Genomic DNA, 144,179 nt, shown 5'->3' with positions numbered 1-144,179 from the left:
TCCTCTCCACTTTCCTTCTTTCAATACTATTCAACAATGGTGGATCTACCAATGAAAAAGAAAACAGGTATGTATTTACAATACTGGTAAACATGTGCATAATTTCTAAGATAATAAGATTATTCTTAGTCCTCATCACACTTAATTGGATGGTTTAACTCTGACAGGTGTGTGTCTAAATATAGAATCTAAGGGTATGATTTCATCCTTGCAAAAGCTGCAAAATCATGGCAAAGGAAGAGGCAAATTTTAGTTGCTCTGTCGTCAACAACCAAACTAGCCGAATATATGCTAGCTGCCATAATTGTTTGCAAAAGACTCGGAACTTGGATCCAGTGATTAATTGAAGAACTCGGGATAAGTCAAAGAATTCCTCTTATTCTTTACTAGTCTGATAATCAATCTTGTATATTTGCATTAGCAAGACATTACCATAATTTAAAAAAACAAAGCATGTTGATTTGAGAGACGTTGCAGATGGACAACTAATGCTGCTCAAGCTGCAGAGATGTGGGCAGATTACTTGACTAAATCTGTACCAAAGATTAAGTATGATTAACATTGATGCGGTCATAGTTCATCTTCAAAAGCAAGGGAGTATCTTAAAACGTAACTAATGTTGAACCTTATAAACTCAACCTAATTAATTATAAACAACTGAAGAATAAATAATTAAACGACATGAAAATGAAAAGCCTAATCGTAACCGTGCTGATGTACATATGAGGACTCTTGGCCATTAATATTACAATCTTGTCTTCTGGCTATTTAATGGTGCAAACGGAATGTAACAAACTTGGTCTGCCTTTTGTCTGCACGAATATAATACCATGTGAAAAAAAAAACACACACACAGAAATACAGAGACAGGGACAAACAACAATTGTGTGCACCAATTATATGCAAGTATATTGTAATTAATTCGTGATTGATTGATTGTCAGTTAGACTAGGTGTTTCAATAATTTTGTGTACCCCGTTTCATAAAGTTTTTTGCATGACTAATTAAATTTGAGAATGCTGAAGAAAAAGATGCGCAGAATATAATCCTTATGAGTAGGGCGGGCCTGCCGGAAGGGAAAACATCAACAAAATCATGTTATAAGCTAGTTGTGATTCGGACATATGGACGCGAGCATCATGTGGGCAAGCATGAGGTCCACAAAATACTGGTGCGGTTTTCCGAACCAAGGCTTTAAGTTCGTGTTCGGAGCTCGACCGTAGTGTCCGCCATCACTGCAGCAATGATCGAAATGAAAAGGGAAGGAAGCATCAAAGGCATCAATGACCAGGAGGTCAGGGACGAGGTGTTGAAAGCGCTCGATGAGGGCTGCGTTGAAAACCTCCATTTTATGAGGGTTGGCCTGCATGTAGCGGGATGCACCCGCTGGGGCGACGGTGGTGCGCAAGACAACGTCACGGGGGGTTTTGTCACGTTGGAAGAAGATGGTGTGCCAGAAGGCGATGGCGTGGTCAATGGCGGAGACGAAATCCGATAACGCATGGAAGTGCCTGCCGTCGTGAAGGCCAGAGTTGAAGATGAAGGCATCGGGCGGACACGAGGAGCTGTTGAAGTGGAGTCTGAGACGCTCTTGGTAGGGGAGATTGAGGAGGGAAGCAAGGCCAAGGCCGTCCTGCAGGGTGTCATAGTGGCCATTGAAGACAAGGGAGACGTGAAGGGATTGATTAGGGTGGTGAGGGTTGATGAAGGTCTGCTCGACGGCTCGATTTAGAGCCCAGTCTGAGAGTCTGGTCCCGCTGGGCACAGGGTAGTCCAGCACAAACAGGAGCAGGTTGCGGATCATGTCCTGCATGTTCGAGTCTCCCCAGAAGAAGAGCCACTTTCCAGCTAGACAATCCCATGCTTCGTCTCTCTCCCAGACGTGGAATGCACAGTGGCTTGAGTACACCCACCCGTTGCTCTCCAGACGCTCCAGCCTCCCATCACACCATGGCGCCCTGCACGTGTCGTGGACGCATTGGTTGAACCGGCCGTCGCGACCCGCTTGGCAGCTCTCATTGTAGTGAGAGCGTGTCCACCTGCCACCTGAGCTTCCACGTAGCATGTCCGCGCGCGTGCACTGTCGAAGCCTTGACGAGATGGCACCGTCGTCACCACACTGACTTTTACCTGCCATGACCTGGAACTCCAGCGTCGTGTTGATTTGGACCGACGGTCTCACCGCCCATTTGCCGGCCTCCAGATCTAGGCCATGATAGTTAGAGAAGAGGAGATTGGCCGTGAAGTTGTATTTGCCGGGAAAGGCTCCATCCACCAGGACGCAGACGGAGTAGGTGCCGTTGCCGTGGTCTTCGACGGCCGGACGAGACCTCCAGCGATCTCCGGCTAGGTCCGTCTCGTAATAGTCACCCCCGGCGCACCTTTCCGTCCCATTTTCCGCCAGAGCGATCAGCACGAAGGTGAAGGGCACATCAGCTTGTACAGAGATGGGACCCTTTTGCGTCTGCGTTTGCTCGTCGAAAGCAACGGCCGGCAAACCCACCATCTTGAAGCGTTTGGTGCTCACATGATGGCAAGGGCTGGTGCCGTTCAATCTCAACTCCTCCAAAACCTTGGCCACATCTACACTCTGATCAACAGGGGCGCCTTTGCAAGACCTCAGGGTATCATGGATTTGCATTCGAAAGAGAGTGCTGTCTGCGAGCAGCGAGCCGGGGAACGTCCCGCCTTGAGTGTAGAGGAAACTGCCTCCGAGTAAAAGCATTATAAATGTGATGAATACTGGTATTAGATTTGTCGTCTGCACATGCACTCCTGCAATGAGAAGACTTGCAGATGGAGAGGCCATCACTGGAGGCATCTCTCCGGCATCGTTGGGTTTGCAATGCAGGTTCATGGACTTCACAGTGGACATAGTCACAGCTAAAACGGCGGCAGCGAGGAGTGCAGGGTCTGAATACGTCGAAAGGAAGGACTTTGGATGTGTGAGAGAGAGAGAGAGAGAAGGAGCTCGCTAGAGCTTCATCTTTCAAAATCGTGGCACGTCCGGAAAATGCCCCACATTATGACATTTCTTTCAGCACCCTCTCCTGCAATTTGCAGCACTTGCAGGCTAAACATATAAAAAAAACTGCCAAACAAAAATATAAGCCCCAATATTAATGATAAAATTATAACTATAATACAAAAGGTCCTCACCTTCCTTGTCACAAAAGCTAGCTTCAAACGGTTTAAACGAGATAGCGTTTCATGAAATACTTTTGCCAAGATCTAGTGTTACCTCTTCATTTTGAGAAGTCAAAGGCTCTTTGTGAGGGGCCTTTGCTAGTGTTGGGCCTAGTGTTATCCTTTCAATTTTTTTAAAGGAGTCAAAAGGTCTTTTGGTCACGTACTTTATTATCCTTAACTTTTAAGGCCTTGACATCTTGAGTACCCAAGCAAGGCTAGAATTTGAAGGCCTACCTTAACCTTCAATTTTGAAAGACCATAAACTAGCTTGACCTTTAAAAAGTAACTTCATACACACACACACACACACATATATATATATGTGTGTATATATATATATATACATATATATATATATATATATATATATATATATATACAAATTAGAGGCCTTCTTTTGTAACCCTATTTTTGCCTTCTCTAGAATATTTGAAGGGCTTTGATGCCCTTTGAAGGATTAAAATTTCAATAATGTGTAGCCCAAGGAAAGTATTATGGCCTCCAATGTGCATGTGTAAAAAGTTTGATTGAAGTACAATGGGTTGCTCACTCATTAATAATAATAAATCATGATAATTTCTAATTTCACATAAAAAGTTTGTTTGCTATTGAAGTGCACTAATTACATGTGTATATGCTTGTGTTATATTATGTGTGTGTGTGTGTGTGTGTGTGTGTGTGTGTGCGTGCGCGTGCGCGTGCGTGCATGTGTGTGTGTATTATATTATACATACATACATACTTACTTACATACATACATACATACATACCTACATGCATGCCTGCAGGCATACATACATACATACATACATATCACTACATAGTTTGCTTGAGATAAAGAAAAATAACAAGTTTTAAGTAACTTAGAAATTCAAAATCTTAGCTTGGCCAATATTGGTAGAACTTGATCATCCAATAAAGACTCATGCAAGCAAGTTAAAATGAGAATGTGAAGCTACAACTTGAACGAATGCACATAACTTCTCCCACAATTTGTTTAACGAGGTGTGTAAGGGCCCTCATAGTAGAAGATGCATCTGTTAATATACTTTGCAAGCCATAATTAATAAACTTAATCCTATAATTTATAAGAATTTATATCATGCTTTAAAAAAATATAACATAGAAATATGTAGCTAATATGGGTGCCCAATTGTTTAACATTAATTAATTATAAGTAGTTTAGGGAAAAAGAAACCTTAGGATTGAAAAATTAATGGCCAAGGTTGTAAGGTGATCCAAAACCTTAGAAGATGTTTTTTTATTTTTTCTTTGTTTCACGTTTGTGGCAGTGGGAAGCTTCCAAGTTTTGTAGTTATTGAGCCACCAAAATATTCTACTCTCTCTCTCTCTCTCTCTCTCTCTCTCTCTCTCTCTCTCTCTCTCTCTCTCTCTCTCTCGTAGGAAAATCATGAGCTCTATGTTAAGGAGGTGAGCGGATAGGGGGGAGCATGTGTGGAGGTAGCTGCTCATGAGCGAGGTCTACCTAACAAGAGAGCATGCCTCTCTCTCTCTCTCTCTCTCTCTCTCTCTCTCTCTCTCTCTCTCAGGCGTGGCTATGTAACAAAGCTTCTTTGTTTTTTTCTAACCACAAGGGAATCTTAGCAAGGGAATCTTTTCAAATATGCACTTCACTCTTTCTAGCCACATATTTCCCAAGCTTAAGGCAAGTTTGAAAGCAAATCTACGAACCAAATCACTGTCGAAACTGTACTCAAAATTTCCCTTGTATAGCAAGGAACCAATAAACCATGAAGGAAGACATCTTGATCTTTATTGCTCATATCAAAGTAGCACATACGTATTTCCTTAAGCCTCTGCAATCCAATCTTTCCAAAACATTTTTTTTAAAGCACTCCTCTTTCATTGCTGCTCTCACAACTGCTTGTCTGCACATAAGTAATCTCTACGTTTCTTTTCATGGTAAGTCATGCCACGATACAATGGTGACGATGTTAGCTGCTCCATCAAATTCACATCATCACCCATGGTACTATCATTGCCATTCGAATGAGGTGGAGTGACTAGATTATTTGAAGTTTCAACTTCAAATGATGAGAAAGATAGACATGGCGAGTGCTATTTGCTTATGACTGCATTTTTAGACAAACTTTTCCATTTCTCTTTGCCCCGTCTAATAAAGAATTAGAGGAGAATAATAGGCCATGTGAATGGGATGGTGAAGAATTTGTGGAACCACCAAATTGGCTAGAATATGGGGCAACCAATGAAAATTGTCTACTCATGGTGCTCCTCAACACATGGACTTAGACTTGGGTGTGTAGGGGGAAGGTGTGTGGGGAGGGAGAGGGGTGAGTGTGTATGTATGTGTGGTGTCTTACTTTTGGTATATGTGTATGTTTTGTGTAGCAATTTGGATGTAGAACATCCAAATTGCTACAAAAGTTGACATACTAACCATGTGAGGTTAGACCCTTGTCCAAACCTCCACAAGCAATTGTTTAAAAGCCATGTGCTTTAAGATTGGGACCCTAATCAAAATCTCGACAACCTATGAGGCCTTAGGCTTGAAATCTAATGCCATGAGACCTTAGCCTTAAACTTATTTATACTATTATGTACTAGCTATGTGAGATTTATACCCTAACCAAATCAGGTGTGTGTGTGGGGGATGGGTTTGGTGTGTGTTTTTTGTAGTAATTTAGATGTTGAACATCTAAATTGCTACAAAAGTTGACATATTAACCATGTGAGATTGGACCCTTGTCCAAATTTCTACAAGAAATTGTGTAAAAGCCATGTGCTTTAAGATTGGGACCCTAATCAAGAACTCCACAACCTATGAGGCCTTAGGCTTGAAATCTCAAACCGTGAGGCCCTATTCTTAAACTTCTTTAGAGTATTATATACTAGCTATGTAAAGTTTAGACGCTTGACCAAATCAGGTGTGTGTGGGGGGGGGTGGTAGGTGTGTGTCGATGTATGTATGTGTGTGGTGTCTTGATTTTTGTGTATGTGTATGTTTTTAGTAGCAATTTGGATGTTGAACATCCAATTTGCTACAAAAAAAGTAAACACTTCCACAAATAGGCGTGCTTTTTGTGGCGCTTCCTCCATCGCTTCAACAACTTGTGCTTGTTCGGTTGTTCGCCTTTCTCTGCTTGGGCCTCTCCATCATCGACTATTCCACGCCTTATGCTTGTGCCTCCATCGGTTGTTCGACTTGTGCTTGTGCCTGCAAAATGGCTGTTCAGCGCGCCTTGCGCCTTGTGCTTGTGCCCACATTGACTGTTTGAGGCCTTGTGCTTGTGCCTGTCTGTTTGTCGTCTTCTGCCACCATCAACTCCTTGCAACATTGTGCTTCATCGTATCCACTACCTGCTCGGCCTTGCCACCCACGACCCGACAAACACGACGACCTTCCCCACATAGCACCCTCTCTGCAGGGCTCACCGGACGTCTCCCCTCCTTCTGCTTTACTTACCCACCTTTCTCTACAATTGTTTCTCCACTCCATCAACTTCGCCGCCTTGCTCTACAACCGTTCGCCACCTTGCTCCATCAATAGTTCGCCGCCTTGCTTTACAATTGCTGCTGCAATAAAAGGAAAATCGTTGAAGAGAGCATCGTTGTGATTAAGTGCTGAGGTGGAAAGCAGGGTGTATGAGTAGCTACACAAAACTTCTTGCCTTGATTGATTTTCTCTTTGCTTGCGCCCATAGCGAGAATCCATGAAGCACAGAGCAGCTCTTGGTAAGGCACAAGTGGCCAAGAGATAAAGCTCTTGGCAAGGCACAAATGGCCAAGAGATAAAGCTTGCTACAAAAAATGGCCAAAAGATAAAGCGGCCAAGAGATAAATCTTCGTGAACCTTCCCGCTCACAAGCTTAAAGTGGCCAAAGGTGCAAGGGTGCCTACAAAGCTCTACACAGGCTAACTGATGATCAATTATGCCTTGCTTCCAACAAAGACGAGTTCGAGATCATAAAATGCATGATTATCTAGTAGTATTAGCTGACCTGCTACTCTGGATGCATGCTGTAAGTTGGCAATCGAATATGAAGACAATATGCTTGAATTGTCACACTTGAAGATGTCGAGGTAGCTTCTACAGCAACAACATCACGAGTCTTGAGTCACCAAGACACAGAAACCTAGAGTAAACAAGTTGGGAACACGATTGCGGATAAACTCAATAATGCTATACTGGACAAAATAAAATTCAAGGATAGAAGAGAGGGCACGCTCATCTCTACCCTCCTCGGGAGAGATCTAGTATGGTGTTCTATGTGCAAAATGAATCATACCACTATCGAATGCCCTCAATTAAGAGTAAGGCCGCTACTCTATTATGCTCATTGTGTGACATTAGGGAGGCATCTGAGATTCCAAATTGTAGCACAACTGTCAGCACCACCAGTGCAAATCACTATGGCTGTAAGCCATACCTATCCTATTTACCAAAAGAGGGATGTTCTAGATACAGGACACATCACCTCTTTCGCCACCTACTCTATTGCCATAGCCACCACAGACTGAAATCAACTAAGTATTTATTCAAGAGCCATCGGCGGATGAGAGTGATGTGGTGTGTGAGGTAGAAATCAATAGTGAGTACTATGAGGAGGCCACGAATATTGCACCAAAATTTTATGTCTTACAAAATAACATGCTAGTACCAGTGTTCCAAACCATGGTACAGTGACAAGGTAAAAACATAAACTCAAATATGAGAAGGGGGCTACTACAAACGGTTTTGGTTGCAGTGGACTTCATCGAATAGCAGGCTGTCCTAATAAGAATGTGGTTCATGCACATCAAACTCAGCCAATGGCAGTATCGCTAATGACATGCTAGTACTTACTTATACACTAAGTGTGAGGTTGATCATTTGATCAAAGACTGCCCATATCGCGCTAGTGGTTCTGCCTCCACTTCTAACCAAGCCAATATCAGAACCATAAGTGTGCATACTGGAAACATCATGCCACTAAATGTCCTAACATGAACCCAAGCCAAACAAGGGGACAAAGGAAAGAACCCAGCAGGTGCCACAACCTCTAGAACTGGAAGAAGGAGGAGAGGGAAACAAGCGGGTAAAGGTGACACCATGGTCACAACCTAGGATGGGTCCAAAGGAGATACCATTGACACCAGATCCACCCAATCAAAGGAAGAGAGCGATCAAGTGCCAAAATCAGATGAACTTACCCAAGAGACACAAAGAGAGAGACCACCAACCCCTAAGGGGATTGATGAATACCCAAATGCTAAAGAAGAGGTAAGAAATCTTGAAGGAGCTAGGGCCCTAGTGGAAGAGTGCCAACGACTCCATAAAGCCAAATTAAGGGCTAACTAGGCCAGGGATACAATGTATCCAAGAAACGAGCCGATAAGGGAAAGAAAATTGGATGTGCCTACTCCAATTCCAAAAGAGTTTGAAGAAAGAACTTAAAGTGACCTCATGGCAAGGATGTTTGAGGATGCTGAGCAAGATGTGTCCATTCATTCATTCTCTAGGGGTGAATATGAGACACACACGTGGAAGGAGTCCTCAATTGCCAGAGAGCCAAGAGACATAGGCAGTCTCACAAACGTACTGTCCACTCCCGTCCCAATGCCATTGGGACAATTTTTACGCAGTTCACCGACATTGTGGGTAGACATAAAAGAATGGGAAGAGGGAGGATTAAACCCAAAGACCACTGCAGAGGAGACCCAGTCACCTCTAGCAAAAAGAAACTTAAAACATGCAGAGGTAAGAACACCTAGATTCGTCAAGATATCAGTCAATCAATTGGGCCGATTTTATGAGAGTGACGACACTAATGCTACAATTCCAATTCATCATAACGGGTACCAAGCATTGGCTATCCTGGATGGAGGAGCGGGAGTCAGCATCATTACCAAACGATGTTGGGAGATGTAAGGGTCCCCCCTTCCACAAATAGGGAAAACACTTAAGATAGTCCACTAAGTCTTATCTTAGAGAAAATTTCCTACTCATCGACACCTTGACCATACAGAGATTCAAGGATACGATTCATAGGTAAGACCTAGTTCTATCCCGCAGGGGGAGCGTGGTCTTCTAAAATCAAATCACCCATAGGGTAATTGATCACATAAATTGGGCAACCACAAGACTTGATTTCTAGATGCAACGCTTTTTTCCTCATCCATGCAAGGCACAGCCGCTGGCCTAGTCTTCTAGAATAGAGTTACCCGAGAACCTATTTATCTAGCGTAAGGCTTTCACTTAATCTGTTGGAAAGCTACCCGACTAATCGGGTCCACCCGTCCGTAGGATGGTGCCGTCGAGGCATTCCATCCTCCCACTTTCCACCCTACTCACGCGTCAATTTGTTTTCTAATTAATCCTACCACACTGTTTGACATAAACAAACATGTTCCTTAATTAAGGCCCTTTCACAAGGTTTATTAAAACAGCCTTTGCCTTTTTCCACAATAATGCCAAAGATAAGATTTATAAAAACAAAGTTTAAACATGAATCAATTTCATACAAGCCAAACTGGCTCTCTTATTCTTTTCCTTTATACCGCCGATGATCTAGAATTCGGCCTTCCAGCCTCCACATGCTGGGCAAAACCCTACGGGACCATACACCTCATCGTCGACCGCTGGCAAGGACTCAAGCCGGCCTGTCGCCCTCTCAGGCTCCATCGCTCGATCCTCCCGCCCCTCAGAGGGATGTCTGCGCACTAGGGTGGGCTAATTTACCGCACTAGCCTGGGCCCTCAGAACTAGGCAGCATCATCACAATCACTTGCCTCAATCGGCAAACCTCATTCTCCCAATGGTATGAGGGACACCATGGGCCAACTCCGGGCCTTACTAACGTCTCCACCGTCCGGCTACACAAGCACAAGAATGGGGCAGCGTCTAGGCAGGGAGAAGTTGTACCTGTACCTTAATTTAACCAAGATAACAATCCATTTACTTCACTAAATCATAGAACTAGGATCCATATCACCTTCTTTAAGAAAACAATCCTTTTCACAAAGATTTTAGCATTTCAACTTGAGATTGCAATAAGACATTCTTTATTAAGGCATATGCTATTGTTTAAAAGAATACAAACTTTAAATACTAAATCAATCAAATAGATCACTATTAACAATTAATAGAGAAGCCGGGGCCATACCTCAACCCCTAAGAATGATATATAATTGAAAAACAAAATATGTATATACCTCATAGAAATTTATCGTTTATCGTTGCCTTTGCTCGTTATTAACAAGAGCTTTAGAATATAGAGTCTTCTAATACCTTCTCTTATGATTGAAATCATCCAATCATCTCCAAGCTTTATCTCCTCTTACTCATACTGTGACTCTTCTCTCTTTCTAAGATCTATGGCAAAATAGCCTTCTCTTACAGGGCTACGGCATACTATTCTTTCTCTAAAAGAAAAGCTATGGAGTTTTGGTCTCTTCCTCCGAAAGACTATAGCAATCTAAGCTTCTTTTCTGAGATATTAGATAAGAATGAAGGGATATATGCATCTCAAACTCTAGGATTACCTTGAGGCTACTTGCTGTCTTCTCACAGTTTTCTCTGTGTAGAGACCCTGACAGAAACAGCAAACTGTTTCGGCCATAACTCTCTGATAAAAACTCAGAATATGGTCATGTAACCAGTCAAAAGAACGGGAAGGCATCTGGTCTACAAGCCCCACGCAAGCAGAATAGGCAAAAACGTCTGTATATAGCCGCAAACGCACTATCTTTAGAAACGCGTTGTTTTTCCACATTTTTAGTATGCATGGACTCTAAATGTGTAAAAGTACTCTAAATATGATCTCTTATCACTTAAACTCGAAATTCTATTTTTGGGGATACTTATCTCTTAATAGAACTATTCTTATGTTCTTATTTCTTTTAGGATTTTTGAAGCTAATATTTTTATTCTAACACTTTTCTAATGTTTCTAGCCTTATTGTCTCACTCTTTCTAATTACACTCTCTTTTCTTATTGAAATCTATATTAAAAGAGACACATACATACATGGCTTGGGAGGGACGTTACAATCTCCCCCACTTAAAAGATTCGAGATGTCCTCATCTCGCGAGCTGGGGTAGTATCTAAGTAAATCCTCCTGTCTCTTTCAAAGCGGTGTCCCCACTAGTTAAAAATCCTCTTGTATCTAAACATTGTTCTTAAAGAGTCTTTTATTTCATGTGCTTGGCTCGTTTTGTTGTGCCTCCAAAAGGTCTTTATTATTCTAAAGTTAATTGGTCTTATTATCCTAAGTTCATGCATCCATATACCTCTCAAATGATATGAACCTTCGAAATCCTTATTCTATACCCCCATGTAATATGGTACTTAACAAATTTTCATGGAAAAATGTAAGGAAATCAATTCTTTACGCAATCTAACCTATGATAGCAATTTCATAATTTTAGTATCGTCTTGTAGAATACCTCTATTCATCATGCACATTACTTCACATGAATCTTGCACCAATCCTCTTCTATTTACTCATAGAAATACTTGTTGAATTCGGTTATCTTTAACCCAGCTATCTCTCTTTCTTGACCTAATTTTTACTCTAGCTCATGATTCCTTGTAGCTAGGGGTGGGCTAGACGTTCCTCTTGCATTACGAGACCTCTTCTTGATTAACATGGAAGGACTCATGTCCTTCTCGACACTTTGTATAAAAAAACTTTATCACAGTCTCTGGCTATAATTATGGCTTCTGAAATAGAGGATGGTTTTATATTCTTGATGAGGTTATTCAAAGGTAGATTAAGCTTCCAAATGAATTGATGGAGAAGAGTTACCTCATCCATCTCTGGAGCAAATCGGAGAAGTTTAACAAATTTTTGGTGGTATTCTTTTAGGGTCTTCCTTTCTTGGGTTAGCTTCAAAAATTCATTTATTTTATCCTCTTGAAATCCTAGAGGACAAAACCTTTCACGAAGGTGTACTTTCATGGCATCTCATAAGTGATTCTAGCTCCAGTAGTTAGATTGACAACAGTGCTTCCAACTTTCTAGCTCCAATGGTTAGATTGATAACAATGCTTCCAATTAATTTGGCATTTCGTACGATTTTTAGACGCGAGCAAGGGTGAGCTTGCTTCTTTCATTGTATCCATTAAAAGTTCAAAACTATCAAATACTTATCATAGCACCACATCTAAAGGCATTCTGGATTAATATATGTGAGATCTTCATTTTTCTGAGAATCACATTTGGTGCCTTGGGATTGACACATCTGGTGCCTTGGGATTGACACATCCAAAGATTATCAGGATTGACACATCTAAGATGATTGGTTTTCTGAAAATTACACATCTAGTATCTTGGGATTAACACATCTAAGAGCATGATCCTCTGGGAATTACACATCCGAATTTAGACCCATGTTTGTCTAAGATGGGTTCTAGATCTTGGATGATCGTCCTAGTGTAAAGCATCCAATGGATGACATTCACACATCAACTATTCAAACCTTAATGGAGTTATAATCTTAATAATTTATAATATGCGAACTAATGAGATATATCCTGAAAATTTCTCTAAACAAAGTTTTTGGTCAATCCTTCTATTCAGTCTCTCACTAGTTTCTTAATTTGATCACCCTATGTTTTTCCTCACAAAAGATTTTCTCCCCAATCTAATTTCTCAAATTTATTGTACAAATATCTTGCGTGTGCACCCCCAAGATACAAGCACAATTTCATAAGATGATTGTCTCAACATGTGAGGATATTCAAATCACTTCTATGGCCAGTAGAGATGATTGATTCGTCCTCATATGATAAACTATCACTTGTTTTAATCCCTTGATAGTTAACCTTTGAAAAACAAATCCTAGGAACTAAGATCGGCTCTGATACCACTTGTAAGGGTCCCCCTTCCACAAATAGGGGAAACACTTAAGATAGTCCACTAAGTCTTATCTTAGAGAAAATTTCCTACTCATCGACACCTTGACCATACAGAGATTCAAGGATACGATTCATAGGTAAGACCTAGTTCTATCCCGTAGGGGGAGCGTGGTCTTCTAAAATCAAATCACCCATAGGGTAATTGATCACATAAATTGGGCAACCACAAGACTTGATTTCTAGAGGCAACGCTTTTTTCCTCATCCATGCAAGGCACAGCCGCTGGCCTAGTCTTCTAGAATAGAGTTGCTCGAGAACCTATTTATCTAGCGTAAGGCTTTCACTTAATCTGTTGGAAAGCTACCCGACTAATCGGGTCCACCCGTCCGTAGGATGGTGCCGTCGAGGCATTCCATCCTCCCACTTTCCACCCTACTCACGCGTCAATTTGTTTTCTAATTAATCCTACCACACTGTTTGACATAAACAAACATGTTCCTTAATTAAGGCCCTTTCACAAGGTTTATTAAAACAGCCTTTGTCTTTTTCCACAATAATGCCAAAGATAAGATTTATAAAAACAAAGTTTAAACATGAATCAATTTCATACAAGCCAAACTGGCTCTCTTATTCTTTTCCTTTATACCGCCGATGATCTAGAATTCGGCCTTCCAGCCTCCACATGCTGGGCAAAACCCTACGGGACTATACACCTCATCGTCGACCGCTGGCGAGGACTCAAGCCGGCCTGTCGCCCTCTCAGGCTCCATCGCTCGATCCTCCCGCCCCTCAGAGGGATGTCTGCGCACTAGGGTGGGCTAATTTACCGCACTAGCCTGGGCCCTCAGAACTAGGCAGCATCATCACAATCACTTGCCTCAATCGGCAAACCTCATTCTCCCAATGGTATGAGGGATACCATGGGCCAACTCCGGGCCTTACTAACGTCTCCACCGTCCGGCTACACAAGCACAAGAACGGGACTGCGTGTACCTGTACCTTAATTTAACCAAGATAACAATCCATTTACTTCACTAAATCATAGAACTAGGATCCATATCACCTTCTTTAAGAAAACAATCCTTTTCACAAAGATTTTAGCATTTCAACTTGAGATTGCAATAAGACATTCTTTATTAAGGCATATGCTATTGTTTAAAAGAATACAAACTTTAAATACTAAATCAATCAAATAGATCACTATTAACAATTAATAGAGAAGCCGGGGCCATACCTCAACCCCTAAGAATGATATATAATTGAAAAACAAAATATGTATATACCTCATAGAAATTTATCGTTTATCGTTGCCTTTGCTCGTTATTAACAAGAGCTTTAGAATATAGAGTCTTCTAATACCTTCTCTTATGATTGAAATCATCCAATCATCTCCAAGCTTTATCTCCTCTTACTCATACTGTGACTCTTCTCTCTTTCTAAGATCTATGGCAAAATAGCCTTCTCTTACAGGGCTACGGCATACTATTCTTTCTCTAAAAGAAAAGCTATGGAGTTTTGGTCTCTTCCTCCGAAAGACTATAGCAATCTAAGCTTCTTTTCTGAGATATTAGATAAGAATTAAGGGATATATGCATCTCAAACTCTAGGATTACCTTGAGGCTACTTGCTGTCTTCTCACAGTTTTCTCTGTGTAGAGACCCTGACAGAAACAGCAAACTGTTTCGGCCATAACTCTCTGATAAAAACTCAGAATATGGTCATGTAGCCAGTCAAAAAAACGGGAAGGCATCTGGTCTACAAGTCCCGCACGGGCAGAATAGGCAAAAACGTCTGTATATAGCCGCAAACGCACTATCTTTAGAAACGCGTTGTTTTTCCACATTTTTAGTATGCATGGACTCTAAATGTGTAAAAGTACTCTAAATATGACCTCTTATCACTTAAACTCAAAATTCTATTTTTGGGGATACTTATCTCTTAATAGAACTATTCTTATGTTCTTATTTCTTTTAGGATTTTTGAAGCTAATATTTTTATTCTAACACTTTTCTAATGTTTCTAGCCTTATTGTCTCACTCTTTCTAATTACACTCTCTTTTCTTATTGAAATCTATATTAAAAGAGACACATACATACATGGCTTGGGAGGGACGTTACAGGAGAATTGGAGGGAACCAGATCTAGAAAGAGCAGATCTAAGTGTCAAAATGGCAGATGGAACATCGTTAAGACCCATGGGGCTATTGAAGAATGTGTGACTTAAACTCTTTACATTTTGTTACCATCATACATTTGTTATAATGGACTTTTTGCGCCAACCGTACTCATATGACATCATCTTGGGAAGACCCTTCATGAGGGAATCCAAATTGGCGCATGATTGGGAATTATTAGACCACGTGTATGTTTGAAAGGACTCACAAATCTTAAAGATAGATCTTCGAAATGTGGAAAGCACATCCAATGGAAGGAAAATTGTTTGGCAATGATCCGGTCACCACTAAGCAAACCCTGTGCTTACAAGTCTGCCAACCAATGGTAGAATTTTTTAAGGAGAAGGAAGAAACCGCAATGTATGCATCACTCCCCCTCTCCTGACTTCTCAGTGAAAATTGGATGCATGTGCTAGCCACGATAGATGTTATGTAGCCCAGAGGAACCCAATATGTTGAATCTAGGAACGTTCCCACCACCTCAGTGTGTATGGTCAATGTGCAACCACAAGAAGAGGATTTGGAGGATGAAACCTCCAGCACAAACGAGATTGGATCACAAGGCTGTACCACTACTGCCCAGAGCCTTAAAAGATGGTGAAAAAAGAAGAGGTATATTGCTCGACAAAATGTCCTCTTACAAAGTAAAACTACAAATGCCCACCAGTGGTTGTGATACCTCGAAGCCACTAAGGTGCACAAGGAGTTTTCTAAGAATTGGGGTGAAGAGTTGAGTAAGATATCCCTGGAAGGAAAACACAAGGAGGAGATCATCCCTCAAGAGCTGGAAATGCCTAAGTTCACAAAACCAAGATGCCTAAACGAAACAAGGCTCTGGCTGAAGGCCGAGCATGAAGCTAAGAAGGTGATGGCTCAAACAAAAAGAGAGGATGAAGATAAAGCAGACCTACTCTTAATGCTAGACCATTTCAATACATACACGATTGACGAACAAAAAGTGGTGCAATTGACAGCTAAAAGAGTAAAGGAAGTTGGTATGTCCACATCATACGACGGTCCAGCTAAGGTCAAAGAAATTGATATTGCAGAGGCAGGGGAGGAAACCAAACTTGTCTATATCACTAAAAGGACTTGACTCCAATTGAGAAAAAGGAACTCATCGCTCTCCTCAAAGAATTTAATGATTGCTTTGCTTGAAAATACACGAAGATGAAGGGTGTACTACCTAAAGTGGTACAACATATGATCCCAATCATGGAAGGATCAAGACCAACTAGGCAAAAACCGTACCGAATGAATCCAAAATATGCAGCAATTGTAAAGGAGGAAATTGACAAACTCATTGCTGCATATTTCATCTATGAGATTGAGCACACTGATTGGCTATCACCAATCATGATAGTGCCAAAGAAGAATGGGAAACTAAGGGTTTGTGTTGACCTCAAAAAGATCAATGCAACCACTACAAAGGACCATTACCCCACTGCCCTTACACCGAACACATATTAGAACACGTAGCTGGTGTGACGAAGCTTATAGTTTCTTAGGCAAATTTCTAGGCTACAATCAGGTTTCTATAGCACCCAAAGATCAACACAAAAAGACCTTCAACACAATGTGGGGAATGTATGCTTACAAGGTTATGCCTTTTTGGCCTCACCAATGCCCCTACAACCTTCCAACAACGATTGATTTGCACAGCCTTCAAAGACTACTTGCAAAAGTGGTTAGAGGTATTCATTGATGATCTTTGTATACACTCATGAGATGGACGGACCATCTAGCATGTTTGAGAAGAGTGTTTGAGCAATGTCGATTGTATCGTATATCCTTAAACCCTTTGAAATGCAAATTTTGGGTCAAAAATGGTGTGATCTTGGGACACATTGTCTCTGAGAGCGTTATTTCCATAGACGAAAGCAAGGTCAAACTGATCTTAGAATTACCCCCACCCACCAATTACAAAGGTGTACAAAGGTTTATGGTCCATGTTGGGTATTATCGTCGCTTCATAATATTCTATGTTGAAATTGCCAGACCATTGTATAGACTACTCATTGTCTTTGAATGGACTGAGAAATGCCAAGAAGCATATGATAAATTGAAGAAATCACTAGCCAGTGCACCAATTCTGAGACCACCCAACTGGTACCTTATATTCCACGTGCACATCGATGCATTAAACGTTGCAATAGGATGTGTATTGGCACAGCCTGGTGAGTTCAAATTAAACTACCTAGTTTGTTTTTCCAGTTGTCAGTTAAATGAGGCAAAGATAAATCACACCCCTACGGAAAGAGAAGGGTTAGCCATGGTTTATGCTATCAAGAAGTATCAACATTAATTATTGGCCAAAAATTTTGTATTCTTTGTGGACCATCAGGCCTTTTTATATTTAGTGAATAAGCCTTGCACCATGGGAATCACACACTGGTTGCTCCTACTCTTGGAATTCGACTTCACAGTCACAATAAGAAAATGAACACATGTGTTGGCCAATCACATGTCTAGAATTCTGAATGGGGAACCTGCTAAAACTAGTGTTAATGATGAGCTCCCAGATACTTGTTTGTTCAAACTAGACATGGTGCTTGAATGGAGTGAGGAGATATCAGACTATCTAGCTTATGGTTTTCCAACAAGAATGACCTTTGAACCAAGGATAAAATGCATCGACTTATTAAGCTAGCTGCACCTTATCAATTAATTGCTGGAGAATTGTACAAGCTAGGTGTGTGCAAGAAGACGAATATGTCACAATACTAGATGAAGCACACTCAGGAATAGCCGACGGAGGACATTCCGCAAGGTGCGTCAAGCAGGACTATGGTGGGCCACGTTATTCGGGGATACCATGGAGTTTGTAAAAAGATGTGAGAAGTGTCAAAGATTTGTTATTCCACAACAAAGAGACAGGATGCCACTCACCCCTGTGATTTTAAGACAAACACTGAGCCATTTGAAAATACAACCGATCGTGAGTTGTAGTTTTGGGAGACCAAAAAAAATCCTTTAAAAACAATCCAAATCTAGCACCAAAAGAATCTTTGATGTGCCCAATAAAGTAGAACTTTAAAAAGAGACTTTTTTGCTTAACTTAAAACATACTTGCAAGTGATTCATTCGCTAAACTTAAAAATTTGCCAAATTTTTCACTATTTGATGTCTAAGTACAAGCCTATCAACTACAAAATCTTAGAATATTTCAAACAAAAAAACATGACACAAAAGTTGCATTAGAGACTCACAGCAAAGAGCTTCACTTTGAATACAAAATTATCGCTATCATTACTAGAAAGCAAAATATAACTACTTTTATCGGACAACTTCAATGTCATGATTAAATTAATCTTCATTGAGTAAAAAAACAAGTCTAATTACGAGAATTTCTATAAGTGACAACATTTGACCAATTTTTTGAACCAATCTCAAAATGCAAGCTCCTCAAAAAGATTTGTGATGCTAGTTTTGAATACAAACAAACGTTGTTCAAAACACTCTCAAACCTAGAAATCCTTGAACACCCCCAATGACGATTTAAATACCAAAAATTGTTTGAAACTACAAGTTTCTAAATCTATTCTAGCATAAGAAATTCCTTCTCTTCATGACTAACTTCTTCATCAGTTTGTTCGCGTCCTACAATGAGTGGTGTTGACTCCGTAAGAGGAATATCAATATCCACAGTATGTGGATCTTCATAAGGCTCAAGAACTGCAAACTGCATTTCATCATCAAGTCCAAAGGGAGGCTGAGGTTCTCCAGACGCATCCACTACTCTTGGGTTTGCTCTGCCATGTTTTTCACTCCAACCTCTTGAAACTCGTTTGGCAATTCTTTCATTGTAGTGACTCGTTGTTGAATAAAACGAACTTGAACTGGATCTAGCTCAACAACAACAACATTCCTTCCTTTTTTAAGAGCACTAATAGTGGTTGTTCCTAAGAAAAAAAGAAGCAACATGGTAAAGCTCACTTAAATGAGCAATATAAAATATGTAAAAGGTTAAGGTTGCATGATTACCTATCCCCGCAAAAAGATCCATGATCCACTCTCCTTTTAAAGATAGAAGCTCAATTAAATCCATCATCAAAAGTTGTGGTTTTTGATAAGGATTCATGATCTCATTTGAATCACCAAAAAGATCCCTAAGCTTTCGACACACGCCTGGTCTATCAAAAATATTTATTCAGTTAGGTTTCGAAGCAAAATTAAAATTTCCTTTACTGTTCAAACCCGTAGGAGACCAGAAACCAATGGTAGCAATCTCGGTAGCAAAAGAAAGTCTATTAAGCTTATAGCCTTTGATGTTAGGCTTTGTCCTACAAAAGAAAAAGTTAGGCTTTAACTTAAGCTTTTATAACTTGCAAAAGAATCCTTGAAATTTAACATACCATATGCATAGCTGATGGACCATTTGATTGTCAACGAATGCTTTCTCTACAACAACAGAGATTTGATCATGAGCATGAAAAATTACCAATGCCCATGATTCAGCCATTGTGACCTTCTTGAAAGCGTCGATGACTCTTTTATATGCACTTACACCATACTTTACTTCGTCGTGTATTGAGTGTGGTGCCTTAAATCCATACGGAGCATCAGAGCAATGGCTAAAGTAAAATGTTAGGCAGTCACAAACGATTCCATGTTCTCTACTTTGCCTTCATGAACAAAATATTGAACTGGTTCTGCAAACACATCATCAGAAATGAAATTATTTGCCTCTTGAATGGTCTCCAAAGTTTGTGCCTCTTCTAATCTCTTCCGCTCTGCCCTTGCGCGACTCAAATGTTGCTCAAACTCTTGAGGAATGCTCTTTATGGGAGCACGAGGTGCTCGAGACTTGTTAAAATGAAAATAAGTAAACATTGAATGTATTCTAGAATACACATTGACTGGATTACAAAAATCAAAATCAATTTTTTGAAATATTTGATTTAAATATTTACAAAACCTTCAAAAACACTCAAATAAAAAAAATCTATTCAAATATGTAGTTTACTTACCGCATTTTTTAAAAGATAAATGAAACGCTCTAAGGAGCTTGGCTGACTAGTGATGGGATGAAACATTTGAACCTCGTTCTAATCTTTGCAATTAAGTTTTTCAATCATGATTCTTTGTATGTACAAGAAAGTCTTTTGCCTATTTCAAAAAAACACAAAATAAAAAAACAACTTTAGATGAAATAAAATAAGTGGATTTAAAAAGAAGAATTAGCAACATAGTGTTCTAATTCCTTTTCCATTTCATCGAGTGTCAAAGAACCTCCTTTCACTCGTGCCAAGATGGGTATGATAATATTTTTCTCGCGTATTCCTTGCATTGCTTACCGATTTGTGATACGTATTTCATCAGGAATTGGCTTCAAAGTGTCCTCATTCCCTGTTCCTTTGCCCTTTTGACTTCTAGGTGGGAGCTTTACTTTTTGCCCTTTGATTTTACCTTCCTCCCAAAGCTTGAAAATGTCTTCTTGTAGATCCCATATCTCTCCATCATCATGAAAAGCCAACTGAAAGAAATTGTCATGATTTCGAACATTTGTTTTTCATAGCGCTTTGCTTGACTTCTTTGTGACAAGGTCAACTTGCTCACAAAGCTTGATTTTGAAAGCTTCATCAACTTTATGACCTTGCTGAATATGATTGATCCACTTGTTTATGAAAAAATCTTATCTTTTTGTAAGAAAGAAATGGATAGTCACATCTCAGAATTAATGTTGTGATCAAGGGCAAGTAGCTTTGCATCATCATCACTTAACCCATCATAGACCCATGCTAGGACTGTCTTATAGCTCTCTACATGAGGATACTCAGCACATAACTCTTTTCTAACAATGAGAGAGTGAGTTCCCCCCAAAACAAAGTATTTGTATTGATTGATTTTTGATCTCTCAAAACTCTCTTTGTTAACACAAGAAGACTTATCCACAAGAACAAGAAGGGGTAAAACATTTGTTGTTGGTTTCTCCTTCATCATTACTTTAAGATTACTCACATGTCTAGGGACAATGGTTCGAACTTCTAGTGGTCTCTTATTTGAAACAAGATCCAATGGAGGACATTCTATGTTAGACACTAGTAAAATTAAGGGTCTCTCATCAATCATATGAAACCTTTTGGCTTTATTTCTTATGGTATTAAGACCAGAAGATTCTGAAGGATCAGACTTTGGAGCTCCAGGTCTAGAAAGCAAAGTATCACTCACATCTTGAGACTTTGACCCAGAAGTCTCTTCAAGAACTTCAACATCTTCCTCTAAGTCATCTATGTCTGTACCTTCATTCTCTTTATAATCAGAATCATCAGTGGAGTGCTTGGTATTGTACAAATTGTCATGATGCTCTTGAAATGCTTCAGAAGAAAAAGACCACTAAAAAAAGAAAAAATCATTCTAAGTAGAAGAGGATTTGAAGACTTGATAGAGTGAACTTAAAAGTAAGAACCAAAGCATAACTTATGCAAAAGTAAGAACACTATAACCATCTCTCTGTATACTAGAATATATGGTAAACTCATTAAACTAGACATAAAAAGTAAGCCAAACTTCCTTCTTGCTAAAATTCATTCAAACTAAACAAGACAAACTTCTTGTATACTAGAATGCATTCTAGCATATGCTAGAGTAGACAAACTTCTTGTATACTAGAATACATGCAAACTAGACTTGACTAGACCTCTAAGTGTTTCAAGATATGAGCTAGAAAGACAAGAATTAAATAGACTAAAAAACAAAGAATAGTTCTCAACGTATTCTAGAATACACAAAGACAAGAAGTTTTATGAACTACACGTACACTAGAATACATACAAACTAGACTAGACAAACTTCATGTATATTAGAATACACGCAAACTAGAGTTGAATAGACCTCTACGTATTCCAATATATGAGCTGGAAAGACATGACTCAAACAAACTCGAAAAAGAATAACAGTTCTCTACATAGAAATTTTTTTAACACTAATGAAAAAAGGTCAAGAGAAAGACATCCATACCCGTTTGTGAGTAATCATTGTATCTTTAAACTCTTGCTAGGTAGAAACAGGATTCATCTCTTCAAGCCGAAAATTTGCAAAGAAAACTCTAACTGCAAGAAACTTCCCTTTGTTGTTGTCTACCAGATGATGAATGATCCCACGAGATATACTTTCTTTGACTTCAACAATGCGACCATAAGTTAAATACTTTGTATTTTCAGAGTAGTCTCCTTTTTCTTCAGCAATAGAAAGCAAAGGTGTGTTTGGCTCAACGATTGTCTTGTGCTTACCTACCATGCCAAAGTGAATTGTCCAAGCAAATCCTTCTCGTGCTTTACCTCTTGCACTACTCCAAAGAGTTGTAGCTTCGATGCTTGAAGACTTTTTCTGCTGATGTTGAGTTAAAGGTGTGCTTCTTTGAGATGATGGAGGAAGTCCATGAGTAGCTAAAACCATTCTGCTTGATGGTGGTTGACCTTGTAACTCTGGAAACTGGTGAGCTGCTAAAAGTTATCTTCTTGGCTCACTTGGACGTCTATCAGGGTTTGGAAGAGTCATAGTCACTCGAGGTGCCTGAAAGTGAGGACTAATTGGAGCAGGTTGAGATCGGGAAGGTGTCAAGACTCCTGAACGTCCTGAGCCACCCACAGGGAGGACAGATGCAGTTGCTTGATTACTTTTCTTTTGCTTCTTAGAAGTTCGAGCATCACGTATTGGTGAGGCTATCTTAATCCTAAACAAGACAATAAAAAATCATTATCTCATTGGCTAAGATGAACAAACAGAGACAAAATCATATTTCTCATGAAAAAATATGATTTGTTAAGTGAAACAACAGTAAGATTAGCAAAAGTGTATGTAGGGCAAACAAACAAGAAAGACAAAAAGTGAAAGAGAACAAATAGAGAAAGAGAGAGAGAGACAGAGAGAGAGAGAGTGTTAACCTCCATGCAAGAACGGACCTAGATGTGTAAGCAAACATGAGATAGGAATGTAAGAGAGAGAGTTCCTCAGCACACTAGAGATAAAGAGGGAGAGAGAGATGTATTCTAGAATACAACAGGTTGTTTTCCTCCAAAGATGTGTTTTGTAATTGAATTTCAACAAACGACTTTCTAGAGCTGTGTATTCCAGACTACAACTCACAAGAAGCTTCAAGACACAATACAGAGATATAAAAGAGAGGAGAAAGCACTAAGAGATGAATAGATCAAACCCAAAACAATTAGGACCCTTTTTATCACCAAAGTGCTTACAGAACCTCTTTCTTGAACACAATTTGAGAAAAACTTGTCCCCAAAATCTATCTTCTGCTACGTTGCTCTGATGGAGATTCTAACCGCTCCATTGGATTTAAAAGGGGGTAAAACTCCAAGACACCTGATCCAAATACTCCCGGGTCGCTCCTCCTTCATTTTTTATGTTAAAACTACAGTTTACTACTTTTAAGGCACGCACGCGCGACGCGAACTCGAGAGATTTTGCTTTCTTTGCATGTCTTCTAAAATTAGATAAAAAGCAAATCCTTTTTGCATGAAGGTCTATTCTAATGGTTTACATTGAGTTTGGGTTATTGTAGAACATAGCTTACCGAAGCCGTGTATTCTGGATACAACTCAAGTGTAGAGAGAAGTTGTATTCCAGAATACAACTTGATGAAGTTGCGTATTCTGGAACGCAACTCAAGTGTAGAAAGGAGTTGTATTCCATAATATAGCTTATTGAAGCTTTGTATATTCTAGAATACAACTCAAGTGTAGAGAGAAGTTGTATTCTAGTATACAGCTTGCTGAAGCTATGTATTCTGGAATACAACTCAAGTGCACAGAGAGAAGTTGTATTCTGGAATACAACTCAAGTGCACAGAGAGAAGTTGTATTCCATAATATAGCTTGTTGAAGCTGTGTATTCTGGAATACAATCTCAAGTATAGAGAAAAATTATATTTTTGAATACAGCTTGTTAAAGCTTCATATTCTGGAATACAACTCAAGTGTTGAGAGAAGTTGTATTCCAAAATTATATTTTTGAATACAGCTTGTTAAAGCTTCATATTCTGGAATACAACTCAAGTGTTGAGAGAAGTTGTATTCCAAAATACAACTTGTACAAGCAATGGATTCTGGAATACAACCTCAAAGTACGTAAGTGTTAAATTTTTAAAAATATGACTTCAAGCTTTGTATTCTAGAATACAAACTACTTAATACACAAGAAACATGGCAACTTATCGATTTTTGTGTTGTATTCCAGAATACAACACAAGAATTAGCTTTTTTTAAAATGAAGTCATTATAATTTTTAAAAATTATTAACTAAATCTTTATTTTATAAAATATTATTTTTTCAATCTCTTTTTTTCTTAATTTACATATGAAATCTTCTTTTTGGTATTTTTGTGTATTTAAAAGACAAACAATTCTTTCAAAAAAATATCTTTTAAAAAAAGTCTATTTTTGAAATCACTTACTTCCTTAGATAATGTTTTTGTTTTACTTCCTAGCCATAATTTCCTCATAACAAACTTTGAACCAAATGACAATGAAAGAAAAAATCAAAATTGTAGTAAATAACAAAGTAATCAAGAAAATGCATACCTTACAGAATTAAACTTAAGAAAAATGCTCCAAATTCCAAAAAACGCTCTTGTGGCTCTCTTAGCGACAGAACCTTGGAATGTGTGTCTAAAAAGGACTTCCTCTCATCTTTTAAGTCCCATTTTTTATAATAATTAATAATTTTTAATATTTAAATTAATATTATTATTTTTGAATCCAACCATTAAAAGTAAGTTATTTGGATTTGAGATTACACTCCACTTTATAGCTTAGACCATTGTTTTTTAGAGAAACTTAGATGTTTGAAGTTCCTAGTCATGGCGGCAAAGCAACAAAATTCTCTCTCAAGCTCGTTTTTCTCTTTTCAAGTGCCTGTATTCGTACTCACTCCTAAAAGTATGAGCCAATCTATCAGTGATGATGATGTTACAAGCCCACTATTTGTTAATTTATCAAATTCTGATACCGATGTTCCAGTTTCTCCATCATTAGTTCAGCCTATTCGTGTGGAGACAACCGCTCCCTTGAGAAGAAAAGACAAGTTTTTGCATCGCAATACATTGAGAGAGGCATGTAGGGTGTATTGTTGTAAAAAAACTACTTAAGGACACGGATTCAGAAAAATTAAGCAGGAACGTGAAAACTTCTTTGCTTTAAAACGTGCTCAACAGAATATAGCATTACATGGTTTTTTATTAAGGTCTGGAGAGAAGATAAAATATACAGTTTTCGGCATGATTGTGTGTCGAAAGTGTTTTCTTCAAGTGTTTTGTTTAAGCAATCAGTGGATGCAAAAGATCTTAAAGCGGTTGCAATGGGTGGAAGAAGATTCACGGTACTCATTTAGTACACGTGACACTCCTCAGCTGTGTTTTCTCAAGAGCTGGATGGAATGATTTGTCACTTACAATGGTGAGCACATGCGAAATTCAAAATTCACCCATTTGCCTGATAATTTTACAAAGGGAGAAGTTTACAACCTCTGTGTGGAAATGTTAAAAGGAAGGAACATGTCATTTCTCTCATTAACTTCATTTCTTAGAGTTTGGAGACAATATTTTACTGATGTGAAAATTCCCAAGAAAACTAGAATGGGGGTTTGTCAAATTTGTGCAAAGTTCAAAGCCAAAAGAGATGTTGCAAAGACATTTGAAGAAAAAGGTATGTTTGATTTGTGTTTTTTGTACGTTTTAATTTATGAATGAGAATTCCAAGTGGTATAATTTAAACTAGCTTTACATTGTTTTGAGTTTTCAGGTCCTATTCTACAACATCGAGAACAACAAAGTACAGAGCATCAAAAGCTAGCAAAGCATTGAAAGAAGTGCCTTGAGTAGAAAGAAATGTATTTGGGATTAGTCATAGATGGAATGGATTAAAAGAGGACGTTGATACCCCATTTTATGCGTGCTCCAAAGAATTTGAAGCAAGAGAATTTCATACAATTACACATTGTTGGAGCCCTCATCTTTAATGGCATCACACATTGTTGGAGCCCTCATCTTTAATGGCATCATGACGTCGAAAGTTTTTATGAACTTTCCAAATTTACACAACGATCCTAACTTGACCATCACCATAATTCAGAAAATAGTACGTGAATGGCAAGGAGAATTACGGCAAGGGAAAACAAAAATCAAATAGTGCTTGCTTATTTGAGTATGCTAGTGCAACAAAAAGTTTTTAACGACATCACAACGTCGAAAGTTTTTATGAACTTTCTAAATTTACACAATGACCCTAACTTGACCATCACCATAATTCAGAAAATAAGTGAATGGCAAGGAGAATTACCTGGCACACTTTATGTGCAACTAGATAATACGGCAAGGGAAAACAAAAATCAAATAGTGCTTGCTTATTTGAGTATGCTGGTGCAGCAAAAAGTTTTCAAAAAGGTCAACTTGGATTTTTGTTAGTGGGTCACACTCATGATCAAGTTGATCAGATGTTTAACAGGTTTTCAGTCAAACTTGCTAAGAAAAGTGTATTTGACCTTCCAGAGGTGTGCACAATTCTTAAAGAAGCTTATGATCCTGCACCAAAAATTCATGTTTGGAAAGGCACCTATGATTTTAGAGAGTTTGCAACAACAAGTGGAGATTTCGCAAGCCTTGCATTCGCTCAGATTAATGACCATAGTTTCCAACATCAATTCAAAATAAAAGAAAAAGAAGCACGTTTGTGGTGTAAGAAGTACTCTACCTCAGAGGCATGGCATCCTCAAGATGGTTTGAAGTTTTTACTTAGTGTCCCAAAACGACAAATTCTTCAGGCAGTAAAAATGCTTTTGGCATCAAGCATTGAAGCAGCAAAAGCTCAAAAAGAAAAGCGAGCCATCAATTATCAGTAATGTTTGATAGAAATTATAATCAGCACATGTGTATTTTCCAGCTTGCTCACTTGGATGGTGGAATACATTTTTTCATGAGCAAGAAATCTTAATTGAGGAAGTTCAAAGCAATTCAAGATCACTGATGAATCTGGAGCCCTTTCTTTGGAGGGTACAAGAACTTGAAGACCGTGATGATAATATTCAAATGCCAAATCAACAAACAGAATTGCTTAAAGAATTGCAAACATTAGTGCATGGGGAGACTTGCGAAGCGTATGTTGGTGCTAGAAGGACTAGTCAACGACCGCTACAAGAAGAGAAGGAAATGTGGGAAGGAAATATTGAGGAGCTCACTGTAGGTGCAATGATTGCAGTGTTAACAACAGATGATGAAAGCGGATGTCCTTTTTGGTTGGCAAAGGTACTTAAAGTCCTTGAGGAAAATGGAAAAGTAAGCTCAATTGAGGTCCACTGGTACAAGGTCAATGGAGATGATCCATTATATCAGGAAAATATTATCCAGAGATGATTCGAGTAAATAAAAAGGGAAAGAAAGCAAATCGTAGTCAACGTCACGTGGATAGCCTAAGCATGGAGGATGTGGAAGTTCTTGTTTATGGTTTTACCTTGAAAAGTTCGGGTCATCTACAAGAACAAACCAAAAAAATTCTTCTGGAGAAAGTCAAAGATTTAACACGAGAGGCATAAGACCTCTCATTGAAACCAATTTTGTGGACATTATTATTGTATTACAAATTGAGTATTTTTTCTCAAAAAATGTGTGATTTTATGAGCAACTCTATCATCTTTCAAAGTATTGAAGTGTAAAACTTGCACTTTTTAATAGTTTTTTGAGCTTTTTAGGAGCTCGTGCCCTTTTTGGTTTAAAAAATAGTGTTTTTTGAGATATTTTAGCATTTTCAAAAATGGGTTGTATTTTTTATGGTTTAGTTGTACTTTTAAATGGCTGGATGTTGACAACCTTTTGAGAAGTGGGATATTGATTTTGTTGGGCCCATTAGTCTAGATGCACATCCATCACAAGCCTGATATGTGATCATGGCCATAGACTATTTCACAAAATGGGCAGAGGCAAGAGCCTCTAAGCGAGCTGATGCACGAACAACGGCTAAGTTCTTAAATGAACAAATAATTTCTAGATTTGGCTTTCCATTGGAATGAGTCAGTGATCGGGGTTCACATTTCATTAATGAGGTGATTGATCGCTTACTTGTTGGATTCCTTGTAGCAACCCACCGAAAGTCATCACCTTATTATCCACAGGAAAATGGTCAAGAAGAGAGTATAAATAAGATTTTGTGTACTATCTTGAGGAAAAAATTAGAAGCAAGCCGCACATATTAGGAACATAAACCGAATGCAGCTTTATGGGCATATTGAACATCGTATAAGATAGCAATTTGATATACTCCTTGTCGTCTAGCTTATGGCATTGAGCTAGTGATGCCTATGGAGTACTTAGTTCCAAGCCTGTAAATTGCGGTGCAAGAAAGGTTTACTGAAAATGCATTAGCCTAAAGATTAATTGATTTAGAGAAACTTGATTAAACCCAGATAATTGCATCGCATGGGCTTATGGTTGAGAAATTTTGAAGAAAGCATTAGTTTGACCATAACCTGAAACAAAAGGAACTGGAAACAGGGGACTTAGTCCTCATGTATGGTGTTGGAAGCACCAGGAAAAAGAAACTCAAGTACATAGGGTTAGGACCATTTAGAGTGTCCAAAACCACCCCTCAAGGGTCAGTCCAAATTGAAACTATCGAGGGCACGCAAATGGAAGGGTACATCAATGGAAGCAAACTTAAGAAATATTACAGACCACTGACCCAAGAGATGCTCATGCAAGAGCATTTACTGAAACAAAAAAAGGAGCTGGCCAACGAAAAAATCAAGCAAGCTCAAGATGAAGCCAAGGCCAAACAGAGACTCCATGAGAGAATATTATATGTGAGCATGGCTTCACCAACCCTCCTTGATGAAGATGACCTAGACATTGAACTGACACGGCTCAGTGTAAAAGTCTCTACGACCGAAAGTCATGCAATGAGTATTGCATTAATTGATATGAGATCAATTCATAACTTGATCTCTTATGAAACATGGAAAGCACTAGACAAACCTCACCTTGAGACCACTAATGCACAAGTCCGAAGTATGCATTTGTCAACTACCAAAGTAGTGGGATTTTTAAAGGTTAATATTTCCATAAAAAATAATCCCTTGGTTAGAAAGGTTGGACAATCCTGGATTTGTGTGAGTAATTCATTAGGAAAAATTTGGACATATTTTGGGCCTTTTACTAATGAAAGTAATTAGCAACAGACCAATAGGAATAGAGGATTGTGCACATTTGGTCTCCTTTGAATATAGGGAGGGAGACTAGGCTATAGGGAGGGGGACTAGGCTTTCAATACTAATAATTACACTTGTCCCTTTAAAAAAGTAGGGGGTTTAGGGTAGGTATGGTCCCACCATTTTTGTGGCTCAAAAAATCCTTAAAATTTTGAAATTTTTGAGATCCCCCCAAAACTCACATTTCCCCCCAAAAACCCATCTCAAGTTTCATTGTAATCAAAAATTTCATTTTCAAGTCCGCTTTCCCTCTTAAACGTCCAAAAAAAACTCTTCCTCCCTTTCTCTTCCATCTCTATCTCATTTGCCCAACCCTAATGAAACCATCAAAGCTCGAAACCCTAAACTTTCTCCTCCATCTTAATCTCCCTCCCTTCTCGAAGCTCTATCTCTTTCATCTTCAAGGCTCCTGTAAAACCCTAGTTTGCACATCTCTTTCCTTTTTACTCTAACCCTAACCTTTCTACTCAAACTTCCAAGAAGATATGGCTGCACCAAGAAGACCAAAAGACGAGATTGAGAAGATATCCTTGCACAGCAAGAAGGACGATGATGGTGCTTGGGTGGGAGAGGCATTTTGTAAGAGCGCTTGGGTTTATCTACAGCCTACTGCAATCAAGCCTCACCAAGTTCGACGGGGCGAAATGTACTGGAGCACCATTTGAAAGGTCATTTACAAGGCTTCAAGAAGGCAAGCAATGGAAAACTAGTGGCACGGTACAACATGTTTACACAGCACGAGATATCCATCTTCGCCAAACTCGATTTCCATACAATTGTAAGTATAGCAGGTAGAAAGGGGCATGTGAGATTTTCTAACAAAGATGCTTCAATTTAAGTCAACTTATTTCTTGTTTGCACATATTTTTCCTTGGCGTTGGGTTGTACCATTGACCAGGCTTCCGCCCACCATGGCCTCCCCATCTAGAGATGTACCTGGAAGTTGTTGATGGTGAGGCATTGGTGCAAATGTTCTCTAGTGCATGAGTATGGATTCGTATTCATGGAGCAGCTACTACATTAATTTAGCCAAAAGAATAGTAAGCAATAAGCTTAACAAATATATAGTGGCTATTGTGTGATATGGCTTAATCCATGATGAGACTTAAGCCATGAGATGGAACTCCTTGATTTTGTAAATTTTGACCTTTTTTTTTCATGTGAATTGCTAAGACATGAAATACTGAGGCATGAAAGACCAGACGTGAAAGTGCAGACGTGAATTATCAGACGTGAAACATATGACGTAAAAGAGTAGACATGAAAGTCCAAGATGTGAAACTATAGACGTGAACATTAGGACGTGAAATAGCAGACGTGAAAGTCATGACGTGAAATAGCAGACGTGAACGTCATGACGTGAAATAACAGACATGAAAGTCATGACGTGAAAGTGCAAGGATGGACATGGGCCGTGACTTTACAACTGTGTTTGCACTTGCTTAGGATGGATCATTTATCATTTCTAGAGGGGTGACATGAGCATTGTTATTTTGTTCTTGATGTGCTCTTAAGTCTCCGTACTTGATCTTGGATTTGTTGCTGAAATGATGTCGAGGCAGTAGGGAAGACTGCTGATTGTTTGCTTGAACAGACCAGCTCTTGTGTTGGTGCTGGATGCACGAGAGTGGTTGAGGGATTTGCTTGCTATTTCTTGGGCCTCCATTCTTGTTGAACTATAGGTGAAGTTGCTGGGGTTGTGATCGGTGGTGAGGTTTTCTTCACATTGTTCGATTTTGGCAACCATATGATGGAATTACCATCATAGTATCCTTGTTGTTGAAGTACATGCACAGGCACCCATCTTTGATGAACACTATAATTTGGTTGTCGATGTGCTTGGTGTTGAGGCTTCCTTCTTTGTTTGGTAGTATCCTTGTGCTTTGCAGCAATGTTTTTGGTACCCACACTTGTTACATTGGTGGAGTTCTTTGAGGAACTCGCATAGGCTTTTGTGGACAGTGTTGTGGAGTACTTTTCTTCTTCCTTGGCTTTTGAGTGCTACGTTGAGGAAGAGGTTTTGACTATCGAGGCACCCAAATTTGATTGGCACCTTCATAGTAGATTTAAGCTACAAGTAGCTGCTTTTCCACCCACATTTTGATACTATTAAGATATCTTGATTGTGGTTGTCGTGTGGTGGAGTTTTCTTTTGGGGTGATGTGGAAGGTTTGGGGTCCTCCTTGACTTTGGTTGGCACTGAGGTTGCAAGTTTGAGACTCATTGGCATTGTTGATGTGATGAGGTTAGAGTCTCTTGTGGAGTGGTTTTTGATGATGAGGCCTTTAAGCATGTGGTTGTCTCCTTTGGTGAGGTTTGTCGATGAAGATGCATAGGAGCCGGGGCCTTTCCTTTAAGTTCCCTGTTAGAGTTAGATGGTTGGGCTCTGGGAAATTCTTCAGGAATAGCTGTTGATTGCGAGGTTTTAGCATGGAACTTCGTAGGTAAGGATGGGGTTGATGGAGTAGAGGCTTTATCGAAGTTGGTTGTTGTGCCAGATGGTAGGTCATTGTGTAGAGGGGCTTTTGTGGAAGAGGCTTGTATCCTTTTGTGTTTAGCATATAGATATCCATTAAAGTTGGATCCTCTTCCTTGTAGTATGGTATTGTCAACTTCTTGTCGTTGACCACCATCATGATGAATCTATCGCTAGTAGCAAAGCATAGTGGTGCTTGGGTAGCAAAATAGTCCATTTATGTCCCAAGATCAAATCTGCTTCCAACACATACTCAACCACAAAAAACTTGCAAGTGAGGGGGTTAGTTTCAATATACATTACATGTTCAAAGTACCCCAAACATGGCATGTTCAAGTCTTGTGTAAAGGTAATCCTTTCAAGATGTACCGTGAGTGTTGGTTGACCTAATAAATCCCATAGCTCGAGAGTCATGAGATTGTTTTCTCGTGTTGCATAAAGCTGTGCTTGAGCTATGGTGATTTTATTTGCAATTTCCAATCCAACGAAAATCCTAGGGGTCTTTTCAATAAGACATGTTGGAAGTTTCGGCTCCTACAAGGTTTCTTACTCCCGTAATAGGAATTGTACATTGCATGCAGGAGTGTTCAAGGTTATTGTTTGCATGGATTCATCTAGTGAATACAACGATGCACTTATCCAAGGTTTGCCAAGGATGACATCATGCTCAAGAGAATCTAGGATGACATGAAATGTAAATTCCATATCGCCATTGATTGTTTGAGTAGTGTATCTAAAGTAACCTTGAACTTCAATGTTTTGTTCATTGGGTCCTTTTGCAAGACTATTGCTTGTCGGGGTGAGTTTAGGTTGTCCCAATGTAAGGGAATTATCGAATTCCTTATGTGATTTCTCAAGCCTATAGTCCGTACAATCTGTCTCCATGGACTCTTCTGTAGAGAGTATGTCTTTCTCTTGAAAGGGAAAGCAGTACTCCTCTTGGATTTGTATCTTGGTTGTTGGTTTAGGTTTGGCATTATGAGGCTCAATCACAAACGGTTTCCTTGTAAGACATTCAACCATGCTAAGCATGCACTCCTGAGCTCCTGTCATGTGATCATTATTATCAATTTGGGGTGGTTGGGTGGGTTCTAGTTTCTTGATTGGTCTATGTGGTGCACTGAGCAAAGAGTAAGAACTTTTCTCATCCTCACTTAGTGATGTACTAGAACTTGTTTCATTCTCTGACTTGGTTTGTCAGTTTTTCATTATGTTTACCCATGCGACGAGATCGAATTTTCTTTTGGGTTTTTGTATCATGTGTCGCACATATGGGTGTTGTGGTTTGCATTGTGTCTTTTGATGTAGATGCTTCTGCATCATGTATAGCTTCTGGCTCTTTTGTGTTTATGTCCCTATTTGGGTTTATGTCCGTTCACACAGACTCCTCTTCCCTGTCTTTTAATTCAACCTTGGTTTCGATAGTTTGTTGTCCTTTGTTTTTCTTGGATTTAGAAGGTTTTGTTTTCTCCTTTGAGTTTTGTTTTAAAGCATGTTCTTCTACCCATGTTGAGGTATTCTCTTTTACACTCTTCTTTGACTGTTTGTCGTGCCTTAGCTTGTAAGCTTGTAAGCACATTCAATGGCATTGTGGCCAGTTGGCCACGACAATAGAAACACTGAAGTGTCCGGGTTAACTGCTTCCTGAGCAGTTTCCACCCTTTGAACTGTTTTTCTGTTTAGTGCACGGGAGGTTTTGAGTCCATTGTGGATGAAGCAGGACACTTTTTAGTATCATGGTCAAAGGTTTTACAATAGTTACAGTATAGAAAAATAGGTGCCTTGTATGAGGATTGGGATGGTCATAGGTGCCTTGTATGCAGATTGGGATGGTCATAGGTGCCTTGTATGCGGATTGGGATGGTCATAGGTGCCTTATATGCACAATGAGGATTGGGATGGTCATAGTGATTGCATTCAACACAAGGCATTTCGCTCGTCATTTTTATAGGTATTAAGGAGTCTGATTTTGAAGGTTTTCATCCTCTCTTCGAGATGTTGGCTTTAAGGTTTTAAGCAAGGATGCATAAAATTCTGGTAATGTCAATTCTGAGATCGTTCTTTTGCCATTGCTTCATTTAGTTTAGATGAGAAACATCTCGTAGCATGATCATCTTCTAGCATGTCATCTAAACGTATTGCTTCTTTACAACATTGATCAAATGTTTTCGGATTGGATATAATGATCAAGTTATGTAAGCTGTTATTCTTTATGCCCATCATGAAACGTCTCCTCAATTGAACATCGTTTAATTTTTTCCATGACTCACAACGTGAGTCCAAGAGTTTTATCCGAAGGATAAAATCTCTAATGGATTCATGTGGTTGATGCTTAATTGAATAGAGTTCTATTACTGCACTCCACCGATCACCTTGTCTGGAAAAGCCGTGTATAAAGGCTGATTTCAAGGTTTTGAAGTTAGTATTGATCGCGCCGGCATCAATGCGATGAACCATCGACTATAGCTTTTTCCTCTAAGCATAAGTTCAACGCATGTACCTTAGTGGGGCAGTTGGGATTTCCAAAGGCTTCACATCTCTGTTCAAACTTTTGAATAAATTGAACAAGGTCCGTTGTTCCATCATATTTACCCATTATTTTAGAAATTTGTATGACCGTATTTCTGTATGTCATTGAGACTGTATGTGAGTGCTCTTGTTGGAAGAGACTCACTGAGTCCTTGGGCCACCCCCCTTCCTATACTAGTTAGTATGTCCAAGGTGTGGGCATCCAGGAAAGGGTTGGTACTTATAGAATTTGCAGGAATGTTAGGCAAGGGGCCAAAGCCTGGTGGAATCGAAGTGACAGGGGATGTAAAACCGGATGACACGCTTGTTATAGGCATAGTCAATGGCATGGGGAGGTGAATTGGCAGCATGGATCTCAATGGCTCAAAGATGTCAGCCATTGGGTTCAGTCCTTGTGTAATTGCAACAAGCAATCCCTTTATTGTGGCCATGTCAGAGTGCCTAAATGCTCCTTAATGAGCAATCACAGTTTTTTTTTTGCTTTTTACTTTTCCACAGCCTGTTTACAGCCTCAAGAGGCTTGGTGTACTCATTCATCGTTGGATCAAACGAGTGTCTGTTCGCCCTAATTAGCTTAGGTGCTATACGCACGTGAACGACCTTAGAGATATTTTTCCAGAAAAAGTGTATGTTAGGAACTTTCCAGATGGAAGAGGAGATCCTAAAACCTATTCTCCATCACTGTCTCAAGACGAAAAATTTTCTCGAGAATTTTTTCCCTATTTCGCAACACGTTTTTTACGATGATCTAAAAGGAATTTTGAAAAACTCTGTATGAGGGAGTTGTAGTATTTTTGGAGTACTACAACTTCGTTCCCCTGATTCGTTTGTGATTTTGTCGTTTAGACTCTCAAAAAGTAGCCCAAATATGGCCCGTCATCATTTTCACGTTTTTTGTGATTTTTCGTAGGTTTTAGGCTGTTTTTTGCCTCGATTTTTGGGTTGAATTTTGAGGTTGTTGGTCGAAGGCCAAAATGATCAATTTTGACTTCGAACAACGTCCAAAGTCGTAGAGCTCGATGCCAGTTTTTTATGAGCCCTAGAGCGCCTTCATCGGATATACGGTTTAGGAGATACGAGCCTCCAAACAGGGGGTTTTTTTTTGCCACGTGAACTTTTCACGCCGTGAAACACTTCACGCATGAATCGGACTTCACGTGGAAATTAAATTTTTATTTTTTTATTTTTTTTTACGCGTCGCGTGAAGTTCTTTTTCACGCCGTGACACTATTCATGCGTGAACCGGACTTCAGGTGAAAATTTTGTTTACTTTTTTATTTTTTTTGCTGTGTGAACTTTTGTTTCACGCCATGAAACTCCTCACACATGAACCGGACTTCACGTGGAAATTAAATTTTGATTTTTGATTTTTTATTTTTTGCGTCGAATTTTTGTTCACATGATTTTTTCGTTCACGTCATTTTTCAGTTCATGTGAGAATTCCGTTCACGTGAGATTTCCGTTCATGTGATATGTCCGTTCGCATCATATTTCCGTTCACGTGATATTTCCGTTCATGTGAGAATTCCGTTCATGTGAGATTTTTTTTAGTTTTAATTTTTATTTTTATTTTTTTGGAGTCTAGTGAGAAATACAAAATTTTTTTTTTAGGGGGAATATTTTTTGAATTTCGAATGAAAGGGATATGGGCATTTTTCCAAAAAAGGTAAGTGGAATCAAAAAAGTCAACCCTTTAATGACACACCTTACACCCTCCCCAAAATGGACAAATTGACAACTCATGAGCATCTTCTCATTGAATGTGCATTAGTCTTAATGATTTATGTAAAAAGGTGATTAAAGATTAACCCATGATTAATCCTTCACTAATCTTTTCCTCTTTTACACTAATCAAGGACTCTAATTAACCACTAATCCCTAATTAATTCACACAATCGAGCACACCATTGGATAGAGCAAGGAAAAACTAATCTTTGTGCATCAACAATTGTATAAATTAATCTAAATTAGAAGATTAATTAGACTCCTAATTATAGTCTCCTTTTAAAGGTAAAATTAAGCAAAGAGAGTCAAATTTCTCTAATTGATCAAACAATTGATGTGATTAGGTGTTTCGATGCATCTAGATGCTCTCAAAACACTAAAAAACTCCAATTTCAACTACTTATGTGATCAATTTAGACCCCAATTAACATATTTTCTAATTTTTTAGCCTCTTTGAACAAGATTAATCACTCTTAATAACAAAAACCAGTCCATTAAGATAAATTAGTCAAATTCAAAGGTTTTTTTATGGTTTTAAGAAATTTTTTGAAAGATTAAACTACTCCTAATGCTTGCTAACACTTTAATCCAAACAATTTCAACAAAAAACACACAGTTAAACTAAAATTAATGATCTTAGATCTATGTTTAAACTTAGATCTAAAATTAATGATCTTAGATCTATGTTTAAACTAAAGAAAGCTAACATTCACTAAGAAATGCATTCTCTTGCATTATTTGATGCAATGGATGCAATGGATGCAAACTAAGCCTAATACAAACTATGTGCAAGCCCTAAGAACATGAAAAACCACAAAAACAACAAATTAATCTAAAAATTAAGCAAAAAAAATTCTTTTCAAAAATAAAAAAGAGAGCTATTCTACACCAAATCTCACACAAATCACCATCAAATCCACATATTTTTCATGGAAAACCACTAATCAAGATAATGGGTTATGTGTAGATTAGAGATAAAACGATGAAAAAAGCCAAGGGATGGCTCCTCACCAGCAGCGCCAAAAATGTTAAGGCTCACCCTAACCCTCCTTGAAACACATCCAAAAAGAGCTTACCTGGTGAACCGCAACTGTCGTGAGGATCTTTCCAATGGCCAAGCTCATACAAGGTCTCCAAGCTCTACAAACCTTGAGAAGCAATTCCACCACGTTTCCCGCAAGTGTTGTCACACCGTCGCGTTGCACTACGGGTCCTCATCCCCCTCCTCTCACCTCACTTCACTCACACACACTCACTAGCATGCATTAGGGAGAGAGATTAGCAAGAAAAAGACTCAATTGCATAATAGGAGAGTATGTTGTATTATGAGAGAAATTCACTTATATACATGGCCATAAGTGTTCACACTCACTTAAACTATGGCTGGCTGGGCACTTTAGGCTCATAAGAGGCCTAATGCTATTACAATGACTACTCTCATAATATATCCATGAAGTACATCACTTAGGACTTCATCCTATCTTGCTACCACATGCTCTTGAAGAGCAGAAATCACCATAAATAGTCCGTCATCCTATCTTGCTACCACATGCTCTTGAAGAGCGAAAATCGCCATAAATACTCCGTCACACCATTACGGGCACCCGTCCAAGTTGTAGCTTTGGACACTATTGCTTGATATCTTAAATGTATGACCCTTTGGTGTATCTACCGTGACTCCTTGATGTAAGATAATGGCGGTAGCTCTTGTTAATCCTAGAATTGAAATAACAGTCGTCTGTTACCCCGCTACATCCCACCTACACCAAGCCTACACCATGCCAAGTGCTATGTCAAGAGATGCCGAGAGCTACACCGCCTACACCAAGCCGAGAGCTGCGACATCCCGCTCCGATATCATGTCAAAAATCCATCGAGCATCCGCAAGGTGATGTCATGCATCCTCTTTCCTTTGTTGAGTTCTAAAAACGGATGTTGTAATGATGGCACTCCATGTCACCACATTCCTACAAGGAATCATATCAAAAGTCCTCAATGCATCTTTGAGACTCCAACACTTCCCATACATAGTGACAAGGGTAGTCCCATTCAGTGCACCTTATTAAAGCATGCATACACTTGCCTTGTGCTAAAGCGGAGAGTTTTGCACATGTCGAGAGAAGGCTAACTAGGGTTATCTTGTCGGGGAGGATTCTTTGGCACTGTATCTATTTGAACAGGTCAAGTGCCTCTTGCCCTTGTCCATGTTGCCCACTTGCTAGACCCTTGTCCATGTTGCCCACTTGCTCTACCCTTGTAACTCTGAGTGTGTCCGAATTTCACACAGTAATTATGTATGTTTTTCTTTAAATTTTTTCCACTATTTGTGCGCCTAAGATTTGTGTTTTTGATATGTTTTTGGCTGATTTATGCCTTTTATAACCTAGCTCTTAATGCGTGGTTCCTTGGAATATAATTATTCTTTTTATTTTGGGGAAACAAATGCAAGAACTCAACAAAAAGAGTGACCGAAAAGGCGAAAGGGTTTGATTCTCCACCGCAAGTAGAGAGCGTCAAGAAGGCTAGAAAAAAAGGCTAGAAAAGTAGGCTCTGAACCAATAGGAAATATTACTTTGGCCTCAACCTTACCAAAGAACATGTCCTTGTTTTCTTCATCAACAAAAACATCTTTACTTTGGGATAAGAAAGACTCAAGTGTTCGAGATTCTCAAAAGCCATAAAAGGATCTAGGTTCAATTGCCACCTTTGGAACTATATACAACTTTCCAAAGGGTTCTTTCCATGACGACAAGGCAAGTAAAGAACTAGTTCCAGCTTCTCCTATGTTTCCTAGTGGTGGAGAAGAAACATCTCCTTCTCAAGAGAATTCTAATTCTGATGATAGAGAGACAATTAATGCTAAGATAGATCCAAGACCATCCCAAAGGAGTAATATCAAAACAACAAGCTACAATGTGGCTTCCTCACAGGGGTACCAGGGTTTATTAATGCTCCACCTCAAATACCCTTCATGGCTCTGCTGGTTTTGATGTGTTAAGGCATTCATATCCAAATCATGAGTGGTCTCTTACTTTTCAAGATAACTCATTGTTTTTTGTTATTTCAAAACTTAGTGGTGCACAAAAGCTTAAAGAAGGTCAAAAGATTTGTGAAAAAGTCTTGAATGCTGACTATACAAGAGAAGATGAAGGAGAACAAGCAGTTGCTGCAAAGGATTGTGCAATTGATTTTCTTATACAGCAAGGAAACCTTCAGATCAGTCAATGTGGGTCTTCAACTCTCTTTACTATTTTGCCGAACTCGGCTAATCTACTTGTTGTTTTGGCACCTTTTCTACAAGCACAACCAACACAAGGTCCAGCAAAAGGTCAAGCTTTCACCCCCAAACAATGATCAATTGTTGCCACACCAGCTTATCAAAGTAAGCAATATATTGGAGCTTCATCTAGAGGTAGAAATCATTCTAAAAAAGATTTCAAAGCTTGATCACCAACTCCAAAATCTTCCAGCTCAAAGAGTGAAGATGAAGACAATGTTTCTATCACACCTGCAGTAGAGTTGAGCTCGGGTATTATAGCATCACAACAAAATGCTATGAGGAAAAAAAATTAAGCGAGAAAAATTGGTGGAGAATGGTAGGATTCTTAATCTTCACATTCAAAATATTGAGTGGCCACTTATTGATACTCTTATAGGAAGAAGGTTAATGGAGATTAGAGAGCCACACATAGTCCATGTGGAGAATTTAAAGAAAAAGATGAACCTCAATCCACATGCTACTGTTGTTTCTTTTATTATACTTGTCAATCTAGAACAATGTCCTAATAATAGACATTCTTTTGATATTTCAAAGATTGACGAGTACACTTACTATGTCATTGGGGGCTCCCACTCTGCTAAAGCGATAAAAAAGCTACATATGGAAAACAAAGATAGCCCCTTCTTTGATTGAGCAAATTGTAAAGTGTATGTGGGGCTTATTGTTAATGAAGCAAAGCTATTGGCATGGGATCACAACAATGATGACAATGACTATCGAGCCAAGATGTCTTTCATTAAGCGAATAAAGTTCTTTCAGCACAAGCACATGGACTACATTAAGAAGCATGGCAAATCAGATTCTATCCTTAGAAGAAAGTGCCTTCAAGAAGTTGGAATTATTGTGGAGAAGGAGAAGTAATCATATGGGCTACGAAATTATGATCCACTTTTGCAACTAGCATTCCGTATTGGTGAGATTTGGGATGCTCAAGAAAGAAACTTCACCATATGGGAAAGCAAATAATTGAAAGGCCAAAAATTATCAAATAAAATTGATGATTCAAGTGTTGTTTCAAAAGCACGCAACAAAAAGGTAAGCTTCACAATAGAAGATCCTCCAGAAGATATGAAGTTGATGCCTTGGCGATCCCTTCAAGGTATGAAGGATGAGAAAGCAAACCTTTCTATCATGATGCGAGTAATTAGGAAGGAGCTTACACTTGATGAGATGGGTGCCGAGCTCACTAAGTAAGTTATGTAGTTTTATTTGTACATTATTTTAACATAAGGTTTTTTATTTATGTATTTATTTGATTTGTGTTTTTCAATCACAAAGTTTTTATGAAAATCCAAGCGGTGATGATAAATAAGTTAAACTACAACTCCCGGGGAGTAAGTACGAGAACAATATTCACACTCAAGCTCACAATATTCCCTTCAAGATTTCTACTTTCCTTTTAGAGATTGGATATGTTTTATATTTTCTAGATAATAGTAATTTTATCCCATATTTTTAGAAATTTTCTAAGTTTTTTAAAAATTGCTTTGCTATGGCTGGTTATTTTTAATTTTTAACCACCAATATTGGATTACATTCATGTAGAAATGAAAATTGTGATGCGTTTGAGTGGAGATGAATTATTAATATTTAAATATGCATGATATATATCTGGTTTCTTTCAAAATTGATGTTTTATATCCATCCCTGCAAAGGAATTAGTATGAGCAAAGTTTTTCTTACTACATGTTTTGGTTTGTGCTAGGTTCTTGTGTGGCTATTATAGTTTGAAACATTTGTTTATTTTCTTTAATGATAGAAAACCCCCTCAATCAATACCAAACAAAAGAAGAGATCAAGCTCCACTGGTGAGGATAGTGATGCCCTCAATAGTTCATTGTACATTTGAATCGTGCTAGACATGAGAAAGAGCGCTTGCTGCTTAGAAATTTGCTCCACCAATTGAAGAAGAGCTACAAGAGTTTTTTCATCGTGCTAAGCCTTCAAATGCTTATTTTAACAAGGTTGTTACTGGTGATGTTTCAAATCTTGTTGATATTGTTTGTAGAGAAAACAATACACCTAGCTGATATTGTTACCATATTATAGTAGTGATGTGTGTGAACACACTTAGGACCGCCGGGGCACTTTTTCCCTCACTAGGAGGTTTTTTTCCCCGTGCATTGTATATACGCCCATTATCTTCTAGGGCTTGTTATCTTTCATTTTTGGCACTCATAATACACTACTGTGTTGTGCTCAAGCTTCCTCATCTTCTTGAAGTTGTGTGTGCATTCCTGCAACCCTAATTCCAACAATTGGTATCAGAGCAGGCTTCCTCCTCCCAGGCAGCATCACCGGCACCTGCCGCTTCATCTCCTCCGATTGCGACGAGGTTTCACGAGCGTCTGCAGGTTAGTATATGCCGTGGGATAGCCCGTAGGGCTTGTTCGTTTCAGAATTTTGATCTGAAGTCATTTCGCCCTCCGTTTTTGCATTCCAAGTACTGCGCAGGCAAAATCGTCCTACTGTGCAGATTTTCTGTCAAGATTAAAATCTGCAGGACAGGTGCCCATTCGTCTGTTTTGGGCTGTGCTACATAGCACAGGTCGATTTTATACAGGTTTACCTCTTACAGACAGCATTTACATCTAGTAGTACAGTCATTGGCCATGGCTGACAACAATGATGTATTCCGCATGTTGGCTGCTGAGGATAAGTTGGATGGCACCAACTATCCATTGTGGGCATATATGATGCGACATGTATTGGTAGCAAAGGGGTTATGGAACATTGTGCAGGGTATTGATGCACGTCCTATTGTGGCTGGGAATGCTGCAAACACATCAGAAACAGGTACTGTTGATGATGGTGCAGGCACAAGTGCTGTAGCAGCTGTTCGAGAACCACCACTTTCAGCAGAGCAGATTCGTTGGGATGGTAGAGATGCGCAGGCTCATGCCTTGATTGCGCTGTCTGTCAAACGTACCATTATCCCACATATTCGCTCCTGCAGGACTTCTAAGGATGCTTGGGATGTACTTGCCACATTGTATCAGGCAAGAAATGAGGCTCGTGTTGCTTACCTCCGAAAACAGTTGGAGAGTGAGCATATGAACGAAGGTGATTCTATGGATAGCTTTTTGACAAAGATCAAGGATTTCAAAGAGCAGCTCATTTCTGCAGATGAAATCCTGTCAGACAGTTCACTTGTGCAGACTGTTTTGAATGGTCTACCAGATTCTTATCAGGGTTTTGCTTCCACTCTTCGCTTGATGATGAAAGGCAATCCCAATGCCTTATCATTTGAGGAGTTAGTTTCTGTTTTGCTGCAAGAAGACCAGTCAAGGCAAAACAGGAATATTATGCGTGTCGCAGATCAAGCTTTCGTTGCTAGTCAGAGAAGCGGGAAAGGTAAAGCTGGCTTTTCTTCTAGTAAGCAGAAATCTGCAAATGCTGCGCAACCAAAGAAGGAAGACAAAGATGAGAAGAAGGGTGACAAACAGAAGACATTTTGCAAGTACTGTAAGGGAAATGATCATGTCATCAAAGCGTGTCCTAAGCTGGCTGCGAAAGAGGCTAAGAAGAAAGAGGCTGGTATGGCTGTTGCAGATGCCTCTCCTTCTAACAATGAATCTGCTAATGTTGTTCAAGATACAGAATGGGCATTCAATGCGCAGTGCAGTTATGACCCATCTTTGCATGACACATGTATGTCTGCAGTAGATTCAGATGTATGGTACTTTGACAGTGGTGCCACTAAGCATATCACCTCGCAGCGCAGTTTATTCACTTTCCTTGAGTCTGCTCCCACAGGGAATACTGTCACTTGTGCCAATAACTCCTCTTATCCCGTTAAAGGAGTTGGACAGATTGTGCTGAATGTTGCAAATTGCAACACCTTTACACTTTTTGATGCATTGTATGTGCCAGGGATCAAAAAGAATCTGCTGTCAGTCTCCGCATTTGCCAAAACAGGTTTGGTTGTAAAATTTGTGGATGACAGATGTACTGTTCATGATCTCTCTTGTGGTGACATCATTGTAGCATCTGGTTCACTATGTCGAGGGCTGTATAAGCTCAATATGGATGGCAAATGTGTAGAGGATTCAGCATGTGCTATTATGGATACGCAGGCTATTTCAAATGCAAAACTGTGGCATGCACGTTTTGGTCATCTGAATTTTGCAAGTTTGCTGCGCCTGCAGAAATCTGAAATGGTGTCTTCTTTGCCTAAGCTTGAGGCACCTGTCAAGCATGTTTGTGAGGGCTGCATATTGGGTAAAATGCAGCGTGCTTCCTTTCCCAAAGATGGATCAGTGAGAGCTGAACGCAGATTGCAGCTTGTTCACAGTGATGTTTGTGGTCCCATGCAAACTCCATCATTTGGAAACTACCTTTACTTCGTGACTTTCATTGATGATTTTACCAGGCATGCATGGGTATATCCTTTGAAGGCAAAGTCCGAAGTGTTTTTGTGCTTCAAACAGTTTTTGGTTATGGCTGAAAATGTGTCAGAAAGTAAGATGGGCACCCTCCGTTCAGATCGAGGGGGGGAGTATATGTCTTCAGAATTTAATGCATTTCTGGCTGAGCGTGGGATAAAACACCAATGTACAGTGCCGTATACACCACAGCAAAATGGTGTGGCTGAGAGAAAAAACAGGTCTCTCATGGAAATGGCAAGATGTATGGTTAAGAGTCAAAGTCTACCACATGGTTTTTGGCTTGAGGCTGTCATGTGTGCCACTTATGTACTAAACAGGTGTCCCACCAAAGCATTACAGGTTGTCACTCCATATGAGGCTTGGCATAGCCGCAAGCCATCTGTTGGCCATTTACGTGTTTTTGGTTGCCTGGCATATGCATTAGTGCCTGTGCAACATCGCAGAAAATTGGATGACAAAGCTGTCAAATGTATTTTTGTTGGATATAGTGCTGAGAGCAAAGGCTATCGTTTGTATCATCCACAGAAAAAGCGCATTTTGGTTAGCCGTGATGTTGTATTTGTGGAAGATGCAGTTCAGCCCTTGGTTTCATGTACTAAGGAGACAGATATCAGCTCACGTGATGTCTATGATACATTGTTGCCTCTTTTCAGTGGTGCACAGTCAAGTGCAATACCTCATGAGGCAGTTTTTCAGCCTATGCAGGTTTTAAATGATGGCACAGATCAGCCTATATCTGATGCAGATGTGCATGATGCACTTGAGGATGAGAGACAAGAGATTGAGGGCTCTAGGAACATGCCTAGATGGCTGGTGCAGACTTTGCGTGACAGCAAGTTGGATGCCCCTTTGTCTAGTCGCACTCGTTCTGGCTCTCATGGTGCCTCTTATGCGTCAGATTGTTATGCATTGGCTGTTTCTAGTATGTGCGATGAAAGTGAGCCTGTTTCATTTGATGAGGCACAAAGTTCAGAAAATTGGATGGCTGCTATGCAAGCAGAATACGATGCTATTATGAAGAATAGTACATGGTCTTTATGTGACTTGCCCCCTGGCAAGAAGGCCATTGGCACTAAGTGGGTATACAAATTGAAGCGTAAGCCTGATGGCACAGTGGATCGCCATAAGGCTAGGCTTGTTGCAAAAGGTTATGCTCAAGAGAAGGGCATTGATTTTGATGAGACTTTTGCTCCCACATGTCGTATGACCACTGTTCGTAGCATCTGTGCATTAGCAGCTCATAATGGTTGGAATGTACATCAGCTGGACATAAAGACTGCGTTCTTAAATGGAGATTTGCATGAGGAGGTGTATGTATCGCAGCCTCGTGGTTTTGTTCAAAGAGGGCAGGAAAACAAAGTGTGCAGGTTAAAAAAGGCTTTATATGGTTTAAAGCAAGCTCCACGAGCTTGGTATGAAAAAATACATGCATATTTGACTGCACATGGGTTTCAGAATAGTCCAACAGAAAGCACTTTGTATGTTAAACGTGTGGATGGTGTACATCTAATCATTGCTCTCTATGTCGATGACATGCTGCTCACAGGACCAAATGAGAGTCATATTGCTGATTTTAAGGCTGATTTGAATGCCTCTTTTGAGATGTCAGATTTGGGGCATTTGCATCATTATTTGGGGATACAATTTAAGCAGTGTGATGGAGGTATTGCTTTGTGTCAGACAAAGTATATTGAAACATTGTTGCGGAGATTTGGCCTTGAAGACTGCAAGCCTATTGCTACTCCAATGGAGACAGGTTTGAAGTTGAGTCTTCATGATGCTGGAGATCACTTTGATGTCACACTCTATCAGACAGCTGTTGGTTGCCTCATTTATGTATGCATTACGAGGCCAGACATTCAGTTTGCAGTCTCACAGGTGAGCAGATTTATGCATAGCCCAGGCATTAAGCATTGGCAGGCAGTGAAGCGTATCTTTCGCTATGTGAGTGGTACTCGGCATCTTGGGTTGTTTTATCCCAAGGGGGGATCATTGCCGCCAGATTTACATGTTTTTTCAGATTCTGACTGGGCTGGTTGTTATAACACACGCGTGTCCACGAGTGGTTTTTGCTTCATGCTTGGAAGCTCATGCATATCATGGTTGAGCAAGAAGCAGCCTACTGTGGCCACTTCTAGTTGTGAAGCTGAGTACAGGGCAGCTTTCACAGCTACGGTTGAGTGTGTGTGGCTCAGACGCCTTATGGCTGATTTGGGTGTTGGGCAGCCATCTGCCACCACCATCTTCACTGACAGTCAGAGCGCATTGGCAGTTGCGCGGAACCCAGTGTTCCATGCTCGTACGAAGCACATTGAGGTGCACTACCATTATGTCAGGGAGAGACTCTCTGCAGGAGAGATCAGTTTGGCTTATGTGCCAACACAGGATAACCTTGCAGACCTTTTCACAAAGGCTCTGCCTCGTGAGAAGTTCGAAGCTTTTCGCAAAGCTTTGGGCTTACTCCCTTTTGTGGATTCGTCCACATAGCTAGACACTTCCCTATACATGAGTGATAGCTCTTATTCACCGCATCACTCCAGGGGGGATTTGTTACCATATTATAGTAGTGATGTGTGTGAACACACTTAGGACCGCCGGGGCACTTTTTCCCTCACTAGGAGGTTTTTTCCCCCGTGCATTGTATATACGCCCATTATCTTCTAGGGCTTGTTATCTTTCATTTTTGGCACTCATAATACACTACTGTGTTGTGCTCAAGCTTCCTCATCTTCTTGAAGTTGTGTGTGCATTCCTGCAACCCTAATTCCAACAGATATTCCTTATGGATTCAATATGACTGGCTCTACTAATGATGAGAAAGCCTTTACATATAAGCAAGTCTTAAAAATATTGAAGGATATCAAGCTTATTACAACAGATTTTATTTAGTGAGTGGTTATTTTTCATAGTATTACGTAGGTAGCATCTATTAATGCCACTTTGGGGAGTGAGACTCATGCTCATGAGCCTTTAGTGTGGTATATCTCATTGTTTTTCATTTTTTTCAACAAATTATTTTTTATTTCAATATGCAAAGCTTTACACTTAAAAGATTTTACTACTTTTTACAGAGGTAAAATACAATATTGATCACGTGCTAGGGTTTCGTTTTAAGAGCTACTTTGAGATGATAACAGTTATATATTATGACAAGACAGAGAAAAAACGTGTTAAGGCTCATGTTTCTGAAATAAATGTCTTGAATGTCTTTGTATTTTCTACTGTCACTCGCAAGGTTCATAATGTAGCAGAGTCCAAATTATTAGTAAATCCGTATCAAAAGCCTCAGCCGATTAATCAATCATTTAATTGATCTTTTTTCACTTCAAGATGATTGGGTTTATTTTTTTAAAATTTAATTGGTTCTTACTTGTGATTTGAAATTGTTGTTGTCGAAAAGTGTTAGAGCAATATTTTAATAGCTTTTAGTCATGCTAGGTTTTGCTTTAGCAAACTAGACACTTTGTATGTCAATTAGACTTTACTTAATATGTTTTTAAGTAATCTTTTTAGAATTACATTCTTTTTTTAAAATTTAATTGGTTCTAATTTACTTGTGATTTGAAATTGTTGTTGTCGAAAAGTGTTAGAGCAATATTTATTATCTTCAAATGATGATGCATTGTAATTTGTTTATTCAATTATAGATTTTGCTATATCATTAATGAGAAATCTTAATGTTGTAACATTGCACAAACATTACAATTTTATTGACATTATATATATATATATATATATATATATATATATATATATATATACCTTCATAAGGTCAAAAAAATCCAAACTTACGAATTGAGAGATTTGAGAAAGAAATAATAGTAAAGAAGGACAAAGACAAAAACAAAGCATTTGAAAGATCAAAAATAAATAAACTAACAATCAAAAGATAATATCAAACGAAGACTTTGAATTAAGATATTAACAAAAAAAACAGAAAACAAAAAACAAAAACAAACAAACCAAAAAATTAAAAAAAAAACAAAAAACAAAATAGCAAAACAAAGAAGTGTAAACTCTAGACCTAAAGCACTAAGAGCTAGAACCAAACATTAAGCTAAACTTTGAACAAGACTTCGACTCAAAAGTGCAATTATTAACTCCAATGTCTGTCCAAACATGAAGTGTAGGTTCATCAACTCTATCATGCATAGTGTGAACAATAAGCTATGACATCCCTACTCACGTCAAGAGTAGGTGCAGGTTTGTATAAGGTTAGTCCAAAGGAACATGCTTTATAAATCCAGCAAACTGAGTTTCTATCACTCTCCAGAGGTGATGGGCATTATTTCTCAAAAGGTTAAGCTTTACCATATAAAAGAATGTAACATTACACAAGCTTTACAATTTCATTAACTTAAAATTTGCTAATTTTATCGCTTGATTTCTTTTTCAAATAAACTAATAAAATCTTTTCCTAGCTTGCCTTGTATGTTCAAGTATTTTAAATCTTACAAACTTTTGTTTCTTTAGAAGCCGCTATTTGTGTAGTAATTAAAAAATAAAGCATTGTATAAACATGGTTATTTTAAAGATGATTCAAGTACCAAAAATTTGATATATTTTGAAGGTAGTGCTTTGATTTACTTTAAGTTATTTAAAATTTAAGCACATTTTGGTCTTTTGTGAGAATCAAATTGTAAATTTATATCCAATACTCAAAAAAGATATATATTTTCAATATTTGGGAAGGAAATCTTTCCAGGTAGTCTAGTTCAACTACCTAGTTAACTTGCAAGCGTGTTCTAACGTAACATACTCATTTCATTTTATTATTTTTACAACAAATTTTATTTAAGACTTTTTGTAAATTTCAAGGAGAGTTTTTATGCATCAAAAGTAAATCTTCTTGAAGAAACTAGCCCTTCCACCTTGAACTATGCTTTATGAATTTTTCACTATGTATTAATCTTGTGGTATGGGACACAAAGATATGGGACATTAGAATTTATTACACATAAAATTCCTTCATATAGTGTGTATCTATCTTAACTAGGGAAGATACTAGAATTTATATATTGTAAGACAATGATCTCCTCTGCTCGCACTAAGCAAAAATGCAACTGAGGTGAGTTTCTTATCTAGGCAGGAGGGATGTTACATAATGTCCACTCTTTAGCTAAATAGGGATATGCTAGTGTGCCATCCCACTGAATTGGTATCGTGGGTGACCCCGCATTAAATACTAGTTACCTAGTGCCATTGGTATAGTTTGAGACCATGCTTGACGGGTGTATATTGTTGAGGTGTAACAAGTAGTGAGGTTTTAGGCACATAGAACCGAAGAAAAATCGTAGTAGACCAAAGAAGTTATCTAATGAAGATGCAGTGTGTGATCAACCCAATGTCAACTTCAAAGTGCTTTAGCTAAGTGTCACGATATCATTAGGTGGTAGTGATATCAACTTCAAAGTGCTTTAGCTAAGTGTCACGATATCATTAGGTGGTAGTGATATTGATGAAGCATTATTAAATAATCTTCATGATTTTATCACTAAAGAATGCCTTGCTGGTAGTTGTTCATTGGAAAGAGGAGGCACAATTTTCCATCTACACTATCAAATGGTCATTAGAATTCGTGTGAATTCAATAATTGCAATTAATAAACTCATCAAAAAGTATCTTGGATGGGATAAGAATAATCCCATTGGTGGCATTGTAATGTGTAGAGCATTAAGACAGAAAAATATGCACACATTTCATAGTATGATAAGCTATTGTATGAAAGATCTTGATAAGCCTCATTATAAAAATGTGTCGCATAATATTAGTGCAGAAGATATTTCTATGGGAATAGAAATTTACATGCAATATGGTGCAGATGATCTCAAGAATAAAGTTTATCTTACTCCAAAAAAAATTATGATGTTTTGAAAGTTCTATTTAAAACATCCTTTAGGCAATAATTTATGCACAACAATTCATAAAATGATCAAGAAAGGAAAGTACTACCCATCTTCTAATTGGATAACTCCATATCAAGGAAGAGGAATGGAGCTACAAATAGTGGATGCTTTATGGAGAACAATGGTATATCCAAATATCTTTGATAGTTCTATTAACAAACAAAATTTTGATGCTTCACATCCAAGATTAGATTGGTTCATGAATAGATGGAAAAGTAATGAGACTAAAGTTGACGATTTGAGGTATGTCTTTAATAAAGATGAAATAGCAGAGAATGTATATAAGACAAATTAGCAAACAATTGAAATGGAGGAAAAGCAAACACATAGACCCGGTAAAGAGATAGTAAAAGAGAATAACATTACTATTGATAGTGAAGGTGATGATAGTGAATAAGGAGAACATCCACAAGCTAGAATATATTCCTTTATGCCAAAAAAAAGGAACTGGTATCGTAATCACATGAAAGTTCAATAAATGAAATTTTTAATACGTTTCTCTCAATTTTTAATCCATAGGATTTTGTTGGTCATGATAAATATAAAATATCTATGGTTTTATTTTTATCTTCCTCTTTCTAAATGGAGAGTAGTGATTTTTTCCAAATAGTAGAGTGAATAGGATTTTGCGTAAGCTGATGTTTATGTCGGAACTCTGTCCGCCGTAATACCGGCAGTCCTTGTAAGTTAATGCACGTGCAATATTTCCTACAACTTTCTGCAATCTTCTCTTGTGTTCTGACTTGTTCTTCAGCATATATTGTTCTTATATTGCTTTTAAGTCTACTATACATGTGTGCAAACAAGCATTGACAGAGTCTGGACATTCCAGAATGGATGATGCCAGAATGAGCCACACGGACATGGAGCCTATACGGATTTATAACTAAATTTTTAAATATACTTTTTTTTTCTAACCAATGAAAAAAAAGGATGACCCGAATTTTATTGAAAAAAATGCATAGGCTAGTGGGATTTATAACTAAATTTTTAAATATTGCAAAAGTACAATCGGTTTTTCTCGATTTGACCCTACTGAGAAGAATCAATTGAGACAATCGTGGACGAACACAGCTCTGTGGCGGCTATGGCGTCGGAGGAGGAACAGAGGTCGGTCGTGTTGATGCAGGCACCCATGCTGCCAGGCATGGTGGAGCAGCTGGAGGAGCGCTACCAAGTGATCCGCATGTGGGAGGAGCCGCTCGAGGCCGTCCGCGAGGTCGCCTCCTCCATCCGCGCCCTAGCGTCCTGCAAGAAGGTGTCCCGCGAGCTCCTGGACTCCCTGCCGGGCCTCCGCCTCATCTCGAATTACGGCGTTGGCGTGGACAACATCGACTTGGACTACTGTTGCCAACGTGGCATTCTCGTCACCAACACCCCCGACGTCCTCACCGACGACGTTGCTGACCTGGCCATCCTGCTCATGCTTGCCGTCCTCCGCCGCCTCTGCCCGGCCGATCGCTTCGTCCGTGATGGGCTTTGGCCCGTTCGCCCACCATTGCCGCTCGCCAAGAAGGTATGCCCCGCCCCGCCCTTCCCTTCCCTTTCCTTGGTCTCATTCATGTTTCACCGGATGTCCCGAATCACCCCATAGATGCTGTCATCCATAGCCCATTACCTTCATCATGGTCTTGGACCATTCCATCTCATCCCCCACTGCTGAAGATCTGGAATCGGCAACCCATTTCCAATGAGGGGGTGACCCATCCGTGGCCATGTCATGGTTCTTGGTCTTGGAGATTTTACAATGGCTATGGATGTAGATTACTTGTGCCCATGTGCTAGGGCTTACAGAGATAGAGAGAGGAGTGCAACGGAAATCAAACGCAAGCACACACAAGTAGCCCTAAATGTACTGTTTGTATTATGTACAATGAAAAGGTTTACAACTGAATTTCCAAGTACAAAATGTAATGAAGAGGTGATCTCTAGTCTCAGCCCTAACGCTTCTTGTAGACATTTAGGGCTGCTAAATCAGCCCCAAACCAGGCTGCCCAAGCACAAGAACTCGCAGGTGTGTCACAATGGAAGCAGTAGGGTGCTGGCTACTCCGCTAGCTGCAAAATGATGTGACATGTAGGTTTGCATAATCAGCTCTGAGGGATCTTTTTCCCGGCCTTTGTTGATGGGTTCATGCTCTAATGGCCATTCCCTTTGCTGAAGACATGACAAGACACTTGAACTGTGGAGCTCAAAATTGGAACTATGGAACTTGTTCTGTTGTCAGTTGATTTGTTTTTCTTTGGGTGATCCCTTCTGGTCTAGGTCAAAAGAAAGATACTAGAACTATGGAGCTTGTTGTTTGCCACTTGTTTTGTTTTTGCACGGGCACTTTCTCTTGGTGAAGGTTGTCAAGAAGACACCCACCTTCCTAACTCGCATAGCGTGAGCGTTTGCCCAGTATTTCACTCTTAAATTCTTTGAGTTTTTGTTTCCTTCGGTCGAAAAGCCAGTTACTCTCACTATTCATGGAAACAAGCCCTTTTTCTTCACAACCTCAATTGGGAAAGTGGTATTGAGCTTAGTGCTGTGGTATGGCAAACACCAAGACTTTCTTCTCCTTCATATCTCAACCATGCCCAATCAATCAAATTATCATCCACAAAGTCAAAAACGCTAAATAATCTAGCATGGCCGGCTCTCTGAAATCTAAATGTGATCAGATCTCAGATGTATGGATCCTTGAGCAGCCTCAGCACGTCAAAAGGTAGTGCCACACAAGGTCTTAATTATTTACTTGAATCATCAGAAAATTGTTGAAATTAGCTCCTTTCTGTCTCTCACAAAATTAGCTCCTTAGCCCCATCTCTTGGCTCAACCTTATGGTACTTTCTGTCTCTCACACTCTCTTTTGCTCAGTCTATGAGCACATCCTAATTGTACTGTTTTGAACATTTGAAAGCCATGAGCCCAATTATATTTAACCTTTTTTCTAACAATGGCAAGCATACATCATTTCAGAAGTCAAAGCGAACATTTAAGAGTGAGCACTTGTTTTATCCTATCAAAACTCAGAATCTATGCTTTTTGAGGTAATTTGGGATTTGATATTTGCTTCAGGCGAGTGGCTTGCGAGTTGGCATTGTAGGTCTTGGGCGGATCGGAATGGCAATAGCACAAAGGTCAGAGGGCTTCGATTGCATTGTGTCATACTATGGGAGAACAAAAAAGCCCGGTGTATCCTATGTCTACTATTCAAAGCTTTTGGACCTGGCTGCCAATTCTGATGTCCTTATTATTGCATGCCCTTTATCTAAAGATACAAAGCATATTGTTGGACGGGAAGTACTGGATGCATTGGGACCAGAGGGAACACTTATCAACATTGCCCGTGGTTCAGTGGTTGATGAGCTCGAACTTGTCAAAGCACTTATGGAGAAACGAGTTGGAGCAGCTGGTCTTGATGTCTTTGAGAATGAACCCATTGTTCCTGCTGAGCTGTTGAACATGGACAACGTGGTGCTAAGCCCACATGCTGGAAGTGCCACCTGGGAAACTAGAAAAGCTATGGCCAAACTTGTGTTAGATAATATAGATGCCTTTTTTTCGGGGAAGCCATTGTTAACCCCTGTGGTTTGAAATCAGGGAATAAGACAGGTGGAGGTGCTTGTTATATCCTCCACAAGCAAATAAATTGTAGCCCTTCACCAGAGGTACGAACTGGGTGCCGTAGGTTTTGGCCCTTTTGGGAAATATTATTTATATCCCCCCCCCCCCAAAACAAACCCCCAAAAACAAAATAAATCCCCATTTCTGCTAGAGTAACAGAGGTGGATAGGCATCATGTGGAAACATAAAAAAGGTTAACTTCATTGTGCTACTTTTAACATGGATAAAAGTTTGAGAGGAGTTGACATGCTTTTCATAAAGGCAAAGTGCTTTTGGTGTTAGCCATTGTTATATGTGCAGGTCAGGACATGTGATAGTAAAGTAAAGTGTGAAGGTTAAGCATTTGGAGAGTGCGTTAATCAATTTGGGCTAATCCTGTATAACAATATTTAGGCCCAATGGCATCAATTGTTCTCGTGTCACTCATAATGTCATCCCATGTATCAAGATTGGATAGGTGATCTTGATGCCTTCAAGGGCTTTCCACTGCTCTTCCAGCTTTTACTTCTTCATTTCAACTATAGAAGTTGTGGTCATTCAATTTAGATGGTAGAAATGTGAAAAATGGACAATTTAATCTTTTCTATTTCTAGATTTACCTTTCTGCTTGATCCATGAAACTAGTCAATTCTCATACCAGAGTAGAAGTAGAGTAAGGTATGCCTAAAAAGGTTGGTTAAAAGGTTAGTACAATGTCTACCTTTGCAGCAGAGGCCAATATTGCTCTTAAACTTGAAATATAAAACTTGTCTATAGCCTAAAGGCAATTTTTTTGGCTATGCCAACTTATTTACTCCTCAAGCCTAATTAAGAACATCTAGGAAAAATAAAACTCTTGAAATGAGTTCAGCACTTGCATCTGAATACCTCCATGCAAGAGGTTGAGCATAAGAGAAAAAATAATTAGCACTTTGGTATTGTTTTGTTGTTGATTCAAAATGAAAGGGGATAACCATATCATGAGTAGATGCCCTTGAGCATCAAAGCAAATCCAAGGCTAAGAAACCCCTGAGCGTTTGAGCAAATCCAAGGGTTAGAAAATTTAGAATGTAGTACACGAGCCTTTCTCAAAGAAATAATATAATAGAGAACTTGAAGAAGAATGTAGTGTTGCTTGATAGCTTGAGAAGGTACAAAGACGTTATCAAGAGTCCACTTACCAAAAACCACCTTCCAAGAATAGCTTGTAGCTCAAAGGAACCCCTCTTTAGCTTACATCCCCCCCCCCCCAACAAAAACAAAAAAAAGCTACCTTTCACATACTTCTAATAGATCTGCCATCTTTGATGCCCTCCAAGTTGTGCCACTAATGGTCTTGAAGGTTGACCATGGATGTTCTCAACAACTACAACCAAACCTCATTTTGAAGTATTGCCTCCCTTCATTACCACAACCATATTTAAGAAGAGCATATGCATTCCATGACATTAGATGGATTTCCAGTATTGTGTACCCAAAACTAGGTAATCTCTTTGGATTCCAATAGATCTCTTTATCTAGCCAATGAATGAAGGTTCTGGAACAATAATCTTTTTAGATCTTCTTTTTTTTTTCAAGTCAACTTGTTGCATTTAAGCCCTCTCTCCTCAAAGTACTATTGGCACCATCAGAGGATACAATCAATGTATAGTCCACAAAGTTTCGTGGTATCCTCACCACAACCTCCAACTTCTTATTCCAATTTAACATTTTCTACTTTGGTTCTAGTAGCTAGTATTCTTGATGTAGAGGTTGAGGCATGATGTGTAGATCATCTTCTCTTTGTTGAAGTGAGTAGGGAATGAATTTTGGGCTAAAATAAGATGTGCGACTAACACACACAAGCAAGTATGTGCATTAGCAAACTCGTTTCTCAGCTCTGGAGATTGAGAAGACCAACTAAAAGCTGAATATTGGTGCTTTTAGCAAGTTGATTGCAAATGCAGACTCTTAGGTAGGAATTGGAATGATTGGACTTTGATAACTAGTTTCTTTTGTGATGTGTGATGTATGGACCCTAGAGTTGATCTCATTGTGGATGTCTAAAGTGAAGAGAGGAGGGGCATTTTTATTGGACTTTTAGTGTCCTTGCATGTTGGGAAACTTGCTCAACTAACTATTTAGCTTGTTGGACATGGTATCTGACTTGTGTGATCATCAATTGTGCTCAACCTGCTTGCCTTGTTCAGACTTGTTTGACTACTAGCTGGTATGCCTTTAATAAGGTCATGACTTTATTGGTGGTGTCACTCATATTAAAGTAAATTTATATGGCATTGGTGTAAATGTGGATAAATGACAAAATCCACTACGCGATGTTAAAATAACACTGAAACAAAACTCGACATGCAAACATAATTAGCCAATTAAAATTGAAGAATGAAAACAAAGAAGAATACTCACAACACAACAAGCCTCCTCGAGATGGTGTCTCCCCTCCCCATCTAGAGTATTTATATCTTTTTATTCCAAAAATAGACTGATGGCGTCAACAATAGCTTACTCCATCTGAATTTTGGTCTTTTTTTATAAAAGTAAACCTTAGTGTATTGTGCACCATCTTTACGATAAATATATTTATGTCCTTCACATCTACGATGTGCTAAATATGGAATATAAATTACTATTACAACTACAACACTCGACCAACCATAAAAAATACCATTGGACATCCAATAAGTGTCCAATGTATACTCTTGGTCATCATCATAGTGCACACGTGCTCGGCATCACCTATGTCTCTCTTACACCTACTCACAAAGATATTCACGTCAGTGCCATACAAAGCTCTAAATGAACCAAATTACACACCAAGATAGTGCCACACAAAGATGTAAATATAAATCACACTAACAATGATTTAGTCCCAAAAGTACACCTAATGATTGTGGTGTTTCACACGTTATCACCTTCAACACTTAGTGCGGCCCCACTCTTGCATATGCCATGCATCCAAAAATAACGGAATCACCCATGAGCCATACACATGATACAATGACTTCTCAAGCATCCCCAATGGTAATGAAAGGTAGTGTACTAACAAAATTCTTTTACATTTGTGAAGGAGCATGAAAGTTGACCCTCGAAAAAAGAAAAGTTATATGTTTCATCTTCTCATATGGACGTCGGCGGACGATCACAAAAGATATCTACGATTGAAAAGACTGTAGGTAATATGGTGAAACAGAAGGTGATTTGCTATGTGATACTAGTAGAATTGCAGGACAAAGCAATTTGAAGGTTGACGTTGACAAACAAAGTAATTTGTAGTTTGCATTAAAAAGAGACACAAGATTTTGTTGCATGTGGAGTTATTTTTAATGCGACACGTAATCCCATCTTCCAAGATGCCTTAATGTCACAACCAAAGCAATTTGTAGTTTGCATTAAAAAGAGACACAAGATTTTGTTGCATGTGGAGTTATTTTTAATGCGACACGTAATCCCATCTTCCAAGATGCCTTAATGTCACAACCAAAGCAAGGTTCATACTACTTTAATATTCAGACAAAGTCAAAGATAATAAGTGTTTGATTGTGTGTATAACTAGCTATCCAAAAACGTCTGATGCACACACTTGGCCTAATATGCTACCTTGATTAATAATTTCACACACTCCAAGTCTAGGTTGATTATAAATTTTTACTAGATCTCACATAGATACTAGCTGCCCTACCTTGGCACTTGGGACAATTTAACACACTTGAGGTTTGCCTACCTTGAGTGTCCCAATAAGGGATGAGTCTAAACACGTAAAATCATGTGCAAATGCCTGCACACATCAAAGGGGTGGCAACCAAATCACACGTACTGCTGAATTACTAGTTGGCACTACAAACTCTGTAGTTGCTTGCACCCAAAGCTCTTGAGTGTCTTGACTTGCCTCTCTGAGAGTGGATTAGTGTGGTTGGGACTCAGATCTTGTGTGGATCCAGAAGGCTCTATTAGATCCTAAACATTGTGATGTACTTTGGCTATTGGATCAATGAGATTGATTATGGGTATTTACCTTGATTAGTATACCATTGCTTAAGCCTTCCCTTTTATCTAATTTTGATTCACCTAATCTTTCAATCATGTTCATCACTTGCTATGAACGACCCTAGTTTGCACAGTTCTGAAGTTGGTATGAGAATCTTTAGGGCCCATTTTCTAGCAAGTGAGCCTCCTCAATATAGAAAATAAAAAGCTCATCCTTAAGCAGCAAATTATTAACTCTCAGTTTCCTTGTGGGGAATTTGTTCAGTTTGGCCTCTTCCCAACAATCAGTCATGTGCCATCCCCATTTCAATGGCATATGGTTAGAGAGAGTAGTGCTAGAATCGATTGGCATCCTCAAAGTGTGAGGGACCCATGAGGCTTGTTGATTAAGAAAAATTCTATCAATCCTAGATGATGAACCAAAGTATGGCAGGATAAAGTAGGTCTGTCCAGGGTCAAATACCCAATCACCCATATTCCACCCATCAATAAATCCCATCTTTCCTCTGAGTTCGTCCCATCTCTTCTTCTCTTGTCCCATCAAAATGGTACTCCCCCCACACCTATATAGTTGTTTCTCAACCATATTGAAATCTCCCAGAAGGATATAATGGCCTTGAATATTCAGATTAGCAATCCATTCCCACATTAACTTCTAGCCTTATGATTGTGAGCCCCATAGATATTCACTACCCGTGCATTCTTTCCCCATTAACTTGAATCTCAACTACCAAAATCCTACCATTCGGATGATTAGAAACTATATCAGGGTTTAAATTATTTTTAATAATAGTCATTACTCCACTATACCCCCCATACAACACAGTCCTGTCTTTGTACGTATCCTTCCTATATGATTTTGACCCAAACAAATTATGTTCATGAATAGCCATAATGGATAGTCCCCAATCCTTGACTAATCCCCAAAAAGTAGAATTCTTTTTCATATCCTTAATCCCTTTTACATTCCATGTGCAAACACTAACTTCCATTGATTTACTCATGTAAGAGTTGTTTCTGGAACCATGTCCACCTCCTCATCATCCCCTTTGGCATCAGCATCTTTTTAGATCTCCTTCCAAGCCTCTTCCACCTGCCAATTGAACCTTTGTACAGAATATGTTCCATTGTCCACATCCCTTAGAGGACTGAAAGGGTTTGAGTATACGAGAAGGCTTAGATTGCTTTGGGACTTACTCCCTTCGGTTTCTTTCACTGGTTTATTATGAGTCTTTCTTGCCTCATTCCTTAGCTTGTGCTATGGAAAACATGCTACCTTGTACACAAGAGAGAAAGAAGAAGAGAAGGATGCATGCAAGAGTCGAATCCGGAGAATAGCACTTAGCCAACCCTATGAGGACTAACTTGTACACAAGAGAGAAAGAAGAAGAGAAGGATGCATGCAAGAGTCGAAAAGGATGCATGCAAGAGTCGAATCCGGAGAATAGCACTTAGCCAACCCTATGAGGAGTAACTCCTCGATGTGAAGCCGCTAGGGGCTCACTCTACACTCTCCTTGTGTCACCCAAGAAGAGATCCAATGCTAGGTAGAGAGCAAGAGGGAAGAAACTATGGAGAGCTCAACCTCGACCTCATGATGCCACTAGTATGCAAAAGGACATGGTAGATAGAAAAGAGAAGGTAGAGAAGGAGAGAATCACCATTTCTACTCACATACACCGACAATCAAACATGCAAGCAAGCAAGAACACAAGCAAGAATGCAACCACAAGCTTACAATGAGAGAGAGAGAGAGAGAGAGAGAGAGAGAGAGAGAGACAGAAGGCAAACTCCAGTGAGACAAATGGGATTTTCCCCTTTCGTATTCCATAAAATGTCTTATATACATGAGCTCATATTTACAATGTCCAGCTGCCCATGGCCCAAAACTAGTCTTCCTAGTTTTACTAGCTCGATGTACATCTATTCCTCACATGACCGGCATTACACAAGCCGTAAGCTCGGTCATTCCATGTCTCATATACAATCAGCGCTTAGTACGGTTACAAAAAGATAAAGTAAAAAGGGTGAAACCGCACGAAAGGTCATGTTAACCAAAGTGGTTAACATACCCCCCTCCCTAATGCAGGTCCATACTTGGCGCTGGCCGGATCTATCGATAAAAGATCAAATAGGTTCTGACAAAATTATGGTGCGAGGTAGGAGCAGGAGGGGCTCGATGGAAGACCTTGTAACTCGTCTTCAAAATTTTGAAGGCGCCAAGCGGGAATGCACATGACACGCTCGTAATAGCCAAAGATTTGCTTAAGAGTGGGCCCTTTGTTGATGTCGAAAACAAGACCTTACGCACCTTCAAAGTAATGGTCCCAATTCCAGAAGTACTCCAGGAGCGTGATGATGAGATTGAAGAAGCAAATGGCAGCAATCACAGCTGGGTCACGGACCTGGTTGTAGCGCATATGAACTCATGGAAGCACCGGACCATACTCTCTTCTGTGCATGGATTCTATGCAGACGGGGGCGCGAACCATGGAATTTTGAGTTTTGGATTTTCTATTGCTCCTCATGATGAAAGATGTTCCAGTCCCACCGTCTCGTCGAATTGGAAGGTAATCGGGCTGATCCTCTAGGCGCGTGGTGCATTATAGTAGGTCTCCCAGATGAAGGGTTTGGCGAGGAATGGTCGCCTCCAGGCCGGTTGATCACCCATGAGATCAAACGTGTGGTCGATGGTAGTAGCCGCCCTGCGAGTTCGAGGGGTGGGTCGTGCCGCCATTGATGGTGCTTTGCATCGAGGGGTATGGGAGCAGAACGTGAATGTCAAAGTGATCAATGCTATGGGGGTTAGAGGTTCAATCTCGGGTTGTCGACCAAGCAGGATGGCGATGGCCTGATCGAACTCCATGTGGTTGAGGGGATCGCGCCAATTTAGAGGGTTAAGCAGAGGGTCGGCTTCCTCATGCTCCGATGGCGGTGGTGGGCAGGATCTCCCCTTCTTCGAGGTTCAGTGTGGGGGGTTGCTGATGCGGTGATAGAGGTGGAGGGGTTGTTGATGTTGATGGTCCCATGGCAAGGCTAGTTTCGAGGATCGTGGGGGGGGGGTGGCATGTCTCTGGATGTTGTGTACATGCCTAACTAAAGGGATTAAAAAGGTGGTGAGGGGGGTGGTGTGGGAAAATGGATGGGGGGAGATGAATATTGTGCATGAAAAAGGGGAAGGGTAGAGGTGCCAGAGGGGGTTGGTGCTAGGAGGTGCAGAGGATGAGCTTGGTGGTGGTGGGGGAGGTGGGGGTGAAGAGGTTCGTGGGGGTGGAGGTGGCAAGCTTCCTTGCCCATGATCGCCTCTGTCGTTATTTCCCAGGGCATGGCCAGCTTCAACAGCATCTACAGGGCCGTGGGCATGAAAGAAGGTGACCGTAGTAGCAGCAACTTCATCGGCGAATGAATTCGAGTGGGAAGGCCACATGTGTATCATCAAATTGGCAAATGCCAGTTGTTGTCATCACTTCCAACTACTCGAAACACCTCTGGTATAGAATCAGCAAGCCATCTGGGGTGTCAGGGGGGAGATCGTCCGCTCGGAGAGAAAGATAAGCGATGTTGAACGAACTGCCAGCCAACATCCCGTAAGTAATGGAGCACTCTTGTGGAGATCTGAGGGGTAGGGGTGGGGGCATAAGCCTTTGGGGCAGACCTGTTGATGAATTCTATTGGGTCAGAAGAGGGAATCCAAAACACAAAAGCTAGCACCAACCAGTAGGGTAGACTAGAGAGGATGTTGGGGGAGCTCATAGAAATCGTGAGGGTGTTGGAAGGAAAGAAGGCCGTGGAAGAAGAAATGGGGAATGAGGGTTATGCTTTGGATGGGGAGCTTAGTGAGGAGGTAGGTAAAGTTATGGCTGGAGAGAGGCTCATTGAGATAAAGATTATGCTATAAGAGGTTTAAGAGGACACTTCGGAAATGGAGGTTGATGAGCTGATAGGGTGTCTGCGGGGGGGCAGATAAGAGTGGGAGCTCCGTGGGGCGGTGTGTCCACCTTACAGTAGTCTAAGGTACTAGAAGAGGGAGCAAAGCCAATGGAAGGGGGTTGGTCTACCTTGGCCTTAGCCTCTCCAAGGTGCTCTGTGTGTGGACTGTTGCCTCTCTGAGATCTCCCGGTGGCGCATGAAATCTCTCTCAGTGTGGGCAAGGAGGTCTTCGGCTATCTGGGCGGCTTGCCGACTCTAGGAGTCTTGGTGAAAACTCTCAATAATAGATAGCTCGTGGTGTGCCCTCTGTGCTGCTTTGTGGGCCTGAGTCAGTTGGCTACTAGAGCTCTATGATTCGAGCAAGGGTGTGCCCGAGCTAGTGCGTCTACTCATCAAACTTTGTTTGCAGCTACATATACTGGAAGTTGGTCTGGAAAAAATTTTCAACCAATCTCGTTGGGAAACTTGGGCCACCTGCTCTGCTGACGGTAAAGGTATTCAGTCATCTATGTGATGAGCTCTCTTGCCATGTGGGAGAATCCAAGAGCAAAGTTTGGTATATCTCCGTGGGCTACATGTACACTTTCTGCATAGGCTTAGTTGGAATGAAACGGAGCGCGCCCAACGGAGAGTATTAGCTATGTTCTGTGTTGCTCTAGGGGGGAGGAAGGGCCTGCCTTTGCATATGATGGCATATCCATGAAGTATTCTAGAGGGGGTGTCTCAAAGAGATTCCTATTAAAGAACTCATGTTTCTATCGCTCTTCCTCCTCATCAGCCTTCTTAGTAGCTTCTTTAGCAGTTGCTAGCTCTTCTTGTCTTGGTCGTGGGCTAGGTGGTGGAGGAGACTGTGCTATGACTTTGGGCTCATGATGGGGCCTCTTTGTTGGTGGGGGGTAAGGAGAAGTAGATGGAGAGGGAAAAGAAGTGACCGCTACATCTGGGCCGCTCAGCTAGATTGCCTGGGGGGCAACTCTTCCTAGCTACCGACTATGTAATAGAGCACTCTAGTAAGCAGCATAGTGGCTACCAGCTTCCCTTGGGGATTCGAGAAAACTGCATACAGCTCTTTGAAAAGATAATCAGCCCAGTTCACCATTAAACCTTGGTGTACCTGAGCCAAGGTATTCATGCTACAGCGCGACTGAAGAGCGGTATGTCCACCTTGTAATGAGTAAGAATTGCAATGCTCGGGCTGGCATGACAAGATCTTCTTGCGTAATATTTGCCCATTCAACACCATCTTTGTTGGGGCTTCCCCTGAAGAAACCTCGGGTCAACTTCGATGCATTGGTAAGTCATATGGCTGGTCCATATGGGGGAGTGACAGAGCATCACGGATCAATTGCACATTGAGCTGCACTTGCCTTTGGCCCTCGTTAGTCCTCGCCCCAGTATGTTGATTGGCATCGTAGGTCTCTATGAAGTATAAAGCGTTGTATAGGTCCAGCCCCCATGGCTCTAAGGTTGGCCATCTACCCAAACCAAGCAGTTATAGCTTTGCACCACCACAGTAGGGTCTGCAGCAGCCACAACCCTATAACACGACTCTGTGTAATAAAGGAGCTTGTGCTCCACCTTATGAGAGAAAAATTTGCAATAGTTTGGCTAGGGGAAGAGCTGAAAATGAGGAAATGAGGGGGTGGGGCCCCTATTTATAAGTTTGGCAGAAGGGTACGACCATAGAAAATCCAAGGAACAGCCATGGTACTGCAAGGAACGACCATGGCAGGTAAACTATGGAAGCGAACGAGCGTGGCAAGGCCAGCGAATGGGCGCAGCTTACAAGCAAATGGCTACGGGTGTAGCATCCAATTTGGAGAAGGTAACGAGCGTTCGCTCAAGAAATCGTCGGGAAGCAACGGCTAGGGGCTTTGATGAACATTTGGGCGAGTGTGGCAGACTTCGAACGGGCATGGCACTTGTGTTGAGAAAGAAATGGCTAGGGCAAATTTGGAACGGTCGGGGCATTCCAGAACCTAAGAAGAGAACAGCCGTGCAATTGTGGTACGGTTGTGGTAATTTCAAAGTTATTTTTTATATTATATATATATATATATATTGCGAGCACCTTGAAACGGGTTTTGTACCCAAAGGCTATGCTTCCAGCACCCCATTGCGGGTTTGATACTGAGAGCATCCCCAATTCGCCAAAGTAACGAGTCAATTCCAATTAGGCAATTGGCGAGGTGGCGAGGGTCAGTTTCTTAAGGGATTGTGAGGCGGGTGGTAAGGAGCTAATGATGGCATTGTTGTACTTTGTTGTTGTAGCCTCACAATGAAAGGTGGGGGTGTTGTTAACGTTGAAGGAGCTTTCTCAACGCGGGCAGCATGGGGGTTGTAGTGTCACTATGGAGCTTCTGCTTTCCTTTTTCCTGGGCAGTCTTTACAGTGGATGTTACCTTGGGTTCCTATTGAAGGGTAGGGGACTGCTGAGTGACACGGGGTGGAGGTTTAGGTTGGGGATATTTGGGGACCCAAATATGGCGATTGCCCTCGTAGAAGTGCTGGGCTCGTAGAAGAGGTGTTGGGATCCACCAAGGAGTTGGTTTTGGGTATACTTGAGGGTTGGAACTCCGTGTGTAGAGCTCTCATGCATGTGTTTATCATGTACCCTGTTGGCTTGAGGTTGGCAAATTTGTTGCCGATGTTGGGGACGAGGAGCTTTGGATTCCTGTGGAGGACGAAGGGGATGGTTGGATCTTCTGGGGATCCATAATTGAGATTCGCCCCAATAATAACCTTGTGCTGTGAGATGCTTCCTTAGTACCCAAAGGCAAGATGGTAAGCCCTATGGAATTTTTTTGGTAGTGTTAGTTAGGTTAGTGTGGGTTGGTGGGGTAGCAGCTTGTAAAGTGGCAATATGAGCGGGGGTTACTGCCCTGTGTTAGTTAGGTTAGTTAGGTTGGTGGGGTAGCAGCTTGTAAAGTGGCAATATGAGCGGGGGTTACTGCCCTGTGTGGTGGTGGTGTGGGTGGGTGAGGCATTGATGTGATCGGAATGAGAAGCAGCCTCTTTTTGCATGGAATGGATTGATAGGGATGAGGAGAAGGGATGATGGTGGGTGGTGAAATGGAAAGTACTTGGCATGGGTAAGTAGCGGGTACAGGCTCTTTGTCCGTCCATGAGAACAGTAACTTGGCCCGAAGCCAATTGTTAGGTCACCGTCCGTGTATCCCAGTCGATGTTGCATCATCGGTTATGTCCCATCCAACCCCTTCCAAGAAGGAGGATCTCTTCACGCATTGTTCCTATAGGCATCACATAGAACTTCCCTTCCAAGGGATTATTTTCAATGTGGAATAAAAGTGTGACTGTGCCTACGCAATGAACATGTTTGTGATGCGATAGTGGTAACTTTGAGTGTGGGTTCCCCAAGGGAACACCAAGTTTCATAAGACATCAAATTGTAACTAGCCCTTGTATCAACAAGAGCTAATTTTTGGACAAAGCTTGTTGAGTGGTGATGCCTAACCACAACCAAGCTGGCTTCACCTCCCAGTCTTCTTCTTCTAGGTCAACCACTTGGGTCATGTTGACCATGATATGTCTCTGCCTAAGATTGGCTTGCCTTGCTTTGGCCTCTTCTTGTGCAGCTCATTCATATCCTCATGGTCTTTCTTTCGCTATTTTTTATCATGGATGGCTTTTAAGGTTGCCTCAGTGAGAGGGCCATAGTATCATTTTAGTTTGCTACCATTGAAGTAACCAGCCATCTCAGCAGCACCATCAAGTGTTTCGATGCACACTACGCCTTGTGGTGTTATCCCAGTGACTAGGAATGGTCCTAAGCCTATGAGCTTGAGTTTTTTTTATGTGTTTTGGTACTAAATAAGAGGACCATGTCACCCTCATTCATTTGTTTATCCTTGAGCTGGTCGTCAAACCATTGTTTATGCCTTAACTTCTCGACAATCATGCTGTATACTGTAAAAAGGCGTGTTTCATCAAGCTTTTCAAGCTTAAATAGGTGGCAGCCTAAGATGTTTCCAGCGAGCTTTTCTTGTACTATGGCACGCAAGCTGGGGACTAAGAACTGCATGGGCATGATCGCTTCAGTACCATAGGTTAAACTGAAAGGGGTAGCATTGGTTGCTACCTTGTACGAAGTTCTATAAGCCCAAAGTGCCGCCAATAACTTTTGTTCCCAATCGTTGCGCCGGCCTCCATAGTTTTGGTCAAAATGGCACAGAGGAATTTGTTCGTGCTTTCTGATTGGCCATTAGCTTCTGGGTAATATAGGGAGGACTTTCTGTGGGGTGACAAGGAACTCTTGCAAGAGGAATTTGATTACCTCATTAATGAAGTGTGTCCCATTGTCGTTGACGAGCTCGAGGGGGAAACCGAAGCGTGTGTGACTGATTCATAGAGAAATTTAGCAGTTCACCTTGCATCGACCTTGTAGGTTGCATGAGCTTATAACCACTTGGTGCAATAGCCCATATAAAGAAATTATGTAGCAAGCTTAAGTGTATTTGGTTGTCGGATTGATAGGTCTAATAATGAAATCTATGCCCCATTTCTCGAATGGTTGTAAAGACACAATAGGGTTCAGGGGCATGTGGTCTTTGAAATGAGGAATTGTTGTACACTAGCACTCATCACATCATTTAACGTATTCTATAGCATCAGCCATTAGAGTGGGCCACCATAACCCAGCTACTGTGAGGACCTCACGAGCAATGATATCTGCTGCAACCAGCACAGGGAGAGTGAGCTTGGTCAAGGAGGAAGACGTACTCATCTTCCCGAACACAACGTCGTAGGATTTTACCTTTGCCTGCTTATAAAGTTAGCCCACCAATGAGTTGATAAGGGGGGCTTTTTTACTTAATCGAGGCATGGTCTTTGTTGTGATGAGGAGTGGATCAACAGGTAAGCCATTGGCTAAAAAGTGAGCCACTTCCTCGCTCCATTCAGGAATCAAACATAGTTGGAATAGGGCGGCATCCGGTAAATCATCATCCACTCCCCCGGCGGTTGTTCACCATTGGGGATCCTTGACATGTGGTCTGAAAGAGCATGCTAAGAGTCCTTTGTTTGATGGTGAAGTCAAACTCAAGCAATATAAGCAGCCACCTAGTGATTATGCTTGTCATACAAGGCTTACCAAGTACAAGAGGGCTTGATGGTCTACAAAGAAAACAAACTTAGTCACCACCAAAAGATAATGACAAAACTTCTTAATAGTTTAAACCATGGCTAATCCCTCTCTCTTGGTCGTAGTGTAGTTCCTCTCAGCTTCATTAAGTTGGTGGCTGGCAGAAAACTAATGGGGAAATACATCTTGTGTTCTCCTGGCTAGGCCAACACCGATATAGCAAAGGCTGAGGCATCAATATGGACATGGAAGATGATATCCCAGTTTGGGGACCTGAGAATTGGTGCACTTGCCAAGGCTTTTTTGAGTGTATTGTAGGCCTATTGGCATTCTTCATTCCACTCAAAGACAATGAGGAGTCCATAAAGAGGTCGAGCAATATCAGCATGCATAAAAGTGAATCATCGACGATAGTAGCCGAATTGTCCCATAAAGCGTTGGACTCCTTTGAAATTTGTGGGTGGTGGCAGCTCTACTTTGTTGTCATCAGTAGAGATTCCCTGCTTGGAGACGATGTGTCCCAAGATCACTTCATGTCGAACCCAAAATTGACATTTAAGGGGGTTCAATGAGATGTGGTATAGCCCGCAACTTTCTGTTTTGCGCAAACATGCAAGGTGCTCCTTCTAGGAGGAATTAACATAGAGGTAGTCCATGAAGACCTAAAGGAATTTTTAAAGATATTCCTTGTAAGCCATACACATGAGGCATTGGAAGGTTCTGAGGGCATTGGTCAACACGAAGGGCATGAGTCGGTATGCATATGTGCCCCGTTCGATCGCAAAGGTTGTTCTATGCTGGTCCTTAGGGTCGATTGTATCCAAAGAATCCATCAAGGAAGCTGTAGGCTTCCTTTCCGGCTACTCATTCTAGCACATGTTCCATAAAAGGTAAGGGATAGTGGTCCCTTATGGTAGCGGCATTGACCTTTTTAAGGTCGATGCACACTATCACTTTTTTGTTATTTTTGGGCACTATCACGATGGGTGATACCCACTCCGTATGCTCAATTTCATAGATGAATCAGGCATCAATGAGTCTCTCAATCTCCTCTCGAACCATCTTAGAGTACTTAGGGTTCATTGGGTAAGCTCATTGTTTGACCAGCCTAGCTCCATCAACCATTGGAATGGTATACTGGACTACTTCTAGAGGTACAGATTTCATATCCATGTACTTCCAAGCAAAGCAATCCTCGAACTCAGTCAGTAGAGCGATGAGCTTGGTCTCTTCTTCCTTAGAAAGGCCTTCTCCAATAAATACCAGCCTCGGGTCTTCACCTGAGCCTACCAAGTTTATCTCCTTAACCTTGGTTGTGGACCATCATATGAGGTACCAGGTTGCCCACTGTCAGAAGTTTGAGCCGAATCATATTAGACAAATCAGTTGGCCATCTGGAAGGTCTTGAAATGTTTGGATACTTGTCTTATCGCTTGTACCTTAGCACTTTCCTCATCAACTAGCCTTTTGGCTTCTTTTTCAGCAAGTTCTAACTTCTTGTTGCATGCTTTGTGTGCTGAGAGCGACAAAGCTTTTCTAAGTATGGTTTGGGTTTAGTGGGTTTTGTTGTCTATGGGATGGCAATGCGGACCAAGACAGAGATTTTTGTTGCAAACTCCTTTTGCCACATTTTGTTGAAGTGGTCATGTGCTTCCACAACACCCACATATTTAAGCCAATGAGTATCTGAATCGTCTTGGAAGATGTATTGTTCTGGCCCAGGAAATCCCTCGGACCTATGTGTTCTATGGGAGCGTGTACTCCCAGATGGCTTTTATCTAATAGCATGTTCAAGTTCTTGGGTGACAACATCAGGGCACGTATGCTAAACTGAGCATGTATAATGATTTAATCTCCTGTCCGTCTGCGCGTTAGCAAACCTCGTACACCAATGCGTCTAGGTATGATGTCTAGGGTAGCAAGGATATGCATCCAGTTCTCACACATCCATCCATATCTTCCATACATCCATTCACATCAATCCACATCATCCAAACATCCATGCACATCAATCCACATTATCTACACATCTATCCATATATCTCATCACTTCGCATACATTAACATCTATCCAGTTTCTCTTTTGAAATAAAAATAAATTTCTTTATGCATCATATGCATAAATTCAAAATTGATGAGAATAACTCTTTTGAAATAAAAATAAATTTCTTTATGCATCTTTCTATGCATAAAATCAAATTTGATGAGAATAACTCTTTTGAAATAAAAATAAATTTCTTTATTCATCATTCTATGAATAAAATCAAAATTGATGAGAATAACTCTTTAAAATAAAAATAAATTTCTTTATGCATCATTCTATGCATAAAATCAAAATTGATGAGAATAACTCTTTTGAAATAAAAATAAATTCTTTATGCACCTTTCTATGCATAAAATTAAAATTGATGAGAATAACTCTTTTGAAATAAAAATAAATTTCTTTATGCATCTTTCTATGCATAAAATCAAATTTGATGAGAATAACTCTTTTGAAATAAAAATAAATTTCTTTATGCATCATTTTATGCATAAAATCAAAATAACACTTTTAGGATACACAATTGGTGGGGATTACTCTTTTTGAATAATAAAAGATAAAACTTACTTCACCAATTTTTAGAAAATTTTGCCATGACCTCCTTTGTATGGCTGACCATTTTTTAAATTTTCCTATCTTAAAATTACTTAAAATTATCCCCAATTGGTTTTAAGTACTCTAAACTAATCAAATTTCACTTTTAAAAAAGAAACAATATGAAAAGTTTAATTCCACTAATTAGATTACTTATCTAGGATAAACAAGGGCTGAATTTAAGAATGAGAGAAGGGGAAAGCCTTTCCAGCAAGGCATAGCATCATATTATCATTTTAAAGATAACAAAAATTAGAAAACCATTAAAAGAATAAAGAAAAAGTAAGATTTCTAACTTACATAAATTTCTGAGAGATTTCCTTTGGCTTGATGGTTTGAGGGATCTACTCTTGTTTGCAACAAGAGTGGCCACCAATTCTTTAGAAGAGGGAAAGGTCAAAAACTAATTAATTATTAAGAAATTCATAGTTCTTGGCTTTGGGGTGGAGCAGAGTAACAGTGTATAAAACACTATTAAGCTTCAACAAAGGGGGAGGCTTCTATTTAAAGGAAAAAGTGAGCTTCTAACCAAGCAAACTGATTCTAGAATTTTTCAGATTAGTTTGGTCAATTTTTTACCATTTTTAGTTCAGTTTAGCTTACTTTTTGGAACTAGACTTGAATTAGGAGAGAGGAGAGATGAAATATCTCAATTTTTTATAATTTAAACTCCACCACACATGTGAAGTAGGCGCCTCCTTCATGAGGGGGAATTCCCATTGTGAGGTGTCAAAATTTCATTTTTTTAGTAATTCCCTTGGTGAGGTGTCAAAATTCCCTTGGTGAGGTGTCAAAATTCCATTTTTTAGTAATTCCCTTGGTCCTTAGTCCACTCTTCATCTTATGTGAGTATTTACTCATTTTTGGGGGGATTTTCTTTATTTCTTCTATTTATCTTCTCCACACATTTGGATGAATCTGATTGGCCCCTCAAAACCTTAATTTAAAATTTTTTAAAAATCTGGACCCCTAGGATAAGACCTCTTGAACAGATTATACTTGATTTCTAATGCACCTTCTGAAAATCTTTTTGAAGAATAGATTATACTTGATTTCTAATGCACCTTCTGAAAATATTTTTGAATTTTTGTTTTGGGGGAACTTATTTTAATAAGAAGAGATATTTTTCTATCCAAAAATATTCAAAATCTGAATAATCTCTCTCTAGAATAGTTTCTCTCTCTAGGCCAAAACAGGCAAAAACAAGATCTTTTATATTTCTGAAGAGGATATTGATTACAGGGGAAGATATCCCTATAACTTCAGATTGCAATTCAGAGATTATTTGATACTCCAACCATTCCATACAAATTGGTTACCCTTGATTTAATGTAGTTTCTGGTGATTTTATGCTGTTGTAATCATCTCCTAAACACCAGATTGAGTTGTAAAAAGGTAGACACTGCCTTGAATCTTGAAATTGGATCAAGAGGTAAGACCCCCTTCACATTATCATGAGTACAGCACAAGAAATAGCCAAATTTAATGGAGAGCAGTTTTACACATGGCAGACAAAAACCATGTATCTGCTCATGAGGAAAAATCTGTGGGGCTAGTTGAGGGAAGAGATGAATGCCCAGAGGTGAGAGGGAAAAATGAGTGGAAGAGCAGGAATGAAAAAGCATTGGGATTTATCGCACTTAGTTTAAATGATGAAATCATTCATCACATCACAGGGATACAATGGACAAAAGATGCATGGGATGAACTCAATAAATTATTTGGCACACGAGCTAAAAATTCAAAGATAAATCTGTTAATGCAATTTTACAAATCGGATATGAAGGAAAGGGAACCTTTAATCACACACTTGAACAAATATAAAAGCATTAAGCAACAACTGGCAGCTATTGGCAAAAAGATAGAAGATGATGAGGCACTAGCAGTGCTTCTGAAGAGAGTGTAGACAAAGGTGAATATGAAAACATTGTAGCAACACTAAATAATGTACTTGAATTAAAGCTACACGAGATAGAAGGAGCTCTACTAGAGCAAGAGACCAGAGGCAAAGAGAAGAAATGGCTCGACTCAACAGAGCAGGAGAAGAAAAAGCATTCTTCACCAGAGGAGGATTCTCTTGAGGATGAGGACAAGGAAGAGGCAAAGTAGGAGGAAGGACCTTCACTTGTTGCCACAACTATGGAAAGCCAGGACAAATGCAAGAGACTGCTACAGCAAACCCAGTGTGGTGGAGAAGGAACGACATCAGCAAACTTCATGGAGGCTCCTAAGGAAGTGGAGTCAGATCATCTTTTCTGAGAGAGAGAGAGAGAGAGAGAGAGAGAGAGAGAGAGAGAGAGGGAAACCCCACAACCCAATGTAACCTACCCCAACAGAGTAAAACTACCTCTGAGCCACCGATGATGTAGGCCATGTGGTAGATGTATGTGTGAGCACTTTAGTCAAGGTCATGGGCACTTGTAGTAGCCTTGGACACATAGAGAGAGAGAGTGTCAAGGACTATGAGTTTAGGGACTTGAGGTACTGGTCGCTGACTATCAAGTGAGGGAAACTTGGTATAGGGTCCATGTGTGCTAGGAGTATTCACTTGAGGGGAGGTGTTAAAATATACAAGTGAATAGGGTGTGTACGGGAACAAGCCCTTGGCTAGAGGCTATAAAAGAGAATCTGTAAATGTGAGAGAACCTGTGAAAAGGTGAGAAGAATCTACTAGGAGAGAATAAAGGGTAGCATGAGGAGATTTAGGAAAGGTGAAGATATTTTGGGAGAGGTGGAGAGAATCAAGCAAAAGAGGTGGAGTGAATCAAGGAGAAATCAGTGGGATTGGATGTTTGGATGTAAACTCTATAAATTGAGGCATTGACCTAATGAGAATTTGCTGGGTTTTTATTATCCATGCCTACATTAAGCTATCAGTTAATTGTTCACTAATTATATCTTAATTATCATCTAATCTCTTTGTTAATGATGTTGATTCTAGCATTTGATCCACCATAGCTCATCACATTGCTGTAATTTTAACACCTATTCACTTGTATATTTCAACACCTCCCCTCAAGTGAATAATCCTAGCACACCTGGATCCTATACCAAGTTTCTCTCTTACTTGATAGTCCGTGACCAGTGACTTAAGTCCCTAAACTCATAGTCTTTGACACTCTCTCTCTCTCTATGTGTCTAAGACTACAAGTGCCTGTGACCTTGACTAAAGTGCTCACACATACATCTATCACGTGGCTCAAGGGTGGTTTTACTTAGTTGGGACAGGATACATTGGGTTGTGGGTTTTCTCTCTCTCTCTCTCTCTCTCTCTCTCTCTCTCTCTCTCTCTCTCTCTCTCTTAGAGATCTTCACATGGCTCCTCACTTCTTGGAGCCTCACATCTTCTCTTGTCTTCAGTCTTCTTGTCGTGGTGCCCAGCTTCTCTTCACGCATCCATGTCTTCCTCTTCTTTCAGTCTTCTTGCTATGGCAACTTCTCTTCACACGTCCATTTCTTCCTCCTTCAATGCTTCCTCTAGCTCTTCTTCTCGGTGTTGATCCTCCTCTTGGAAAGAGATGTTCTTCTTCTTTCATGGCTGGGGCCACGAGCTTGTCCATCATTTCTTCCTCCATGTGAGCAACATGTTTTAATGTATTGTCGACAGTTCTTTTGGGCTTTTGATGTTTATCTTGTGTCATTATGCAATGCAAACCCAAATCTATGCGGGAGGTCTTGCCTCTTGCCTTATTCTGGACAAGGGTAGTGTCTGATCCCATTTTTACACAATGATGTAATGTACCCAATACATAATGCATATAGCATTCATTCTTATGCACATTCCCAATTGAGTGAGGTGTTCACTCATTTTTAGAATTTCAGAGTTATGGTTGAAAAGCAAATAGGGAAACATGTAAAGTGCTAGATTCTAGCATTTGATCCACCATAGCTCATCACATTGCTATAATTTTAAGATGGTATTAGAGCCTAGCCTAGAATACATCAAATTTATGAGCCCATTATCTAACTAATTAGGATTAGTAGATGATTAAGAAATAATCACTTTTTTAGATGTTTTCAAGTAGCCCTCTGCACCCCCAGCCAGTGGAGGGGCTTGATCTCCCTCCAGGAGCAACATTAGGACAAATCCTTCTAGGCATGCATAGCCAGTCTCCCCACAGTCTAGCCAAGTGAATCGATGTAGCAAATTGCCCTCTACAGCTCATGAAATTTGCAATTCTGCAGGCACATTTTCTTTGAAGAAAATTTGATATTTCTGTTGCTTCAGATCAAATTGCTCTAATTCCTCTTGGCCCTAGGAGTTTTCAAGGGTGCTCTACAAGCTGGTGAAGACAGAATTTGATTTGATCAAGTCTACAGTAAGATCCAAGCTCTTCATCAAATCTGCAGGTGACTTTGGTAAAACAAAGATTAAGCATTCAATGTTTGGTCAAATCTTGTGTTTCTTGGCTTAATCCTCTACTAGACTAATTACTATTGATGGCCTTGAAAGGATTTAAGCTCGTTTGAACTCAAGGCCTCAGATCTGGACTCCTCGCATACTCTATTTTTTTTTGCACACAAAATAGAGAATTAATTTGCTAATCAATGATTAATCAGTGCTAATCACTATATTTTGGTGCAATTGAGGGTTCAAATTAACCATTAGGTATCTGATAGAGATCCCTATAATTTCAGATTATAATTCGGAGATGGTTTGATACTCCAACCATTCCATACAAATTGGTTACCCTTGATTTAATGTAATTTCTGATAAAATTATGCTGATAAATTTGTGGTAATCATCATTTTGCATTTACCCCTTGGTTAATGCCTACAAATCACACTCAAATTCAAGTTATTCACAATCATTAACAAAGAGATTAGATGATAATTAAGATGTGATTAGTGAGCAATTAACTGATAGCTTAATGTAGGCATGGATAATCAAAAACTAGCAAATTCTCATTAGGCCAATGCCTCAATTTATAGAGTTTATATCCAAGCATCCAATCCCACTGATTTCTCCTTGATTCACTCCACCTCTTTTACTTGATTCTCTCCACCTCCCAGAATATCTCCACACCTCCTAAATCTTCTCATGCTACCCTTTATTCTCTCCCAGTAGATACTTCTCACCTTTTCACAGCTTCTCTCACATTTATAGATTCTCTTTTACAGCCTCTTGCTAAGGGCTTGTTCCTGCACACACCCTATTCACTTGTATATTTCAACATGAACACTCCGTTCTTGTATGGTTTTCTTGACAGGTTGAGCAGCACCATACAAGTTCTCTCCTAGGATACAGATGAGGTTAGCCTCCTTGGTTCCAACCTTGGCTAGTTCTCCATTGCTGGGTCATCATTTGTTGCATTAAAGCAACGACGGCCAATTGCTCAACATTTTGTCCTGACATGGACTCCTTGTGTTTGCCATCAAGCTTTATGCTGGTAGTCTTGAAGGAAGCTTCTGATGTGCCTTTGTTGTGGAGTTCTCAAGAACGTGTTACTTTGAAATTATCCTCGAAATTCATAGCATTCTTGCAGCATTGCTTAAAGGAGGTATGGCCCAAGGTATACAATGAGTTGTGTAAGTGCACGTCAAGACCCTCTAGAAATCTCCCTATTAACCTTTCGTCAAAGAACTTGTCTCTGGAACTACAGCACGAGTGGAGATATCTAACCCTGTTGATGCAGTCTCTCTGATGGTTTCTCCTTCCTTCTGCCTTACGTTATGTAGCTGCTCAACAAGGCTCCACCTGGTACCTTGGCCAAAATAACCAACCTTGAAAGCCTCTTTCAAAGCTTCAAAGGTGGCCTTGTCCTCAATTTTCAAGGACCTGAACCATTGGCCTACTTTTCCATCATGAAGGCACTCACCTTGACTTAATCTTCCACATGACCAAAGGCATCGCAAATTTGATTAAGCATCTCTAAATGTGGGATCGGATCTCCAGTCCCATCAAATTTTGTAATAAGTTTTGAGATGTTTTCAAGTTTATTCTACTTTAACCTTGGTGCAGCAGGTCACAATGGTGCTAGAGGTGTGATACCAACAGCCACTCCCCTCCCTATTTCCATAGCCAATCTCAACATTTTTTGCATCAGTCCTGCCATGGCTGGTACAAGAGCGGTTTGAGGAAGGGTTGGTGGAGGAACGGGGCTAGAAGGATAATATACCATGGGAGGCCCTTGTCTGATTGGTGGGTTTAGATGTATTCCTTATGGTCCCATGTGGTACCCAGGGTAGATTCCTTGTCATGGGTACTGTTGATATACAGAGGTGGAATAGGATGATGTGAAGGGCCTGGGTAGACCCTTTTGCCTTGATGCAACATTCTTGGTCCCTGAGATGATGGTCCTAGCACTAGAATTTGTGCCTGTCCTTGGGCCCTAAACTGATTGGCTATAGCTGAAATAGGCATAGCTCTCTAGAGACTGATAGTTCAGTTTGGGTTTGTTGGCTCTCACTTTGTCCTACTTCCACTCTAGGATCTAGAGATGGAGTAGGCTCGCTCTCTTGGGGTTGTTCCATGCCTCTCACTCTAGGTTGAGGTTCTTCTGATTGTGTATTTCCCAGGATAAAATCACGACGGAGCTTCGAAGCAAGGCTTCTCTGCAAATATGTGGGAGAGGTAGGAGCTTGCTCTTGGACAAATGGCATGTCCATACACTAAAGTTCTAGCTCTCCTATTTCGAGGTCTAGGGTTCCTTGTCCCGTGCTTGGGTGGTCTTTTACTTTCACTAGTACTATCAAAGACAAGCACCATTTGACTCTGCTCGGTATTCACCGATGGGTCCAATCTTACAAGCAAAGGAGCATCCTAAGAGTTTGCTTCGTCAAAGAGAGGGTTATTTTGCTCCAATCTACCCGATCGTAGGTGCAGGGAATATGGAACTATTGTGCATATCCCCTCAAAGAAAAAAAAGATGTTTTTTTTAAAGGAACGGTCGTACGGTTTGGAGCGAACAGGCATACGCTTCAAAATGTGGAACGAACGGGCACACGCTTCTCAGGCGGGCGGAGAAGGAATGTACGTTCGCTTCCAAAATGGCATGGGGGTGCGCTTTAGATTTGAAGGATGGGACAGGCGTTCACTTTGGAGCGAAGGGAACGGGCATTCAAATTTGGATCCAAAATGGAATGGGCATGGCAAAAGAAGCCATAGATGTTTGCTTCAAAAAACTGAATGGAACATACGTTCACTTTCGGATGAAGGAATAGGTGTTTGCTTGTAAAATCAGGAATCAAAGGAAAAGACGCGATGGTGGTAGTTGCAATTGAGATCAAGAATGATCGTTCACTTCATATGGAAAGGGAATGGACTTGGCACTTCCAGAATAGACATAGCACTGCCAGAACTAGGAATTTTCAAAATTGATTGGGGCTTTATGGCTGCAGGTCTAACAGCCTCCCTGAATATTCTCTATCAATACCATTACACCCCCCTAAGATTGAATGCACTTCAATGCAATCCGTGCTCAATTAAATACATTGGGGCTTTATGGCTTGCAGGTCTAACAGCCTCCTTGAATATTCTCTATCAATACCATTACACCCCCCTAAGATTGAATTGCACTTCAATGCAATTCATGCTCAATTAAATACATTTATTCTATTTTTAATGCCTCTGCCACTTTTAGGCAAAAGATGTGGTTGGATTTAGTCTATTCTGGGGGAAGGAACGGGCGTGGCATATGTGCCATGGCCGTGGCTTAATAAGAGAACGGGTGTTTGCTCCTTAGAGCAGCCACACAGAGAGTAGTTTTGCCTGGAATTTTCCTCAAACACCTACTGATTCAGGTGTTCACCAGTGCTTTTTGTGTTATTGTTTCAATAAAGGAGCTAGAACTAACAAATTGAGATTAATTTGAAGATTAAGCTAGAATGCAAACTTGAAGAAAAAACAAAGAAATTTGAGATTTTGCTTGAATGTTAAGGGCAAGGTTTTGCTTGAATGTTAAGGGCAAGGTAAGGGCACTCACTTGCTTCTCCCGCTCTTGGTGAAGGCTTGAATGCTCTGATGCTCGATTAACAACCAAAGCTCCGGGTAATCTCCATCAAAAAAGTACAAGCCTATGCCCCATGAACAGAGGTGCTTTCGTAAAAAGTTTAGAAACGGCTTGCCCTTTACTAAACAATACATTGAAAAACCCTTTACCTAAATAAAATACTTGAGAAACTACCATGTCATAAAAGATGTCCTCTTACAGCCACATGCCAATATCAGCTTTGGATGGGGGTTTTCCAGAGCAAAAGACAATCCACATAAAAAAGAGGCCTACCTGACTCCTTATCAACTCAAGGGCGGAAACTCTCATGCATACCTTACACTCAAAGTTCAATGTAGCATTAAGCCTCATAGGCAATCCGGTCGGGCATAAACTTCTTTCTCTCCCTCTCCCCATCTTCATCATCTCACAAAGGCGCTTCGTGTCCTTGGGATCCTCAAACTCCTAATCCCCCCAGCCACCAACAACACTCTCTGCTACCTCCTGCACCCATTCTCTTTTCATCGCCAACATGCATGCACACATAAGATGTCACTTGCCTAATGTATCGGGGCATGCACCCCATGCGTGAGAAGTAAATAGACCGTATGCCCACAATCCCATGTGCTAACCCCACTCTTCCAGCCCTAGTATCTTAAAGCCAATGTTCTCTTGAGATCCTCCCTTGAAGAAGCCTGCTTATTTATCTTCTTCATCCTTTAGCTTTGGATCTTGCAACACTTATAAGGACGAGGTTTCCATGCCATTACTTCCTCATCAAAAGTGTCTTCATTACTCTTAGGCATTTACTATTATGTATAAACAGAGGTAGGAGGTCATCTCCTTTCATTAACCATAGGAAATTTGGTACCCATCTTCTTTGGAAAAATGGCCATGCAGAATACACATCTATTTCTTAAAGTCTTCCAGCTCTATGTCCAGATTCTCTATGAGAGGTACAAACTCCAAACTTTTACCCTCCTCTTCCAATATTTTATTGTAAGTACAAAACATGTTGATTATTTTGGATCTTGCAATATGAGGTTACTCTCATTTGCTTTGGTATCTCCTTTTGACAAAGGACACATGCTTGTCGCGGAGCTATTTGAGTTTGGGATGTCGAAGCCTCTCGTAGTGTACACTACATCTATAGCTGCTCTGCTCTTGAATAAGGATGCTCTTAAGGGGTAGTCCTTCTACATGAGTCTTTATAAATGTGCTCGATTCTACAACTAGCGCACATGGGGTCAATGGGGGATTAAACACTTTTCATTCCCTTCTTGATTGGACGCTCAATCTCTAAGTGAGATCCTTGACAACATGAAAACACTGAAATGGTAGTCTCTTTAACTAATGATTTGATGTCCCTCCCTCTTGGTGATTGTGCATACTACTACATCTTGATAGATAGAGGGCACACATTCTTACCATCCGTAATAATGTAATAGCTTCGGGTGTAGGTAGTGGATTCGAAGATTCATCTACAAGGATTGTTTTGAATTTCCTTTAACAAATCCTTTAACATAAATGCACACACCTTAGAATAATTGGGGATTCCTAACTTTAAATCATCATGCATAATAAACTACATATGATTATATTCAACACAATAATATTAGACAAAGATTACAACAAAATCTAATTAAAATATTTTGATAACATTTACACAAAAACACTTAGATAACATTATAACCTACGAGTTGTATATCACTTAAAAACCTACATGAATGAGGTAGACTATTAACAAATCAGGGCCGAAGATCTCACAATGTGGTGCATTAAATAATATCATGTTTGGCTTAAAGCACAACACTGGTTTGGACTTTTAAAGTTTGATTCTTAAACTTTCTCATGTAACAACAATGCCAAATGACCTAAACATCATGATTATCATTTACTTTTAGAATATGTTGGTTATAATTTATTTATTTTTTAAGGATCTACGTCTTTACAATCTTGAATTCTAGTTTCTATTCATTGTACTTATTTAAAAAAAGCACCATAAGCATAATGTATGTACCCAAAAAAAAAGATTACAAGAAATTATATTTCATTAAATAGATTACAAGAAAGTAATAGTGTCTACAATTATTTTAAAAATCTAGATTATTATTCTTGAAGAAATCATCTACATAGTCTTAAAGTTTTGAAGTGCCTCATCATCAATTGGTGGCAAGTCTTGCAGAGGTTCCCCATTAATCGGATTTGCTATGTCAAGTAAAGGTGATCCAGATTGAGTCTGAAACATTAATGATACAAAGAAGCTTGAAATGGCCCCACTGACAAAAGTCTGTTCATTAGACTACATCCGATTTCCATTACAAACTTTCTTGCAACAAAGTTTATTTCCATTACAAACTTTCTCTAATTCAAAACTAAACTATTAGAGATCAACAAAATTAAAATACTAATATTCATATCCCATTTCTCACATTTTGGATTCCCTTTTGGTAATCATTATCTTGCCTTTGATGGAGAACCAAATTCCTCCCACTAACTCCTTACTTGGTTCAAAATATCAATTTAAGGATATCACCTCATGATATTCTGTTATTCTATATTAGAAATATTTGATATTTTGATGTAGGCTTTAGGTGGGAAATTCAAAACAATCCTTGACACTCTCCTTTCATAATATTTCTTTCTAGGCTCTAAACAAGGTTATGACATCCCAATAAACATTTTGGTTACAATGACCATCATCCCAATAAACATTTTGGCTACAATGATCAACAAGTGTTGACCTAACAAAATCCAATAATTATAACCATCCACCTTTTGTCTTTGGAGGTCAAGAGTTCTTCCCAAAATCCCCCACCATTAGATTCTTCACATGCTTTTGGTGTACAAAGCCCTATATACATAAGTAGCAAGTGCACATGAGAACTTTGACATTGGAACACTAAAGTGTGTATCCAACCCATAAGGCTAAAAATGTTCATACTCAAGCAAGCCCGTCTTTACAAAACTTGTCTTTGTGATTATGTCCTTTTTTATGCTACCACCCATAGGTTCATGGGGATGTCAAGCACTAGTCCCCCCCAATAACATTTATTTATTTTAACATTTCTCCTTTATTTAAGTCCTTATGTGGCTTATTTGATGATCTCCAATTGGCAAGATTAAAAGAAACTTTTTTAACATTACCTTATATTTTCTATGGAGTGACATCTTTCTCCCTATCCAAATTTCATCCCAAGGAGAACATGTTTGGCTCACAATTCATGCATAATGTATCATACTCTGTTGCTGATTAATAAAGTAGGTCTCATTATTGAGGAACAATTTACTCCACCCTTTCTAGCAATATCATTACCAAACTCTTTAACCTTAACCTTTCCCTTCCTTGAAAATCCCAAACTATCCTTCTCTTAAATAAACATATGTGTAAATCCCGTATTCTTTCCACCATCAAATACCATAGCCAATGTGGAGATGTTGTGACTCCAGCAAAAAATACTCCTTTTCTAGCTTGTTTATCTTGTGAGCTACTTAACTTTTCTCCACCACGCTTTAGTATTTGTATAATTATATCAACAACAATGCTCCCTCTAACAAACTTTAGTAAGGTGGTTTTTTTCATTGAAATGTGATTCTTTGGTATATGTAGACTATTGAATATGTGTATATCTAGTGTATAGTTAGTGATTTTTCATCACATTAACAATGTGATTCCTTGGTATATGTGGACTATTGAATATCAGAATATCTACTGACTAGATTCTATGAAGGCTCTTTGTCCTTGTTATATGGTAAATATACCTAGGACTTGAGTCCGAATCTTTGACCAACATCGAGCCCTACAAAAAATGGTTGTCTTGACCAAGATTAAGATCCACTTTATGGGAGCCAAGAACATTGGAGGTTCTTACCCTAAACCTTTACATGGGTTTAATATCAAATATTCTGTACAATTAGTGTAGACCAAAGATATAGGATTCTAAAGATTTGGACTCAAGTCCAAATTTTTGGCAACATTAAGACCTATACAAAAGTACTTGAGTTAAAATGAAGATCAAAATCTAATTTTATGGAGAGACCACTCAAGCTATAGAGGCTTTTTGTATGGACCTTGTTATGGGAATATAGCCTAAAAATGGTTATAGACCAACTCCCAAAACCCAAAAACCCAAATGGTTATATGGACCTTGCTATGGGGTCTACATTAAATTTAGCCTACAAATATGACTGTAGACCATCCCAAAAACCCAAAGATTGGGACTCGTCCGAATCTTTGTAAAACATCAAACCTACATAAAAATGGTTGTCTTGACCAAGATCAAGATCAACTTTCATGGGTCCAAGACCTTTGGGCAGTGGAGTCTATTTGTATAGACCTTGCTATGGGGACAACATTAAATATTGGTGTACAACTAGACTAAAGACCTATCTTTACCAAGATGAAAAATAATATTCATGACGACCATTCAAGTTGTGGAGGCTCTTTCTGTAGATCAAAGATATGGGGTCTACATCAAGTATTAATAATAAATTTTATAGACCAAAACATAAGAGTTTGTCCAACATCGATCCCTCCAAAGAAATGATTACCTCATTAATAGATTAAGATCCACATTCATGCAGACTAAGAGCTTTGGGCAAGCCTCATTAATTTTGATTTTATGCATAGAAAGATGCATAAAAATCAATTTTGATTTTATGCAAGATGCATAAAGAAATTTATTTTTATTTCAAAAGAGTTATTCTCATCAATTTTTATTTTATGCATAGAAAGACGCATAAAGAAATTTATTTTTATTTCAAAAGAGTTATTCTCATTAAAATTGAATTTATGCATAGAAAGATGCATAAAAGATTAATTTTTATTTTGAAAGTGTTATTCTCCTTAAAATTAAAATTATGCATAAATAGATGCATAAACGGATTTTTATAAAAGTGTTATTTCCCACTGAAGTTGTTCTTATGCATAAATAGATGCGTAAAGAATCTTTATATCAAAAATAAGAATTCTCTTACATTCTATAAATAGATGTGATATGAATCAGATAGATGAGAATGAATAGAGAATGGATGTGATGAGAATAGAAGTAATGAGAATGAGAGGTAAATAGATGTGATAGATAAATAAGAATGAATAGATGAGATGTGATGTCATGTGAATCAGGATATGTAAATGAATGATATAGGATGTGAATGAATGTGATAGCATGTGAATCGGGATGTGAATGAATGATAAGGGATGTGAATGGATGTGATGTCATGTGAATCAGGATGTAAATGAATGATATAGGATGTGAATGAATGTGATAGCATGTGAATGAATGATATAGGATGTGAATGAATGTGATAGCATGTGAATCGGGATGTGAATGAATGATAAGGGATGTGAATGGATGTGATGTCATGTGAATCAGGATGTAAATGAATAATATAGGATGATGTCTTCCCATGTTTGAGAATGCTCGGTGACTCCCTTGTCACGGCACCACTATTTCCACCAGAGTTTAGCATCTCCGATGAGGCAAAACCGTGCAAGCATAGACTGATTTGCTACTCCAGTACTGGCGGCAGAGAAATAATCCTCCATCGCTTCAATCCTCCTGGCCACCATTGTAAAAACAATTTTAAGATTACAAGATTCATACTTGCACAACGCTTATTTTGGAGGGTAAAACATTGAAATCATTTTATTTTCAAATATTTACAAGGACGAGTTTTATTACCAGATTTTCTAAAAATTTTGGATTAAGGTTCCTATGGACCAATAAGATTAATCCAAATGTAGGGAGGAGATAAATTGAAGAATAAAAAGAAAATCCCCCAAAAATGAGTAAATACTCACATAAGATGAAGAGTTGACTAAGGACAAGGTTATTAGTTAAAAAAGAAGAGATATTTAGAGGAAATGATGCATTTTTGACACCTTAGTGTGGGGAATCCCCCTCATGAAGAAGGCGCCTATTTCACATGTGTGGTGGAGTTTTAAACTCTCAAATAATGAGATATTTCATCTCTCCTCTCTCCTGATTCAATTCTAGTTCCAAAAAGTAAGCTAAACTGACCTAAAAATGGTCAAAAAGTGACCAAACTGATCTGGAAATTTTTAGAATCAGTTTGCTTGGTTAGAGGCTCACTTTTAACTATAATTAGAAGCCTCCCCCTTTGTAAAAGCTTAATGGTGTTTATGCACTGTTACTCTGCTTCTGTCTCCTGAGCCATTTAACATTGAATTTCTTAATAATTCAATTGTTTTTTGGCCTAATCCTCTCCACGTGAAATTGGTGGCCACTCTTGCTACAAACAAGAGTAGAACCCTCAATCCCTCAAGCCAAAGGAAAGCTTACAAGCTCTATGTAAGCTTAGTTCTTACTTATTGTGAATTTTTAAATCTATGGTTTTCTCAAATTTTATGCTTTGTAAATGTTGAATTAAAATCCGTTGCTATGCCTTGATGGAAAGGCCACCCCCCTTCTCTTCTTTACAATTCAGCCCTTCTCAATCCTAGAAATTTTAATTAAAAGATTGATTAAACTCTTTTCATTGTTTACTCTCTTGATTTTTGAAAAATGGAGTAGATTAGAGATCTTAGAATTTAAATTGAATGTAAAAAATTAAAAAATGGTCAGCCATACAAAGGAGGTTATGGCGAAATTTTCTTAAATTTTGTGAAAATAAGTTTTATCTTTATGTTATTCAAAAAGAGTAATCCCCTCCATTTGTGTATTCTAAAAGTGTTATTTTCATTTTATGCATAGAAAGATGTATAAAGGAATTTATTTTTATTTCAAAAGAGTTATTCTCATTAATTTTGATTTTATGCATAGAAAGATGCATAAAGGAATTTATTTTTATTTCAAAAGAGTTATTCTCATTAATTTTGATTTTATGCATAGAAAGATGCATAAAGGAATTTATTTTTATTTCAAAAGAGTTATTCTCATTAATTTTGATTTTATGCATAGAAAGATGCATAAAGGAATTTATTTTTATTTCAAAAGAGTTATTCTCATTAATTTTGATTTTATGCATAGAAAGATGCATAAAGGAATTTATTTTTATTTCAAAAGAGTTATTCTCATTAAAATTAAATTTATGCATAGAAAGATGCATAAAAGATTTATTTTTATTTCAAAAGTGTTATTCTCATTAAAATTTAATTTATGCATAGGAAGGATGCATAAAAGATTTATTTTTATTTCAAAAGTGTTATTCTCATTAAAATTGAATTTATGCATAGAAAGGATGCATAAAAGATTTATTTTTATTTCAAAAGTGTTATTCTCATTAAAATTAAATTTATGCATAAAAGAGTTATTTTTATTTCAAAAGTGTTATTCTCATTAAAATTGAATTTATGCATAGAAAGATGCATAAAGGATTTAATTTTATTTCAAAAATGTTATTTTCCTAAAATTTGAATTATGCATAAATAGATGCGTAGAGAATCTTTGTATCAAAAATTAGATTTCTCTTAAATTCTGTTTAAATTCTATGAATTAGATAGATGTGATGAGATAAGATGTGAATCAGATAGATGATTGGATAGATGTGATGTGAATAGAAGTGATGAGAATATGAGGTGAATAGATGTGATGAGATAAGATGTGAATCAGATAGATGATTGGATAGATGTGATGTGAATAGAAGTGATGAGAATATGAGGTGAATAGATGTGATGAGATAAGATGTGAATCAGATAGATGATTGGATAGATGTGATGTGAATAGAAGTGATGAGAATATGAGGTGAATAGATGTGATGAGATAAGATGTGAATCAGATAGATAAGAATATGAGGTGAATAGAAGTGATGAGAATATGAGGTGAATAGATGTGAATGAGATAGATGATTAGATGTGATGTGAATAGAGATGATGATAATGTGAGGTGAATAGATGTGATGAGATAAGATGTGAATCAGATAGATGATGATTGGATGGATGGATGTGATATGAATTAGATAGATGCGAATAGATGGATGGATGTGATGTGAATAGAGGTGATGAGATGTGAGGTGAATAGATGTGAGATGTGATGTGAATTAGATAGATGGGAATGAATGGATGGATGGAAGTGATGTGAATAGAGGTGATGAGATGTGAGATGTGATGTGAATCAGATAGATGGGAATGAATGGATGGATGTGATGTGAATAGAGATGATGAGAATGTGAGGTGAATAGATGTGATAAGATAAGATAAGATAAGATAAGATAAGGTGAATAGATATGATAAGATAAGATGTGAATTACAAAAATGATGATTGGATGGATAGATGTGATGTGAATTAGATAGATGATGATTGGATGGATAGATGTGATGTGAATTAGATAGATGTGAATGGATGGATGTGATGTGAATAGAGGTGAATAGATGTGATGAGATAAGATGTGAATCAGATAGATGATGAATGAATAGATGAGATGTGATGTGAATAGTGTGATGAGATAATAAGATGTGAATCAAATAGATGATGAATGAATAGATGAGATGTGATGTCATGTGAATCAGAATGTAAATGAATAATATGGGATGTGAGTGAATGTATGTGATGATAATGAATGTGAATGTGTATGTGAGGAATGGATGTGAATGAGTATGTGAAAGAATGGATAAGGATATGTATGAGAAGAATGGATGTGAATGTGTATGTAAAGAATGGATATAGATGTGTATGTGAAAGAATGTGATGTGATGTAAAGAGATGAGATGTGACATGAATATATGTGGATGTGAAGTGATAGATATGAATGTATGGATAGATGCGAGTAGTCGTACATGTGAACGATTGGATGGATGTGGATGAATGAGATGAGATGTGTATGAATGAGATATGATATGGATAGAAGTGATGTGATTTAATGGTGATGAGAATGAATGTGATGGATATGAATGAAAGTGAATGTGATGGATATGAATGAATGTGATGTGATGGGATGTGAATCGGGATAGATGTGAATGAATGAGATGTGAGGTAAAATAAATGAGATGTGATGTGAGTGAATGTGATGTGGTCTGAATGGATGAGATGTGAGTGAATGTGATGTGGTCTGAATGGATGAAATGTGAATGAATGTGATGTGATGAGATGTGGATATGGGTAGATGCGAGTGGATGAGATCTGATGAGGATAAATTGAGGAAAGATGTGATGAGATGAAAATGATGTGGTTGGATGAGAATAGGAATACTTATGAAATGGTTGTGGAATTAATTAATGTGGTTTGTGTGAAGCAATATGGAAAGACGAGAGTTCGTTATAGAAACTGTATTTTTGAATTATTTTTAAATGACTGTTTTATGTCAAGAATGCTAGAGAAGCATTTTGTGACCGTCTTGTGAATGAGGTCGTGGAGACCTAATCTGATAAAGTTGCAACAGCTGACGCTTCGGTACAGTGGATGAGGGACCAAGGAAGCGGCCTATGAGTGAAGCGCTAGGTCACTTGCAAAGGATCCTAGAGGGTGCTCACCATATGGTGCTGGAGCTCTGGGTCATCAACGATACCCACACGTGCGTCGTGGAAGATATTGGAACAAGGAGTAAGAGTTGTTTTCTGAATTCAGGCATGGATATGGTTGATTGACCTTGCTAGTCCTCAACAAATGAGTCCATGGCTCTTTTATATGGATCCGTTGGTTGATCTTGCTGATCTTCAACGGAGATTCCATTTTGATATGTGATTATATTACCGGTTACTATGAGCTAGGAACTATCGAAAAGGCCCCTGAGTGGACAGGTGGTGAGCGTTCTGGTTGCCAATGATGCCATAGGTAGGAATGATTGAAAATAAAGATTCAACCGGAGATTTTGAGGATTATGATCAGTGACACAATTGGTTTCATTAAAAGATTGTTTTCTTTTAAGATAGCCGATTCTGTGAAAAAGGCAATTTCATATTGGGGGTGTGTAAGTGGTGTGACTAGTTTTAAGTTTGCATGAATATCCGGCTAGGGGGCCTGGGAACTTTTATCCCTGGTACCCGGGACAAAACCTAACTAAATTCTTAATTGGATCCCATCACTACAATGGTTGTGCGGTTGGCTAACCCACGGGACTGGATGGGGTTAGGCTGGACTAATGGATCCCTAAATTGAGACTCAATTCTGTTATGGTACGATAGATGAAGTAAATCCCGGACAAAAATTGTTCTATGGAAAAGAATCAACGGCTGTGCTTCTCAATGAGGAAAAAAGTGTTGGTCTCTATGATCCAAGTGCAATCTTTTTCTTGATCTGACTATGGGACTTACGGGTTCGGCCAGATCAGTTCTGTCAGTTAAGGCTTTTGACTACGTTAGAGAAAAATTTATCCTAGAGGAATCGCCCGTGCTTTCCGAGCAAGGGAAGTTTTTTTGGATTCGGTTTTGGAAGAACTAATGGATTAGTCTCTTGTCCGGATATCCGTGTGGGCGAGGCCCCGAGTGTGGGACCCTGCCCCATGTAAGAAGTGCTACTTTCGCTGCTAGCACCCCCGAATTCGTTGCGCGGTGGGGACAGGGATCTTACAGGTGAACTCCGAGGATGGATTTCCAGAATTAAACTTCTAGAAGAAAGATTATGGTGTAGTATTGACTTCTTCCAATGAGTGTGCCTTGAGTTCCTTGATGTGAGCGAGGATCTCGTCAATGTCTTGTGTGTCGCTCCATTGTAGGACACCATCATGATGATTAACTAATCATCCAGCTAGTCATAGTTATTCTGGAGAGTCGTGGCGTACTCCTTCAGTAGAGCCAATAGTTGCAGAATTCCCATGTCGACCTTTGCCTTCTAGTGTGGTTTGGTCGAGTTCCGGATAGGCTTCTGGTGCTTAGCCAAAACAGACCTTGTTGTTGCAGGCATTACCGTTTCTCCTGCTTCTGCTGCTTTCCTAACTTCACCACTTTCTTCAGAGGTCGAAGTGATGTTCTCTTGGGGCTGAGGTGAGGATGGCTTTGCCTCTTCTAGTGATATACCCGCTATATTAGGTAACGGCACCAACAGCGGAGGCAAGGGAGCTTGCCATGAGCCTTGAATATGAGCCCAAGTGTCTGGTTGCTTCTCTATGCCACTACTGCTAGTAGCTTCATAACTTTGCGGGCCTCTTGCATTTGGTCTGCTCTACTGCCATGGCTGCTAGTCCTCCATCTGTCAGAATGCTGGCTTCTTTGGCCTCTCCCTTTAGAGGAACTTCTTCTGCCCCACCAGAATCGTGACTTCTTTGCAGCAGGTCGTTGTAGCCATAAGTGGGCCTTTGGAACTTACCCTTTGATCTCCAGTCCTGCAAAGAGGATATTGCTCTTCATGGCTCACCTCGTCCTCTCCAGTTGTTGTAAAGTTCTCTACCGTCGCCACTAGACTGGCCTTTAGTGTAGAAACCCTTCCGAGGACCTTGGACACCACCGTAGTGCCACCTTCTTCTTTAGGGTAATGGTAACCACCGTCGTGCTGTACCCAGAACTAGAAAAAGTAACTCGGCTCTTTGGAATGGTCGGAACTTTGTCTTCAACAGTTGGGGCAAGGTTTTCTTGGGTTAGAAGCTGGTCCTTCTTCTCATGTGTGTTGCTCTTCTGGAAGTAGAGGGTGTTTGTGGTGTCCCGCCACTGTGGTGCGTCATGTCATCGAAAGGTGCTAAGGTCACCATGCCTCTAGGAGTAGAGCAGGGGGTTGGTGATGAGAGTGAATGTCGAAGGTAGTTATAGTTGGAAGGCTGATGCTTGGAGCAAGCAGAGGTTCTGCATGCAAACAAATAGAGACACAATAAATAATTGGAGTGTGCGAGGATTTAAAAAGAGTTACCTAGTGTGATTGACATGCAGGTTGACAATTCTTGATGGGGCTACAATACATCGCTCGACACTCAAGATGAATATTCCATGATGGTTCAGAGAGGTGCCATCTCATCAAGGTGATGAATACCTAGGTAGTGGGTTAGTGGTTGTGGACGCACATGGATGAAAGGATTCGCTGGCATTGGCATGTGGTAGGGTCGCAAGCGGTAGCCATTGATGACGAGCTTATAAAACCATTCTTCGTTGAGCGTGCCGAGTAGGAAAGTGCCATCATAGAATTTTTCCACTATCCAGAACGGTCCGGTCCACTGGAGCTTCAATTTTTCAGGATGCGAACCATGCTTGCAAGACTGAAATAACAAAATCAGATCATCTTCCTTGAACATGCGAAACTTAGAGTGGCGGTCGACCCACTTCTTTCTTCTTTTCTGGAGGATTGTGTGGTGACGAAGAAACTTTTGAGGCGTTCTTCATCCATCTCAAGAAGTTTGTCTAGGCGATGCTACAAGCACTCCTCCAGGCTTAATTTTTTTGCAATGGCAATTCTAAGGCTCGGCACTAGGAATTCCATCAGAATGATTGCCTCTGTGTCGTATACTAGTTGAATGGGTCATTATGTTCAAGACCTTGTATGCTGTGCAGAATGCCCATAAAGCTGAATACATCGTTTCATCCCAGAGTTAGTGCGGTTTTCATTGACTAACTTTGTAAGGATCTACTTAAGGAGTTTGTTGGTCGACTCAACTTTACCACCACCATTGGCTTGCAGATAATACATTGTGGAGCATTTATGGATGATGAGATGCTAGGTGGCCAGTTCCCGGACGACACCATTGACAAAGTGCTCTCCTTGGTCTCACTAATCAGCTCAATCGGGCATCCTAAATGAATGATTATATCATCTCGTAGAGGAATCTGGCAGTTGACTTTGTTGTGTTATCCCGGAGAGCACGGTCTTCTACCCACTTGGTGTTGTAATCTGTGGCTACCAGTATATACTTGTGAAGCAAGCTAGGGCTTAAACGGGCCTATAAAGTCAAGGCCCCATTTCTAGAATGGTTCCACAAGCAAGATTGGGTTGTGTGGCGTCCTGTCTCTATCGGTTGGCTAGCCGAGATGTTGGCATATGTCACTACTTGGCCCATTTATAGGCATCACCAAGTACAGTCGACCACTAGAGACCTGCTTGGAGGATTTTCCTCCCAATTACTTCTCTGGCAAAGTATCCTCCACTAATTCCTTGATGAGATTCTCTGAGGACAACTTCCTGTTCATGTGGTGGAATGCATCGCTGGAGGATCTGATCAATCCCCTTCTTGTATAACTGCCTAGCTGACTTGGAAGTGTCGGCCTGCAGACCGCAATCCGCTTTCGCTAGTCTCTGGGAAGGATATCCTCCATCAGAACTGTGGCAACAAATGTTAGCATTTGATCATACCAACAAGTATTGGAAGTTGGGATGACTATTGCAGCTGCGAACAGCTCAATATCTGGTAGGTCATCTGCTACTCCGCCGCTCGAGGATTATCTGGACTCCAGCCGAGATAGATAATCCGCTCCTGTATGATTTGCGCCCGATGTGTGCACTATTGTGAACTCGAACTCTTGAGTATTAGCATCCACTGTGCTAGTTTGCTTGCTAAACTTTGCTTATCCACTAGATATAGCAAGGTGGAGTTATCCACCTTGCTATATCTAGTTTGCTTGCTAAACTTTGCTTATCCACTAGATATAGCAAGGTGGAGTTATCCACATGAAAGGGGAACTTATTACCCAATGCCGAAACTTGGTGATAGAGTAGATCATGCCAAGAGTGTGTGGTTAAGTAGTTTCACTCAGCATCGGAGAGCCTTCAACTGGCGTAGTAGACTGGCCAAAACCATTTATTCTCTGCCTCCTACATCAGAACACTGCCAATAGCCACATCAGAGGAATCCACGAAGACATGAAAGGGAAATTCCCAGTTCAAGGCTTGCACGACAGGTGCTTTGGATAGCATGAGCTTGACACGTCGGAATGCAATGTCATATTCTCCGGTCCAGTGAAAATGTGCTTGCCCACAGTTGTTGGGTCAACGGCGCTTTGATTTGCATCATCTGCTGGTTCAAAGGAACGGCTACATGAGCCAGATACCATAGCATGCGGCTATGCCATCTGACTTGCCCCAAAAACCTTCTATGTTCTTTCCCATTTATTGGAATTGGAGCTTTCCGAATGACCTCTACCTTGGCTGGGTCAAGTGCAATTCCTTCCTTGGAAACGATGTGGCCCAGAAGCATACCTCTTTGAATGGTAAAGGCACACTTAGCCAGATTAGGCTTAATATGGAGACTCGGCACTTGGCTAGGCACAGCTGCACGTGCATCAAATGTTGAGATGATTTCCCAAAAACACTAAAATCATCAATAAATTCTCACATGAAGGTGACCAGAAAATCAGCAAAAATTTCCTGGACCATGCGCTCAAATGTTTGCGGGAGCATTCTTGAGCCCAAAGGTCATGACGTTGGATGCAAAGGCTCCCCATTTTGTGATAAAAAGCAATTTTCTACCGATCTTCCGGGGCCATTTGAACTTGATTATATCCATTTGAACTTGATTATATCCATTGAACCCATCCAAGAAGGAGTACATCACATGGCCAGCCATAGCATCAAGCAAGGAATCCGTGAATGGTAAAGGAAAGGGATCTAAGATGGTTGCGGCATTCAGTTTTTGGTAATCCACACACACCCGCAACTTCTAGTTTTTCTTTGGGACAATCACTATCAAGGACAACCAGGTTGCCCAATCAACCGAATATATGAATCCGACTTGAAGCGGCTTGTCCATTTCTTCTTTCACCCTTTTGGCATAGTTGGGATTCATCTGGTACTTCTGTTGCTGGGATAGGGATGGCATTCTCCTTCAGATTGATCCGATGTTGGTAGAACCTTGGATCAATCCCTTTCATCTCAATGTAGCTCCATGCAAACACATCTTTGAAGAACGTGAGCAACATCCAGACTTCCTCCCAGAACAATGTAGTCTGGCACTAATCCGAACCATCTTGGGGTCATTATCAGTCCCTAGATTCATCTCCATCAACTTGTCTTCCTTGACCCGCTTGGAGTGCTTCAAGTTGGTGTACTTCCATCATTGGCAAGAGCCTCATAAAAATCTTCACCTTCTTATGGGCTTTGCCCTATGCTTTCCAGATCAAATTGATCCTTGGTGACTTCATCCTTGTGTGGAGGGCTTGGGTGGTATTTGTCCATTATCTGGACTACGTCAACCCTCGAACAGGCTGACCAGGTTTGCATTTTGTTGGAGATACACTTCCTCCTCATTGAGGTCTAATCCTTCCAGCATGTTGACTCCCTCGACTACTTTCGGCGAGGACGGTTTCTCCACCTTCCGCCTACTGGAGGACAGAGATCCTTAATTTCTTCTTTCCACGCCGGATAGTGATCATATCTGCATCCCAATCTTGCTTTATCCGGCTTGTCGGAGCCAAGGTATATCGAGAACCATCAGGTAAGCACCTTTGATATCTTCCATCCAAAGTACCACTACTGCTATCTGGAAATTAAATCTGAATACTTCAAGTGTGACTCGTGAATCAATCCGAGTGGCTACACTCGCCGTCTGATCCGCTATCTTGACAGCGAACGGTGCGGGTTCCCATCTACTCTCAACCCGAGTATGCGGCATGTTGCATCCGACAAGATGTTGACTCTGAACCGCCATCCAGCAAAACTTCTTCTATATCCACTCCAACCAACTTGACATGGATCATTGGGATGGTTTCATCATAGACAGGGGCTTCCCTTGGTGGGGTATCTACCTTCTCAATATTCAAGGCTTCCAGCAGCTACCAGGGTGGCGTCTTCTCTTCCTGAGGTTTCAAGTGACCCATTAGCTGCTCCCAAAAACTTGGTACCAACGTGAGGAGTTGTTCCATGGACATGTGAATCGACTACCGCTTTAGATCTTCCCATAGATTGTATGGTTGGGTTTCGGAATATTTGAGCCGACTCAGGTAAGCTACCCGCTGTTGTGCTTCCGCACATCCTTTCTAGCTATGGTGTCTCTGCATCTTGCTTTGGTCATTGCATCTCCACTGGCGAGGATATTTTGCCTTCCTCTTTCAGGTACATCTCGGGAACACTAGATTGTGATTCTTACCGACAGCGTGGCCTGAGCTTTTTCGGCTCCTTTTTTCGCAATGCCTCTTTGGCTTGCTGCTTTTCCACCCAATCAGACACTTCAGTCTGGATTTTATGATATTCCTGCTCGGTGACCTCGTGCTGCTTCCCCTTCTTATCCGAGGTGGGTTTGTTTGCTACCTCTAGAGGCTTGGGTTGCATGGATCTTATCACCGCTCTCTGCTGATGATTCGACCTACACTATGTTGTCGGCCGGGCTACTACTTAGGCAATCCTCGGAGCACCGACACCTTCCTGGAGAGGGAAATTTTCACAGGGGCAGCACTAGGGTATTCAGTACAACGGGAGCTGGGATCACCGGTTGTTGCAGAGGGGCTCTCCTGTCATTGTAGTGGTAGGCTTCAGTAGTACGAGTGGTCGTTCTGCAAATGGCACACCATAGTTCATTTAAGCCGCACTCTTCGGCTCCGTGTCCATGATTGCAACACATAGCACACCAATTGCCTGACCGAACGGATGAAGTGGACTTTGTACCTTCCATGGTCATCTGAGCCACGGCTGCAGCCATTTCCTTAGCTGTCGTTCCTGCCTTCTTGCTCTTCGACCGGGCCTTACGATATACCTCCGATTCCTCACTTGCGGTGGAATCATCAGAATCATCTGAAGATCTGGATGAGTAATTTTTGGACTTCCTTTTACTCTTGGACTTTCCTTTGCCTTTAACGTAGCCTACTAGCACACGCTTGGCTTTGAGGACTGAGTCAACAAGCTGCTTCATGGTTATGGTAGATAGGTCCGCACCCAACGTGACAGAATGTGAGTTGTTTGCTGAGACCCTTCATGAAGTAAGAATTGAGGATTTCTTCCGATGTTCAATTGGCTGCATCTAGCTTGCAAAGAAGCTTCCTGAACTTTGCAGCATAATCTTCCACTGTGAGGCTCTTTTGGTTCATCCTGCACAGCTTATCCTCCAGAGCGCATGCACGAAGGTCTTGTCTTCTTGGAACCGTTGAAGGAAGGCATCACGGATGGCATCATAGGTGGGGAAATGGTTGTACTCATACTGAGGAACCCAGAGGGCAGCACCCTTGTGGAGTATCAGAACAAACTCGGCCTTTTTGAGGTGCTAGTCCACCGAGCTGGGTACATTCACATGCCATGCATTGTCAAATAGCAGGATGTAAGCATCCGCATCCTCTAAGGATTTCTCGGAGATCTTTGGGTACTTCATGGTGTGACAGATGCTCGCTGCAGCATGTTAGAGTTGAGAGGGGCGTAATTGTGGGAGTGGTGGTGGTGGAGGGGGTATGAACAGTGGTGGGGGTGAGGTAGTAGGGGTGACTGGCTCTTCTTCTGATTGGGAGTCTGGTTGTTCTAGTTTGAAGGCAGTGAGTTGCTCTTCAAGGCTGGGAAACAGGAAGTCTCGGGCTTAATTGCACACCAAGTAGCGTCTTTCACGTGTGGACATGAAGAATGGGTTTGAAAACAAGGAGAGTAGATTCAAACACAACGACAGTCAGACAGCAAGCGAAATGACACCAACAAGAAGCAGTAAAAAGCATCGTGTTCGCCAAAGTGTTGCGGGGGAATTGACCACTTATTTCCCCAAAAGCAACCTACTGAGATTCTCTGGTTATGTATACAGCATACACCAGGAGGCTACAAACACAACACGAAAACAAACACTACGGTGATCGCCTACTATAAGAAGTACACAAACACGATAACTTAACAAACAACCTTACTCAATAATATATGAACGGAGATGAAAACACAGAGAAAGAAACAAGAAAGAAACACATATACAGGATAGAGAAAATAGAAGAACAGTCTTGCTTTATTCCAGAGAGGAAATATGATACAATTGGCAGCTAGCCTTGTAAAGCTCAAGATCCATCCTTTTATAATGCCTGCTTCTTGAAGTATCTGTTGGTACTGTGAGTCCCTTGGTATTAAGGTGTGCCAAATGGTGTTAAGGAAGCACCATTGGCGGTGCTGACATGTAGGGCGACTGCCCGCCGACAGCTGTTACGACTTTGGCCCGCGGCACATGCTAGCCAACGGCCAAAATGTAGTGAAATAATTCCTCCAAGATTGAGAAGTTGAGTGTAAGTCTACTCCACTCTCTTGCTTCCATCTCCCTTAAGGGCTATGCCTCCTTGTGCCTACTCCTTCACGTAGGACAAGGAGAAGATTTCTTTCATTAGACTCACAAGTCTTTCTGCAATCCCACTCTTCATCTCCACACTTTCGTTTTCTATCTCCTTCAAGTAACACAAGGAACATATAATGAAACAATCCCACTCTTCACATCCCCGCAGTTCCAAGAACATAAAATGAAAGATTTATCTATGATTAGACTCTCACAAGTCTTTCTACAATCCCACTCTTTAGCCCCACACTTCCTCTTGCTAACTCCTCTTTATCTCCTATGCATACCTATGTTTTAACTCCCTACATCCACTATTTCCACGTTTCACTCCACTCTACATTGAGATCTCAGCCCAAAGCTTGCTCCCTCATTCAAGAGAATTCAATGTAAGCTTCTCCTACTCACACACACCTTAAACCTTAAGGAAATCCACAAACTCAAGCTAAAACAAGCAAGTCAAGAGCTTATATGTAGAAAATATGGTGTCATGCATTTATGTAATTGAGGGGGAGTGTTGGAGGCATAATTTAGGTAATATCAATTGTGTAAAGTTGGAGAATAGGCACATGGATAGGTGCTACCTTGGAAAGTTGATAACTCATGGATAAGGATGCTATATGGCAAAGAGTCTTAGCTAGAGGCTAAGACTCTTTGCCATAGGCACTTGGATAGGTGCTACCTTGGAAAGTTGATAACTCATGGGATAAGGAGGTTATATGGCAAAGAGTCTTAGTAGCTAGAGGCTATCTATATAAGAAGTCTCTCATTGTATGGCTGTAAGCATATTGCAATAAATTTGGTTAAGTGCGCTCATTGGAGTCCACATATCTTAATCATGGATTATCTTGATTAAGCCTCCTTAATCTAATCACTCTCATTATCTATAACACCTTACCAAGTCTATCCCTAACACTTTAGATTTTCAACATGGTATTAGAGACATACCAAGTTCTTAGGATTTGGTAGAGAGTTTACAGTACATTTGCAAATTGGTTCCAAGAGCGGAGAAGAATTTCCTAACAACTTTGATTGCTCTGATTTCAGGGCTATTCTGTGCATCATTAGAATATTTTGAGAGGTCTCTCATCTTCAAGGATCCCCTCATAGTAGGCTCCAAGAAATTCCATTATGCTATGTATAACATTACCCCTCTAGAGTGGAGGGACGAAGGTCCATGAGTGAAGTGTTGTTTGAGAGCATGAGAGCCTGCAGTGCTTCAGGAGTAATACCTATAGTCACGTTTAAGGGAGGGAAGTGGTCAGATGAAAACAAAGTGACAACTTGCATGGTGGGAAGACAAAGAAAGATTGAAGAAAGGATTGGCTGTGAGCACATGATTCTCTTTTGTGCATATGTTTCATTGAATTGTTTGGTAAATGGTGTGTAAAGTTAGTGCACACACACATTAGCATACTTTTGATCTTGGGCACAGGATTTTGATGCATTTTGTTCTTTTATTTTTGAAAAATTTTCACTCCTTATTTGTGAGATTACCTTGTTCAATGGTTCAATGGAAGGATTGGAGGTTTCTTGAAGCTACCCATAGAGTAATAAGCAAGTGAAGATTTCAACAACATGAAGAATTTCGGAGTCTACATCGTCAAAGAAGCTACCAAGGAGACATTTATGTCTCAAAAAAGGTTGGTTTTCTCTTTTTTTGCCTCATGAAGAGTTGGTGGGACCATAGATTATGCTCAATGTGAAGAAGGAATGCTATTTGATGGGATGTGTGATTCCCATGGTGCTTTACATCAGTTCACAAGGAATGTAAAGAGGTGCAAGCTTATCAAAGTAAGGGATAAGTGAAGATTTCAACAACATGAAGAATTTTGGAGTCTACATCCTCAAAGAAGCTACCAAGGAGACATTTATGTCTCAAGAAAGGTTGGTTTTCTCTTTTTTTTACCTCATGATGAAGAGTTGGTGTGACCATAGATTATGCTCAATGTGAAGAAGGAATGCTATTTGATGGGATGTGTGATTCCCATGGTGCTTTACATTAGTTCGCAAGGAATGTAAAGAGGTGCAAGCTTATCAAAGTAAGGGATAAGTGGTTGTGGACTAAGGATACAACCCACTTTGAGCACACCCAAAAGAGAGATATGTTGGTTAAGTTTACTCATGAAAGATTGGAAAAATGGTATGAAGGTTATTGAAGCCTTTCATGTTGTTTTGCACCTACTAGTTTCTAAAGAGAAACCTGTGAAGAGCACCATTGAAGATTTGGCATGCAAAGAGGAGAAGCATGCGTGTAATGAGCACAATGGTGAGCTCTAGGTTATTCTAGAGATTGAGGCAAGTTGGTAGAAGAAGGGACATGCCCAAAATGAAAGGGAAAAATGGTTGCTAAAAGTTATGCCTTATGGTAGGCAGCCTAAAGGTTATGCCAAAGACAAGCAAGATCTTATTGAAAAGCTCACATATGTGCTCACATAAGTAGGATAAGCTTCAGTAGAGGAAAAAGACATGGAGTAGAGATAGCTTCATTAACAAGCTATAGAAGTCAAAGTAGACAAGTGGCTCATCACTATAGAAGCCCATCAACAAGTGGCTCATCACTATAGTGGCTTCATTAACAACCTCACAGTCATAGTAGACATGGAGTAGAGATAGCTTCATTAACAAGCTCACAATCATAGTAGACAAGTTGCTCATCATTATAGAAGCCCATCAACAAGCATATAGATGGAAAGTACAAAGAGTTGCTTGCAAAGAGATTTAAAATCTAAGAAGCTCTGTTAAACTAAAGAGACACCAACTTGCTAGGAAAGAAGAAAAGCTTAGTGACAGAGCAAGAAAGGAAGGACTTGCTCAAACTGCAGCAGAGGTCACTAAAAGAAGGAACCGATGACTGCAAGGCTCAAACAAAGACAGTGACTATATAGATCAAAGAGAGAGACCTTGCTTAGAGGAGATACGCCATTTGTACAAAAAGGTGGACAAAGAAGTCACAACCTACTTGAACCTCATCATCAGTAATAATATTTAGGCCCTTAAAAACACGGGTGCAACTGGCAACCCCAACACTTATAGAGTCAAACAACACTACTTCATTGTAGCATACAGACTCTTGAACTAAGTTCAACTAAAAAAGAGAAAGGGAGGTGGCAATGCACCATATAAGAAGCCTCTCATTGTATGGTTGTAAGCATACTACATTACATTTGGTTGCGTGTGCTAATTGATGTATGCATCTTTTAATCATGGATTATCTTGAATATTTTGAGCCTCCCTAATCTAATCTCTCATTATGTGTAACACTCTTACCAAGCCTATCCTAACACTTCAATTCCTCAATATTGTATAAGAGCTAAGACATTCAAAAGTACCATATGAGATAAGAGTACTGATAAGAACTTACAAGACGAAAAGAGGACGAAAGAGCTAGAAAGATGAAAATATCATGTTGCTTCTGATCATCACCAAAAGGTCCTCAAATCATCACTCCAAGTTTGAGAAAATCGCAATGTTTGTGCCAATTGTTCAGATTACCTCAAATCTTGAGTATTGGTACAAAAATGTATAAAATCTAACAACGTTTGAATATTTGTGGACACTCAAATCTTGAATGAGTACAAAAATGTATAAAATCTAACAACGTTTGAATATTTGTGGACACTCAAATCTTGAATGAGTACAAAAATGTATAAAATCTAACAACATTTGAATATTCCCGAATACTTTATAGATTTCCTCAAATCTTGAATATTGGTACAAAAATGTATAAAATCTAACAACGTTTGAATATTCGTGGACACTCAAATCTGGAATATTAATACAAAAATATATAAAATCTAACAACATTTGAATATTCATGGATGCTTGTATATATATCATAAAAAGAACAAGAATACAATTCAACACAAGATCAGATTGATCACTACACAACACTGAGCAAAAGACAAGATTGAGCAAAAAGAATTACTTAGGACATAATTCTAAAGGTTTTCCTTTCAAATCTCTAACGCTAGGTGCTAATTGCATGTAACATTGGGTTTTTTTTGGCAATTGTCATTGTTGCACCAATGTAATGTCACTCCCATTTGAGCAACACTCATGTCTCCTAAGATTCTTTGCACAAGAAAATACTATTGTAATCACATGAAAATACCGTAAATGACACTTTTAATATGTTTCTTGCAAGTTTGAATCCATGGGAATTTTTGTCGGCACAAATAAAAAACATGTATGTTTTTTTTTTCCCTTTCTAAATTGAGAGGGGTTTTTTTAGAAAGTAGAGGCATTAGGCAAACCTTATGTTGAATATGGACATTAGCTGAGCCAATAATTATGTGGTCCGATGCTGGACTTTTCGAGGCATTGAATAATTTAGAGAGTTATATATTAGCATATGACCTAATTAATACAAATAAAAACAGTGCATGCACTTTAGCAAATAAAATTTTCAAACTTATGGCAGGCGACTCGGGAGCAGGGTGACGCTCTATACCTCTTTAAACCTTGGTGCCTTGCAGCGGGATAATTATTTAATACGCCCCCACAATGATAATGAGCGAAGGTTGGTTTGTATGTAGGTGCGGAAGGACAGGGCCTAAGACGGTTCCATAGATCACCATTGTGCAAGTTCTGGAAGAACCAGGTTGCCATTGTAGTAGAGAGGGCACGAGTTGGGAGAGAATGATGAAGCACAAGGGCGGTGGAAACACTCTCATAGAACTGGCACGCTGTAGGTTGACCAGAGCAGTGGAGTCTTGCAACATCGGTCAGGGGATCTAGCAGAACAGAACAATGGATTTTTAGTGACCTGCAGATAGAAAGATAGATGTAGCATAATATCTTGAAGTTCAGCTCGGTATCACTTGAATTATTGTCGCTTGAAGAGGGGATCTGGTTGTTATAAAACTTGAAGAACATGTTCTAAAAGACCCAAGAAGCTGCAGAAAATACAATGCTTTCATTTTCGCTTGCCTAAATTTTTTCTTACATGAACACAAGGGTAGTCCCAAAACTGTGCTTTTTACAAGGGTCGTGTAATCTTTCTAATTTTGTGAGTGCTCGTGCAACTTAAACCACCCAAGGGTAGTCCCAAAACTGTGCTTTTTTACAAGGGTCATGTCATCTTTGTAATTTTGTGAGTGGAGTGCTCGTGCAACTGAAACCACCAACCCACCCACATTGTACACTATCACGGCTTACACTTGGGTGCACTACATACATCATTAGGCAATCAAAAGTGTGAATTTCAGAGCCCGCAGTGTTTTTCTCCTACCTTCTTGAAGCTTCAGAAATGCACTCTTCACCTGCATCAGATCATTGCTTTTCTCTTCAAAAATTACATTGTCAAGCAGTAGACAAAACTTCACAATGTAGATGACATGACCTACACATAGAAGCTTGTTTTCTGGTATGGGATTCTGCATGCACAAAGGGAAAACTTATATCAGCTATATATATGCCTCTCAACTTACTTTTAGTCTACTTACATCAATCAACACGGCTTTCGTTCAGCAGCTTACTCCAAAGGGTCCTATGTCAAGCAGTAGACGAAACTTCACAATGTAGATGACCTACCCATAGAATGTATTGTTTTCTGGTATGGGATTCTGCACGCATAAACAGAAACTTATATCAGTTATATACGCCTCTCAATTATTCCTTTGAAAACTTACTTTTAGTATACTTACATCAATCAACACGACTTTCGTTCAGCAGCTTTACTCCGAAAGGTTCCTAGGAATGCGAAAGAGCGTGGGGCTGAAAACATGATCAACAAGAACATTGTATATGTATCAGATTGTTACTATTTAGTCAGTGAAAAAACAAGCACTATATCTTAGGAACTGATGTCAAGGGAGGGTCACAAATCTTACCTTTGGGTGTTGTTGAGCCTATGGAAAGGTTCAAATCACTCTCTTGAGGTGAAAGAGCACTTTTTACTGGTTTAACTGTGAAGGCATAATTAGTTTGGTGTTATAAACCAAGAGGTAAAAACTTTCGTAAATATGTAGATTAATTGAGTAATCTACCTGGAAGTTTGAGTCCATTTGAAACCATAGGTAGACCAGAATGCTGTTTCTTGTCATCATACAGTTTCCCATGATTGGATGTTCCATCGCCTGAATGTCTTTGACCTTGACTAGTCCTCCCAACATCACCTCCTTCATCTCTTTCCAAGGTTGTTGAGACCGGACTGTGCATGCTTCTTTGCCCAAATTTCACGAGCCGTTGGAACCCTTCGGATTCACCCTTAACTGAGGTTTGAATTCCAGAAGAGAATGGACTCCCTAAGATGCTCCATTTTTCGTGAGACTCTGAAGGTTTACCACTGGAGACTGACTCTGGATAGACTAGCAAAGGACCCGTAGATATGTGTTGAGTTGAACTCATAGTTGGGGACACTGTGTCAAGGACAACAGGTGGCTTGTATACCTCAGCATTTTGTGTACAAGCTCTATCAAATAATGTTAGCCGTGACATGGCTGGATCGGTATGTGGGGCCTTGCGGGAGTTCAGATTTGGCATAGCTCCCTCTGAAATATGAATTAATGGCAACTGGGTGATAGGAGCTTTGTAATCTTCCTCAGATGCAGCAGATGTTGATGCCGAGAAGGTATTTGAGAAAGAGAAGGCCGGTTGCCAAGTATTGTTGGATGGAAAAATCGCTTCTTTTTCATGTGACCACCCTGGTATTAAGGGTTTTGAGTCAGCAGATACCGAAGAATAAGAACCACCTTGCTCTTTGGCACGTGAATAAGACATTTTTGCCGGATCTGACTCCTTTGTCTCTGGATTGGAGGTATTCAGCTTATCATGCCCAGCCTTGCCTACGCCATTCACCCGCATGAGCCCACCAGTAGCAACTGGGACAGTGGATGCTTTTTTTGCAACAGTTGGCAAGGAAGCAGCAAGCTTCTTTGCAAGCCCAGTTCCTTGAAGGGCTCTAACAGGTTTGCTTTCCGAACTCGTACCTCCTTCAGAGAAATCTTTCTGACTTATCTCCTTTTTCTCCAGCCTCAAAGTCTTCACTCCATTAATCTGAATCTTTCCTGGTGATGGCAGAGGCCTCTTATCCCCTGCGCTTACCTTGCCAGGGCTTGTGACTTTTAGCTGAAGAACGCTTCTGCCCCCAGACCCAGCACCACTACCCTTCTTCAGAAAAGCCCTAGCTTCCTGCTTGATCTCGTCAGAGCTCCTTGACAGTCTTTGTTGCCTCACCTGGCTTGGCAGCTCTTTTCCAGCTTTAGCCGTGGACAAACCCCACCCCTTGACCTCTGCTGGAGAAGGTAATCCTTTCATATTTTTCCCTGTGGCTAGACCTTTCCCATTAATATCAGTGGAAGAAGGTAAACCTTTTGTATTCGTCCCTGGGAGTAATCCTTGCCTCTTAACCACAATAGCAGTAGGTACAGCTTTCCTCACAGAAGTTGTACGGCTCATCTGACGATTTCTCCCATCAATAACCGCAGAGACAGTGCTATTAGTTTTAACACTAGAAGATTCAATGTTTTGAGAAGCTTTGAGCTTATTGAGTTGGATGGAAGATCGGGATCCACTGCTAGCATGCAAGGTAGTGGCCCTTCCCATTTGCCTTCCGAACTTGGCTGCAGATGGTGCAGAGCTTCTGAGCTGATTTCCTGCAGGTTTGGAGAAACTCATCGATGATCTTAGTGGAAGTCTATTGGGGTTTAGCTCTTTAGATTTTTCGGTTATCTGTTTAGAAGATGGCACCAGTACAGAAGGCTTGGCTTTCTGTACTGGTGACAACCTTCTAGCCGGGTTAGGCCTCAACGTAGAAAGTTGCGAGCCTATTTTTCCTCGTGTGAATGAAGAATTGGGACTGCTACGGGCAGCAATCCTTTCTTGCCGCTGAGCCTTGAGCGCTTCTAACCGCCTCCTTTCTTCATCCTCCTACCAAAAAAAAAACACAATTCCATTTGTCAACACACAATTTTACAAAATGAAGCTTGTTGTAGAAGATCAACATGTCTTGAATAAATCCAGCAAGCTCAGTTTGTAGCTAAGCATAACAGCATAACAAGTCCAGAAAAATAGGTAATGTCTGTTGCATCCTTGGCATGGATCAGATAAGGGATAGGGTCAATACTCTTATGGGTCATGAGAAGTGTAACATGGCTTAGCAGTTAGCTATTAGATAGAGAGTAAGTTGAGACATGATTGGGCATTGCACAACACAAAGTATGTTCACTCTGCGTATGTGTGTGAGTTTTTAGTGCTTTGCACGCAGCTTGGCCCCAAATCCCTATACCAGGGCGTTGTGTCAGTGATCGGGATGACGGCATTCAAAAGGAAAGTACGTTGTAATGTGTCTTGCCCTTAAACACGTGCCTACTGTTGTTGCGGGGAATTGTTACACAAGTTCATTTTTTTAAGGGGAAGTGAGAGCGAGAAATGAGGCTCATTTTCTCGCAACAAAAATGCACAAACAAAAAGCTTTCAAAGCACAATTACATAACAACCCTAAATTGTAACTCCAAGGAGGAAAAAACAGTGAATGAGTAATATCGATTCCAAGATGAAGGGTAGAATGATCCTTAGGAACCCGATGACGAGACTTCTGATCGTCACCCGGCTGCATGTAAACGACTTTGGAACTTCACCTGGCTGCAGGTAGATGACTTCTGATCGGATATCCATACAACCGTATAGCCAGCCCGGTGCCCGGTGCCATGCACAAGCCAAGAGACCACACATACAAAACAAGGTTGCCCCAGTTTACCCATCTAATGGGCGACCATCACACCCATCCATGATTTAAATCCACTATCCGGACTCCTTGTAGGACACTAGTGAGCAAATCCTATTTGAACCTACAAACCAGACATCAAGGAAACAATTTGCATGCATACTTGAATTCATACAAGCAGAATAAAAAGAGTAATGGCATCTCTATTGGGCTCAGCCAATTAATCCAAGGCAAATGTCATATCCAAGGGTGGACATGTAATGCCAAGAAAGCAGCCTCACTCTTCTTCTCATTGAACACCCATTTCTATTTATGCCAACATTTAACTGCCTTCCACACTCTTGGTCTAATTAAACTCCTAATTCAAACAGCTATAACACTAAATCACATATGTGCATGCATAGGCAATGGCTTTTTTCTTCTTTTCTTTTTTTTTGGTGAGGGGGGGGGGGGAGAGAGAGAGAGAGAGAAGCATAAATGGGTTGTGTTAACAGGTATGTGGCACAAAAAAGACACCTTTTCCTTCTTGCTTTTCTGCAAGCTTGCCTTGTAAGCCCGTAGTTTATCAGCCCGGAGTTGTGCTTCAGCCTGAAGAGCTGATTTTTCAGGTCTTCGAGTCCTTCCCATCTCTGCTTTTCTCTTCTCCAAAACCTCTTGCATTGCCTTCATTTTTCCTTCTCTTTCTGCCCTCTTTGAGCTGCTTACTTCACCTCTTAGCTTAGCTTCTCTTTTCTCATTGTATTGATCCAAAAATTTTCTCACCCGCTCCCTGGAGGGTTCAGATCCCGTCAAGATTTGTCCTGGATCAGAAGGCTCTGTATGATCAACAGATTTGAGAAGCTCAACGTCGATATTCATCACATCTTTTGAAAGTCTAGCAAGAGGACCCTTTATTTTCCTAGGCATCATCAACAGGTCATCAGGCTCTTGTTGATTGGCCACCACTGAATTGACCTTGAGTGCTTTCTTTGACATCATGTCATAGATTTGATTACCCTGCATTTCAGACTCAATGCTTAGACTTGCTCTCTGCTCTCGAATCACAGGACGTGAATGAGCAAAAAATGAGTCATCTAAAGACATTGGCTGTGACTGCTGTTTGAAGTGAGCTTCCGGCTCCTGAAAATCCAACCTCTTTTTCAATCTATTGCCAAGGCTCCCCTCTCTACCTTGCTGCTCAGCCAGCACCTTTGATGTTATTGGCATGGTTTTCTCACCACTGACCACATCCCTGGATTGCAGCTGCACAGCACTTCGGTCTAGGCTTGTTGCCTCATTACTCTGCATGATAGTAGCTACAGAATCACCAGAAGACATGACTCTGAAGCTTGGTACCTCAGTCTCTAACATGGAATTCTTTGAATCACTCAAGTCACCCCTTCTTCTGCTTCTACTTCTATAAACTCCCCATTCTTCAGTTTCCCGTAATGCTACTTTGGTGTATCCTGTGTTACAATTCCAGCCTGTATCAACATCAAAAGCTGCAGCATCAATCCATCCCTGCCCTGAACCATCTCTCACCACTTCAGTTGAGCCAAACCCCTCCTGGACAGTCACATTTACTGATTTTGAAGTACCTGACGTCTCAGTTGACGAATCCGTCACACTGCTTTCTTTATCATACCCATTTGCTATTGACTCTTCATCAGCAACCTGCTTTTGTAGGCTAAAAGTTTTACCCTGGATATCCTGCCCTTTCCTGCTTGCATGCTGTATACCATTATGGCCAACCTGCAGCTTCCTCAGAGATGGAGGAGACTTCATTTCCTGTGAAGGATACTTTTGAATGTAGCATCTTGTCTCAACAGGATGCTGACTGTGAACACCTGTAAAATGTCGAAATTTTCCTGTGGCATCTGATGGAGACATATCAGTGAGAGTATTGAAGCTTTCTTGACTACCTGGGCTGAATCCATGCTGATACCCTTGAAAAGTTGCACAGGGGCTATTTCTACTGATGGCATGCCAACCCGGGGATGATTCTGTAGCACTTGACCACTGGCTTGAGTTGACATGTGATGACGGCATTTTTTGTTGGCAGCCTTCATCTAGACCGGAAAGCTCAAAACCCTTATTGCCATTGTTAACCCTCCACCCATCATGAAAATTGGGCTCAAATTTTTTTCTCAAACCATCACATGCTTCCTCCATTTCTTTCTCAACACCAGTGCCATCAAGGCACGATTCTACATGATTCATAGACTTCAAAATGCTTATACAGCCCGTGTTTGAAAGAGCCGAAGTGAGGTCTCCATCTAGGGACACCATGTCCTCCACACAGAAACCAGCAACTTGTCTTTTCTTACACAAGGCCACAAAATTGAAGCAAGCTTCCCTGTAAAAACAAGGCTAGTGTTCATGTTGAATGCAATAGGAAGTTACACCAGATACATTACTTTCTCTTTGCAAAAGCTTGTTCAGATCAAAGAGCTGAAAGGATGCCCCTCACTCATCACCTCAAACGAGCAGCTCCAAAGCAGTCAGAAAACATGATCAACTCCATCAAATGCACCAACTCAAAACCTGCTGCAGCAGCACGAGCGAATGCCATGCCTTGTTCTTTCTGTAGAACCAATCGGCGTGCATCTAAGGCTCTTAGTAGCTGTTTCCTACACACAAAGCACAATCCAAACGAGGATACATTACATGCTCAAGCTGACTGAATCATTTAATTGTCAGCAATTAACAATGGGCTCTTTCAAGAAGGACACACTTTGAATTTTTCCCAACTCCTGAGTCGTTACTGTCCATAGAGCCTTGCCTCATCTGCAGTTGGAAACAATATAGAATTTCAGAGACAAAGAAATCTCACACCAGTCCATCAGCTGTATAGCTGTATGTAAATGTAATTTCTTCCGCTACATAGTATAATAATCTTTGAGAACGACACATATCGGCTTCTAAAGATAAAAGCTTTAATTGTGAATAGGCTTGCCTCCCTTGAAAACAAAGCGCACAAAAACTTGAGTACCTTTTTTGACAATGTGGGTTTCTCCGAAGACGATGTGATCTTCTCACCTGTTAAAAGCTCTTAGTTACAGAAATGTAATCATAAAACTCTTTATGCACTACTATTCAACATGTGACAAACCTATAAGGCACAACCCCCAAGCATGGATCAGCTGGACATCAGATAGCAAGCAGTCGGGCAGCATGCACAACATTCAGGACCAGCGCGTGTACCAAGTGGAACTGCCACGTGGCAATCAGTCAGTGACCAGCTATCGGCCAGGTCAGAAACAGGTAATGGGCATTCCTCTACACAGGCTGACACCATCTGAAGTGGCCGACCAGCACCCCGGGTGCATATATGTACATGCCCCAAAAGCATCTGCATTTCTCAGCACTGCTCTTTCTACTTAGTGTTTCTCTTAGAGCATGAGCTGGTCTTTCTACTTAGTGTTTCTCTTAGAAGCATGGGCTGGCCAGGAGATCTTCAGCAGTGTTTGGGCTGTGATTTGACATCTGCATTTCTCAGTCATCTTTTGTACTTGAAGTAGAATTGTAACACTCTTTTCTTGTACATAATACATATCCGTAGCTTTAGACTGGTGTCTGCAGATCAGTACTTTAGGACTCTTGCGTGTGCTCTATGTCAAGTTCCGCCGCACTTTTTTGTCTCTCTGAAAACCGTAGCACATGTTCTATACACGAGAGGTGTGGCCAAATCTAGACACTTCATTGAAAAACATATGTTAATATTCAGACCACTCCAAGCATAGCATGTGTGATAATTGCAAGTCAGTGTCATGATCGAAATTTTATGTGGACTTGAGATCACCAAAATACTATATCTCCTCTTACAAACCTTAATCTCTACTTTTTTTCCTTTTTGAGAGGATATTTCACTGTAGGTTATTCAGCCAGGTCAAATCCACGAGTAGATCGTGGATTCGACCCCCGCTCGCTACAGCCGAAAGTGACACGTTGACGGCCTATGATCTTATTCTATACACAATTCACATGACGCTACCAATGACAATATAATTCATTTAGATCTTGGTTTGCTTGATGGTTCTCTTTCCTGCAAACGCTCCTGCTCTTGATGGTTCTCTTGTACCTCGGCTCTATGGCCAGCGTACCATGCACATCAAGGTGCACTAACAAGAGCATGGAACTATTTTCAAACACAAAACTGAGATATGTAGCGACGAAGATGAAGAGAGGAAAGAGAATAACATCGAGACTATATTCTCTCAACCTCTTGTATATTACTATTCTACAAGTGATAAGTTCACATTGAACATAAGCTGTTACTAATGTCCACACGCTTAACCAGTTGAGCACAGCCATTACTACTGTCCACACATCCCTACTTATTAACAAGGCATTTCGGCTTTTAAAGCAAGCCCAAAGATGAAGGTCTACCACAAATCCTCATGACTTCTTTTGACGTTTGCGACTCGGCAACGAGCTACGATACCCGATTCTAAACCTGCTCACCTGTCTTGCCTTCCTTTTGATCTACCCACTTGTACTCATTCTTTGATTTCTACAAGTATAGCACTAGTGAAATTGTTGATTCTCTCTCTCGACAAAACTATCCTCAATGCCATGTGTTTAGGCTCGAAGTTGACACCACCACACATCACCAGATAAACAGATCTTGATCTTCTCCTAAGGCCACCTTGCATGGTGTTTTGGAGCAATCTTGCATGTGTTGGAATGAAACCTCCTACTACAAGTCTTCCTTTTCTAGTTGAAGACGGTCTGCAGGTGCTCTCTGTAAGCAATGAGCCTTTCAGGCCGCCTCACATAGGGTCATCTGCTAGCTACTGAAGCCTTTATTATTGGCACCTACCTTTCCCCTAGACATAACCTTTTCTCAAACATGGCAAGTTGGTCATTCCAAGACTGCTTCCTGGCTGCCCAAGCTTTATGTTCTACTTCAGCTTGATCGGCCTGCGTTGTTCGTTGTTCATCTGGCGCTTTATATCCGCGAGATTTGATCCGCTTGAGTTCGTTGTTCATCTGCTAGCTTCTGAATGTCAAGTACTATCTTGAAGATGTTATACTTCTAAGCGAGACATGCACATAATTGTTAAGAAAACTGAAGACCAAGGCACTAGGCCCCCCTCGGAAACCAACCCACCCCTTCACGGAGTATTTGTTTTATTGGAATGAGAAAGAAAGTACAAAGCAAACAAGCTGAAATTAAAAACAGATGCCCCACAGTGCACAAAGCACAACACCAAGACAAAAGAACAAAAGAAGTATAAGTGAGTTCTTCTCCTCCAATTTACAAGTTTTTCTACAAATTTGAAGGCGCAGATATATGCACGTAATCATTTAAGACGACAACAAAAAATTGTAAATTGAGAGAATAGAATGAGAGAGAATGTCACCAGCCAGTAAGGTCACTAGTAGACATTGCATCTCATTGATTATCACCAATCGAGCTCATCACCACGACGTTGCGCACAACATGGGCAGAGATTTCGGCAAAAACCTTCGATTTTTGTTTCCGCCAAGGGGTTTCGACCTGTTTCGAAATATTTCGACGACGTTTTGTCCTGTTTCGAAGAGACGAAACACATTTCCATGTGACTATGATGGCACTATGATCCCGTTGAAACTAGCTTGCCCTAGTGCTCCTTATGATGTGTATCAACGCATCTGGTCAACTTGGACTCCACAACCATTCCTATTGCATGCATGGAAGCCTTGCTGTACTGATCCACAACCCTAAGCCTGATTAAAACATGAGACAGAGGGGAGAGAAGAAGAGAGAGATTGGTGTCAGGGTTTTTTTGTGTTTTATATGGTACAAAAAGGTTACTGATGAATGTACATGGTCAGGCCCTTGGTCAGCCCCAGAGGGTTGACCTCTGGCCTCTCTTCATGACTACTACTTGACTTCTAAATGATTTGATGATGAATGAACCTGCTTGATGGAATGACTTCATGATTTGTGCTTATATATACTGATGGAGTGCTGGTCGGCCAGCAAAACTGCTGTCGGCCAGCTTTGGACAAGAAAATACTTGTTCTTTTCTTCATTAAATGCTGCGCTGATTTTGTGCCTTGTCCAGGCTACTACCCAACCCCTGATGCCTGGCCGATTGGCTATTGGGATGCCACAAACAATAGCTAATTGCATGGCTGGCTGCTGACTGGGCATCCAAGTCCTCCATGGATGTTATTGATGAAGTGGATGTTGATGATGATGGTGTTAAAGATGCTAATGATGATGTTGATGATTCTGATGACGCTTATGCTTTTACTAATGACTGACTTAACTGATGCTTAATCAAGGATTAATGATATTCATGCAAAGGGTTAGCCATGGCATGGGCGTGTACGTGACATTCCCTTATGCTAAACTTGATGACAAAGTGGACACTCTGTCATCCTTCCTCCCTAGACTTTGACTTTAAACTGCTACCGACTTTGACTTTAAGCTGTTACTGCATTGACTTTGGTTGATCTTTTTGTCTAAACACCTTCACTCCTAATCTCCACTTCTAAGTCTTGTTGAAGAACTGAGCATCTATTCAACTGTTGTCACCATGCCTACTTTCCCTTACCCTTTAACACAACAGTGGGTCAGTAGCCGGAACTGATCATGCCTGTTGCTAGGCCTTTGGAACTGATCTGAGAGCTTAATGATGAACTAGTTCTGCGTACATACCTTCAAGGAACTAGTTCTGCGTACATACCTTCAAGGAATGCTTCCTTTGGCTTCACCTATCGGCAGACCACTCCATCTGCTACCCTGCTCCATTCTCTGCTGGAACTATGCACCTTCCTTGGGACTATGCTTAGTGGGTTGAGCCTGAATGCTCTGATACCACCAATGTTGCATGCGTGGCAACCTTCCTGTACTGATCCACATCCCTAAGCTTGATTAAGAACAAAATGTTGATTTAAACATGATTAAGACATAGGATAGAGAAGAAGAGAAAGATTGGTGTCAAGGTTTTCTTGTATTTTATATAATACAAAAAGGTTTCTGATGAATGTACATGGTCATGCCCTCGGTCAACCCCGGAGGGTTGACCTCTAGCCCCTCTACATGACTGTGATGAATGAACTTGCCTGATGGAATGACTTCATGATTTGTGCTTATATATACAGCTGGAGTGCTGGTCGGCCAGCTTTGGACAAGAAAATACTTGTTCTTTTCTTCATTAAATGAAGCATTAATTTCGTGCCTTGTCTAGGCTGCTGGCCAACCCCTTGCTAATGATGATGGTGTTATTGATACAAATGATGATGTTGATGATTCTGATGATGCTTATACTTCTACTGATGACTGACTTAATTGATGCTTAATCCAAGATTAATGATGTTCATGCAAAGGGTTAGCCATGGCACAAGCATGCACATGACGATTCAAAAAGTTGTCAAGCTCACCATGATAGTGGAGCGGCTTCCTAATCCATTCTTATTTTCCCCTTTCAAAGGCTCAAACAAGGTCATTGTCCAAATTGTAGGCACATTGTGAAGGCTTGACCAAGTTCCCCAGATTTTCCCCTTTGAAAGGCTCGATCAAGTTCATTGTCCATGCGAGTCCATGTTAAACATTTCACAAATCCACTAATCAATTATGTCTCATGTTCATTAGAACATTGTCTGACACACCCCGCGTATCTGTAGCTTTATGGTTTGACATTTTCATAGCAGCTTCTCTTACATCTAGAGTCCATTACTTGGGCGTCTCTCAACACCTGAATTTTTCAACCTCTCATGCTTCTTGTCTTCCAATATCTGCCGAAATTTCACTCTTTTTGGCCTATCCCATGCCCATGCAAGTTGTCAGTGGATCCCACAATGCCTCTTCTTTCTTCACATAACATAATAGTGTGCATATCAAAAAACATAATAGTGTGCATATTTTTGATAGTAGCCCAATATGCATCTCGATTAAGGACAAAATATATATCCATTACTTTGCTCTCCTTCTTTTTGGGATTCAAGAGTGTATCAACTCTTGCAAGATTATCTCGCCCTTAAGCTAACAAAGCATTGTGGAGCATTATCAAATTGAACCAACTCTTACAAGATGATCTCGCCCTTGGGTGCACTTTCACTCACTTACAACAAAGCACATTGTGGAGCATGCTAAAATCTTTCAAAACAATCTACATGTACGGAGGAGTTCCCATTGTAGCTTGGTTGAGGAGAGAAAGCTCCTCTTAGCAAAACGTGGATGCCTTCTTGAAATCCAAACTGTCTCCTGGTTTTTATCTTGCCCACTCTTGCTTGGCTGTAGTGCCTCCTGCATCTAATACCAATGTCAAATGGTCTAAAGGAAGCAATCAATCTTCTAAGTTCACAAATCAAAGCTTAAACAGCATAAGGTGAAAAGGAATAGCAAAATCACAGCACTGTACTAGGTCCCTACAGCTGGAGCGGTCCCCCATTTTGCCAAGTATTTTATTGACAGTAAAATACAAGGCTGAATTATGTATTACCATGCTGGAAACAGAGCAACTTTGACTGTTTCTGCTCCTTGAAACTGCAGGTAGGCTTACCTCATTTGTGTTAGCACATTCATCCCCAGATTCTGCAGCTGGAGCGGTCCCCCATTTTGCCAAGTATTTTACTGACAGTAAAATACAAGGCTGAATTATGTATTACCATGCTGGAAACAGAGCAACTTTGACTGTTTCTGCTCCTTGAAACTGCAGGTAGGCTTACCTCATTTGTGTTAGCACATTCATCCCCAGATTCTGCTCTTTTATGGTGCCCATTTGGTCCCTTTTGCATGGACCTTGCTTGTGGGCTGGCCACCCCTTTTTCTAGTATTTTTTGGGGATTTTTCCCAGCTTTTCTGGCATTTTCCAGTCGGCCTGTCCAGTAGCTCCAGTCAGCCTGTTTTGCAGCTCCAGTCGGCCAGCTGACCCCTAGTAGTGGGTGCTGGCCTCTAATTGTTCAGTCAGTCTTGTACATATTTTGCTCCCTCACTTATGAGACTTGTAGTGTCTTTTGCTTGGGACTATTTTCCTTCAGTATATTCAGCATAGTTTTCTCCATATCTCTCTCTCTCTCTCTCTCTTGCATTCTCTGTTCAGCACATTCTAGTGCCACTCTGTGTGCACTCTTTCATGGTATCATCGCTCCCGGTTTAGCAACCTCTTTGCTGCCCCAGTTTCAGCACTGTTTTTTGCACCTCTTTCTCTGCGTTTTCCTTCAGATCTGCAGCTCTTTCATGCTGCGTTTTCTAGACTGAACCTGGTCACTTTTGGCCTCTGCGTTATTCTCTCAGATCTGCAGCTTCCTTTGCTGCGTTTTCTGGACTGAACCAGCTGGTTGCTGCGCCCTTCACTTTGGCTTCATCAACACAGCCTTCTGGTACTGTTTGACCAGTGTTTTCTGTTCCACGTGGAGTTTGGGAGATAGGCAGCCTGTTTTCTTCAAGACAACAGCTTCCTTTGCTGCGTTTTTCCTCTCCTGTGGGTTTGCTCCTTTGCAGAGTTGGTCTTTAGTGCTGCAGGCTTTGGTGGCACTCTTGGTACCTGTGGATGACACTTCTTCTTCAGAGATTGTGCGTTTTCTTGAGGAGAGCCCAAGCTATTGTCCTTGTTGTTGCCTTTCCCTCTTGCACCCTCTTACAACATATTCCCAAGCCCTGTGTGGCTGCCTTTCCTTCCTGTATCAAATTTGCATTTTTTGCTTCCTTCTTCTGGTGACCTCAAGGTTGGAGGTACAGTCGACAGAAGCTTCTGCGTTTTTTGCTACAGGAGGATTTTCGGGTGCTGTCCAGCCTCTTAGGGCTGCGTTTTGGTGGGAGGAAAGACCCTATATTAGCATTTTCTGATTTGGACAGTTCTATTGATTGGATCCATGATGACAACTTCAGATTTGGCTCCCGTACCACTCTCTTGTTATTTCCTTGATGAGGCAGACAAGTTGGATGGTGGTGACTTTCAATCATGGAAGTTGCATGTCACTTCTATTCTCAGGGAGTATGGTTTGATGGAGTTTTTCTCGTACAAGAATCGGTGCTTGCCGGACCTTGTCTCTGCGGAGGATGTGTGTCGGTGGAGGAAGACTAACAGACAAATCTATGGCTTTCTCCTCCTAAATTGTCAGGATTTGGTTCTTCGACACTTCATCTATGCTCCTGGTGATGCTTCTACTTTCTATGTGTGGCAGTTGCTTTGTGACCTATATGGTGATGGCAATGATCAGCAGATGCTTTCTGCTTCTGGGTGCTCTGCAGCCAGTGATCTTATGGATACTTCTTTTGGAGATATTCCTGCAGTGAAGGATAGTGGGCCGTTTCTGTGCATACTTCTCCTTGCCAGGATGATATCTCTGGTAATGTTTTTGAGAAAGACAGTGGGCTATCTTTGCTCACACCTTCTGAGGGGAATTTGTCCCCTATTACTTCGCCTCCGATTCTTTCTTCGTCTTCCAGTAACCAAGATATGTTGCTGGTCCCTTTGCCTTCTATGAGGAGCCTGCTTCTACGCTGTGTAATGCTATTGAAGAGGCTACTACTGCTTCACTTCCTACTACAGTGGATGTTCCTCTTCCTCTTACTCTGTATGAGGATTCTGGATTGTGGTCAGGTGTGTCCGTGACCGTGCCTGGGGCACAGTGGTACTTCCAGGGATTGAAGGATTGGGATTTGGATTTGGTTGGGCCTATGGAGTCCCGATATCAGTTTTCAGAGGGGGCAGTTGAGCACTTACATCTGGCGATGCCGACCTTCGAGGAGGGTGCTATTATACAGCATTTGGCCACTCTTGGTATAGAGTTGGAGCAGATGGTCTCTATTTCTTTTGAGGGTATTATCTTCTTGGAGCTACAGACTTCTAGGGATTCCTGTGACACTGTGTTTATATTTGGGTTTGGCACCGATATTTAGAGCAGCACGATGCAACCTTCATGGTTGATTTCTTCTAGAAGAACAGTGTACCTGGCAGCTTGTTCTGTTACTTTTGTAGCTGAGTTGCTGTGGAGATTGCTTGTGGAGCTTTGCTGGTACCTGTTGTTACTGCTTTCTTTTGTCTTTGACAGAGGACATTTTCTTCGGCTTCTCGGAGTTATGTTCAGCATCTGGTGCTGAGAGGGGGTGTTAGCACATTCATCCCCAAATTCTGCTCTTTTATGGTGCCCATTTGGTCCCTTTTGCATGGCCCTTGCTTGTGGGCTAGCCACCCCTTTTCTAGTATTTTTCTGGGATTTTTCCTGGCTTTTCTGGCATTTTCTAGTCGGCCTGTCCATATCTCCAGTCAACCTGTTTTGCAACTCCAGTCGGCCAGCTTACCCCTCTATAAATAGTGGGTGCTGGCCTCTCATTGTTCATTCAATCTTGTACATATTTTACTCCCTCACTTATGAGACTTGTAGCGTCTCTTGCTTGGGAGAGTTTTGCTTCAGTACATTCAGCATAGTTTTCTCCATATCTCTCTCTCTTGCACTCTCTGTTCAACACATTCTAGTGCCACTCTGCTTCCGCTCTGTGCACTCTTTCAATTTGAAGGCTCTAGCGATCTTTAGTTGCTCCGTTTTTGGCCTAGGATCTAGGATCCAATTAACTGCTAAAATCTGCTTCTTGGAGGTTGACGATAGAGAGTGCTGGACTCACAAATGAGGGAAAAGTGGGCCCTTACAGAACAAGCTAATTACACTTGTCTTTGTCTTTTTCACTTGCTAGAGGTAACCTTTTGAGAGCCCTCTCCTAACCCATATTTTCACTTATCCCAGGTAACCCTTTGAGAGCCCTCTCCTAGCCCATATTTTCACTTATCAAAGGTAACCTTTTGAGAGCCTCTCCTAGCCCAGCCATATACTTGGGTAGAGACACTTTTCTAGCACATTTCTGGGCCGTTTGCACCACGTTCTATGTAAACTCTTACTGGTCTTGTTGGAGGCGCAATTCTTACAAGGTTGGAGGGGTGTGGACGCATGGCTGGAGAGTGCCTCGGATTGTCCCATAAGAAGAAACATGGGACAGTCAAGAGTCATTATATAGGCTAGATTGGCACCGTATCATAATCATTTTACCTAGGCCCGTACTTTTGGGGGGAGACGAGGCTCAGAGTGGAGACTCCAGCCGACGGCTCCGTCCAGTGATCTTGCTTGTGGGTTGTGCGCCTCCTAGGAGTCAAGCTTGGTGGTGTGCGGATCGGCAAAGATATATGACTCCATCATGGTAACAAAGCTCAACGGTGATCCTGGGGGGAGGTGTTGGGCATGAAATTCTCACAAGGTCGGGGGGTGGTGTCTGGAGGGTGTCTTCGGAGTGTCCCACAAGTGGAAACATGGGAAGGTCAAGAGATATATAGGCTAGAGTGGCACCTTGTCATAGTCACTTCCCATGGGCCCATACTTTTTGGGGTCAAGAGACATATATAGGCTAGAGTGACACTTTGTCATAGTCACTTCTCATGGGCCCATACTTTTGGGGGAGACGAGGGCTGGAAGTGGGGACCCATCCGGTGGCTCCATCCAATGCCCTTGCTTGTGGGTGGTGCACCTCTTGGAGTCCGGCCTAGACTTTTGGGGGTCAAGAGACGTATATAGGTTAGAGTGGCACCTTGTCATAGTCACTTCCCATGGGCCCATACTTTTGGGGGAGACAAGCTAGAAGTGGGGACCCAGCCGGTGGCTCCATCCAATGCCCTTGCTTGTGGGTAGTGCACCTCTTGGAGTCTGGCCGGCCCATACTTTTGGGGGTCAAGAGACATATATAGGCTAGAGTGGCACCTTATCATTTCCCATGGACCCATACTTTTTGGGGAGACGAAGGCTGGAAATGGGGACCCAGCCGGTGGCTCCATCCAATGCCCTTGCTTGTGGATGGTGCACCGGAGTTCGGCTGGCCATGCTGGTTGTGTGTGGAATAGCAAAGCTTTCAGACTCCATTAAATATCTCTTGATTCATAGTGATTCCTTTGCAAGCATGACAGATGTGTATCCATGTTCAAAATTCAATAGTCATGACCCCACGCTTTTTGGATATGGTTAATGAGATGGATGGGGTAACTACACCTGTAGTATCCGCACAATCTTTGTGATAGAGCATGGAATCTTTACAAGTGAAAATGAAGAAGGGGAAAGGTGTGGGAACCCATTTGTATCTCTTGAATAAACACTTCCATCAAACCCAGATAGCACACCAAAAGAATCAATCAAAATAAAGAAATCAACTAATTTGAATCAGATAATACGCAGCATACCTAGTAGAGAGCTTGAGGGGGAATCGACTAAGAATGGATCATCAACCTGAAAGTTGCACCAGTTCTAAATATGGTATAGTGCCTCTTACATATCAAAACACACACAGAATTCTTCTATACAAAATGAGGCATGTGAAAAGCTCACGTACTCTTGTTGAGTTAAAGGTTTGCATTCTGATTGTCTCTTCCAGTTGCACTAGCTCAAATTCAATGGTGCTGACACGCTCAATCACCTCCGGTGTGCTAACAAACCTAACAAACCTGGTGGTTGTTCGCATACATGTCGTCAGCAACAGCAGATTAAAAACCCGTTATATGTGTTGCCATACCATAATGTTGGGAAGGAGAGAGCACAAAAAGTGGCAGAGCAATGTGTGTACGGTTTTAAGATTTGCTTCATTCACCTTTCGGCTGTGCCCTTGGTAAACCAGGAAGCCTTGCTGCGGTCAGGAGGTTCCAATTTGATAGAATAGCCACCCTTTGCGAGCTGTTCTTCAGCTGTTTGTAAGTGCGACAAGAACGGCTTGAGCAGGCCAGATGACAATTTCTCAGTCACATCTCCTGCCACCACGTAGAGCTCGCACCTGAACAACCAGAAGACGTACAGATTCTGAATCTTCACATAAAAGGAAAAAAAAATCTGGCATAATTATAGCTAAAATCATATTTCACAATATGAAAGATCACACAAGATTGTAGTAAATGTGTGACCTGACCATGAAAGCCACACAGCAAGTAGCCATGGCCGACAAGAGTGAACACATCATCATGCCTGCACAAATCAGTTTTCAAAAGAAAGAGCAAATCTGAATAAAGGGTTTTGCTTCTACCTTGTACGAGTAGGGGTGAGCTGGAAGATGATATGATCCAGGACTGATTGAGGCTTCATCCTGAAGAATGGTGTTGGTCTACACAGTTACATTGGCTTATGCATTTGTGTTGATCTTCAATGCCTTGGCTTCTGCATCTGTGTTGATCTTTGTTGCTTTGAGGTTTACATCGTTGGGAGCAGTAGTCTACAATGTAAACAAAAAAGAGCACGTGATCTGGTAGCACACAGTCGAGGCAAGTACCAGCATATGTTCTGCATCCTGGAGAGATCGTGGAGCTTACAATGCAATGAAAAAAACGGGTATGTGATCTGCAGTTTGGAAAAGCAAAACGGAGCATCAACGAATGCAGGCCAAAACCAGAGTGTGGTCTGCATCAGAGAGAGCCTGTGGTAGCCTACAATGTAGGGAAAAAACAAAGCAGAGGAGAGAAGGCTCTCTCTCTCTCTCTCTCTCTCTCTCTCTCACACACACACACACACAGACACAGACAACCTCGCTCCGAGCTACGTTTCAGTTAAGAGCCTGGAGAAATGTGGGAGAAGCTAAAGTGAAGCCATCTGATGGGCCAAACCCCCTTGCCTACCTACAAGCTTGGTGCCGAAGACATCATAAGTTCAGGTGGGGGACTCGAAGAAATGGCGATGGCTACGGAGATGCAGAGAGATGGCGAGTCGGAAGGTCGAGGCCCGAAGGTGAAAATAAAGGGCGTCGGCTCCGCGATCACTGTCTGCGTTGTCGTAGCCTTTCAACCAACTATCACTACTTTTGTCTTGGCTATGGCGGATAACGTACCATCGCCTTCGTCCAACCATCTGTCAGGCTGTAGCGGGCTTGCAGAAAAGGTACCAGGGCAAGGTAAAGCCATGGCAGGCTATGCATCTTTTGTTGAAACTTTCCTTCTTTCTGCTTTTCTTTTCCTTCATAGCTAGCCAACAGGTCGGTTCATCTTTCTTCCTCTGCCGACGACATTCTATTTGAGCTCTGCTGGCGAGAGAGCCTGATGGCGATGGCGCTATCTTGCATGATCGTTTTCACTCTGTTTTTGCGTATCGTTGGGTCGACAGGCGCATTGAATGTGCATCTGCAGCGCCAGCTGATTTCTTCCCGTTTCTACTCTCTTTTTTGCCTGGGATTCTAAGAGCAACCTGGCCTGTGCAGACTGCAGAGAGTCCCGACTCTACACAGTGATGTGAAATTGTGAATCGTGTGATGATGACACTCTCTCTCTCCTCTTCTCTCACATATTAAATCACGCGCTTCTTTCGCTTTATATTTCCACGGACTCCTCTCCGCTGCAAAAAGTGTGCGCACTGTGGATGAATTTTGGGAACTGCGACACTTTCAACAAATGAAAAGGAAATAATATTTAAAAATATAATTGAAGATAATCGCCCCTCACCCCTCTCTCTCTCTCTCTCTCTAAAATCATTGGAGAATGGAAGATGAGCAAAGGGGAAGGAATAGAGAAAGATAGGTGGAGGAGTTAGAGAAGTTGAATTAAATGAGAAGGCAAGAGGGGTTGAGGTTTTAAGCGGAGTGGGTGGACAATCGGATATTTTAAGGGAGTAGGGACAAGAGGTAAATGGATGTCATGTACCTTGGCTTTGTTTAATTCATCCCCATTAATAGGAGTATCCATGCTTGAGCAATATTGGCATTCCTTTATGGATACCACATTTATTGAGGCTAGATGGTTTTTAATAAGTAGCTTATGAATGTTTATTATCAACCATAGTCATCTCCAAGTTCCCCATCTCTCCCAAAGGCAGTCAACTAGTGTCCTCAATATGGAAAGCTTGGAATAACATCAAAATGTTCCTAAACCCAGCCCCAAACCTTCGCATTTCAAAAGGCGCTCTGGCCGGGGACTCCTGCTGGTGGTCCAGTCTCCCTTTCCCCCCCCTTCAACCAGAGGAAGCCCAATTAGCGCTAAACCTTCACAAGAGAGGCATTGTAACCTGGGCAGATCTCAGAGATCAACAGCTCGGAACCTGGCTTTCAAGAGCTGAACTGGTGGCTAAATTCGACTGCAGGACCCCGGAGCTGGACCTCGTGCAAAGCAAAACCTCGAAATGGGATCAGCAGGAGACCTGGAAGCTAAATAACCCCTCTGCCTTCAACATCTGTGCTTACCTATGGACAGGCAACAAACCTCTTCTCCCCATCCCTAAGATGACTAAATCACCACCCATCCACCTACCCCTCAACCGTAGATGGAACACTCAGTGGGACCGGAAAAAATGGTGCAACATCCTCAAGAACCTCTGGAACCCCCACACTGACCCCAAGAAGTCATGCCTAGCATGGCTCATTGCTTATAGAGCCCTATGGACCCAAGTCAAGGCAGCTAAATTCAATGTGTCATCTAATCAATGTGCTAGATGTGGACTCCCAGAAGATGATATACACATTTTCCTACAATGCCAGCACATCTCTCAATCTTTCAAAGTACTTCAAAACATAGTATCTAAATGGGGCAAAGCTTTAACCTGGAAACAGATTTTACTGGGGGAAGCATTAGGATGTTCAGATACGCTATGGAACGTCATTAGAAGCGAATATCTATGGCATGCATGGATGCTTAGAATAGCAGCAACGTTCAACAATCCAGAAATCAAAGGTCCTCCGCTTTCAGTTAGCCTAAGCACATCATGCAGCAGATACTGGTCTAAAAGATTGCCTTCTCTAATCAGCTCTGAGAAAAAGCTAGAAATCAAATACAACAAGAAAGCCTCAGACTTTACCAAGTACAAACTGGACTTAATCAGAGAAAAAATCAGTCTAGTCATGACCAAAGACAGATCACTAATTGACTTAATCTGCAGTTTGTAAAGACGCTCTACATGCAGTTATCATGTCTCTAATCAGTATTTTCAATGCGAACCCCCACAACAGGTTACTATAGACGCCTGAATCAGGACACTGTCAAAGTACATTATAAATGCCAACCAGATCCCTGTAAGAAGACAGAGACAATGAGGGATAAGCCTCGGAAAGTGACCTGCAGGACAGACATGCCAGTGCCAGACCATGCCCCAATAGGAAAACCCCGTCTTCCATCTGCTTTGAGCCTCCGCTCAGGCAGAATCGCATCACGAGAGGTACCTGCCCTCAAAATCACCTTCGACTTCAAGCCTCTCCATAATCGAGATCGAAACACCATAACATGAAGATGCAGCCACCCGCGAAGTCTTCTCTACCTTCTGCAAGAACGGTGGGAAAGCATCAGAACAGAGAAGCTGTGTTCAAGGCCAATCAATACCTTAGCGGGAAGGAGACTGCACCGTCACCATCTGAGTGGAAGTGCATACAAAAGAAGGCTCATCAAATCTAGATGGCGATGACGAGTAGGACAGCGGCACTTCTGCTGGTAAGGGGATTCAGCAGCACTTCTTCCAGCAAAGGAGTTAATAACAACCAAAGAGATACAAGCTGCTGCATGACATCAAGACAGATTTACCTGAATGTAAAAGCAGACCTGACTCGAGCCCGCAAGGAGGAAACACAAAAGAGAATACCAAACAAGGAAGATGAAGGACTCCAGCCACACGGGGGAGAGGCCTCCTTCACCCTCTCCGGGTCGCCACCAAAATGGTAGACCGTTCAATAGCAAGGATGAGCTCCGCACCAAGCCTCCCGCCGTTCCTCTGCGCATCGAAAAGGGCAGAGCTTTCTGCAAGATCGACTGCTCGGAAGAGAAGGAAGCATGCAGAATGAGTAGGAGTCGATCGGGTTTTACCCCCGCCGTTCCTCTGCGCATCGAAAAGGCCAGAGCTTTCTGCAAGATCGACTGCTCGGAAGAGAAGGAAGCATGCAGAATGAGTAGGAGTCGAAAAGATTGGTAGCCAATAGGAGCCTGCACCGCATGTGCCGACACGTGTAATCACATGCATAGACACGTGTTGGTCATTGCCTCTGGCCACGTGTCCACTGCATGTTGGACACGTGGCCCTTGTATCTCGGATTCCTTTTCTAATCAATTCTGCCTTTTTTTGAAAAAAAAAAAACTAAGCTACTTATGGAGCTCTTCACACTTAAGCGAGATATTATCTCCCACGAGCAGTCCCACTGGTGAGTTTTTGGTTCTCGCCTTAGAAAATGGGCCAAAGAAGAAAAAGACAAAATTTTAAAATTCAAATTATTCCTTGTACCAACAAATCTAAAACAGGAAGAACCCATTGGTTGACGAACGCAAAAAGCTACAGATATGGTGGGACTTCATCAACTCCAGCGCGGTGCTATATATCTGGCTGGCCCTTTTTGGTAGTGGTTAAATACACCATTGGAGTACAGCCAGAGTGACACTTCTTTGTGGTGTGAACTGCATGGAGGGCTGTTGGTTGTCCACCAACCTCCCACTAGCCCCCTGGTGTGAACAGCTCCTATGGTTCTTGATGGGCCCAAAAGTTGTAAATACCTCGTGGGGTTTTGCTTATTGAGGTTGGATGGTTCTTATGTTTTGCTTTTGAGAGCAAATTAATCACATAGGACTACATATGGTTCCTAATGGGGCCAAAAGTTGTGTCAAGATTGATGATAAGCTATGGCTATTGGCAACTGGAGGCATATTAACCCAATCAGCATCTACCACAAGATGACATTGAGAGTCTCCCAAGATGGATCGATGCCTCTATGGAGGCTATTAAGATAGCCATGTTCTAGCCCATCTAGACACCATTTAGCTTCCTTGACTATCTATTAGTTTCCTTCTAGCAATACACCCTCCAACCATCAAATCTCCTTCATAGGGGCACATCAATGTGGAGCTTACACCCATATGTTAAATTAAAGGCATTAGTTCTTTCTCTTGGGAACCACGTGATGGGAAAGAGAGAGAGGACTAGGGGCACACTAACGAGTAGGATGATTATGCATATTACCCTTTGTGATTTATAGGCGCATGGATGCCAGTTTCATTGGTGCATTAATTTGTCGTGTTGGTATAGCATTGACATGTCTCTATGCATCTCTCTCTCTCTCTCTCTCTCTCTCTCTCTCTCTCTCTCTCTCTCTCTCTCTCTCTCTCTCTCTCTCTCTCTCTCTCTCTCTCTCTCTCTCTCTCTCTCTCTACTACACTCACCCATGTAATATCATAAGTTTTTTCCCCAATCGCGTGATAGTGCAGTGGCAAGGAAAGGAGTTTGAGAATCCATAGGTGATGGGTTCAAATCTCCCCTTGTGCAAGCAATGGCATCTAATGTGTATGAGTAGTGTATCTTCAAATTTCTAGCGAAGCCAAAATAATAATAATAATTGAAGATTTAGCTATAAGGCACTTTCACACTTACATTGTATATTCAATCGAAAAGAGTTTGTAAGGAGGGTGATTTGACCCACATGTATGGTATCCCAAAAGGTGCAAAAAATCGTTTTCAATAGTTTGACGTAGAGTAAAATATTTGCTCTACCTTTTGCTTGCATCTACCTCCTTGCATTTCCATATAGTGCATTTTTACTTGGGTGAAATTGAAGAAGATCAACCAAGGATTTTCTTTACCCTTATTTAAGTAATGAATTTTCATACATTTCAATTGTTAAAAAACAGGCATTTAGTACACATTATCATAATGAAAATTAGTTGGTTTAATGAGTTGTCCTTATCTCAATTAGTTGGGGAAATGGTTTTTACTAAGCATCGATCAATACAACTCCTAGCATCATCTTGTGCACCAAGTGGTGGGGAACATGATGCTTAGTGTGAAAGGTTTGCTTAACAAAGCCAAGATATGATTGGCCTTCTTCACGTTCATGATTCATTTCAAGAGCCTCACTCTACAACCATTTCAAGAGCCTCACTATAACCATTTCAAGAGCCTTACTATTACCATTTCAAGAGCCTTACTATTACCATTCAAACCTTCAAGATATGACGTACAGAATGGTACATATTTCCTCCTTGAAATTTATACATGAGTCCATTTGAAAGCGCGCTCTTCTAGAGTCAAAAATCTAGCACACTTTGAAACCCTTATTATAACAACCCTCAAAGATCATGATCCTAAATATATACACAAGTGGCTTAAGAAATATTTGTATCAACCCAAGGGTGTCTAGCTTAGAGGTGAGGGTTTCTCAATGTGGGAACCTAGGTTTACATCCCCCTAGCCTACAATTGCACACCTACACTTACATAGTGCTCATTACCTATAACTAAATTAATGCATATGCTCTCCAGAAAAATTTCCATCACATCATTTTCCCATTAAATTATGTGAAAACAAATGCTACACATGATACAAATCTATTGGAAAATGCTACATGATACAAATTATGTGAAAACAAATGCTACATGATACAAATCTATTGAAAAAATCTTGTGTTGAAAATCTTTTTGGGGTGATCCCTCCCACCAATCATAAGATTTATGTCATAGCCTTGGCAATGTTGTCCATGGGAGTGTATAAACAAAAACCTTGAAAAAGAAAGAAAGAAAAGAGATATACCATGAATCCATATGTCATAGCCCCTTGGAAATGTTGTTCATGGGAAGGTGTATAACAAAGTTGTCCATGGGAGGGGGTATAACAAAAACCTTGAAAAAAAGATATAACATGCATCCATATGAGACATCCACCAACAATAACCTCGACAATCACAGTCAAGATTTTAATAGTTCTTAGTAAATTAAAAAATCAAACTTTGAGAAGAAAAAAACTTTGAGAAAAAGTTTTAGGAAAGCACATGCTAGCCATCGATCGTTCAGGAAAGCACATGCTAGCCATCAACCATCTAAATTTGTAACCTTGTTAGAACAAAAAAAACTACATCTTATAATATGGAGTCAAAAGTGTGTTAGGATGAGTTTGTGTGCATGTATTAGGAAAAAAACAAATTAATATCTAAAGGGTTTGCATCCACACTTCACGTGTCTTGGGAAGATGCATAGCATTATAAAATGGTTAATAAAAAGAAAGTGATGCTTCATGTATGTAACTAGGTTAATTTCATTTTTATACCCTCAAGGTAAAGCATCTAATAATAGGATAAAGTTTAAACGTTGATAATGCAAAATCCAAGAAAGATAACTTGAAAGTAATGTGTTTTCTTGGAAATGGAATCTCCTCTCTCTCTCTCTCTCTCTCTCTCTCTCTCTCTCACACACACACACACACACACACACACACACACACACACACACACCAACACATATGAGTGTATGCACAAATACATTTGACTCATGTGTGAGCATTCACTAGCAACAATGAGAACATGATATATAAAATGAGGATGCACCTGCATGTGTCCTGATAGGTAAAGGAGTAGCTAATTTACCACCTTATCATCTAGCTTATTGCATTGTTGCTCAAGCACAAGCACAAGGGAATAAGCAAGACAACCATAAATGAGTCACAGAGGGCTTCCTATCATTCCAAGCTTCATTCCAAGCTTCATAAGGGGTAATTGTCTCTCCAGGCCTTGGTGGGGCTTGTGAAGTGGCAAACATAAGTGCCTCTAACCAAAACAATGAGGCAAAATCCTAGCCTTTTAACCATGCAACGTGCCATCTCCATGAGAGATATGTTCTTCCTCTTAAGCACACCATTTTGTTGAGGTGTATAAGGTACTATGCATTGATGTTTTATGCCTCTTTCGGCCATATGTACATGAAACTCCCTTGACATATTCTCCCCCCCTCGATCTGTGTATGAAGGGTGCCAACTTTACATGTAGACACATTTTCAGCAATAGAAACAAAGTGCCTTAACATAGTCTCTTTTATATACATGCAAGCCTAATGAAACCCCACTTTTTATTCTTTCTATTGACATAGTCACTTTTGTATACATTCAAGCCTAATGGAAATGATGACTAGGATACTAATTAAGTGACAAGTTAAATGAATATGATTAAGAAACCCCACTTTTCGTTCTTCTATTGAATAGTCTCTTTTGTATACATGCAAGCCTAATGGATAATTTAGCTTTTTACTTTGTAAATGGGCTCAAATTTGCCATTATATGTTTTATGCTTGCCTTTGTGCTATTTGCAACAAGATTGTGGTTTATTTATTATGTCCATCTTCTCCTCAAATTTTTTTTTTTCAAAGCTTTGTACATGGGCTAGATTGGACTTTTCCTAATTACCCTATTTTCATTTCATAATTTTTCATAGTGCTCATATAAGTAGCGCTTATATTATCACTTGTAAGCAATGCTTATATTATCATTAATAGCAGGGCACTTTTCCCATTTTCTTTATTAAAGCACTTCTCTACTTGTAGTGAATGGTGGATTTTGTTAAAGATTCAAACATATTCATGAAGTAAAGGAGAATATTTTTTTCTTATCCATAGAATAAGGATATAGATCCCACACTCAACTAAAGAACTTACACAAGCAAAAAAAAAAAGTGATATAATATCTTATTAAAGAAACAAGGTAGTCCATCCAATACTATTATGGAAACATAAAGATTCAAACAGATTCTTAAAGTAAAGGAGAAGGATTTTCTCTTATCCAATAATTAATACTCGAAAACTATAAAAATTAAACGGCATAGACCCCACACCCAACTAAAGAACTTAGAAGCAAAATAATCTCTTATTGAAGAAACAAGGTAGACCATGCAATACTATTAAGGAGAAGAAGTCTCTTGTCCATATAATTAACACTTGAACACTACAAAAAAGATTCATGAATTATAGGAGAAGAGTTCTCTTGTCCATGTAATTAACACTTGAACACTTAAAAAAAGGAAAGGATATAAATCCCATACTCAACAAAAGAACTTAGAAGCCAAAAAAGGAACCAACACTTGAGTGCACTAAAAAAATGAAAAACAATAGGAAATATATCATTTTGAAAATTATTTAGATAGATAAAGTATGGTAAGTGGATTTAATAATCTTGGAAACCAAGATTTTCCAAGCGACTCATGATGTGTCTGATACCACATCATGGCAGAGCTAGCAGCTAGTTAACAAATGTGCCTAGTGCATGATGCTGCCTAGAGGCACTAGCACCTCAAGATGCATACACATCCACATTACAAGATGTGAGCCCACAGTCCTAAAAAAATAATGCAAGTCAAAGATGTAAGTCAACACACATGAGCTTGAAGATGTGAGCCATGATTCTGGACACATGTCTTGAGGTAAGTATACCTAATATTGTACTAACCAATTATAACTCCCTTAAAGAATTGTAAGGACATACCTACTCATGGCCTATAAGGATATTCCTATCATAAGATCTATACTAGCTATAATTTCTAAGGAAAATTTTTTTCCTTTGTAATTATTGGAACATTAAGTATAATTATTGCACAACACCAACCCTATCATAGGCATATTTCATAAAAGTATTGGCCTATTTTGTGAAAATTAAATCCATGATCCTAGTTTATACAAAAAAAGCATACCAAAAAGGTGTGAGCCTACACGCTTGAGTCTAGATATGTGAGCCTATATACGTGAGTCTACACGCATCATGAGCTAAGAAAAAAAGGTTTAAAATTCTAAAAAAACTCAAACTAAAGAAAAAACATTTTTTAAATAAATAGCTTGAGCAAAACAAGCATGTTTGAAATTAGTTCATACCTATTATAAAAAGCATTAGAGATTGTTTTACTAGAGGGATACCCTTTGACACGAACCTAATTCAAACCAATAGTTGAAAAGCACTATAGATATCATTTCACTAGAGGGAAACCCTTTGATGAAAAGTTAATTGTTGGAAATGATAATATAGCCTCAAACCCTTTGATGAAAAGTTAATTTGGAATATGAGCCCCTCCCGAAGAGAGTGACCACTCCCAGGAGTGGATTCACATTCTAGTTGGAATTTCTTCCACATAAGCTTGGGATAAGGTTGCACAACCAAGATCCCAAAATTTAACAATACTAATGCAATTCGAACAACATTTTCAAGTGTTAACCACATATTGGTTAACACATTCCTATGAAAACTATGTCCACACACTTATGTAATGGGCGTTGGGACTATATATTGTAAATCCCATTATTTGATGAGGGAAACTCCCTAAAGATGCTCCCAAGCATTGAGCTTCGATGGACAGACAAGAGGATCTTGGTCAGTTGGCCAAACCATAGAGAAAAGCCTTGTAACTATGTTTTGGGGGAGCCTCGGGTCACTTACTCCCGAGCGGCCTAGTAGGGAAAGGCTTAGAACTATAAAAGCCAATTTCTCTTGTTTGTAACTCATTCTCCCATTTGTGCAATAGAAGTGGAGTGTTCTCTCTCTCCCTCTCTCTACAACTCTAATCTGACATGTGTGGTGTGCTTAAGGTTAGGGTTTGGGAGTGATATCACTTGTTCCCTCTCTCTCTCTCTCTCTCTCTCTCTCTCTCTCTCTCTCTCTCTCTCTCTCATGATTAGGCTAACCAACGCAATCCTCTTTCGGAGATTCCACATGATCTTTACGAGAGAGTTTGCATCACTCGTAGGATTAGAGCAACCGCCCCCCGATGTGACGACAAGTGCAGGAGGACGACGGTGACAAGCGGCTACGGTGGAGCTCTTGAGCCATGATGCTCAAGCTGCTCGGTGGATAGGCAACTTCCCACAATGTATTAGGGTAGGGTTTCCTTAACATCTTTAGCGCTGCTGCCAAGGAGTGCCAATCTACTACTTGTCTATGCCATCTTTGATATTCGAATCCGACTGAGCCTCCATAGCTCGGTGCAGTAAGCTCTTTGGCATGTGGTTTTTTTATTTTTGATGTTTTGCATGGTTTTTATTGTGATTCATATATAGCTTTCTGTTTAGAGGAGGATTACTACTTGTTTAAGTGAAAAAAACTTGAGATTTGGGTGATTAAAGAGCCTAATCAAGAGGATTTTTGTATATAATTTTCCTTAATTTTTAACTTAATCTTACTTCTTTGCTTAATTCCTTTACATAGGTAGGTTAGCATTGTTAAATAAAACCTTAATCCACCAAAAAATCTAAAAAACCATAAACTATCTTTTAATTTTCACTAATTATCACCAATCTATTGGTTAGTGTGATTAGTGGACTCAAAGAGAGTAAAAAACCAAAAAATTGAGTCTAATTGCTTGTAATTGACTAATTAGAGTGTCATTAGTGTTCTAAACACTTGACTTGACCCAAATCTATGTTTAGTCCACTCTAATTAGGCCTTAATTAGTAAGAATTAGCACTAACTTGGTCTCTTTTGTCTAATTTTTTCTCTTTTGAGTGGATTAATTAGAGACCTAATTAGTGAGATTATTTAGGATAATCACATCTTTGGATTAGCTTAAACATTGCTAATCCACCTATCAAATCCCCATGCTTAAACTCCTCACCAATTATACGAGTAATTAGAGGGCAAAGAAGAGGGTTAAAGAGTGATTAATAGTGAAATTAAGAAGATTAATCATTAGTTAAGTTAGAGTGCCTCTAAATTAGTAAAAATCCACTAATTTAGCTCTAACTTTAGCCCTTTCCTACCTACCTAACATTAATTAGGGGGTCTTAGTTGTCTCCCACTCACTTCCCTCCAAATTTGAAATTCAAATTCAAATTTCAAAATCCAAATTTCAACTTGCCTGGCGACGACCGTTCACACCTAATGCCCATGGGCATACACTTCTAAGTGTACGACCATATGAAACCCCAAAAAATTACAAAAATTTTGCACGGGCGTTCCGTTCTAAGTGTATGCCCATAATACCAACCTTCGCCACACGGGCATGCCATCCTAAACGTACGGCCGTACCATTCTCGAAAAAAAAGTAACTTTTTTTTTGCCACCACGGGCTTATCATCCTAAGCATACGTTAGTACCATTTTTGGAAAAATAAAAATAAAAAATTTTACCACCACGAACATACCATCCTAAGCATATGCTCGTACCAACCTTAGCCCACGGGAGTACCATCCTAAACGTACAGCCGTACCATTCTCGAAAAAAAAATAACTTTTTTTTTGCCAGAGGCTACCATTCTAAGCGTACGGCCGTACCAGGTGCATTCACAAAAAAAATTTTCAAATTTTTTGAATCTTTAGAGGTGCTTTTGGTCTAGCTCCCCAACTCACGAGGGTCATTTTTACACACATAAAACGCCTCAAAAGACCACTTTTGATCTTACGCACGAGGCAAAAGTGAGCTAAAACTCTTATTTTGGGCTCGTGTGCACACCATTGCCTCATCCACCATCCCTCATCCACCATACCGGAAGCTCACCATTTAAATCGAACCGAGGCGGCTGGTCAAGACCTTGGCCGACCTTGCTACACGAGATGTCCTCCATTGGCTCTCCGTCAGTTGTTGCAACTTTATCAGTTAGGTCTCCACGACCTCATTCACAAGACGGTCAAAATGCTACCCCAGCATTCTTGACATAAAACAGTCATTTAAAACAGGTCATAAATACAGTTTCTATAACGAACTCTCGTCTTTCCACATTGTTTCACATCAATCCACATTAATTAATACACATCCATTTCATATGTATTTCCATTCTCATCCAATCACATCATTTTCATCTCATCACATCTTTCCTCATTTATCCTCATCAGATCTCATCCACTCGCATCTACCCATATCCATATCTCATCACATCACATTCATTCACATCTCATCCATTCATATCTACCCCGATCCACATCACATCACATCACATCCATTTCACCTCCTCACATCTCATTCATTCACATCTATCCCGATTCACATCCCATCACATCTCATCCATTCATATCACATCTCATTCATTCACATCTATCCCGTTTCACATCACATCACATCACATTCATTCACATCACATATCATCCATTCACATCTATCACATCACATTCATTCATATCCATCACATTCATTCTCATCACCATCCCATCACATACATTCTATCCACAGAACATCACATCACATCACATCTATCCACATCATATCTCATTCATACACATCTCATCTCATTCATCCACATCCATCCAATCGTTCACATGTACGACTACCCACATCTATCCATACATTCATATCTATCACTTCACATCCATATATATTCATGTCACATCACATCAGAATCTATACACATCCACATCCATTCTTTTACATACACATCCACATCCATTCTTTCACATACATATCCACATCCATTCATCACATACACATTCACATCAATTCTTTCACATACACATCCATATCCATTCTTGCACATACATCCACATCCATCCTTCACATACACATCCACATCCATTCTTCACATACACATCCACATCCGTTCTTTCACTTACATCCACATACACATCCACATCCATTCTTTCACATATACATCCACATCCATTCTTCACATACACATTCACATTCACATCCACTTTCATCACATATCATCCATTCACATTCCATATCATTTATTTACATCCCGATTCCCCCATGACATCACATCTCATTCATTCATTCACATCTATCTGATTCACATCACATCTCATCACATCTATTCACATCACATCTCATCACATCTATTCACATCACACCTCATCACATCTATTCTCATCACATCTCATCCATCCACATCCCATATCATTCATTTATATCCCGATTCACATGACATCACATAAAGGTAAAGAGAAAGTGGTTGAGCCCCTTGGTATGCCTGATATTTCTATAGGGAATTCTCTTATTGATGGAGAGTCTAGTGGCTCGGAGATGAGCTGTGAGATCCCTCTGTCCCCTCCAGTATTTTGGCGTAAGACAGTCCTTTAAGAAAACAGGGTTTCTATGCAAGTTTTCAGTTTGATTTTCTATGCAAGTTTTCTATACAAGTTTTCAGTTTGATTTTCTTTTGAATACAAGGAGTATTTCTTGAATCAGTATCCCCTGATCAGAATTCTGAATTTTATACCAGAATTCCTCGAATTTTATTACCTTGATCCACAGATCAATTCGAAGGGTCTCAAACTTAGTTTCAGATTTTGCGGGAGTTTTGAGTGTATTTTTCTAAACTAGTCACTCTTTCTTTTCTCGAAACTGACGAAAGAGTTTGGTCTTGGTCATAATCTGATTCAAGGTTTGAGTCAGTAAAGATTTTTCCTGAACTATCTTTCTCTAAAAGGTTTGATAATTCAGTTACTATTTTATTGAATTTCTTTCTTTGAATATTCACTTAACTGATTTCTAAATTAGTTACAAATTCCAATGAGGAATAAATTTATCATTTATCGAAATATTTCGATCTCGATAGATTTCTTGAATTTTCTTTTTCAATCCGTGTGAATATAAAACGATAGAAATTTCTCTCTTAGAGTATTTAATTATTCATTTATCAAATACTCATAGAGTTTTAAACATAGAATTTAAGAGAATTCTTTATGCATCTATTTATGCATAAAAATCAACTTCAATGGGAATAACACTTTTATATATAAAAAATCCTTTTATGCATAAAATCAAATTTAATAGGAATAACACTTTTAAAATAAAAAGAATTTCTTTATACATCTATTGATGCATAAAAATTAATTTTTATAAGAATAACGCTTTTATGCATAAAATCAAATTTAATAGGAATAACACTTTTAAAATAAAAAGAATTTCTTTATACATCTATTGATGCATAAAAATTAATTTTTATAAGAATAACGCTTTTATAATAATAAAAATTCCTTTATTTATCTTTCTATGCATAAAAATCAAATTTAATAAGAATAACACTTTTGTAATTTAAAAAAATCTTTTATGCATCTTTCTATACATAGAATGAAATTTAATAAGAATAACACTTTTGTAATTTAAAAAAAATTCCTTTATGCATCTTTCTATGCATAGAATCAAACTTAATAAGAATAACACTTTTGTAATAAAAAAATTTTCTTTATGCATCTTTCTATGCATAGAAATTAGTTTTAATAAGAAAAACACTTTTGTAATGAAAAAATTCCATTATGCATCTTTCTATGCATAGAAATCAAATTTAATAAGAATAACACTTTTGTAATAAAAAAATTCCTTTATGCATCTTTCTATGCATAAAAATTAAATTTAATAAGAATAACACTTTTGTAATAAAAACAAATTCCATTATGCATCTTTCTATGCATAGAAATCAAATTTAAAAGAACAACACTTTTGTAATAAAAAATATTCCATTATGCATCTTTCTATGTATAGAATCAAATTTAATAAGAATAACACTTTTAAAAAAATTCCATTATGCATCTTTCTATGCATAGAATCAAATTTAATAAGAATAACACTTTTGTAATTAAAAAAACCATTTATGCATCTTTCTATGCATAGAAATCAATTTTAATAAGAATAACACTTTTGTAATAAAAAAATTCCATTATGCATCTTTCTATGCATAGAAATCAAATTTAGTAAGAATAACACTTAAAAAAAATTTCTTTATACATCTTTCTATGCATAGAAATCAATTTTAATAATTAATATCAATGATATCCATGCATATTCATAGGTGAATATGTACATGGAGTAATTAGAATATTTCTTTTAGATGCAAAAATGGTGGGAATTACTCTTTTGGAAATAACATAAAAACAAACTTTCTTTTTCACAAAATTCTAGAAAATTTTGCTATAACCTCCTTTCTATGGCTGACCATTTCTCATTTTTATCTTTCTATAATTAACTTAATTAACCTAATTTAGAATTATAGAACTCTAATCTATACAATTTTCTAAATTCAAGAGTGTAAACAATAAGAAGAGTTTAATTAATCACTTAGTCAATCTTTCTAGGATTAAGAAAGGTTGGAATGTAAAGACGAGAAGGGGGTGGCCTTTTCATCAAAGGCATAACATTTGAATTCAATCATCTGCAATTCATAAAAATCAAGAAAACCATAGATTTTTCATTAAAAGAAAATTAGCTTACATGGAACTTGTAAGCTCTCCTTTGGCTTGAGGGATTGAGGGTTCTACTATTGTTTGAAGCAATAGTGGGTGGCCACCACCAATTCACTTTGGAGAGGATTAGGCCAAAAAACAATTGAATTATTAAAAAATTCAGTGTAGATGGCTCAGAACAGGAGTAGAGTAACAGTGCATAAATACCATTAAGCTTTTACAAAGGGGGAGGCTTCTATTTATAGGAAAAAGGGAGCCTCTAACCAAGCAAACTGATTTTAGAAATTTTCAGATCAGTTTGGTCAAATTTTGACCATTTTTGGGTCAGTTTAGCTTACTTTTTGGATCTAGTTTTGAAAAAGAAGAGAGGAGATATTAAAATATCTCATTTTATTGATTAAGAATTGGGGGTAATGATGAGAAAAAGGTGCCTACTTCATGAGGGGAGATCCCCACACTAAGGTGTCAAAAATTTAGTTTTTTAATTCCTTTCTCTGGTCCTTAGTCCTCCTTAGTCCACTCTTCATCTTATGTGAGCATTTACTCATTTTTGGGAGGTTTTTCTTTTATTCTTCAATTTATCTCCTCCCTACACTTGGATTGATCCTATTGGCCCATAGGAGCCTTAATTGGACCATAATCCAAATTGGCCCATAGGAGCCTTAATTGGCCCATAGGAGCCTTAATTGGACCATAATCCAATTTTTTTTAAAAATCTGGACCCTTAGGCTAAGGTTCTTTATACCTATTTTCAATTAATTTCAATTGCTCATTGAAAAGTTCTTTTTTAATTTCTGTTTCAGGGGAAACCATTGTGGACACTAGAAGGATTTTTATATCCAAAAATATCTCAATTTTGAATTACCTCCCTCTAGATATTTTCTCTCTCTAGGCCAAAACAGGGTAAAACATGATCTTTCTTTTATTTCCAGAGAGGGAAATAGTTATAAGATCAGAAGGGGAGGTTCTTACACCTGCACACCTCAAAAGCTGGAGGGAGGAATCTTACATCCTACCCCACTTAAAAAATGCGAGATGTCCTCATCTCGCAAACTAGAGGACAACTCTTTCCCTTAAGATCCAATTGATTCGGGGGTTCCTTATAGTCTAGTCAACTCAACAGAATCCTGGGATAAAGATCCCTTATATAGAACTCATCATCAGATAACTATTCATTTAAATCATATCATTCATATCCTTAACACAATAATGGTCCATTAGACCGAAATTTCCATCTGAACAGTCCTCCATGGGAATTTTAATTATACAGATTTTTAATTTGTCATTCCTTAACTTGATCCACTGGGTCAAGTGTTAACAGTAACAATCTGTCAGCATAATCCACTAATCTCATAGTGATTTGCTGAAGTCATTATTATCATTCCAGTTACGAACATCATGATAGGAACTCGTCTCATTCATCCTCATTATGGTTTTGCTCAGCTTATCGCTTTTCAACCAAAATTCAAGAATCATCAATTTTCAATCAGAATCCAAATCAACTCATCAGTTCTCAACCAGAATTTTAAAATCATATCAACCACATTCGAATTCATCATCTGGATAGCATTTTTGCTTATAATTTCAAGGTCTTAGATTTACTCGTATTATATACTACCAGTAAAGAGCTGCAGTTATACCCTTGGTATATACGGGTAGTCACGGTCCTTGAAATTTTAAGGTAAATACCATCATGTCTAGGCCTCAAGCAAGTCAGGGATTCCATGCAATTGCGATAATTCCATCTGAAGACCCAATTACTAATTTATGAATTCCGGTCTGAATATCAATTTGTATGAATTTCATCACACAATTACAACCTTCTATCTTTAAAACAATCTTTTAATGAAACTATAGTATCACTGATCATAATCCTCCTAAATATTCGGTTGAATCCTAATTTTCATTTTTTCCTTCATCGGTGTACCTATGGCATCATTGGCAGCTAGAATGCTCACCACATGTCCACTCAGGGGCCTTTTCGATAGTTCCTAGATCATAGTAATCGGTAATATTTTCACTTATAAAAATCAAAATGGAATCTCCGTTGAAGATCAGCAAGATCAACCAACAAATCCATATAAAAGAGACATGGACTCATCCATTGAGGACCAGCAAGGTCAATTAACCAGATCCATGCCCGAATTCAGAAAACAACTCTTACTCCTTGTTCCAATATCTTCCACGACGCACGTGTGGGTATCTTTGGCGACCCAAAGCCCGAGCACTGTATGGTTAGCACCCTCTAGGATCCTTTGCAGGTCACCCAGCGCTTCACTCATAGGCCGCTTCTTTAGTCCCTCATCCACCGTACTAGAAGCTCACCATTTAAATCGAACCAAGGCTGGTCAAGACCTCGGCCGACCTTGCTACGCGAGATGTCCTCCATTGACTCTCCGTTAGCTGTTGCAGCTTTATCAGTTAGGTCTCCACGACCTCATTCACAAGATAGTCAAAATGCTTCCCTAGCATTCTTGACATAAAACAGTTATTTAAAAATAGGTCATAAATACAGTTTCTATAACGAACTCTCATCTTTCCACATTGTTTCACATCAATCCACATTATTTAATCCACATCCATTTCATATGTATTCCCATTCTCATTCAATCACATCATTTTCATCTCATCACATCTTTCCTCATTTATCCTCATCAGATCTCATCCACTCGCATCTACCCATATCCACATCTCATCACATCACATTCATTCACATCTCATCCATTCATATCTACCCCGATCCACATCACATCCATTTCACCTCACATCTCATCCATTCATATCTACCCCGATCCACATCACATCCATTTCACCTCACATCTCATTCATTCACATCTATCCCGATTCACATCCCATCACATCTCATCCATTCACATCTAATCCGTTTCACATCCCATTCACAGCACATCTCATTCATTCACATCACATATCATCTCATTCACAGCACATTCATTCACATCTAATCCGTTTCACATCATATTCATTCACATCACATATCATCCATTCACATCACATTCATTCACATCACATATCATCCATTCACATCTATCACATCACATTCATTCATATCCATCATATTCATTCTCATCACCATCCCATCACATACATTCTATCCACATAACATCACATCACATCTATCCACATCATATCTCATTCATACACATCTCATCTCATTCATCCACATCCATCCAATCGTTCACATGTACGACTACCCACATCTATCCATACATTTATATCTATCACTTCACATCCACATATATTCATGTCACATCACATCTCTTTACATCACATCACATTCTATACACATCCACATCCATACACATCCACATCCATTCTTTCACATACACATCCACATCCATTCTTTCACATACATCCACATCCATTCTTTCACATACATCCACATCCATTCTTCACATACACATTCACATCCATTCTTTCACATACATCCACATCCATTCTTCACATACACATCCACATCCATTCTTTCACATACATCCACATCCATTCTTTCACATATACATCCACATCCATTCTTTCACATACACATCCACATCCATTCTTTCACATACATCCACATCTATTCTTTCACATACACATCCACATCCATTCTTTCACATACATCCACATCCATTCTTTCACATATACATCCACATCCATTCTTCACATACACATTTATATCTATTTTCATCACATATTATCCATTCACATATACATCCACATCCATTCTTCACATACACATTCATATCCATTTTCATTACATATTATCCATTCACATCCCATATCATTCATTTGCATCCCGACCATGACATCACATCTCATCCATTCATTCACATCTATCTGATTCACATGTCATCACATCTCATTTATTCACATCACATCTCATCACATCTATTCACATCTCATCTATTCACATCACATCTATTCACATCACATCTATTCGCATCACATCTCATCACATCTCATCCATCCATATCCCATATCATTCATTTACATTCCATTCGCATGACATCACATAAAGGTAAAGAGAAAGTGGTTGAGTCCCTTGGTATGCCTGATATTTCTATAGGAGGGCATTCTCTTGTTGATGGGGAGAGTCTAGTGGCTCGGAGATGAGCTGTGAGACCCCTCTGCCCCCTCCAGCATTCTGGCGTAAGACAGTCCTTTAAGAAAACATGGTTTCTATGCAAGTTTTCAGTTTGATTTTCTTTTGAATACAAGGAGTATTTCTTGAATCAGTATCCCCAAAACTTCTTGATCGAAATTCTGAATTTCATACCAGAATTCCTCGAATTTTATAACCTTGATGCACAGATCAATTCGAAGGGTCTCAAACTTAGTTTCAGATTTTGCGGGAGTTTTGAGTGTATTTTTCTAAACTGGTCACTCCTTCTTTCCTTGAAACTGACGAAAGAGTTTGGTCTTGGTCATAATCTGATTCAAGGTTCGAGTCAGTTAAGATTTTTCCTGAACTATCTTTCTCAAAAAGGTTTGATAATTCAGCTACTACTTTACTGAATTTCTTTCTTTGAATATTCACTTAACTAATTTCTAAATTAGTTACAAATTCCAATGAGGAATAAATTTATCATTTAGCTAAATATTTCGATCTCGATAGATTTCTTGAATTTTCTTTTTTCAATCCATGTGAATATAAAACGATAGAAATTTCTCTCTTAAAGTATTTAATTATTCATTTATCAAATACTCATAGAATTTTAAACATAGAATTCAAGAGAATTCTAATTTTGATATAAAAAATCTTTATGCATCTATTTATGCATAAAAATCAACTTTAATCGGAATAACACTTTTAAATATAAAAAATCATTTAATGCATCTATTTATGCATAAAATCAAATTTAATAGGAATAATACTTTTAAAATAAAAAGAATTTTGGTATGCATCTATTTATGCATAGAAATCAAATTTAATAAGAATAACACTTTTGTAATAAAAAAAATCCTTTATGCATCTTTCTATGCATAGAAATCAATTTTAATAAGAATAACACTTTTGTAATAAAGAAAATTCCATTATGCATCTTTCTATGCATAGAAATCAAATTTAATAAGAATAACACTTTTGTAATAAAAAATTTCTTTTATGCATCTTTCTATGCATAAAAATCAAATTTAATAAGAATAACACGTTTGTAATAAAACAATTTCCATTATTCATCTTTCTACACATAGAAATAAAATTTAATAAGAATAACACTTTTGTAATAAAAAATATTCCATTATGCATCTTTCTATGCATAGAATCAAATTTCATAAGAATAACACTTTTGTAATTAAAAAAATTCCATTATGCATCTTTCTATGCATAGAATCAAATTTAATAAGAATAACACTTTTGTAATTAAAAAAATCATTTATGCATCTTTCTATGCATAGAAATCAATTTTAATAAGAATAACACTTTTGTAATAAAAAAATTCCATTATGCATCTTTCTATGCATAGAAATCAAATTTAGTAAGAATAACACTTTTGTAATAAAAAATTTCCTTTATGCATCTTTCTATGCATAGAAATCAATTTTAATAATTAATATCAGTGATATCCATGCATATTCATAGGTGAATATGTACATGGAGTAATTATAATATTTCTTTTAGATGCAAAAATGGTGGGAATTACTCTTTTGAAAATAACATAAAAACAAACTTTCTTTTTCACAAAATTCTAGAAAATTTTACCATAACCTCCTTTGTATGGTTGACCATTTCTCATTTTTATCTTTCTACAATTAACTTAATTAACCCAATTTAGAATTATAAAACTCTAATCTATATAATTTTCTAAATTAAATAGAGTAAACAATAAAAAGAGTTTAATTAATCACTTAGTTAATCTTTCTAAAATTAAGAAAGGTTGGAATGTAAAGAAGAGAAGGGGGTGGCCTTTTCATCAAAGGCATAGCATTTGAATTTAATTCAATCATCTGGAATTCATAAAAATCAAGAAAACCATAGATTTTTCATTAAAATTTGTAAACAAAGTAAGAAAATTAGCTTACATGGAGCTTGTAAGCTCTCCTTTGGCTTGAGGGATTGAGGGTTCTACTATTGTTTGAAGCAATAGTGGCCACCAATTCACTTTGGAGAGGATTAGGCCAAAAAACAATTGAATTATTAAAAAAATTCAAAGTAGATGGCTCAGGGATAGAAGTAGAGTAACAGTGCATAAACACCATTAAGCTTTTACAAAGGGGGAGGCTTCTATTTATAGGAAAAAGTGAGCCTCTAACCAAGCAAACTGATTCTAGAATTTTCCAGATCAGTTTGGTCAATTTTTGACCATTTTTGGGTCAGTTCAGCTTACTTTTTGGATCTAGTTTTGAAATAGGAGAGAGAAGATATGAAAATATCTCATTTTATTGATTAAGAATTGGGGGTAATGATGAGAAAAGGTGCCTACTTCATGAGGGGAGATCTCCACACTACTGAGGTGTCAAAAGTTCAGTTTTTAATTCTTTTCTCTAGGTCCTTAGTCCACTCTTCATCTTATGTGATCATTTACTCATTTTTGGGGGGTTTTTCTTTTATTCTTCAATTTATCACTCAAGGCCTCAAAATTTCAGACTTTCCTGCCAAATCTAAAAACTCCTTGTTGTTTTATTCCTAAGGAGAAGATAGTAGCTCCCTTGGCAGTAAGGGAACATTTGTATCAGGGCATGTCTATACCCAATATCGTCGTCCTATGCATCTCCCGAGGAGATTTTGACTTCTGGACCCATGCTGCTCTATGTACATATTGCAACTTTTATAAAGAAATATTTTGTAGAAAAATTCCTTGTTGTATAAGTGATTGTTTATGGACGAACTGATAAAGCAAAATCTGTTACCGGACATATGTCATAGATCTCCAACAATAAGATCATTTATCTTGTTTAAGAAATTATTTTTTGAACCCCTTAAGTCTTAGGATCTCGTGGATGATATCAAAATAAAAATTTAAGAATATATCATTTTTGGCAGAATCATAAGGCGAGGAGACCGTGGCCGTCAACCAGACCCTCTCTCTGAAGAGGAAGAGCTTGACCCTGATGTTCTTAAGGCTCTTCACAGAACTCAACCAGGACCCTTCAAAGGAGAAGGGGAGAACCTGGGCGAGGCTGTGGAGAAATGGGTGGAAGCTATGGAAGAGTATTTTGATGTCACAGGCTACAATGAGCGGAGCAAAATGGCTCTTGCCAAGCTGAAAATTGTGGAAACAACTAGGGTGGCATGAGAAACCATTGTGACACCAACCATCTAGACAGGAATACCCAGTCCTGGAACGATCTTAAAACCTAATTGAGGAAGAGATTTTATCCCCCCGGGTTTTTAGAAACCACAATGAATGAATTCTTAGAGCTAAACCAGGGGAGCAAAACCATTGAAGAATATCACGAGGCATTTGCTCTCCTACTCAAGTATTCACCACCCCTAGACGAAGAGCAACTTATGGCCAGGTTCATTCGGGGATGAACGAACCCTTAGACACACTGGTCAAAAATGCCAAGCCAGTATCCATGGCAGAAGTTGTAAGAATGGCGAAGGACTTCGCCAAAGCTTTCATCGTAAAAGTCCCGCCAAAGCCATCTCCCTCATCCTTCAAAAGATTCCAAACATTGGGAACTTCTTCCAACCTTCCACCTCCAAAGAGACACCAAGGTCCCAACCACCTAGACACGGGAAGCTTCAAGAATGAAGGAAGTCCGTTCCCTCAAAGTACTTTTTCAGGAACTCCGACTCTCTAAAGAATGCAAAGGGAAGAGCTTCGAAGCGAGAACATGTGCTTCGAATGTCAGGGGTTTGGGCACCAGCTCAAGGATTGTCCATCTCCTTCTATGGGCCAAGGAAGCCAGGGTCCTAGAATTTAGAGACAGACTCCTTCATATAAATCCAATCAGGGTCCCCCGTGCCAAAATCAGGGTAACCCCAGAAGAGTGCTAGCTCAGCCTGTAGCCTCCCATGCAAAAAGCAGTCTCCGAATTCCCTCCTAGAATTGGAATAACCAAAGAGAGAGAGTTCCACCTCAGACTGTAGCAGTTAGAGCAGTCACTATAGCTGATGAAGTGGAGGAAGAAAAAGGATAGATCTATGCAGCAATAGAGCATCAGGGGAATAACCGTCAATTCTCAGTCCTCCACACTCCAGCAGAGTACCAGGGTAAGAAATTCAAGCTTTTGATTGATTCAGGCAATACTCATTCTTTTATTTCCCCGACATGTTTGTGTAAATTAGTCCCCAGAGCTCAGCCAGCGTGCATACAAAATGCCAGTCCCTGAAGCCATAGAACTTAAGGAGCAATTAAGACAACTGTTAGAACAGGGATATATCAGACCCAGTGTCTCACCTTGCGGTGCGCCCGTTCTCTTTCAAAAGAAGAAAGATGAAACGCTAAGACTTTGTATTGACTACAGAGGATTGAATCAACTAACAATTAAGAATAAGTATCCTATTCCTAGGATTGATGAACTTTTGGATCAGTTAAGTGGGACCCAAATGTTCACAAAGATAGATCTCAAATTCGGGTACTACCAGATCAGAATCAAGGAATAGGACATCCCAAAGACAGCATTCAATACTCGCTATGGGCATTATGAGTTCACAGTCATGCCGTTTGGATTAACTAATACCCTGGCGACATTTAATCGTCTTCTTATGCAGGATATTCTCAGAGAATACTTGGATGATTTTGTTCTTGTCTTCTTTGATGAAATCTTGGTATACTCAAAGAATGCTGGAGATCATGAAGATCATGTGCGCAAGTTCCAATGCAACTAAAATTCCCAATTTGAGATTGGTTCCACAAAGCTCCTTTTTCCTTAATTCCCAATTTCATAATGAGAATCCTTGATCTCTCATCAGGGTAATCTACCCATCATTTGACTGATTGTCCAACTAGATTCTTGGTGATTTCGGTCAAAGGAAAACTAGTTTAGTTCAACGGTAGTCTATTCTTTGTATTTAGAAACTGGAATTGGTCACGAAGTTATTCTAATCGAGAGATAGACAAGTAGATTTACTGTCTGTCCCTCTCGTAGTCTAATCATTCGGTTTAGTTCTAACAAGGATTTTCTTCAGATAAACATCTATTTTTGGGTAAATACCAATTTAGTGATTCAACCACATAAAATATCTAAAGATATTCTTTCTACCATTTAATTTCTCAACCTTAATTTCCTAGTTAGAATTATGGTGGAAATTCATCTTTTGACACCAAAAATTAATTTCAATTCTTTCTTTACTTAAATATCATAAAAATTTTCTTTTAACTACATACCAATATCTATTCTTTTTGAATAAGCTTAAATTTTCTCTTTTTCTCATTTGATGAGTGCAATCCAAATATCATGGGAATTCCTCTTTCATCATAAAATAAATCTTACAAATATTCAATATTTCAAATATACCAAGAATTCTCTTTTTTCATTTAAATGATTGAATTCCAAATATGATGGGAATTACTCTTTCATCATTTAAATTTATACATGTATAAAATAATTTTAACTAAAATTTCTCTTAAAAATTAAATAAAAATATCCATTAATCCTAATATAACAAGAATTCTACTTTTTCCATTTAAATGATTGAATTCTAAATATGGTGGAAATTCCTCTTTCATCATTTAAATTTATTCATGCATAAAAATAAATTTAACTAACATTTCTCTTAAAATTAATTAAAATATCCATTAATCCTAATATGACAAGAATTTTACTTTTTCCATTTAAATGATTGAATTCCAAATATGGTGGGAATTCCTCTTTCATCATTTAAATTTTTCATGCATAAAAATACTTTATCTAAAATTCTTCTTTAATTTTAAATAAAATATCCATTATTTTAATATTCTAATTTTTCTCTTTCTCCATTGGAATACATGGATCTCCATTATCATGGGAATTCCTCTTTTATCATAAAAATGAAATTACTAGAAATTTCTCTTTTTCTCTAATTAACTATTTATGCATAAACATTAAAATCAATTTTCCATGGATATGATGAGAAATATTCATTTAACATAGGATGACTAATCCTAGAATATGGTAGGAATTCCTCTTTTCACATTGTGCATAAAAATGATTTATGTGTTAATTTTTAAAAATTTTACCATAGCTCTGATAATTTTTAATAATTTTGAAAAGCATAAGGTTTAGTAATACAATATGATAGAATAACTATCATTTGGACCAATATCCAATTTATGGACTTAATTTCTAAGTTTATCATAATTTAAGTAACATAAAAGCATTAAAAATCCATTTCTTTGGCCTCTAGCTTGACTAGCATAGAGTTTGCTTTTAGAATTAAGAATTGCTCCATGAGAAGCATCATTTGAATATAAAATTGGTCATAGGAATGACCATTCTTTGGGGGGGGAGAGATATGCTTAAAAACATTCTAATTAAGCATAAATGTAAACTTTATGTGATTAATCATTAAAATTCATTAGAGAGCTTCATTTGCATTGAAAACCCATTCAATCGAATACTTCTCAAGCTTAAGAGGGGTTGAGAAGTGAAAAACATTTAGAAGATTAAAGAAAAACCATAAAGTCACACCTTACCTCTTGTTTTTCTTGATTCTCTATTCTTAGGAGAGGCCCCCAACCAATCAATTGGTTAGTATGTTTTAGGAAAGCTCCAAGGAAGGTTGAAGAGAGAGAGAAGCTCCAATCTCTCCAAATTGCAGAGGATTTTTAGAGGATAATAAAAAAATACTTATTTTAAGGTATTTTCCAGCTTCAGTTTGGTTGAATTTGGACAAGATTTGGACCAGTTTGGCTCCCCTTTTTGATTTGGTTTGATCCAAGAGAGAGGAGAGATAAAAATATCTTAATATTGGACAAGATTTAGACCAGTTTGGCTCCCTTTTTTATTTGATTTGATTCAG

The 144,179-nt window shown here is 39.7% G+C and overlaps 3 protein-coding genes across 9 annotated transcripts; 1 reads left to right on the top strand and 2 right to left on the bottom strand.

Annotated features, from left to right (window-relative positions):
• Positions 1 to 1,105: 1,105 nt before the first annotated feature.
• On the bottom strand, positions 1,106 to 2,875 carry LOC147624797 (uncharacterized). Its single transcript, XM_086818833.1, has one exon. The coding sequence runs from the start codon at positions 2,873 to 2,875 to the stop codon at positions 1,106 to 1,108; it is 1,770 nt and encodes a 589-aa protein (XP_086674959.1).
• A 47,840-nt stretch (positions 2,876 to 50,715) lies between these two features.
• LOC147624796 (hydroxyphenylpyruvate reductase-like) lies at positions 50,716 to 53,547 on the top strand. Its single transcript, XM_086818024.1, has 2 exons — positions 50,716 to 51,214; positions 52,759 to 53,547. The coding sequence occupies exons 1-2, from the start codon at positions 50,786 to 50,788 to the stop codon at positions 53,275 to 53,277; spliced, it is 948 nt and encodes a 315-aa protein (XP_086674150.1). The 5' UTR covers positions 50,716 to 50,785; the 3' UTR covers positions 53,278 to 53,547.
• A 45,653-nt stretch (positions 53,548 to 99,200) lies between these two features.
• LOC147624795 (uncharacterized) lies at positions 99,201 to 118,769 on the bottom strand. 7 transcript variants are annotated; one of them, XR_015268852.1, is made up of 14 exons: positions 117,523 to 118,769; positions 117,097 to 117,276; positions 116,842 to 116,953; positions 116,693 to 116,738; positions 106,528 to 106,574; positions 106,270 to 106,322; positions 106,013 to 106,165; positions 104,073 to 105,891; positions 100,879 to 102,760; positions 100,723 to 100,797; positions 100,537 to 100,606; positions 100,369 to 100,455; positions 100,122 to 100,266; positions 99,201 to 99,624 (listed from the first exon to the last, which is right to left on the bottom strand). XR_015268852.1 is itself a non-coding variant. In XM_086818022.1 (13 exons), exons 1-11 carry the CDS (start codon positions 117,579 to 117,581, stop codon positions 100,542 to 100,544), a joined length of 4,491 nt encoding a protein of 1,496 aa, XP_086674148.1. In that variant the 5' UTR covers positions 117,582 to 118,769; the 3' UTR covers positions 99,788 to 100,266; positions 100,424 to 100,455; positions 100,537 to 100,541. The 7 variants fall into 7 exon arrangements, 2 of the variants coding, with proteins under 2 accessions (XP_086674148.1, XP_086674149.1); XR_015268855.1 differs by having other exon boundaries at positions 100,424 to 100,455; XR_015268851.1 differs by lacking the exon at positions 99,201 to 99,624 and having other exon boundaries at positions 99,788 to 100,266; positions 117,523 to 117,833; positions 118,109 to 118,768.
• Positions 118,770 to 144,179: the final 25,410 nt, after the last annotated feature.

The sequence above is a fragment of the Cibotium barometz genome, chromosome 24 (genome assembly GCF_041138505.1).
Source record: "Cibotium barometz isolate CiBa-2024 chromosome 24, ASM4113850v1, whole genome shotgun sequence".
In the NCBI taxonomy this organism is placed as follows: domain Eukaryota; kingdom Viridiplantae; phylum Streptophyta; class Polypodiopsida; order Cyatheales; family Cibotiaceae; genus Cibotium; species Cibotium barometz.
Note: the sequence above shows the minus strand (reverse complement) of the source record. Positions and strands in the feature narration are given on the sequence as shown.

What these genes read in the sequence shown, in the direction of transcription:
- LOC147624797 (XM_086818833.1), bottom strand. Translation starts at nt 2,875, where the DNA reads ATGTCCACTGTGAAGTCCATGAACCTGCATTGCAAACCCAACGATGCC.
- LOC147624796 (XM_086818024.1), top strand. Translation starts at nt 50,786, where the DNA reads ATGGCGTCGGAGGAGGAACAGAGGTCGGTCGTGTTGATGCAGGCACCC. An exon ending in CATTGCCGCTCGCCAAGAAG is followed by an intron (nt 51,215 to 52,758) that starts GTATGCCCCGCC and finishes TATTTGCTTCAG; the next exon opens with GCGAGTGGCTTGCGAGTTGG.
- LOC147624795 (XM_086818022.1), bottom strand. Translation starts at nt 117,581, where the DNA reads ATGAAGCCTCAATCAGTCCTGGATCATATCATCTTCCAGCTCACCCCT. An exon ending in AACCCACATTGTCAAAAAAG is followed by an intron (nt 106,323 to 106,527) that starts GTACTCAAGTTT and finishes TTCCAACTGCAG; the next exon opens with ATGAGGCAAGGCTCTATGGA. An exon ending in GGAGTTGGGAAAAATTCAAA is followed by an intron (nt 106,166 to 106,269) that starts GTGTGTCCTTCT and finishes CTTTGTGTGTAG; the next exon opens with GAAACAGCTACTAAGAGCCT.